A 144,179-nucleotide genomic window follows, 5' to 3' on the forward strand; every position below is an offset into this window, starting at 1 on the left:
ATGTGGCACCCTCCCCAAGAGGGCTTTGTAAAAATGGGAAGTGCTGAGATGCACACGCACGCACGCACTCACACACGCACACGGAGGTGTGAACACACGTGCACACACAGATGCCGGCACACGCACACGCCAACAGAAAAAAAAAAAAATTATATATATATATATATATATATAACGTTAAGTCAGTTTTGTTTCTGCTTCTGGTAAAGTGCTGAAGACAGAAAGGTTGGTTTGGGCGTGGTGCTATCAAACAGGAAACACATTGTCCATCGATTCAACCCGCAACCGAAACAACAACAAAAAAAAAAAAAAAAAAAAAAGGAAAAAAGAAAAAAAACCAACAAACCCCACTCCCCTCCCCAGGACTCTACAGGGGGCCGTGCCGCGCCTCGTACTTGGCCAGGACGTTCTTGCACTTGCCCAGCTCTTTCCGCAGGTCGGCCACCTCCTGCCGGAGCGCCGAGTTCTCCTTCTCCAGGAAGGAGGCGCGGATGGCGATCTGGTTCTCCTTCAGCCGGCGCGCGTCCCGCGAGCGCTTGGCAGCCATGTTGTTCTTTCTGCGCCTCGCCCAGTACTTGTCGTCCTGCTCAGGGAGCACACAGACACACAAACGAGGTTACACGGCCGCAGGGATGTGCTCTGCATGCAGCCCCCGGGATGAGGGTGCCCCAGCCCCAGGGATTTTGCTGTGACTTTGCTTACTTTCAGTGTCCCACTGGGCCCTGACAAGGCGCAGCACAGCCAGCCAGCACTGAGGCCTGCTGGCATTCCCGCCAAAATGTTTCCACAGACATGAATGAATTCCTCCATGGAGAACCAAAGCGATACTCCGGCAGCACGACCCAGCTCCCAGCTGTGCTGACCTGGTTAGCACATCCACACCTACGTGTGTGATGACTCCCAACTGGTTGCTCAAGCACTGCTGATTAAATACGGCCCTGCTCCTCTTTGCCAGCCAACACCTGGGTCACTCTGCTTCTCAGAACCATCCACGTCCTCTGCTGTTGGGCTCTGTGCTCTGATCAGAGCTTCCACTACAGCACCCCAAAGGGTTTGTGTTTGCACACCAAAACAGAGAGTCACTGGAAGAAGACTCCTTGGCACAGCCTCAAAGCCAATTTGGGAATGGCAGAACAACTGAATCCATGGCTGCTTTGGTACCTCCCGCAAAGAGGTTCCTGCAGTGGGCTCTGACAGTGAGGTAAAAAGGATTTGCCACAAATAGGTCTGCTCACCTCTAAAGTTTCACAAGTCAACGCATTCCCAAAGCGCCGTCCCCAAAATACCTGCCTCGAGGATATCACTTCAGTTATATTTGTGTATCAAAGGCTCTAACTTTTGGCTCAATTTCACCTGACCTCAACTCTTTTTGATGAGTTGCTATGAAAGTGAATTAAGCTCTAGAAAACTAGAACAATTCAGTAAACAAAAAAGTGTAATTCAGTCCCCTGAAGAAAGAGTGACACAGCCATTCAGCCTCGGACTGCCTGGCTGAGCTGAACAGCTCCAGCTTCCCTTCTCAGCACCATCCTTCCATTTTTATACGCCTGCATTTGCTTATGATCTGAGTGCAGCTCTCCTGTTTTACCAAGCACTGTAGCACAGCCTCATCTCCCGGGTGAGAGCTGAGAGCCATCTGTCCCTGCTGAGCAGGGGAACACCACCCACTCCTGTGCCTTGCTGCAGGAAACATGCCAAAGCTAATACAGCTGCTCTGCATCTTCTGCTGCTGCTTGCACAAGGCAAAGCAAGAGCAAAAGGACAGCAAGAAGCACTCTCCAACTGCTTTACACTGTTTTAGCTGAGTGAGGTGTCCAGCAGTGATGATCTGGAGCCAGTGTATCTCTAAATTGCTTTTCACCTGCATTTAGATAGGAGCCCCCCCCCCCTAAAATCCTCTTAAAAACAAGCATGCAGCAAAAAGCTATGACCCAAATCTTGTTTATAATTTCCCATCTCATTCCACTCCAAAAAAATCAGCTTTAAGCAATTTATTAGTGTGCCACCTAGGCTTCATCCATCTTTATTTTAACAAATTGCTGCAGCAAATCCCTTAATCCAGGCCCAAAAGAGGTAAGGCTGGCATTTCAAAATCACATGCAACCCAGAGACGATTGACTGGTCTAATCTGCTTACCCTCCCCGAGAACTCAACAGCCATTCCACATGCCAGGGCAGAAGCAGCACTTGGGTCAAGCATTCTGGAATGAGTCAAGGGCATCTGATGTGATTATCTCAGGGAAACATGACCCCGAAATTCTAGTTCAGTTTAAGACTGAAAACTTGTGTGCTCCACTGCTGTATGCAACACACTGACACTTCCTGCCTCTGTTACGAGGTATTTTTTTGGCAAAAGCTAACTCTGGCTAGCTAGGATACCTGGGAGATGCCACAGAAGGACGTATGACAGAGAGACAAGTTGCCCTCTCTTTACATCCACGCAGCCATTTCTGTACTGAACTTCTCCATTTAGGCAGACCTCACAGTACACTGCAACGCCAACAGAGCATCAAAAACAGTAAAATCTGCCTGAAAATATAACGGCCTGGTACAGAGAAACCTTCCTGAATGGAAACAGAGGACATTACAAAGTGAAAGCAACATTATCACCTGAACACCACCGGGACTGTGCTTTCTGCGCTTTGAGCTTGCACCACATTATCCTTAGGGATAAAAATAGCAAGCAGCATCAGCTTCTTTCCCTAACACTGGGACTGCGGTGAGCACACGTGGCCTCTCTGCACACACAGCCAAAGATTCCCTCTTCCAACAGGCTTTCATTCTGTACCTTGGGGAGCAACAGCAGGATGAAACCCTGCACCGACTACTTCTGATAAAAAGGTCCTCCTGGCCACCACATGCTGGGAAATAAATGGAGATTTTGAACATAATGACAATTTTCAGTTATTTGATAAACTGAATCAGCTGATCAATTTGTTCAGCTCTCTTCTGGGGAGCTTTTGGTCTTCTCAGAAATGGTGAGAGACATAAGCGAGCGTGCTGCTTCTTTTTAAAGATCGTATTGTGTTTTATATATGCTATTAAAATATTCTTATTGGCAGAATAATTTTCTTCTACGTTCCTTAAACAGCTTTAGATTCTTTCACTAAAATTAACAGTACTTAGTGCAGTGCTCCCATTTGTTGTTAAAACACAGAGCTAGAGGAGCTTCCAAACAAGACAAAACATACTTCATTCTGTCTCCACAGACTAGCTCTGTGAGAGAGGGATTCTTCCTTGAAGACTTTGCAGACTATGCCAATGAGCCAGACAGGGTGGAGGAAAAGGAAACATGATCAGACTGTTTTGTAAGTGGGAAATATGGGACAAATTAAGCTTGTCCAAGGTCACGCAGGAAGTTTCTGGCATACAAAGGAAATTAATATCGATATGAATTTCAACGGTTGATTAACACATAAGGGACATCCTCCCCTCAATCTTCCTGAGACCCACTGACAGTTTCATTCTACAGAAGTCATTTGTCATTTGGCAGATTTATATTACATGAGCAAACAGATTCTCTCTCCTATCGTGTATCTGAGAGCACAACTGTCTTAGGGTTTGTGTGCGAACAATCTCGTCACCAGTTCCAATTTACCTTCAGGTCATCTGGAATGAAGACTTTGCGAGCTTTCTTAATCATTGGCTGTGGTTTCAGCTCTTCTTCAGAGAACTTGCGCTTACGAGGGTCGAACATCTCCTGGCCAGGAATACTGGAAAGAGCAAGATCTGCAGGGTCAGGTTCATAGCCAACGGGAACTTGGATGGTCTCAGGATCAATAGGACTCGGTGTGTTTCGGTTTGTCGGCAAGATCTGACCTACAGAAATAAAGGAAGAATTCAGCTACGTTAGAAGAACTGTGTAACTAATACCAGTGAATGTGGATTTTAAAGACTCTGTAAATACTTCACAATGAATAATTCTTTAAGCTTTCACAGTGAGTTTGGTAGCAACTCCGGTCAAGTACCACACTGCCCATTTGCAGGGTGCATGCTCACGTCCAGACATGCTCACGCCATTATTTTCAAAACTGGTTCCTAATTCTGGTTGCTAATCTCACATGCCTATTTAGGCTCAATGAACCCAACAGAGCTGCACTCAAGTGCAGGCAGAGGACTTACTGCTCCAACCTGTGCCTTACGACCACGGCCTCGGGAACAAATCATAAGTACTGTAATTCAGGTCTGATTTATCCGTTACGCTGTAATCTTCCCTCTTATTCTCACACAAAGATTTCTAGAATCTCAGAGTGTTATTAGGTGCAATAGGAAAAAAAATCTCATGGGAGTGTACTGTCAAGCTGTACTAAAGCTCTCCGATAAGGAGGTGCTAACTATTTTCTCAGAAATCTTACTGGCAATGTTTTAAAGACGATGAAGGAAACCAGCAACATAGCAGGCCACGAAGATGCCCCACAAACATGGAAGAACTCTTACTTACACTGTTTATTGCCCTTTTAATGGTATATAAGAACTATTTAAAAGGAGCCTACCTCAAGAAAAGAACTATTATCACCCCTACTTTTCTTTTTTTAACCTTCAGCACAGCCTTCAAGACTCCAGTGTGACAGCCCCAACACAGGCACCATTCCCACTACAACTCCAGTTTAAAATCTCAACCAAAGGTTCCAAAAATAGGATCCTAAGGTCAGCTGCCTATCCCCACGGGCAGAATTTTCAGCAGTTTTCACATGCCTCAGAAGTACCAGCCTCACACACTTCAGAAGAGCTTGCGATTGAAGTAGATATTCTTTTATAACTTCGGCTATTAGCTAATTCACTTTGACTTTAGAGGATGATGGCTTTCATAATATCTACACAGACATCCTGTGACTGCATAATATTTCCTTATTCGTGCCTGCATCTGTAATATTTACGGTGCAAAATGGTAAACATTAAATGTCATTTCTAATTCCAAATCAAGGTCACTGTTAACAATGTAGGTTTTATTTTAATCTAAAAGATTGCAGCAACAATATTGGAACTGAGCAGAAAATGCACCGGGGAATTGCATTGTGCAAACCAGGGCTTACTAACAGGGAGCCTGTCTTTTGTAACTCCCAATTTTAAAATAGCACTGATAAAATCAGCTTCCAGGAAAGGTTAGTAAGGGCCTGGGAGAAGAAAAAGGAGGATCAAAGTTATTCGATTAATATATATATCTGTATGAGAGAGCAAGAGGAAAGAATTCATCTGCTTCCTCCTGTGCTGCATGACATGGCACGCTGCTGCCAAGGCCTGGTGCTGAGAGCAGGGCTTCCCACAGCCTTCCTCAAGGAGCCCAGCAGCAGTGTGTGCCACGTGGCCACGGCCCAGGGTCTGGGCAGCTATGGGATGGTGATGTCTCAGCCCATCTTGGCCAGCTGAGGCCCAGCAGGTGCAGACCACCTCAAGGGACACAGGCAATGGGACTCCACTTGTGGGCAGCTTTTGCAGGAAGGTTTTTTGGCTAGACCTGGGGATAACACTGATTAATTGGTGTTGAAGCTATTAAGACTTGAAAGGGGGTGGTGGGGAAATCCAAACTATTAACTGTTTTAAAGCCAGCCCAGAAGGCTCAGTAAACCGAGACATTTTTGTACCTTGCTTTAAATGGATGGCTAATCTCATTCCAGATACATGGGCTGGCAGAAACAGGCTTATTTAAAGGATTAAATGCAGGAAAGCTTCCTTTGATGTTAGCATGCTTGTATCAGAGCAGCCTGATATTCTTTAATGCAGACCAATATACAGAAATATGCACGTACAAATCTAGCAACTTCTGTAACACAGATAAAAATGAAGCAAGACTCCATCTCTGGATGCTTTACAATATTTTCAGTGAGCATGCAGGGCGTTTCTAAAAGTCGTGCAGACTGTGAAATTTGCCCCAGCTTTCTAATTGCCCTCAGCAGAAGCACTGGTATTGCAGAGCTGCTGAAGTTCTAGGTACAGGCTATCAGCTCACGTATTATCCTTGATCTACAAAGCACCATATGACACAATTATATGAGGTTTGTAAATGAAATTTTACAAGATCTCTCTAAAGAAGGAAAGGAGATAAAAGCTCCTTTTAAACACGGGATATTGAAGTGTTGCAGTTTGTCTGGTGGAAAAATACCCAACAAAAACAACAAATCAATAAAACAAAGAGCACTGCATTTCCAAGTAATGTGGGAGAAGAACGTGCAGTAACCACAACCCTGCCTTGTTACCCACCTGCATGAACTTTGCTTTGCCCAGTCCAAGCTCCCAGTACTAAAGGTCCTTCAGGACCTTCAAGGCAAGGCTCAGTAAATCTGACTGCTGTTCACTAATGCAGAGCCTGAAAAAATTATGCACACAGCTAAGCATTATCACCTAGGAGCCTGAAGACTGTTAGGCAGGAAGAGATTCACGGGCTCCCACCACCTGCACGTCTCTGTCAGCCTGTGTTTGCTGTCTGCTCTGGTGTGCTCTGCTCTGCAGATGATCGGGAACTCCGCTGAGCACAACAGAGTTAATGAGGGTGGATGAAACGCCAGGCAGAAAAACCAGTATTTCCTTGTCCAGTGTTTTACATTAGGCAACTCCTGGCACTTTGTGTCTCTGTATTTATTCTATCAAGTTTTGCCAATAATGCAAGCCAGGAACCTGTCTTCGTTAGTTTACTGGCTAATGGCCACTGCATCTATGTGGTGCTGGAACTCATCGTAACCTAAGACTACAGCGTGGGCTGCGCTGGACTTGGCACTGCTGCTCCTGCACAAGTACAGTACGTGGCCTCATGTTACACTGCTTCTCAACCCCCTCTCCCTCTGTGTGCATGGCACTTTAGCTGTGCATCCTTCTGCCAAATTTGTTCAGGGTGTTATTTTTATGCACTGAATTCCTCGCAATCAGAGGTAGGTCAAATAAGAACAGCAATCTGAACGTCATGTGCCTAGCAGCCGACTAATCCTCGCATCAGCAAGCTTCACAGCTGTCACAACATCCCGAGAGAGGGCCGGTCAGGGGCCACGATGTGCGAGGAATCAGCCAAGGAGGATGCCTCCAGTGCTAGGCATGAGGCCAGGTGAAGGTAAAGCCCCTGCTGCTCAGCATCAGCAGCCACATGCCTTTGCTGCCAGTCTCACTATTATTTAAACACTCCAAGTTTTAGCAAGAGCAAAGTGGCTGGGCTGTTTAATGTGCTTAGCTTTGTTCTCAATGGGGGCCGACGATTGCTAAGTGTTTTGGAAAGATCTTAGCCCCTCCATTTAAGTTGCTGAAATGGGAGCTCTTGAGCATTGAGCTCTTTTGGAAATCCAGCTGCAGAACGCCACAGCGGTGGTGGAAGCAAGCTGGGAACAATGGTTAATGGAAACTTCCCCTCATACCACCCCGGTGATGTGTCTCAACCGTGGCCTGGAGAGACCACAACTATGTCAACACTGGCCTTTTGTCTGGAAACCTTCCCGCTCGCAGAGCTCCACTCCAGCAGCACAGTCTGCCAGGACAGACGCAGCTCCAGGTGGCTCCCAGCAGAGAAGTCAGCAGGTTCTGGCAGCCCCAGCAGCTGTGGCTGCCCCAGCAGCTTGCCTCTGCTAATGCTCTTGGTGCTGCTCTGGCTCACATTAGCGATAGCAGAAAATTTTCCAGAAGGAAGGACTTGAAAGAAAGTTGGCTGTTCTAACCCTTTCAGTCCTTCTCCTCCCAGTAGAGACTGCCAGCGAGGAAGCTGAACGTAATGGTAATATTTTCGGTGTGGTTCCCTGTTCAAAGAGAAATGGACCGAAGCCATTCACTCGTGTCATCTAGGTCACTGAGTGGCTGGTAAAAAAAAAAAGAGCAGCTTTTAATTGCTTGCAATAATTACAATGCACAATTCAAAAGTACAGTAGCTTTTTTATCTACCTTCATATACAACAGTACTTTTGTGTACCTATAAAACCAAAGCACGGCGGTGTTGTGGGGAGTTTGATCACGGAACCCTGACTCGTAATTTCCCTCTTTAAAACATCCTGCCTCCAGCTGTGCCTAGCAGAGTTAAGATGGAAATAACCTCTTCAACTGTACCACTACTTGACAGACTTATTACTTGTATTGCAGGAGATCCCTGATGAATTATGTAGAACGCAATTCTGAATCATTCAACTCCCATAGAAATGTGCCTGATCTTCAGAAAATCTCCTCTCTCACAGCCCTTCCACACTTCTCATCTGTTCAGCAGCTGGCTGGAAAACAGCAGCTGAGAAGAGAAAAGAAAGGGAAGTGAAGATGTTCTAATACAAATATTTTCCCCTATATTTTACACATACAATGAAGGAGAGAAAAGAGGAGTTTCTCATTCGATTTAACACCCCAAAGAGAAAATACATGTTTGCTGATCATCTGTCTTTACATAAAGGTCCCTTGGGTACGTCAGTATTGTGATGCAGTGTGGAAGTGCACTGACACATAATCCTCACCCAGAGCTGCTCTGGAGAACCCCACAGCTCTGCTGATACCATTTCCAAACCTTTTATCCTGCTGGAGGCTGGCCAGCTCTTTGGGATACTTCTCTCACTCCAAATCACAGACTGTCCCAGACTAATCTGCTGTCTATTTCTGCATTAACTCCATCTGCCTCTAGGCGAAAGTCTGCTTTGTTCTGTGCATTGAGAGAGCTCAGGAGGCAGGACAGGCCTAAGAACCAAGCAGACAGTGAAGTAAAGTAAGAATAGCGTTCTGGAGGCTAGCATTTAACCACAGACAATACCTTGTCAGGTCACAGTTCCTCAGTTACAACATCATCAGCTACATTTTAGTTTCCTATCTGATTTCAGTGACTTCCTGGCCCTGAAACATCTGCATGGCTGTTAAGACCAACATCTGCTCTAACGGGTGCCTCAGCTCCCAGCCACACTGCCTGGGGTGAAGGTGAGAGCTCACCCTTGGGTGCATTTATGGAAGCAATTCCTACAGGAGCTTTATTTTCTTCCAAAGCAACAGACAAGTGCATTTCGACCACTACTCCAACCCAGAGCAGATACTCTTCTACTTCTTGTCTTCCCCAACTTCGAGCCTGGGGAATGTGGGATGACTGCCAACCTTTCCTGCAGAAAGGAGCATCGTAATCCAGCGCAACCATAACACATGCACTGCTCCTAACCCACACTAAGTGTTAAGAAGTGCTTTCAAAACGTGTACTTCTAAGAGATACCAGCACTGTTTACAAATGTCGTGCATTCAATTACGAAGGAATTGTCATTTCCCCTCTCAGCACTGCGTGCCTCCCGCTCTGGGCCTCTGCAGTATTATTACAGGCAGGACTGGTAGTCTTATTAAGACTGCCTGACACTTCCCATTAGAGGATGCTGTCTTCAGTTTCTTAGAGCTTTGCCAGATTTCAGCCATTCTGTTTGGATTTGAATGTGCCAATTCATGTTTCTGCCAGAATGATTCCACAGCTTCCTGAAAAAAAAAAAAAGTTTCAGCAAAAATACTTTGTTTTGAACCTGTTACAAAGTTCTGGCCAACTTTTCCCTGCACAGTGCTAGTGCTCTGTCCTGGAAGAGAGGAAAGGAGCAGGAGAGCTCAGTGCTCCCAGCCCACAGCCCCAGCAGCTCTGCCCCGTGCTCAGTTCAAGTGCAGGGGTGCTGCCAGACTTCTCCTTCTTAGTTCCCCATGTCCTCTCACATCTGCAGCAAATGAGGTCAAGATCCAGGATCCTACAGACAACAGCTTCCTTCCTGGTGCAGCCCTGATTCAACCCAGAGCTGCTCTGACCTCTGCGTTCAAAGGATAAAAAGAGGAGGACATAAGGCAATTAAAGCCTTTGTCTCAGAGCAGGGAAAGGAGGGGGCTGCACTATCTGGAGCTGCACATGTGGGCTTTGTGTCACTGTCTGCAGGCTTTGGAGGGCCTGAATTTGCAACTCCTGCACATGGTTAGCATTATGTGCACGCAATACACTCCTGTGCCCTTCCAAAAGGGATCACCAGGTGAAATTCTCAACGATGCCTTTCGGACTTACCACTCTGCTGTTCTCTGAGATTTATACTCTTATATACTCTTTAACCTGTGTGAAGACAGCACTTTGTTCCGTGAGGTCCTGTTCCTGGCAGCTCCCAGGAAATCAGACTTTTATTCCTTCCCAAACTGGCCCCTACAGCCTGACTGCAGGATGCTGAAAGAAGTCGTTTCCATTCTGAACAACTCCCTTGCACAACTGCTAGACACAGAGAATAAGGGGTTTCCTTTGATCCTGGGACAATGCACAGGGATTCCCCTTTTCAAATCCTTGAAGAGCCTCTAAAATGGCTTTCTGATTTTTTGTGGGGTGCTGCTTTCCCTACACAGATAGGCCAAGAGGACATGTACTGGGGACAGAGCTGGAAGGGAAGCTGTAGGAAAGCATGCTCATGCAGATACTTAATTTTGGTGTCAAGACACTGGTGTCTACTGGTGCATTGGAGCTTCATGACAAGTTCTTGCACGTCATTCACATACAGTAAGGATCCTGAGATAGTACAATTTGTTTCTGAAAGGGAAACTTCCAGAAAAGCACCATAACTGTTAACCTGTTCTGAAGGAGACAGAGGTCCGTTTTTCCTTCCTTAGACCCAGCTTTAATAAATCAGTCCACTAACAGTACACTTTAACTGAGCCCCTGCTTTAGATACAAGCTTCATATGGCATCCATAAATACCCTTTAAGTGTAATATCACTCTGAGAACTTGTACTCAGGCTGCATTCATGTCACTGCCAATGTCCTCTGCAAGACTCCAGACCAAGCTCCTCTCACTCTGCTCTATCTATTTGGCTAATGAACATCCAGGACAGCACGCTCCCAGTCAGTAAACAGGTCTTGCAAAGCCACCATGTAATCCTGCCAGCATATGCCACTCATGAGTCATGTATCTGTTACCCAGTTCTAGTACCCAAGCCGATCCTGCTTGGGTGTGTTATCAAAACACAGCTGAGTGAGATTTGCAATGGCATGGCAAAGCCACGTGAACCAGGTACATTTCCTCTAACTCCCCATCAGTAGGCAATGGCAGACCTGAGAGATGGACAACAGATGCTATCAGCTGCTGGCTGAACGTCTCCTGTATGGAAAAGGGGTCACTGGGCACAGTTACAGCAGCCTGCAAATCCCGCCTTCTCTTCTGACCTGTTCTGCACACAACACAAACTGGCACTAGCTGCTCACTAGCTGTTGGTTTTACTTACATTTCTTGTTCACTACAACAAAGTACACCCTTCAGGTGGCAAAACTTTACAAAGCGTGATTTTTATAACCACATTTTAAGAAGCAGGGTTGTCAGAATGAGGACATGCTGTTTCCCTAACCTTCTAAGTAAGACAATACATTTTTTTCCCTCTCCACTTGCAACAAAAGCAGGAAAAAAAGAACAGCAACGTTTCAAAACCCGTACTTGGTTTGCTACAGCACAAGTCCGGTTTGCTTTTACATGCTAATGTCATCCTCACTTAGCACAAAGGAAGCAAAGGGTGCATGGACGTCCCCTTCTTGGACACCAGAACTGGGTGAGAGATACATGACTTCCATTGTAAGGTATACGAATGCATCAGTCATCCTGGAGTCTGAAAATGGGTCAGAGGAGGAAGGGAGCACATAACAGAGGCTTAGGGAAAATTCCAGAACAGTCTGTTGCACGCAGACATTACTGGTGAGGCCACGTTTCTTTGTAGCTGCTGTACAGATTTCTGTAGCACATCAACTACCCAATTCAGTCGTGATCCAATTCACAGGTAATAAAGATTTTCCTTTTTGCAGTCACACGCAGCTTGGCCCTCCAGTGCCAAGCACTCATAAAAATATTATACTGTTTGAATGTAAACTTGAAGGCAACACAAATTGGCAAATCCCTCAGCAATTCACATTCATGGGAGCGTTACAAACGGGTCTGCGTTTTTAGAATAAATGCAAGCAAACTGGGCTCTGTTTTCTGAAAATTATCGGTAAGAAAACCGTAAGCGAGTGGTAACCTCAACTGCATGAAGCCTGTTTTTAATACAGTATTCTCCTTGCAGTAGCCACAGCTGCAGGTTACAGAATTAGTTGTTAATCCAGATACACCAAACAATTTTCAAGCAGTGTCTCAGCACTGAAGATTTTCTTTAACAGAGACACTTGTATTCTCCACCTGCAGTACAGCATAGGTCTTACAGCACTCTGTTGTCCGAGCCTTCCCAGAGGGTTTTTGGAGAGGCCTCAATCCCACACGTTTCCTCCTCTATTCATGGTGGTCATGCATGCACAAAGCCACTGCAGGCTCCACCACGTGGCCTGCCCAATGTGGGATGGGGCAGCAGGAGCCAGCCATGCAGAAGGTACATCCGTGCCCAAGTGAAAAGAGAAACACTGGAGAGTTGGAAGGCACTGCAAACTGAGGGCAGCAGCGATTCACAGGCCTGGAAAATTATGTGGGCTTTACCTTTTACATTCCTGTTAACTCTGATTTTCATGAGGTAGGTGGTGTTGCTACAGCAACTGTCATATCACATCAGTTCTACTGTCTCTGTCAGGGAGATCATCTTATTTTATCTTAAATTCAGATACGCAGTTCTTCTATTCGAAAGCCTGCATTTTGGATATAAAAAACTGCAGAAAACAGAGCTGCACCACATAAATACTTTTAAAATGCAATGAAGCCTGTAATGTTTTTATTTTTCTCCCTTTATGTACCCAGAAGGGAAAAAGAAAACAGCACCAATGAGATCCACGGTGCTCCAGAGGGTCAGAAATAAGTTAAGAGCAGGTCTCACGACGAAGGTGCTTTGTGCCCCCTCTAACATGTTCCTCCTGCAGGAGCTAACTGTGCATCCTCGTGCACTGCACCAGAAGTAACTAATCCACTCCCAGGTGGGAACACCTTTCCTCCCCGTGCCCAGGCTCATTTACGTACGTACATTCCACACCACTTACACCCAGCACTTCCCATCCACTGCACACAGTATGTGGTTCAGCTTGCTCGCATCACCCTCTTAACCCGTGGCCTGGCAGAAGCACCTATTGAAGCAGAGCTCCTTTTTTCACCCAGTTCAAAACTCGTGCTGGGCATCGGGAGGCACCCTGCCCTGCAGCTCCCTGGCTCAGCAACACCACAACTTTGCCCAGCCTTGTCCTCCATCTCACTGCCTGGATGAGGGCTTTGGGTACTCAGTGGGCAGAAGCAGTACCCTGTGGCCCTGGGTAAGGCTACATTTGCTGTTAAGATATCAAATGGTCTTTACATGTGCCAGTCAGTCCACAAGCTTCACTTCAGTGCCCCAGTACTCGACAACTGCCCTTGAGCTCAGTTTCTTACAGAGATGAGTTCTGTGTGACTGGGCTCTGCATGCCTGCGGAGCCTCCTCCCAGCTTTTTCAGCTGCTGGGCAATTTCAAACCAATTTGGCAGAGATGTATTATTCTCAAACACGTATTACTAACGAGCATTGTGAAAACAATGCGAATCAAAGAAAGCTGATTTCCTGGAAGAAGGCCTCAATCCGCGTCACAGAACCCCCAGAGATGCTGCTGCTTGTGAAGCCAGCTCCTTGGACAGGCAAGAGGAAGGAAGAAGGAAGAATCTTCATCAAGTTATCACTTGTTATGGCAGTCATGAAAGTCACTTAATCGTCCCATCCTCTGTTGGAATTAAGACTAGTTTTTCACCAGGTTCCCCCCACCCATTTACTATTTCCAGCCATCACAAGCAAAATTCTTTGTTTGACAACTGCAGTGTTACTTGACAATCCCTCTGAATTCATCACAGACACATGTAGCACTGACAGCCATTAAAACACTGTCTTGTCCAGCAGCTTCAGAGATGGTCAGATAAGGACAAGCAAGCCCTCCAGTATCACCTGAACACATATTTAAAACCCCTCTAACAAGAGCTTCTTTGTACGTTGCATCGTCTGCAGCATTTATTAGGTGAGCAAGCAATTTAAGTCTTCCAATCAAGGCACAGCAGGAGAGTTTGGGAACCAACAGATTTGTCCTAGCAGTGATGAACCTCGTTACTGGGTTTGGGATTCGGAGTACTGCGGCTTTTTTTTTGGTAAAGATTTCATTAAAACACAAGACAAAGAGCCAGCTGATGAGCACTAGGTAGGACTCAGCTCATGGCAGCTCTCCTGATTTGTACTGGAAACTGCATGTCTCTGCCTGCTTGAGGGATATACACTGACACAGCTCAGTCCTTGCAGGACTGGAGACCCCTTTCCTAACCCTCTTCTGGCTCTCCTTGCTATTATTTCAGTGTTACAAACGTCCACAACATCTGAATCCTGGGGAAGAACAGGTTAAACTCCACAAAGAGGAAAAAAAAAAACCAAGCAGGAGAAACACCTTTCCTCTTTCTGCTTAACTGGCTAATTGGTTAACAGGAACTTGCTTGATGAGTTTCAGCAGCTCCTAGAGATCAGGCAAGGCTGCTCCTGAGCAGGCTAAAGCTGCTGCTGCATAAACAGCTCTAAGCTGACCAGCAAGGGACCCCTCACTAAGGCTGGTTTTTCACAACTAAGATTTTCAGAAGGCAGTGAAGCAGCTGGCACACTGAGGACCCAACCAAGCCCACTAACAGCACAAAGCTGAACTATTACAGGCAGGGTATTTTAGGGACATAAAACTATCTTATGGTCAGAATTACCAGATTATTTCAAAAACGTTGAGGCAAATGAATAAAGACTAAATGAAATGGAGTGAGAAACCAAGATTCTGACAGGTAACAGTTCACGGGGCTAAGAAAATTCCAGTCCTAGAGGTTCATATAAACTATAGAGCTTCACTGGCTCTGTACAATCCCCTGGGCTTAATACTCAGCACCATGTATGTATAATGCAAAGATTCTACTCAAGTAATTAGTGTTTCTGAGTCCAGCTGTCTAAAGAGAAAGTACACGAGTTGATTTTCACACAGGGATTTAAAATGCCCTATATAAGATGTCTGGCTACGTACATAGCATTAAAAAAGAAAGAGAGAAACCCTAGTACAATCTTGCTATAAGTTCAAAACTCCATTAAGTCTTGCATATGTTATCACCAAAGCAGCATCTCTTAACAATCAGTGCAAAATGCTGGAAAAGATTCATTGAGCACCCTCCATATTGTCATCTTAGCTCCTGTTTATTCATCCTGATGTTTCAATTAACTGAACACTGACTCTGATAAAGGGGAATTTACGTGAGCTGGGTTCTGTCCCCACCAAGCAAGCTGCCCTGCATGAAGCACTGGTGACTGACAGCAGCTGAGCCTGGTGCCTGGAGTTCCTCCTGCCTGCTCTCTTCTCTCTCAGGATGCAGGAGACACTAAGAGAAGACATCTGTAAATAGATGTGTTACAGTACAACACATTTATCTGGGGAAACGTATGTAAGTTTTTGCTAGTGTTTGTTAGCTCAAAACAACTAAATTCAGACTTGCAGGCCAAGTTCTGCCTACGTGAAACAAACCAACAGAAAACCCACACCCTTCAAGAGATGTCCCTTCGTAAAGCTGGAACTGCTCCTCCAACACTGCTGCTGGCAATGCTGCTTTGCACCCCTTTCCTAAGCCTTGTGCTTTTGTACCATTTTTTCATTCAAGGGTGCCATCAGAGACAGTGGGGTTTCAAACCCAGAGCCAACTTTCCAAAACATGCTGTATTTCAAAAAGGCCATTTTTGTTTCAGAGAAATAAATGAGCCTGCATCACAAAGCCTTTATCCCCCCAAAACCCAGAGCCTTCCGTACTGTTAAAAATCAAATCCAGCTTTATTCTCCTTCAACGGCTAGGCTGCATGCAAACAGCATCAGAGGAAGGCAAGCTTGGGGTGGAGAACAGCACTAATTTTGACATTCAGAGCAGAACGCCTGTTCCTCTAAGAGCACACTCTGATTTCCAAGACATTTGCAAATACTTTTACTTTAAAACCCCTCTCTTCCCCCAAAATGCAGTTTTAAAGATTACAAAGACACACAAGGACAGACTCTGTTATTTTAACAATTAGCTATTTTCAGAGCTCCAGCAAAGCTGCTTCCTTCCATAACTGGACTTCAATCAAACCCTGGTGAAGCTTTTGATCTTGGAAAGAGTAACAACATAGCTCTGTTATCGGCACACAGGGGGCAAAGAGTAGGACATCCAGAATTTTTCAATAAAAGAAAGTTAATTGCTTTGACTTATATTTACCAAAGGTCACGACTACAAGTTCGAGTGCACGTACATAACGGTGCACACGGAGAAGCAGAGTAAGATTGGCCAAAGTGAGTGCTGGGATTATACTACTTGAGCATTAAAAAAAAGCAAAAAAAAAAAAAGCAGCAAAACAATGCTAGATTACTATCCAAATATACCCCAGTGGATGTCCTGCCAAACAGCAAATATGTGGCTGTAAGCTCCAAAGTGAAATAAAAGCTTGGCCAGGAGCCCAGAGCTTCACTGTATTTTGCTCAGCTAGCCATAGTCTGGCAGAACAGAGTGAACACATTCTCAGCCACGTGATGAAGAAGCCAGTCAGGCCAAGCTGATTTCCTTGTGTTGGGTAAATGTGATCTTCAGACTGTACACACCAGCAGCTTTGGGAAAAACGTGAGAAAGTGGGAAACAACAAGCCACGGACTATAATCTGAAGGGCAGCAGAAAAAAATCATCACTTAAGGATTTTGCTTCAACACGTGTTGGCAGAGCTGTCCTCCATGCAGGCGTTAGCTGGGCTCCCAGGGCACAGCACATCCTGCAGAGATGCTGAGCACTGTGCATGCACGTAGACTGCATGGGAGTTAAATATCACCAGCTTCTTGGGCACGTATCCCCTGAAAGGAGCTGACTGTAAAGGAAATGGTAAATTCTCCACGGTAAAGGATTAGGAGAACTTCCTGGGAGAGCTCAGAAGGGTGAAACACTGAACAACTTCAAACCCCACACTCAGGAGTGTCAGAGGTACTTAGGCCTCTCAGGATTTGGCCCAGTAAAGTGTGCACGTGATGGTAGGACATAACCCCAGTGCTCAGATTTTGCAGACAATACTTACACAGCCACTGGGTACTAGCACTGAACAGAGAGGAGCATTCATGAAATAGAGATACAATTTGGCCAAGGGAATCAAACCCCAAAACATACAGGGAATAACAGGCTAAGAGCTGTCCCACTGATAAGCTAGTGTATTCTGATAGTAGTGATAATAATTTTTCCAAATAACTGACTCTGGAAGAGATAAACAGCATCCCTGGCCAGCATCAGGGATGCACGTGACTCCTGAGAGCATGTAGCATGTAGAAGCAGAAAGAAAAGCCTCCGAACACAAGACCTCAGAAGTACATCCCTGCTGCAGATAAGAGCAACTTAGATGAAGCACTCATGAGGGTACATAAGAAAAGTGAGATTTGTTTACTTTCTAACAGAAATAAATGATAACCCAGACACGTGCAGCAGCTGCTGAAATCAGAGACACACATGAGTTGACAATTATACCTCCAGCTCCTTCCCTCTATTTGGCTAAAGGTTTCATTTCACGTGTTTAAAACAGCTTAGCTTCTGGAGACTACCAGGACGTTCAACAATGACTTCAACTGTGTCACACTGAGAAAAGTGAGCAGCTAAAGACAGTTTGGAAAAGCACTGCCTAAACCTGGCACTAAGTCCACTCCCACGGAGATCAGCCACGTGATTTGGGACGGATGGATGTTGGGTCTCACGGTCTGGACACTGGCCTCTGATTTTCTCACCACTGAAGCACCAGCTCAGCTAAGGTATATATCATAGACACCCAAACAGCAGCTGTCCAACACCTGTAACTAACTGCAGGCTCGTGGTTCAACCTTCTTAAAGGTGGCTATGTGGGTTAACTTGAAACACGTTGCACTCTTTGCTAATTCTCCCAATTAAGGATACAGCTAAGTCATGCAGGTGTTGAGGTCAATCTTCTGCTCCCATTTACTCTATTTGTACTACTATTAACAAATGACTCAACCACCGTAAGGAACAGCCTAATCCCCCTTCAGAAAAACCTACATCTTATCAGCACATCCCCTTTTCTTCCCCATGTGAATTAGAGTAAGGCATTATAGGTATTATACCTGATGCAGGTAAGTGACACGACAAGAACTTTGGGATCCGACTTCAATTCATGTTTTATACTAACGCTCTTCTCTCCCAAGAAAACAGACTCAACTACATGGGGGAATTAATCCCTCGTTTTCCACTGCACTCCCACTGATACAGAGGGCAGTGTGTGCCAACCACCATCCCCTGTGACAACCTGGCTCAGGCAGCTGCAGCCCCGGGGAAGGCTGGAAATGGGAAGCAGGAATGAAACTACAGCTTCACCCCCTGAAGTCTGCCCACTCCTTCCAAGTCCTCAAAGTGATGCTCATCAGTTGACCAGGCTTTAATTCTGATCACCCATCCTGAGCTACCTGCTCACTGCCTCAGCTGGATGCCATTCATTACCCCAGCCCTCAAACAAAGGGAACTGGGCTCCTCCATGGGGCTATCCCAGCACAGAAAATGGGATACAGCAAATTAATTATCTCACGAAGTGAGGAAGACAAGAAAATAATTGAGCAAATACATACAGCTGTGAAAATTTTACTTAAGACATCCAAAACGATGAACTTCAAGCATCAGGGAACTCAGTTATTTCAGATCTGTATCTAAACTACTCAGTTGAGCTCAAGGCAATGTCTTTGACTTATATTATTGAGATACATTACCATTGCTTTTTATTTTAAACTTTATTTAACTTAATTCAGAGAAAGCAGGATGAAACTCTTTAGTGTCTTTTTCACGCAGCTTTATAAAAATATTTCTGAAGTCACTTCATACAGCATATACCACTCTGTGATGCCAGTCCAAAAATGGAGCTTCAGGATAAAGCATTACCATGCCAAAAAGGGGATGGGATCATCCCAATGCTGGGCTGGAAGCAGAGAGCAGAACTGTTCTAACAGATGTCTGAATGCCCCAACAAGTGTGTGTGCTCAGGGTAGAGGGAACGGGGTGCTAAGGGAGCAGGAGAGTCCACCCAGCAGTGCTGTATTATACTGCAAGCATGTTGTGTCATTACAGCTTTATCCCGACACACCCATATTTACAGCACACAATGTACTGTACAATTCACAATGCCAAGAAACTCAACATATCTAATCTGGCAGAAAAACAAAGTCATATCAGGTTAATCCAATTCTTACATTGCACAACTTTGAAAAGCCAATAGGAAAACAAGTCTTCCCCTCGCTCCCGCTCCCCCTTTCCTCCTTGAGCACACAGACCCTGCCACGACCTACTTTTCTCTTTGATCCCTGAACATCTTTAGCCCACTCTCACTTGTCCAGTGTTTCCCACTCAGTTCTAACCTACCTCTGCCCCAGACCCTGGTGGAAAGTTGTGCTGATTAGCCCAAGCCATAGAAGGGAGCTTTGTGCAGAGCAGCCGGGCTGAAACGCGCTGCGAAGAATGAATGGCAAGACACATCCATAAGGTCACCTGGACATCTGCCCACGTGTGATACTGCAATAACTGTGATAAGATAACAGGCCTCACATTTAAACCTGGCTGACTGCAAGCGAGTTTCAAGCTGGGGTGCACAGGATACAGCAAGGTGGCACAGAGGTTCGGGTTTTAGGTGAAATAACTTGGCCCAACTTCAGAGAGGATCCAGATCATTCCCTTCCCTGGATTTAGCCCCATTCAGGATCCTGCCTGCAAACCCTATAGCTGCTTTTCTAATTTCTATTTTTAAATGAAACCTCAGAGTCATGTAACGGCAAGACTCCCGGAAATGAGGATTTCAAAGGAAAGTAATGATGGAAAGACATCTGGGACACTACCCCCTCCCCAGTAAAACCTAGCTTCTCACAGGTTGGTTTCTCAAAGTGAATCACAACATCTCATGGTACCCATAGGGCCTCAGCTCTCACAGACATTTCACACACATGAAGCATTTTAAAGGTCTTATGTAAATTCTCTGACACAGAAAAATGCACATTTACATCCCCACAGCTCTCCTGCTCACTAGCACATTCCTATCTTATCCAGCCATCTACTTTCACCGTATTTTAGCCATGTAATTATCTCTTCCAAATTCCAACTGTCTTTACTTTTTGGTAAAAAAACCACTCAAACTATGATCAGGAACGTGCTAGAGGCCACACACACCTAGGATGAATGGGTAAGGTTCATTTTCACAGCTAGTCAGGCAAAAATAAGAAATCCCACCGCCCATCTACGACTGCAAGTAACGGAGCTGCAAGATTTACATACATAAATTGGCCAAATGTCCCACACTGCAACGAGAGGCCACAGCTGCAGGGATTGCAGACGTCAGCAACATCTGCACTTCCACTATGTAGCACAAAAGGGAACAGTGGTACGTCTGATTGCTGCAGGGCCCTTCAAATTAAGTCAGTTTAACCCTCTCTGTTTTGATGAGGAACAGGATTTACTTCCAAGTGCCTGGCTCCCACTTACAAGGCTTTAGAAGCTGAGCACACAGCTGTTTTTGAAACAGCCTTCTTGCTGAAGTCTCATTTCTGTATCTTGCATGGGTGAGTTTGTGAAGGCGTCTGAACTATCTGAAATCACCTCCTTAATTTCAATGCAGTCCCTCTCACGCTTTATATTCTGCAGCCCTGTGTAAAGAAGGCTTCTACAAGAAGTTTTAGCACTACTGTTTCATTAATCTCTCTGTTAAAACACTGGATGCCCCATAAAACAGAGCTCTGAAGAAATACTCTGTGTTTAGAAGTTCCACATTATTGTTCTTTCAGTTTTCCAAAATGCAATCTACAAATTCAGTCCTTGTCTCCTTAGGATCTCAAGTTACCAGCAGTTACAGTTAAACCACCTTTAATTTGTTCCTCTATCACAATTGCTGTGCTCACCAGGTCACCTCAAACACAGCTCTTGCACGTGGACACAGCTATAATGGAGCAGGGAACCTTGCAAACGTTTCAGAAACAAAACTAAGGTCCAATCATTGCCACCCAAGGTAATGGCTCTCGCTCTGGATGGAAAGCTCTGCTCATTCGTTTATTATGTTCAGGAGTACCAACCAGCTCTGTAATGAATTACTTAATCTTTGACCTATTGTCCACAGCCACGTTCCAGCACAAAGAATTTATAGCAAGCTGAGCTCCCTGAGGCTAATTGGAAAAGAACTTTTCTCTAAACCATTCTCCATCCTCAACCAATCTTCGCCAAGAAGTGCACTTTTGCCTCTCTGCTTATACACCCCAATAGCTAACACCTCACTGCAGATGAGCTGCAGGTCTCTCTAGCAGCTGCTTGTAGCACCTGTGATCTACAGGCACCTTCCAGCAATAATCCAGATTTGTGCTTCAGTTAACAAATACCTGAGATTTCCAGGACCCCAATGCAATCTGGATTTTCTTCTTCTATCCTGCATGGGACAATGCACCAAAACACAAGCATATGAGCAAAGACTGTCAAAATTCTCATTGCCTGTTTTCATTAAACAGCAAATAACACGAACGAGCAGTAAGATGAAGAGCTACAGCTGTTCCTCTCAAAGTCAAACACAGAACCCTTAAACCAAAGGGCTACACATCAGAGAAGCTCAGCAAGTGAAAGTCTGAGCCAGCTTTAGCCCTGGCAAGATTTAATTCAGCCAGAGCACAGAACATAGGAGCGTAGCCATACAATCCCTATACAATCTGTACAATCAGAAAATGTGAGAGGCTGAACAATAACTAACCCATTTCAAACGTGATGGATGGCATCTCAGCTGCATAAAGCTGCAGGGCTCTGAAGAGCCCAAACAGAAGGAAACCACAACAAAACACTACAGCACGTGCTGCCTCACCTACCTGCATTAGCTTTCCCCACATTATGTCTGAAGCTCTCATGTCCAAGCTCAACTTCTCAACAGGAAGCTGCTTTAATGCTATTTTCATGCTTCTTCAGTGCTGTCAGCTTCATGGAAAAAATGCACATAAAAGCCACAGAATCTGTTTATCATGCTTTCATTTTGACACTGATGTGCACTTCAACATTTGTTTTCTATACTTAATCCTCATGTACAACTTGCTCCACTAATTACCAGAGGATTTGAGGTTTAAGTGTTTGCTTTTTTTCCCCCACCATCTATTCCACATGGAATCGATTGAACTGCAGCTCTTTCTTTAATATAACTTAATTGAAATGCACTTCCCCGATTCTTAACATCTTTTGTAAAATTCAGACAAAATATTGCAATATATTTTATGAAAGTGAAGCAAGCTAACAATTTCAATATCATGCAAAGCAAAATGCCAACCAAGCTTCTGATTTCATAACACTTTAAAGTACTCTTTTCTAACGAAAAGTATGTCCTTCCAGCCTGAGAAAACTCCACAGGTAGCTGAAACCAGCTAACCCCCCCACCCCCAAGAAAAAAAATGACAAGAGAAAAGATAAATGACAAGAGAATGGATGGTGATATTCCACTGCTCCACCTAGGAGCTGATGAGAAAGGCCAGTCAACAAGCTGCACTGAAATCACTAACTGCATGAGGAGTAAAGCACTCACCACTGAGATGAAGTGGCAGAATCTGGCCACTGCTAGCTCCCACCATTGCCTGTTTGTCATATAAGCATGAAGAGATTGCAACAATTTAATATGCTTCCTAGTAGCTTCATCTGATCACATTATATTAATGTCTTCTTCACAAACACCTCCTGATGATGCCTTGTCTCTTATCTACAAGATATTGTTTTATGAAGGACTGCAGGGTGTTCTCTCCCCTGTAAAACCAATTCACTGCACGAGGCAATCTTCCTGGGGTGGGAAGCAGGGCTACAAGGAAGACACAGTACTGCAACAACTTCAACTCCCAGGCATTCTTCATATACCTTCCTCAAGGGAAAAATCACCCACTTACTCCCTCCGTGTGTCCTCTCCCTAACGTGAGTTAGCCCTGACTTGCATACGTGGCTCTGTCAGCACGGAAAGTGCTGATCCACACAAGAACTTCGACAGAGTCAGGCCAGGTACGTCCTAAAAGAGCAGTACAAAACCCAAGGTCTTTCTTGCTGTTTACTGTTTGAACTCCCAAGAAACTTCAAGTCCTTTCATGTAGCCGAGCAATTATTTAACCAATAATCAAATTTTGGCAGCAAATATTAAAATCAGATCTTTTGAAAGAGACTCGGTGTTCTTGCTTCTAGCATTAACAGGGCTTGTTCGTTCAGCACTTCTTTTTTTCCCCCTGTTATCATGTGGCAGGCTATTTTTAATATTTGCCAGAATATATTTTGCATCTTCCTCTGATCCAGAGAGCAGTTTGCGAGCCTTGCCTGCATCCTGCTCCCTCCTTGCTGTTGCAGTCCACAGAGCTGAGCTTTTCCACCTCACTGCGATTTGGGTGGAGGCTGGAAGCAGCAGGAGCACGCAGCCAAGCACGCATGCCTGCTGCTGTGCTGAGCAGGCTGCACAGGGGACTGCCACGTGCCTGAGCACATGGTCACGCAGGCAGCAGCCATTCAGAGCCTCACGTGAGAGGCAATGTGAAGAGCAGCTCTGGTACCAGCCTGCTGCAGGCATGGCCAGTCATTCCCATGATATCACGTGGGACGGCAAGGGTCAGGAAATTCCCAGCCCTTCTCAGTGTTGGAGGTGGAATCCTTTGCTCCTGGGAAAGGGGGGGGCTCAGGTTATGGCTCATGCAACACCTATCAGCTGCTTGTAAACAACGATTACAGCTTCAGAGAGGATTCCTCCTCCAAGCTGCCTGCTGGGAGCACTGCCCTTCACGCTGCAGAGGCCGGCTACACGAGGAGGTCACGTTTAGAAACACATGGGAAGGACTATAACGCAGGGAGTGTTGCACACACACCCTTCTGTGGGCTGCCCCTGCACCAGGGCATTCCCAGCACGCAGCTGGGATGCTGGATGCAGCAGGGCCAGCCCTCCCCAGCCACAGGGTACGCCCAGCTCCAAGGGGAGTGAGGACTCCAGAACCCACCCAGCCCAGCCCACTGACAATCATTACAACTCCCTATCTGTGCAACAAGTAAGAAGTAATGGATAACATGCTCTAGATGACACCTCCCCACTGAGTACATACAGGGCAGTGAATACAAATCTTCACGTTCTTGCAGGACAGAAGTTGGGAGAGCATACTTCAAATAGAAATGCTTTTCAGCTTTCTGATCAATACATTCCTGACTTATTTCGTTACTGAAAGCAACAACTCACAGATTACAACCAATTACAAAGCTTGTTTTTATGTTTCTTCTCCCCTTAACCTTCGGGGGATCCTGCTCAAGTCGAATGGGGCAGCCAGCAGTCCAAGCACCACAGAGCAAAAACCACTGTCACAAATGCAAAGACAAGGAGGGCTTTTTAAGCTTTCCAAGGCCCTATCTGCCACAGGGAGCCAGGCTGTAATAATACACGGGACATTATTATGGGACAGTACAGAGAGAAAATATTACATTTTAATGGACAATTGCAATACTAAAAAAAAAAAATCAAAATACTCTTCTTTAATAAAAGCAGTACTACCATGAACAAGAAATGCATTTGATTCCAGTCTTACAAAAAACACTACCCTGAATCCTCCTATTCAAAAGCAAACCAGTTTTCCCTACACATTGATTACCAAAACAGGAATTTATAGCAAAGTAGATGCTTCTTAAACCTTGCTGTAGTGCAGAATAAAAACCACAATGAACTGGTGAGACTGAACATTTCTCCAGCAATCAGACAATCCAAGCTGGAAATAAAAAAAAAATCGGTTCTATTTATAAGGAATTTGTTCCATTTCAGTTTGTTCACTTGTTCTCCTCTCTCCCTGAGGACTTTGTAATGTCACGTTTGCAGCCACAGTCAGTCCAGCTTTGGTGGCCTGAGCACACTTCTCAGTGAAGGCCAAGGCAAATTCTCAGATCTCTTGCACAGATACTATTAAATGCCTATCAGTAGAAAGCAGTGATGCCACTCAGATATGCGAGCCATGCATTTCAACACACGCACAAAATTAAATCTCCAGCCAGTTTACTGCAGAGCCCTCTATGAAATGCACCATACAGGCACATGAATCACATCTGGTGCTCCAGACTCACACACACAGCCTTTCACATACACACTGTACGCACAGTAACTGCATGTGATATGCTGATGCTAACTGCCGTGGAGTCGTGTAAAGCAGGGACGTGAGAAGCACAGCATCTGATCCTCCCTTCAGCCCCAGTCCAAACACACATTTCCAATATTAATTAAAGCAAAATCTCGAGAACAAGATTTTTTCTTAAGTGCTGTCACCTAAAAACGTTCCCTACCAATAAGGAATTAATGTTATCGAAACTGTATTTTACACTGTTCTCTCCTCCATTCCAGTAATACAAATGAAAACAGCTATGTGTAGAGAAACAGTAGTTCACATCAATTAAAAAAACCTCAATTCATGTGAGTTTATATAAAATAGCTTTTAAGTCTCACAAGATTTTTTAAACCAAGAAGCTCCAGTGTAATATTTTAACATTTACCTTCAACTAACTTTCATATTTCAAAACAGCATATTTGCCCCAGCACGTTTATGACAGCCTTAAATGTTCATTCCTATTCTACTGATTTTTATTTTTATTTTTAAATAAATACAGTCTTATTTTAAAACAGAACCTTGATATGACTTTTTCCATGACAACACAAAAATATTCCAACAACTGGACAACAAACAAGACTTCTGTTAAGTCACAGTGCCCATCTGTAATGGGAAAAAAATGTTATTGTTAAAAAAATGAGCTTACCCTCAGAAAAAAAAAAAGGGTAATCAAAAACCGTATTATTCTTAAGACAATATGGCATGGGGAAAAAAATACCTTCAAGTTAAGAAGCTTTATCCTACACAGGAGACCTGACTCCTATTACAGCAACGAACGTTCAGTTTCTAGTGAGGGAAGTTAGTAACCCCAAGCTGCAAACAGCTCAGGGAAAAAAAACAAAAATCAATGAGATGAAAATAAGCTGCGCAGGCAGCTGATCACAAATAAATTCTGACAGGTGATCATTAAAAGCCTGGCCCATACCCAGGCTCCCCTGAGAAGAACGAGGCCAGATTATCTGCTTTTAATGCACAAGTGACAGAAGACGGGGTATCATACCCACACTGTTTTAAAAACATGGTTGGGAAGAGCAAGATTTTGTTTTATATTCCGCCTTTGCCAACTCCAGATATATTTTAACACTGGAAGCTCTCACAAGTTACTGGTTAACTAAGAAATACCTTGAAACTGAAAATACAAAAATGAAGTAAAATCCACATACAGTGAGTAAACAAAATCCACGACCGAACACACGTCTGTGACTTGGGGCCAAAGGCTCTGCTGACAGGTTTGGGGCGCAGTGGGGGAGCTTTACTTCTTTTTAATGAGAAAGGCGTGTTGTAGGCTCTTAAGACTTTTCTGCTTCATCCTGCTTTACAACTTTTGTCCTTCTATTTATTTATTTTGCCTCCTTATCTGATGACTCTGACAATGACTTCGCACACTGAGCGTGGCAAGCGATCAAGCAGAATGGAGAGGAGCGGTTTCCTGCTCCCACGAGCACACTTTGCTCTAGCAAACCTTGTGAGAGCAGAAGAGCACAATTAAGTCACCCTTGGACCTCTTTTTCAGGGGAAAAAAAGAAAAAAAAACAACCACACAACACAAAGCTCCATGTTTTCTGAACTTTAATGTTGACACTACTCTCCAGACCGTGATCTCAGCCATGCTGGTGTCAAGCCAGAGCAGTTACTCTAGATGTGCACTGATGTCTCTAAAGGGACAGTTTGAAGTGTTAATAAACAAATAGAAGAGTTCCACTGACACCAAGCAGACTTGAAAGGCGTGTTATGATCAGAAATTGGCCCCATGTCAATTTTCGTTGCCTCTGAAAGTAACTGTACGTGTAGCGTGTTAACTCTGGATGGAGTTGTACTCAGTCCTTATATTACAGTGTAGTTACAAGATTTAGTTCGCTCCACATACAGTGGCAAATTTCACTATGCTCAATAAGGAATAAGACTACGGCCAAAACTTCAAACAGGAAGCATGGTCTAAGGTTTGTCTTACAAATAATTACCTAGGCTACAACTCAAATAAGGGTAAAAAATAATATTAACATTCACTTTAATGGTCCTCTCTATTCATTCCTCACTATGGCATTTACACTTTACTATTTTGTTTGTGTGCTTTTCATCTGCTACTAGCCAGGCTACCAAAGAAGAAAACACAACAGGGAAGTTTCCTTGGCATTCTTGCAGCTTCCTGACGCAACTTAAGCAAAAATCTCTACGGAGCAACTTAAAAATACCTAGAGCTACTTTCCTTTTCTGACTACAAACGCCATGAACCACGTTAGCCCTCTCTAAACTGCCTGTCAACTATACAGACAGTTGGGAAGCGGTGACGTACAGTGGGGGGAGGAAGGCTCATGCCAACATCCAGAGGAAGCTCGGAGGGCTGATTTACCTGGTCTGACCGGGCTCTGCATGCAGTTCTGCGACACCATGCCTGGGTGGACTGAAGTAGAAGCCCTGCTGCTGAGGTCCATGACAGAAGGGGATGCTGAGGTAGCTTGCTGCAGACCTGGCTGGTGCGGGCTATGCTCGTGCTGGTTTGGGCTGGGTGGAATGCCATTTTCTGAGAGGAACTCTTCCAGGTCCATGTATTCCAACTGGAAAGTGTCTCCATCGTATGGCAGCGTCTTGTCCCATAATGTTGGGCCCAAGAAAGCAGACTGAGGGACTGTGGTACTGCTGCTGTCATCCTCTAACTTTTTCTCTTTGTCTTTTTCTTTCCCGAATGCTTAAACAAAACAGATTAAAAAAAAAAAAGACGTAAGAGCTGAGCAATTAAACTATTACTATTCTTTCTTTCTCCTGCACTCTCGGCTGGAAGAAATGAGCATCTGCTTTATAAAATCAACTCCCCTGATCCACTCAGTTTAGGGCAGAAGGGTCACGATAACTGAGCACCTCTGCTGGATGCAACCGGGCTCGGTTTTTTTCTGCTCCTTTTAGGGATCCCACGGCACGCTTGGATTTGAACGACAGCTTCAGAAAGCACTGGGAGACCTCCAAACCAGCATGTGCGTTATCAGCAAGCTGGGAGATACCGCTGTGTCCTGCTGGAAAGGAACGGTCCTCACCTAAACCTGGACAGTCTCTTACACTGTCGGTCTTAAGGTCTCACTCTTATAGTTCTCGAATTTAATAAGCGTTTTGCTTGCTTTAAGGTGGCCAGGCTGCCTGAAACTCGGCAACAGATTACAAAACGCATCATTTGAAGGAATAACGCTCTTAACGCTTTGAAGCGTCTCAGAGCGGCAGAGCCGGACTGACCGCGCATCGATGCTCAGGGGGAGCATCAAAGCGAAAAAACAACACCCTCAAGACATTTCCCACCCGTCCCTACAACAGCAGCGACCCCAACGAACCGCCGTACGGGAAACGGATTTCCCACGGACGTTTGGGAGACCCCGAAAGGACGGAGCGGTACCGAACCGCGCGGAGCCGCCATTGCGGGGCAAGGGGGGGGGGGGGAAGCGCGGGGCCGCGGCCGCCTGAGAGGTCTCACCGTCCTCGTGAGCGAGCGGCAGCTTGAGCGGGTTTTCCAGCAGGGACTTCAGCACCCCGTAGGTGGGAGGTAGGAAGGTGGGGTTCAGCGGGAGCGGCCGTGACATGGTGGGCTATTCTCCGGGGCAGAGCTGCGCGGCAGCGGCTCCTTCACCTCTTCCTCCGGCGGCGACCGCGGCGAAACGAGGGCTGCGGGGCGGAGCCGACGGACGGCAGCGGAGCGCCGGGCACACGGAGCGGGAAAAGCGCCTCCGCCGCGCAGCTCCTCCGGCACCGCCGCTCCCGCTGTGCGCTGTGCGCCCCGGCCGCGCGCCCATGTGCAGGCGCCGCTGACGTCACGAGCGGCGCGGCCCCGCCATTGGCGCGGGATGGGGGGGGAGGAGGGAGGCGGGCGGCCCCGGTCCTCAGCGCCGCCCCGGGGCGGGGTCGGCACGGCCGCGCCCCCGCAGCGCCACGCGCCGGGGCGGGGCGGGGCGGGGGGAGCCGGGCTCCTCTCTCCAACCCGGGACCCGGCGCCGTTTCCACGGTAACCGGGAGGCAGCGCGCTGCGCGTGACCGCGTGACCACGCGCGGCCTCCGCTGGAGCCGTCGGGCAGCGGGCCGTCCCTCTCTGCCTCCAGCGGCACGGCGGGGCCCGGCGCCGGCTGCTCCAGCGATCCCCCGGCAGCCCTCGGAGCGGCCGAACCGAGCGCGGGTGCAGCCGAGCTCCGGCAGCGGGCGGAACCGCGCACAGCGTTAACCCCACGCAGCCCCGCGCTGGGGCGGGAGCGCGCGGAGCGATGTTACTGCAAAGCTTTAATTGCAGACGTACAGAGGCGCAGTGCGCGTGGGGTTTATGGTACGGAGTGTTTCTCCCGCACAGTTATAAAGAGAAAATAAATGTAGGGGAATTGGTGGAGTGGCAAAGGGAAGGCGTGCAGCGCTGGGGCACGGCAGCGAGAGCAGGGTTAGCTGCGCCCGCAAGGAAAGAGCAGGATTGCTTTTAGGGCTGTCGACATAATTGGCGTTTCAGACAAAATATATTCAAAGCAACCCCAAAACGTTGTTGTCAGCGAAGCAGAGCGGCACTGAAGCTGTGCTGCTTCATTCCGTGGCACCCGGATAGGATAAGCTGTGTTTAGATTCGTGCTGGAACAAAATAAAGCAACGAGATGTGCGGGGCACTACACACAGGCACAGATCGTGCATTCCCAGCACACTGTAGATGGGAATCTCTGCACTGAAAGGGATCAGTGCTTCCCGATATGCAGAGCAGCAGAGGAACGGAGAGGAAAGAGTACATGAGCGGGTGTGGGGCTGTGGCTGTGGCACAGTGAGCTGATCTGCCATCTCTGTGCCATTGGGCCTCGATTCACAGTCACTGTCATCAGATCGGTGGTGCAGAGAGATGATTTTTGAGCTAAAAAGCGGTGCCTCCTGTGGTCTGATGTTGGTCCACCGTGTCAGGGGCGGCTGCTGGCGGTGTGGCAGCAGAGGTTGACCCTTCCCACCAATGTCCCATTCTGTGGTGAGTGACAGACGGCGGCAGAGGGGCGGTCTGAATTCCTCCGTGCAGAGAAAGATCGCACCCACTGATGTCCATCGACGCCTGCTGGAGGACGACGCAGAGCAGGCAGTGGATGTGAGCGCTGCGAGGGCGGGCGGAGCGTTTCAGCAGTGGGACAGAGGGGCATCTCCACCACTGCAGGTTGCTACGAGCACAGCGTGCAGCTCTTGTTCATCGCTGGCGAAAACGGACAACGAATGTGCGTTGAAACACAGCGTCTCGTAGCTGAGAACGTGCTCTGTCAAAAACGCTGCTGCATCCATCCTTCGCGGTTTCCACGGAAATAAATGGGAGGCATGACTTTCGGAGCGACCGACACGCGTGGAAGCTCGGAAGACATTTCCAGTCATTTGATTTTTATTTTGTGCAGTTCTTCCCTAGGAAAAACGATTGGAAACGCAACTCGGGATGCGGGAACCGTCGTGTTTAGGGCATCCCGGGCCCGGCGGGAGCACAGCTCAGCGCTGCAACCCCGGCGGCAGCGGGGGGGGGGGGGGAAAGCGCGGGTCGTCACGTGACCGCGCGGGCTGACCTACTTTGGGCCAATCGCAGCACGCGGAGCCCTTCTCGCCCCGCCCCGCCCCGCCCCGCCCCCTGCGTCGCGCCTCACCTCGCCTCACCTCACGTGACCTCGGGCGCTGCGGGCGCTCTTTGAGCCGTTTCGCTCTTCTGAATACGTTTCCTCTGGAGGAGAGAATGGCGGCAGCGGCGGGGAGCGCGCCTCAGGGGGGAGAGCGCGGAGGAGCGGTTCCCCGTGGCTGAAGTAGCTCTGTTTTGTGCAGACGTCCTGCAGACTGCGCGAGGGGGAGTGGGAGAGACAGCAGCGTTTGTTGTAGGCCTGAAGCAGCAAAACAGCCCCGGCCCGGCCTCGGGCGCCCGTCCTCCTCCGTGTGCCCGGCAGGGCGGTGCGCAGCAAGCCGAGTGTGTGCGTTTATACACCCACATCCCGGCCAGGGCTAGGAGCTGAAACCAGCAGCTTCTGAGGGGGGCACGAGGCCCTGGCAGTGCATCCTGCCCCGTGCCCCATGGCACTGCAGTGCTCGGGCTCCACAAACACCTGAGCACTGCATGAACCAGGGTCTGCCCCCCCAGAAAAACAGCCAGGCACTGCTTATGTGCTGCGAGTTGAAAGATGAATGATTTTGGCTGCCAACGTTTATAGTCAGTCCTGACCATGACAGTACATCAAATACACGTACTCGCCTGGAGAGCTGACCTGGTTTGAACTCAGTGAGCATTATCCTCATCAGTGACTACATTTTTGGAATTAATACTTTGCTATATTTTTTTAAAGCAGCCATAACCTCATCGAGCATTAACCAGCCTCTCAGGACTGTTTCAAGCACTTGATGCCCTGGGGAACTGTTTAGACCCAGCAGGTGTGACTAGCTAGTTAAATGAGATGACACAGCTGGACTGAGACAAGCCACAAAGAAGTCGCTGGCCTGTTCTGCAGCTGGACGTTGCTCTGAACAAGGGTAACTCCCAGCTGGTGCCAGTGGGAGAAACACTCCATCCTTCCTCTGTGCTTGGTTCCTATGCCTTTCTCACTTTTGGCTTGCATGCAGCAGGAAGGCAGTTAGAAATAGCTGTTCTTACATGCTTAGGCTGTTTGATTTTGGAAGTTGGCACTGGTTTTGCTGGAGGTAGAAGAGCACCCACAAGAAGAGAATGAAATGTCTCATCCCTGGGCAGAGCTGTAACAGGAGGAAGGAGTGAAAGGTGAGCATCTCTTCCTTATTCAGAGTTTCTAGTGAAGTCAGTGACCCAGATTTCTCCGAGTTCAAATGGCTGTTTCCAGCGAGCTTGCCAGAGGCATGGTGCTGGGGAAGGTCAGGCAGAATTTAGCTTGAAGTGTTCTGCATATTCAGGCTTATCGGATCTGGATTTGTAAAACTTCATACTGAACACACACTAAAATCTGATCAGTGCTCTGGGCTCCAGTCTTGCAAGGCAGCTACCCAAAGCTTGGGATTCCTTTCTGTCAGTGCTTCTGGGCTCAGTTCTGTAACAGTCACCTCATTCCCAGATTTTACTCTTAAAAAAATTAGAGAAAACCAGTTTTTAATCTTGTGGTATTTATTAAGAACCTAGAAATAAAATAAACTTCTTTACATTCTCAAGGAAGCCTGACCTGGTGGAAAACTGGGACGAGTCCTGCAGACAACAGTCAGCCTTCCAAACAAAGACATGAGAAGTCATGCTATGTCTTTTTATGAAAGAATCATCAGAACAGCACATGCTTTGAAAGAGCAGCAAGCAGTGCAGAAGTGCTCCTTACTAACCTGTATGCAGTTTATCCTGAAGGACTGGATCCATTAAGGCTTGCAGGTGAGATTTTTCCCCCCTTATTCGTCCCCAAAATATTCTCCTGCTCTCAATTATATGTGGCAGTGGGAAAGGTTCTTGGTACCAAGATCAGGCTGCAGCACCCTTCCTTAAAATCTATCCTCATGTCTCTCTTATGGCCTATTTTTTTTAAATCTCTCATAAGTTAAAAAAAAAAACCAAACAGTTGGAAACTAGTTGCTATCCCAATATCAGAACATATATGCTGATATGTGTAATGCCAGTCTGCCAGGCTTTACAAACCTACTTTTGTGAATACCATAAAGCCACACAGAAATGAACACCCACCAATTTTAAGGGGCAAATGTACCGTGCATTCTGTACACACAATTCCCTCCTTTATTTTATACAGCAAGATTGATCAGATCTCTATTGATAATGGTTTAAAAGGGCTTGGGTGGGGGAAGTATTAGTGACTCGGAATTTTTAAATGCATTTCTAAATATTGAATAAGCTTTACTAACACTGAGCATCCAAAACCTGGACTTCAGTTGAGTGCTGCAGCGTTTACCAAAAGGAAGCTGAGGTATTTTCCCATAACCATTTGTTGGCTCTGCCTCAGCAGCATCCGGGGCTGCTGCCTGCTGTGACACAGGATGGAGCAGCTGCACAAGTCCTGCCTCTCCTCTCAGCTGTGGTCAGCAGCCCCCTGCAGGGTCCTGCTGCCTGTTTTGTCTTCTGAAAGAGTAGATGAATAGATTATTAGTCTACTAAGAGTAGATTCCTGATTCCTCTTATAAGGACAGACGTGTATGGAAAAAAGTGTACATAACAACCAACATTCTATGGCCATCCACCAGCATTTGTGCAAGGAAATAAAGATGTCCTCCTGTATTTTCCCTTAAGTGGCTCTGACCTGGAGAATAAGTTATTTTGATTGGCAGAAGAAAGAAGGCTGTGATCTTATTTTTACTGTTTGCTATCGCTGTTTCAAACTTATCAAAGGAAGAAATAGAGGCTTTTTAGATGGCTGCTTGCCAGCATCACTAATCAGAATTTTAATGAGACTTTTCTTTGAAGGCCTACATTAGGACTAATTAACAATATATAAAGCAAATATATAATGCCATAAAAGGGATGCAGCCTGCAGCCTCTTGTACAGAATACGCGTTTCCATCTCCTTACAAATAGAATTGGTAAGCAAAATACACATCTTTATGCTGCTTAAATTTATGCAGAATTGCTTTACTGTTAAGCATTAATTAACAAAATGCCTTTAGAAGATGTGGTCCTGCACTCTTACAGTAAGTTTGAGATCTCTGTCAGATTAAGATGAGCGCTTACGGCTGAAGCCCTCAGATGAGATCTGCTCACTGTGACACAGGCTCTGAAAACTGCAGCCCAACACAGCCACAGTCACAATGGCAGGGCAGGCTGTTCCCTTTTACTGCCCTCAAGTACTCCATTTGCCACCATGGCCTCTCTGGGTGGACCACGTGTTCCTATTGTTTGTGGGCTGGGTAACTAGCCTGCAGCTCTCATTTCCCAATCATCATAAAAGGCGCTGTTAAATTTAGTCTACAGTTTTCCTCCAGACATTTAGGACAGAAAATCATTAGCAACTACAAAACATTACTCAAAACGCAGCCCCCTTTTCATCCACTCCCTCCAAAGGGTATAGGATGAAAAGAAAGAGGAGTAAACCAAAGGCATTTTTCTTTCCTACTGGTAAGATTTTGGTGCTATTACTGTTCCCTCCTGGGCTGACATATCTCTAACGAACAAAATTTGTTAGAAAGGGAAGCATCTTTAATTAGAGTTGCTTAGATACAGCTTAATGCAATTAAACACCTGAAAGTGTGGAATTACAACATCTGCTCAAACAGGCCATTAACCAGGAAGCCTCTTCCAAATTTAATGCTTAGTAAACAAACCTCATTTCTTTTATCCCTGTTAAATCAATATCACTTCTGATTCATTTAGCTCGTGAAACTAAAGATGAATGGCAGCGTGACAGTGGGGGAAAACCAAACAGACATAGCAAAGCACAGCAGAACAGAAAGAATCAGAGCCCCAGGTACTCCCCTTGCACAAACTCCAAGTCTCCAGCTCAAGTGGTGTTGGGTTGAAGCACTTGGAATGCTTGAGCAGGATAACGCTTTGGGGATTGCTCTGGACCAGGTCTGTGTGGAAAGCTGTGAGCAGAGTTTCTGTTAAGTGGCAGCATCTGTAATTAATAAGAATATTCTCTCAAGTGCCCATTAGCTTTGAACTAACATCAGACATCTTCTAAGTAAGCTTAAATAGCCATTTCAAGAGTGTATTTCTTGAAGTGTGTAAATAAATATATTCACAGCAATTTTAAGAGAAGAGCCAAACCACAGGATGAAGTGAGCCAGAATCATTCTGCATCTGTTACAACACTCGGGATGATGTTTGGGTTGATTTATAGTGGAAATATTTGTTTTTCAGCTGGAATTTTGGTAACTCAGAACAGATGCTCACAGCAATGTTGGAATAATGTCTGCCCGTGTTTCTCTGTACAGTGCTGTTACACATTTAAGCTAACCTGGGCTGGCTTAACCTGAATCTAATACACTATGAAGTTAGTAAGCTTAAGGAAGATGCCTAGCAATGGAGTGCTCATGGAATCCAATATGATTTATTTTTCCATTTTATCAGAATCACAAGGCATCCAATGGTGCACATGAAGAACTACCAAAGCTGTCAGATTTTCTGCTTGTGAATCTAGATGGAGAAGTGCTGCTTTATCAATTTAATAATTTTTCAAAGCTGTGTAGTATTGAACCAACTCATTTTTCTGACTTTTAATTTTTAATCTTCAGCAAGCTGAGAGATGTTTCTTAACAAAGACAGAGAAGCAGGTTCTCATGATGATGAAGTTATGTACCTTTCCTAAAGATCTGGCTAGTTGTCTTTAAAATCATTAAGAATCCAGTATGTTATTAAAAACAACCCCAACACACAGAACAGTAATCAGCTACCTGTATCACCCAGACTTTTTACTACAGAACAGAGATGAATACAGTCCTCTTTTCTCCACCAGAATTATTCACATCTCCCAACATTTTGCCAGATGAGAGGGAGTCTGCATTTATGTTTATGATATTAGCTGGATAGACAACACATTCTGAAACCGAGTGACATCTCTGCATTTGCTCCAGTGGCACAGAGCTCTGTTTTTTTTCATTTCCTTTTGCTCTGTGGAGGCCAGACACATAGCAGCCAAAGCTATTTGCTGATGCAAATCTCACATCATCAGTGGAGCTGTGCCTGATCTGATGTCTTTACCTTATGGTGCTGGTTGCTTCTTCTAGGAACTTTCAGCTTCTTTGCTGTACTGTTCTTGCTTCCCAGGAAAGATCCCCATAAGCTGGCACACAGCTATTTAATGGTTATCCCATTTGCAGCTGTATTTCTTTCCAGGTGGCAATACTGTATTCCTAACAGCTGAAAGCATTAGCAGTGTCAGAGAGGTTTCAGTTACTCATTTCTGTGTGAAGGGGATACTTTGGCTGCTGCTGTGTTAAGCTCTTGAGGACATACACAGAGCAACTTCCTCACTGATTTGCTGGGCTCCCAGCAATGCCAGGTGAAGCCCAACCTCGGGCTGTGTGCTGCCAGAGGCACAGTGTCCTGCTCAGTGCTGCTCAGCTGGAGGCTGCATGCTGCTCAGTCCCAAGTGCTTCTAGGTGGGAGAGAAAGGGAGAGGCAGAGCACCAGGAGCACAGGTCTTCCTTGGGCTGCAGCTGTTTTACACCTTCTCCTCTGAGCTATCACTATGTACCATCAGCATTTGGAACAACTGGAATCCCAGCACAAGTTTATTGTACAAATGCAGATCTTATTAGGATATATTCTTTGCAAGCAGGTTAGTATTGTAGCAGTGACATGAATCACCTCCTTAGATACCATGGGTACAAGCCAGCTGATCTCTGCTCCTTAGAGAATCCTGAACTGCTGAGAGCTCTTCTAGGTCCAAAGGGTTTGATCCTTCTGGGGCTGAGCTGTCCTCATTCCCTCAGTGCTGGAGGCATCCCCCCCCTCCCATGCTGTAGGATCAGTGAACAGGAATTCCGTGCATAGTCCTACAGGAAAGCACAGCTCTCTCTGGGTTACCCATGGGGAAGCCTGGTTTGCTTAGGAGTTGCACCGAGGTCCTCTGGAGGGCAGTCAGAGGTGTGATCACTGTAGGTTTGGTGGCTGAAGCACAGTGTCTGCTGAAACAGTTCACTCTCACTGGGCTGTTGAAATGTCTCTGGTATTGCACCTCACTGCCACACAGACTGGTTTTTATAATCAAAGAAATCTGTGGAAATTTCTGTCACAATAAGGTCACACTGGCTTTGCTATACGTGTTAGGTTTGCTGTCCTCAAAGATGCTGGGAAACTTTAACAAAAACTAAAATGTGTGCAGGTTCCTGGGATGGGGTTCTGGAGCTCTATCACACGTTGCAGCTGTAGCCACAGAACGCTGCTTTTGGCTCATTTAGAGAACACACATTTCAGCACTCAGAGGCCTCCTTATGATCAGGCATCAGCACAGGCAGCACTAACGAGAACTTCCAAATTAGCTCTGGAAAAAAAGTAATACTGAGCTTTCCAGTTCTATGCTAGGTAACAGGAGATGTGATTTTCTTTGACACTTGGAGGAGTTCCTCTCAAAATGACAAAACTTGGCTGATTTAGCTCTTCTCCAGCAGGCAGATGCTGCAGGGAGGAGCTGCTGGGCTCTGCTGGAGGGCCGTGGCACTGAGGCTGCACAGCCTGGCCTGCCCTGAGCCTGTGAGGATGGGCAGTGCGAGCTGCTCCGAGCCTGACTGTGACCTGGATTCATGAGGCTGCTGGATCCTGCTGTAATCTGTGATTTTAATCCTTTCTCCTCCCCTGGAACTGCATGAACTGAGGTTCATATCCAGAATCTGCACAAAGATTAAAAAAAAATGGTGATGGAAAACCTCTCAAGAATATGTCTTGTCAAGCAGTAGTCACTCCTGGTAATTACCATGCTTTCATCTGTAGCTGTCAGTGCACTGTAAAAAGTGGCTGTTACAGTGGCTGTTACTCCCATTTTAGAGAAGAAACAGATGTTGTAGGGACTTCTGAACAGATTAATACAGAAATTGCATGCCTAAAAGGTCTTCTAGAAAACCCCATCATTATCACGACTGATTTTGTTCAGCGCACCCAGGAAATCAGCAGATCTGCTGCCGGTGCTTTGCTTCTCTTCCTCGCTTTAAAGCAGTGGTTTTGGTTTGGAATTTTCATTTCACTTCTGTTCTGGGGCAGAGCTCAAGTGACACCAGCTATCAGCACTTTCTTCTCAGGGCAAACTTTCAGGTAGGGATTCGTTTGAAACTTCTCGAGGCTTAATTTGGTTTTCTGATCCAGAGACACAGAAGTGGCATTTGTGCAATCCAATTAGGCTCTGTCCTTGGCAGGGACGTGGTGTGGTGCACGTACATCCAGCTGACTCACTGTCCTTCCCTGCTCTCAGAGCCTTCAGCCTCAGTTGCAGAGCTGTGCTTCTTATCACAGGTATTTGGGATTACTGTGGGCTCAGTTTACCTGTTTGGGAGGCGTCAGAGCTGCAGTCTTCCCCTCAGAACCGTGGTGACAGGGAGGAGGGCAGGGCAGCAGCAGCTGGATGCTGTGCAGGCATCAGCAACTTGAACTGCTGAGGTCTCTGCATGCCACTGCCACCGCTCGTGCCCCCAGCAGCACCACGGCCCTCAGCTTCCCCTTCCAGTTTCTCTGCAGCAGAAACTATTGGTCTTCAAGTGGAGGAGAACAATTTCTCTCAGCCACATCAGAAATCAGACTGCTCATTACCCTGCTGTGCTCTTCCCTCCCTAGGAAGTGATCCCTCACCACAGAGTGCTCTTGTAGAACTCTTGTGCCATGGCAAAACTTCATTTCCACAGGCTCAGAAATTTTCTTCTGAGAGGGAATCTCTATTTTCTGAACATGCTGAAGTTACTGAGGCCTTTTCCTTCACTTCCCTGAAACCGCATCCATTTGTAAGTGGGTTAATGTGAGCACATAACTGAAGATGAGCAATCGTACCAAACTCTGACGAAAACGCACTCCAGAGATTTGAACCAAACATCTCTAAGCATGGCAGTTCCCTTCAGACAGCCACAGACTTTCTTCCTGGTGTGCACTTACCACTGATTTTTGTATAAATTATGATTTGCTGCAGGAACCTCACGCTTTTTGGAGCACTGCAGCCCATGGTGCCGTGCTGCCTCGTGTAAACTGAAACCAGCTAAGCACATGGGCATTTTTGAGAACTGAAGTTCAGGTGACTGTACTACATGGCCAAAGGTGAGCAGACAGGGGAATGAACAGGAGAAGATTAATTGCATTTCAGCAATTTTAATGATTAAAGGCTTCCTTTTAGTTGCATCTCCCAAATAGCCAAACAACAAGACAATCAGTCTTCAACTCTGTGGGTGTCTATTTCCTGTTCCTCCACATCTTCAGCACTTACACCACTTTCTGTATTTCATGTAAAGGAACAGGATGTTCTGAGAGTGACAGGCAGCTTTCTTAATGGGCTCATCAGCTCCTCTTCATGCCATGACATCAATTATGTGCAGCTGTCTTTGACTTGGAATTTCTAACCCCCATGGTGACTAATTACAGTGCCCGGTGTCGGAGTCCCTGGTGGCACGGGCTGGAGATTAATGAACACAGCTCAGTGTGCTGCCTGGGGACTGAGAGCTTCACGATCCCTGGAGAGCTCAGGGCTCTTGGATTTTTGAGGCCACTGTATTTGGAAAGGAATGGGGATGTGTTACCATCCTCCCTGGGGTAGAAAGGAAAACATGAGAAGGAATTCCTGTGCTAAGATTGTTTCTTTCCCATATCGATGCTATTACTTTTTTATTTTAGGCCACAAACATCATTTTATATCTTTTTCTATGTTTTTTCTTCATGTTTGAAAGAATTCTCTTCACATTCAAGGGCAAGGAATGTTCTTAATGATGATAATAATTGGGCCACAGGGAAATGATGACTGCTTAATAGGTAGAGAGCACGGTACTTGAAAAGAGAGTAAGGCATTTCTGAGGAGTTGGTGGCTCCTGGGGTCAGGGTGAAACCAGCACCTACCCAAACTGTGGCAGAACTGCTTTTCCATGGTTTCTTTTACCCAGGAGATCTTCCCATAATGGCATCACAATTTCATCTCTTGTTGAGGCAATTCAAAAGGGATGCTTCTCTCTGAAAGCAGGAGTCCAAAATCCGAGATGGCATTATGGCTGCAGGGGATGACATCCAGATAACATCCCAGGCAGGCGTAACTGGGAGGGCGTGCATTGCTCTGGGTTTTTTTCCCATATGTTCCCTTGGAATGAGCAGCTTTCACTGGTTTGGATTTGACTCAGGTACTGTACTACGGTGACAAAGCTGGTATTGGTCATTAGATTGCAGCTTCCCGTCCTAATTCCTGGAAATACGAGGCTCCATTTTTGACAGATCTTGGCTCATTCCATTTTTTTCCCCAACCACGTGAAGATGCTGATCGAGATAAAATTAATTGCATCTTGTGGGAAGAAAATGCAATACTTCATCTCACAAGAACGTTACGAAAGCATCAACCTTCTGGACCATGGCAACGTCAGCCACCGTGTGGGGAAAAAAGCTCTGGAATGAGCAATGAATAATAAAGCCAGCAGAAATGCAAGAAGAACCGGGCTGGTACCACCTGTGAGGAAAATGCTATCTTTAGTATTAGGTGGAATCAATCCCCAGGGAAAGGCAAAGCTAGTTACAGAGGACAGAGGGCAGGCTTTATTCATTAGCAGCTGATTTTTGGTACACTATCGTTGTAGGCTGTGAGGAGAAGGACTTACTAAGATATTTAGGTACCTAAACATGCCTAGCAGCATTTATAGCAGCACCTAAGTAGGTTAGGTGCCTAATTCCCATTAACTCCATCAACTTCTTTAAGCTGCTAAACATCACTGTGAAGCTGGCACAGGAGTGTGAGCCAACAGGGGCCTCTATTTCAGCTGATGTGGCTGTGCTCATCTGCAGCAGCTGATGTCCTTTGCTCAGCTCGATTTGTTGCACTGGGAGCTACTGGGAAACCTCAATGCTTATTGCAGTCTAGCACCAGAACCCAGTGCCCTTTCTGCAAGCACTGGTCCCAGTGACTTTTGCACTGGTCTACCTTAAATTAAAGTCAGAAGTGAAATTTCAGGTCAGCTCAGGAGTGTTTATTGTGCTTTCATTATTTTAAATCAAGACACCTTCTTTTCTTCACATTTTTTTTTAATTCTGCAATAGAGAAGCCATTGTTTACAGCATTGTGTACTCTGACAACTGCTCTTCACAGATTCATCTCAAGTTATCCTAGAACCATTTTCTCAATATACACAGTGCAGCTTAATCAAAATAATTTCACCAAATATTTCACGGAAGGAAGAGACGAGGGGAGATAGAGAGAAATATCCTAGGAAACAAGTATGCCAGCATACAAAAATAGATGAGAACATTTGGAAGTTGTAGGTATGAAAATGTAGCTTCAACTGCAGAGCAGCTGAACTGGTGGATTATGTGGAGGTGATGCTTACCAGAGAAGGGAGATAGATGCGGAGGTCTATTTCTAATGACTTTAATTTCTAGGCAAATTTATAAGAGAGGGAAAGAAACAGCCTCCGTGTTTCTGGAGTGTTCTCATCTGGAGCAGCACTGGAAAACTGGAGTCTGTCTGCGGTGTGGTGACCGTGGAAGGATGGGCTGAAAGCATCCGAGCTACTCCTAAGGCTGCAGTAAATACTGGAGGCATTCAGCACCTCACGTACAGTTCATGGGTCACGAGTCTATACCACTGCAGAAAAGGTAGTTAAACAATGATGCATCTAGAGTGCCCAGCTGAACCCAAAGCACACGCTTTGTCTTTTCACACGGTGCTCTCAGGGAACACAAGGGAGCCCACGAAGCACACAGGAGCCACTGCAGCAGAACACCAGTGAAGCAGAGTTACTGTGTGAGCTTTCTCAGAAACGTGTGGTACTGAGGGTCTGCTGAGAACGCTCTTCTTCCTAATCCACACCAGCTGTGGAGATTCGTGGGTAGCATGGTTCTGACCTAGTTAAAAGCACAAACAATTTTTCCTACTTGCTTATTCGATATATTCTGACATCTCCTTCCAGCAAAGACTGCAAAAAAAAAACCAACCCTTTTGTGAGCTGCACTTTGTTCCTGCAGGAAGAAGTTCTGGTGCTGTGCTGCACAGCTCGCCTGCTGCGTGCTCGAGGAAGGGACCTGACCTGGGCTTTAGATCCAAAGGCCCTGAGTGCCTGAGTGGCACAGCTCTGTAATGCTAAGGACACAGAGTATGGCACAGGCACCAGAACCAGGAGGAAGCCTGGGCTGCATACTCGTAGCTCGCTCTGAATGTAATGCCTCCTATTTATTTCCAGGGAAACCACAACGAAGAGCACAAGAACAAACACACAGGAACACAAAGACACTTCTGCAAAGTGTCAGATCCTTCCTTCATTCATTAGTCAACACCTATCATACACACACATATGTAATACATGCACACAGGAGTCTCTAGAGAAATCCAGCACAGAACCGTATTTGTGAAGTCAGCATCCTGTGTTGTATGGCGCGTAACGAGATCTGAAACCTCCTGTGCTGTTGAGGTGCAGTGAAACCTGTTCAATTAGACTGCAGCAGCACCCCAGTCACCTTCCTTATCCTCTTCAAATCACCACCAATGTTTACAAGATGATTCTGTTCTCCTTAAAGCCCAGTTCTGAGGAGGTGACTGATTTCTGCTGATCCCGGAGGTGGTTTCACAGGTTTCATTGTACTCGAAACTTCACAGCTCCTCCTGAAGTATTTGATGCCTCTGTGTATCGGTTTAGCAGAGTACAGAAGCAGAATAATTTTCTTTCTCACCACATGCTGCTGACAGAGCACGGTGTCCTCCACCAGAACTGCTTCTTTCTGTCGGACAACTTAGCAAAGACTCATTTCCCTAAAGCCCAACGTTGGAAGTAATCAGGGCTCCAATACTTAGGGCATCTGTCTGCATGACACTCACCAGCACTGCTCTCAAAAAGAGCAGACCTTGTGCATCTCAGCAAATGCTCAGGTGGAATTTACCACGCCGCGTGCATCCAGCGGCTGTCACGCTGTCAGAGTGGAACGTTTCCCTGAGTCAGTGGAGTTTTGCTGCTACAGAGGTGATGAATTGGGTCCTGAGGTACTCAGGGGATCCCTACACAGTTAAGGACTGAGAGACTTCTGCAGTGCCTGCATCTTTTGAGGCACCCAGGAACAAAACCACCTCAATAAACAGCTCAACTCCCTCTGACTTCATGGGAGCAGTGTCACTGCGTACTACTGAGTTCGACTAGCAAACATGAGAATAAAATGTGTGCATCTTCTCTCTGTAACGTTCAGCAATCAAACTCCTTTCTGTCAGCAGATGCCCTCAGTGGCTCTTGGATCCTGGAGGATCTCTTATTCCATCGTCGTCATCCTCAGTGCAGAGCAAGCTCAGTGCACTTGTTACAGGATGGATCCATGATGTTGTCTGTGTCACATGGCTGAAAAAGAAAAGAAGTGCTGTTAGCAACCTAAAGGAGGGTCACTGATCTCTGGGACAAGAACTGCCAGGTGATCTCCACCATTTTCAGGCCTCGTGTTGGATGTGACAATACTTGCAAACACTGCAAACTCTCTGTCTTGCTAACTAGGAGATTTCCAAACGCAGTGAGGATCTTCTGGGTGCCAGAACCTGGCAAGTTTCACTTCCAGATGAATTAGAGATCCCTGATTCAGACTAGCAGCATTTCCTGTTAATGAATAAAACCGACCCATTCATAATGAGCAGCCCAGACTATCAAAGTGTTAAAACCCCCCAGGAAACTGGCAAGGGATCAGCACTGCCATCACAGCAGTTAGAGGAACCCGAGTATCACCATTAATGCTTCTCACCCACACAAGGCTGTGCTTCCCGTGTCACGGAGAACAAATCCTGTGATGCTCCCACAGCCTTTACACACTCATTATCTTTTTAAACCCCGTCCTCGAAAAGCAGTCTGAGCTGCGTGAGATTTCTGTGAAGCTTCCATATGAATGGAAGGAAGCTGCTGCAGCTCAGCGAGGACACATCCATGGGATGGGCTGTGAGTGTCTGCGGGTGAGGACACGGCACAGCCTCCTCTCCCTTCTGGAATAATGTGTTCTTGGTACAGGAAAGCTTCTTTCGACTTAAAAAAATCTTACTAAAGAACTCGCCGCTTTTACAGTGGAGCCAGTGCAAAGATGAAGTTTGTAACAGAAGTTCATTACAAAGAGTAGCTGAAAAATATGGTCTATCTGATACACACTGTGGAAGACAAGCAGTCCCCAGCGAGTCCCACTTCTGATGTGCAGTGTTCCTAAGGCTCACGCCTGTCCTCACATTTCTGGTGCATAAGCACGGGGAAAACTTGGGGAATTGTACAGGAGTAAAAGTATGAAAAAGCATTCATAGCTCTTCCGTGTAACTAGTTAACAATTCTTTCTCATGTGATTATTCTTCAGCAGATTTGCCTCCTTTTAGAAGGAAGCAAATGGTTGCACACCTGGCTTTGTGCTGCCTTCTGTCAGAACCCATTTTGCTCTAGATGTAAAAACTCTTCCCTTTAATAGCATAGAACTGTGGCACTGAGATCAGTGCGGAATTGTCTGTATTCAGTGGCAGACCTTCATTTATCACCCGTAAGTTAGAACTCACTGCCATCCATTTTCAGAACCTGAGGCCAAATTTTGCTGTAATATAAATTCCCTGTAAGGGCTCCTGATGAGAACTCAGCTCCTTCAAACCTGCACTGGACTTTATCCCATCCTTCCAGTACTGTGGTTTGTTTGAAACCCTTCCTTCAAGTAAGTGCACACAGTGTGTAAAAAGCAGTTGTAAAGAGATGTGCATTGTAAGAAAACGTACACAATATGCACAGATGATTCAGGTAAAGAATAAATGTATAAACCCTCTGCTGTTTATTTTTAGCTCCCTATAAGCTTTGACATAATCAGTCCCAAGAGATAATCCCAGATTTACTGGCTTGCAGAACATTCCTGTATTAGAAATACATCCTCTGTGCTGTGTGCTAGGGCCATCAATGCACGTACTGGCAGCCCAGAAGTGCCCCAGCAGAGGAAAACTGGGAGCTGAACTTTGCAGTGCCCGTTCTATCTACAGAAGATACAGCCAGGTGAAAATGAGACCTCTGATCCCAGCGGCCCCGCAGACGTCGCAGGATCCGGCGCTCTGACTTCAGAGCAGCTCTGAAGGCTTGAGCAAAGCACTGAGTCCAGCTGTGAGTGCTTCCTTACTGAGACGTGAACTGCCTCATGTGGCACTGCAGCACCTGCACAGAGCAGTCTGTGGAAGCTGAAAGTGCTTCTCCAGTTTGGTTCTGGAAATTAAAAAACAAACAGCCTCTCAAGGAAGAAAAATACCCACCCAAAAGCAGCTTAAGGTCTTAACATTCTTGTATTACAAGCTCACGTTATCATAAAATCCAAAGCCAAGATTCCTATTGTGCATCTGAGGCTGTTTTTCTTACAGTCATGCAACATGACTTCGGTGAGAGCCTACAACCCCATCACCTGCCAACAGTACACTTCAGACCTCACACATCACTGTGACTTTTCTCCCCAAGATCTCTATGTCTCAGGACCTTTCTGTTAGCAAAATGCCTTACACTGATTCTTTTCTTTTACTAAGTCTGTTTTCATTCAACAGCAACTGTGAACAAAGAACAACCAGGGGGGTTTTGAAGAGGAACGAAGCTCACGTCTGTTTACCCCCAGTGACCAATGTGAGACAGCAAAGAGCGAGGCAGCAGGCACTAAGATGTGGTGAAGATAAAAGTTTCCTGAGATGCCTCAAGTTGGTTATCCAAAAATCAGAAGGGGGTGCATCAGGGTTACCCGACTTCTTACATTACATCTGAAGGTGTCTGAACTGACGTGCACAGGGTTATAGAGCGTCACGCACTGAGAAGCAGCAGCAGTAGTTTGCACTTGGCTCGTGCTGAACCGGTTTTATTCACATATCTGCAACTTCTTGTGTCTGGGTAACTGCTCTTTCCTCTACTTTGAGATAGGAGGGTTTGAGGGTGACAGGTAGAAAGAAACACTTTGGAAAGCAACCTCTGCTTCTGAGTTTTAGGAAGGGTCCAGTTTTCACAGACGTAAAGCAGCTGTATCTGATTTCCTCTTAGATCACCTGTGGTTACCTAGCACACTGCAATATGGCAGCATGTGCTGGAACAGAACAGCAGAGGAAAAGGCGAGCACGTCAGCATGCTACGACCTGGGCCCTGGGAATGCAGCAGAGATATGCACAGTGCACCCACCAAAGGAACAGCTTTGTTTTTTCAACTGAGCACACTAAGGAAAATCAGCTGTGATTTATTTTCCGTTTAGAGGATACCTGCAGCTCTCCTTCACTGTTTACACTACAGAAGTTCATTTATCACACATGCTTTGCTATTCTTAGTTGAGTCATACAATCATCAGCAGTTTCTGTGAATGCCCAGCTTTCAGTGGAATTAATCTTGGCTCCTTCCCACACAAAACCAAAAGAAATAGAATATGACAAAGTGAGTTTGTTATTCTCCAAAGTGGCAGGCTGATGTTTTAGGTATGATTTCAAAAGCTACCAGAACACACTGTGTGTTTTTATTCATCTATACTGTAAGTATTGCTTGTCTTCTACTCTCAGTTACTGGTTTGCTGTCAGAGCACCTCCTGTGCCTGGTTTGTCACTCTGAAGCACTGCATGCTTCTCATTTTTAGGTAAATTAAAAGATAATCCTAAATCAAACATTACCACTTCCGTTTTGATATAAGAAAGTCCACAGGTCCGAATTCATCGAACAGAAACACCCCAGAAGATCAAAATCTCTGGGAATTCTACATGTCTTTCAGGCAACTTTAATTTAAGACAAATGTTCCTGAGAAAAGTAACAGTTAATGTGGAATAGCTGGAACCTAGTCCTGTTAAAAAGCTAGAAGTGTTTACAGGGGCAAAATTCACAGCTGGTCCTTACAAACCGTATACATATGTAAGCAGTGGGTGGGAGTGGGAGGGAGAATAGCAAGGCCCTGCCTAATTATAGGTGCCAGTCTCATGGTACAGAGCTGCCATATGTTAAAGGTGAACGTAGTGGGAGGATGAAGAGATTAAATTTGATGGGTTTTCTGGGGGAAAAAATCAGTGTCCCAGCTATACTGTACGAAGAATAGTTGAGTTGGAAGGGACCTTCAGAGGTCATGGGGTGCACGTTGGCACACAGTGCTGGGACAGGTGCTGCAAACTTCCTCTCTAGAAATGTTCCAGACTTGGTTTGGCAGGACACTCACTCTGACCTCCAGAGATTGCTTCTCATCCACACTTAGGATTTTCTTCTCTCATTTTGGAGTTGCAGTGGACTGCTGAACGACCTGCTGGGCTACATTCACTTGTCCCAATGCTTTAAGTGTACCAGATCATTTCAAAACGTATCCGGGGCCAAATTCAACTTTCCCTCTTCAGCAGAGCTACAGCAGCAGCGAAGCTGGTCGCTGCCTTTCACTCTGCTGGTGCAGTTTCTGTCCTTGTGCCGCCTGTTTCCCGTGGCAGTGCAGGACACTGCAGCTTGCTGCTCGTGCAGTGCGTTCTGAACCGTCCCTCAGAGCAGCTCACATCGCCGGGATGGCTCGTGGTGAATCCACACACACGGGTGTGCTGCCTGGCACGCAGGGACGTGAGTTCAGGGCACTGCAGCTCATTTCCTCACACTTCCCTGCTCTGTGACTGATCCGTAGCAACCTGGTCCACTGATAAGAATTTGCTGTGAAACATTTCCTGGGTAGAAGGGGCGGCTGCAGGAACTGTCTGCGGTGCACGAGGTGATGCTTTCCACAGAAGATGGGAGAGCAGCTCAGTGCCTCAGGAGCAGAGCCATGCAAATGTTTTATTCATGTCATTTATTCACATAAGTGGGTTTGCACTTCAGTGTGTAACACAAGCCAGCTGGTTTGCTTCTTTTAAACTCTGATTTCTCATGCACTTCATATTGCTACACCCCCTTCAGAGATATTTATGGAAATCTCACAGCAAGCTGTCTCAAGCTTATGTGCTATTAAGATTCCATTCTGGGGTGTTTACTGCACTGATTTATGGCACAGAGATTTATGGGCTCAGCAAAGCACAGTGGAACCCAAAGCAACGACTGAATAAAGCTTACAGCCCTCGTGGCTTTGGATCTTCTGAACACCAAAGAATAAAAGGATTGAAACTCACAGCCAAAGAGAACAGGGTTACAGTACCAGGATAACTGGTCATCAACTGTTCAGCTAATTCCCATTTAAACTAATTCATTAATGTCTGAATCGTCTAATTATCAGAAAAAGAGGAGCTGACAAAGATGAATCTCAAGCAAGTTCCTCCCAGAAAAGCATTTTTTCAATGATATTTTCAACATCAGGTAGAACTTGATCTTGAATCTCTATCAAACTATGTCAGAAACAAGAGACTTGCAACCATTGTTCCTTCCTCCAAATAACCAGCTGTGTGAGCTGAGCACTGAAGAGGTGTGAATGTGAACAGCCCAGCTCACTCTGTGTGGATATTTGGCACCAACGATATAAGCAACGTTAGAAAACAGATAAAAAGGAATATGAATTTATATCATGCTTCATTCTAGCATTAATTCCCTTCTAATGAGGTGAATGAAGACCTCTTAACAAACGTGGCTGTTCCAATCAGAACATGACAGCTGCTTTCATTCCCTTCTCTGCAATTAAAATGGACAGATTCTCCTTGCTGGCATCAGTGCCACATCCAAGTGCAGATCTTAAGAGTTCCTGAGCATGTGCAGCAAACCTTGCATTCTGCTGAGTCACCCAGCAAGCTCTTGTATGAAACCCACTAATAACAAAACCAGGAAAAAACCATTACACCTCTTTCACTCTGTTGCTCGTGTGCTGTTTGCATAATGCTTTCTTCAGGCTCAGTTCCCAGGTCTGCTGGTGTAAGCAGTGCCAAGTGTTCCACCACAGCCACCTGAACCATCCCACTGTGCCATGTCTGCCCCCACCAGCAGATGGGCACCAACTGAACAGTGCTCTGCTCAATACTTACCTTGTATTTATTTCCACTGCTATGAAATTGGCTGCTGATTTGCTGCTGATTTGTTTTCATTTCCTAAATAATCTGCCTGCATTTAGTAACTTCTACCTGTCTGAAAATAAAAGGCACCCTCTGAGTGGAGCTGGAGTGCACTACCATACGTGGTGCGTTTGAAAACCTCTGCAAACAAACCCAGCAAATCACATCTGCTTCAATACACACAGCCTGAGGCACCGTGGGATGAGTCAAGGACAGCAGAGCAGTGCTTGGGAAAAAAAAAAAGCCCCCAAACCCAACTTCCTGCTTTTCTTTGCTAGCTCATATGTCATGTTCATTGTTATTTGTGTGACTTGTGCAAGAGTTCGGGATAAAAGCATCTCAGCACAAAGATCTGCTGCCTTTCCTCACTCTTAAGAGACCTCAGGGAAATCCACTGCAAAGCAGTGCTTTCAGGACACCTCTAAGGATTAAACAGTATGTCAATTCCAGCAGCTGGAATAATCTGCTATTAATTAAACAATCATGGAACGGAGATGAATTCTGTGTTCTCAGCAATTGTTTCTACCTTTTAGAGATAGAACTATCAGGTGAATTCGTTTTCACTCTGTTCTGGAATAAAAGCCCAACACTTTGCAGCAGTGGAACAACTGATTCCCACAGAAAGCAGATGACCTCAAAAAAAATGCCATCAGTAGCAGAAGATATCTGAGATGGCTCAGACAGGGCTGGGTTTGCTGCTGTAGGGGTTCTCCCCCAGTGAGGAGCTGACGTAACGCTGTGCTTGCAGTGTGCTCTGTGTGCTGCACCATCAGGACAGCAGGCAGAGCTGCAGTCCTCGGGCACCTGCTATGTCTGGCAGCACTGCTGGGCTCGGGTCCTTAATGCCACAACAGCACTAAAATCCATGGATGAAACAAGACTGGTACCTCCTGGAAATCCAGCTCTTAGATCTGCTGCACCTCCCCAGAATATAAGAACATTGGCAGATGGATCTATTTACTTTAAAACTTTCAGGGGATTTTTTCCTCTATCTCATAGGTCCGTTAGGGTCAGACACGTTCCTGGGAAGTTCTCAATGTGTGAACACGGGTTTTCAAAGACATCTGAAAGACTGAGCCACACAGTTCTCACTGAATTTCAGCTGAATTTGTGACTGAGGCCTCTAGGACGTTCTGAACAGTGCAGTACTGAACCAGAGGAAGGAACAAGTGATGCTGGTAATGAAGATGTGTATTAAAAATACCAGAGCTTTTGTTAATTTGCTCTTTCTAAGTTCAAAACTGCAGTTAGATGGGATGTTATTTTAGCTGTGATCCATTTTCTCTCAGAAATACTCACTTGATAAAGTATTTGATGCCATCTGCTGTATAAGCTTCTTCCCATCCATAAGGCAGACCTGCAATGAATTAAGAAAATAATGTGTCTCAAAATTTCGGTGACACAGACAGTGTAAGTTGAAGACATTTCATAAAAACAACAAATTCTTACTCTTTTTGTTGCAACGATAACATAAGCAATGCAATTTAATAAATATTTGCTGCACTAAGAAGCTATGGAGCACTCAGTGATACTTTTATCACTAGCATTTCTCTTCCAGAAGCTGACAACCTGGTCAATTTGGAGTGCAGCAGTGAAGGCTTCTGAACTTGTAACTGCAATTCACACCCATAATGTCAGCAAAACGAACCCTGTGGTCCTGCTGAGGTGTGTTTTAACTTGGTTTTACAGGCACTCATTCACAGGGCTGTGTGAAGTTGGAGCCTGGACAGAGTCAGGTCCTCCGCGTCTGGTTTATCACCACGTGCTGTGTTCACCCGTAAGCATTTGGAATGCCAACCAAACAGTGTCAGAGCAAAACGTGAGCAGGGATACACATCTTGGGAAAGGTGAACTTACTGAGGGCACTGCTTAATGTGATGGACACAAACATCTCCAGGTGTTAAAAGGATTTAACGAGATGCAGCGTAAATTAAAAAGACATTGTGAAAGTTGACATTTTCACACGCACTGCTCCCTCTTCCCCTTCCACTATCACCAGCCATGCTGATCTGAATGCAGTCTAAGATTCTGCTGTCGTTAGTTTCAAAGTCCCTTCCATGACAAAGATGAGTAATCCTCTTAGCAGGGCACTACACTACGTCACAGAAAATTCAGTTCTCATACAAAGCCTTTCTGTTTTCATTATTACACGTTCAAAACCAACTACAGAGCTTGCAAAGTGCTGGAGGAAGCAGCATCAGTGTGCAGAAAAGCTCCCAATGCATGCTTCTGTGGTACTGCACTGACCTGAAAAGAAAGGAAGTCCTAAAACTCCTTTTTTTTGTTTGTTTTTGTAGAGTAGAAATATATATGCAAGTAAAAGAGGCATGAAAATTGTTCTGCAAGTGCTTCAGCTTGAAAGTCATCTGGAAATGACTGGTAATCACAGCAGCACTCTACCAAAGCTCAGAATTCAGGTGGGTGACTTGGGAGCTGGTACTCCTAGAACAGTGCCATCACAGTTTTGGACAGTTTGGAAAGAGCACAGTGATGACATTTTTCCTCTCACTTCGGCCCCGTATTTCCCACATATCTCAAGCATCCTCACATTTTCAATGAGCTTAAGTCTATATAACCTGGTCCTCCAAACTTTGCACCTGCTGCCTTTGAGAGGGAATAATCCACAGCCACTTCCCTTTAACACAAAGGAGTTGCTGTTCAACAGTTTTCAGGCTGTGATTCCTACAGAGGAATGTAGGAAAGGGTGTTGAAGTTTGAACTACACTACACATCATCACTTTCCCTCCCATAGATCGACTGTGGGAACTTCATTCAACGTGGGTATTTTCTAATGGTAAGGATGGGAATAGGATTGAGCCTTCCACTGTGACCACCTTCCCTCATTCTTGCATGAAACACACACACCCAAACAAATGACAGCACACTTCTCTATCAAGAATAAAACCTCAGCATCTACTCTGTGCTCGCTCTGATCCCACACATCACCTGTTTCATTCAGCAGTGATGATTACACTTTTTATGCTGGTAATTTGTCCAAAATGGTTTTGTTTTGTCCCTTCTAGATAAAGGCTGGCATGTACGTAGCAATGCTAACTGACACTCCGTATTCTTTTCTCAACCTTGAAAGACTGTGCTTTTCATAAATAGTGAATGCATCTGCCAGCTGTAAATGAAGCTCTGAAGAGAAATGCACAGCTTTATTTGCCTCCCTGACTGAATATGCATTAGTTTGTATATCCTGCTCAATCTCCATGTCCTTCACAGCTCCACCTTCATGTTTTGTAATGCCTTAATTTTCCACATCTTTACTCTGTCACTATTAGGCTTTGCCTGCTGTTGTCTTTATGCCTTTCTGTCACCATCAGATTTGTAGTTATTTCTCTGTGCTCTCAGTACTTCCCGTGGTAGCCATGAAGCTCTCATGTTTTGCCTGGCTTTCCCCAGACATCATCTTCACTTTCTGTGAGCTCCCTTTCTCCATGAATCATTCATAAGTTGATCTGCTTGCTAGTGCCCCGTTTTTTCACGCCCTCTGGGGTCAGATTTGTTGCCTTTCCTAGGACGTGCTCTGGAAGACTGCTAAGCTCCCACCTGCAGTAAATGGGAGTCAAGGAGCTCGAGCAGTCAGGAATGTGGGACTTGACCCATACAACCCACGGCAGCCTTAGGTTTCCTACACATTCATGTTTCCTCTATGAATTGCTACGTTCTTCGATGAAACCCCAGAAATAATATAACTTAGATGAAGCTGTCAACATGGATCATCTTTTTAAAAAGTCAGATTTGCTGTATTTAAAAATAACTCCCTTACAGCAGAAAATACACAGCTTTCAGCTACTCACATCTTTAGGATGTTTGTCTTTTGCAAGGTAAGGAGAAGGTAATCATGCAAAATGATGTATGCAGGACTAAAGGAATACACCCAAAGCACCCTTTGCCCAGGCAGAATGAACAGCCTCCCTAGAGAGCACATTAACCAGCATGTATTATAACCCACCATTCCTTAGTTCAGAATACACACATTAATTAGGCTTAATGCAAAGGAGATGTCTGTAATGTTATGCAAGGTAGACAAACAAGAAACTGCTGCTGCTGTGTGTGCCAGCACTGCTGCAGGGCTGTATCCCTGGTGACTGTTTGCCTCCCCAGCTGCAATAACCACGCTGTGAATGTGAAGTTCCCACTGCTTAAGGCAGAGAGGGAATGAAACTCTGGGGCTAACCCAAACTTTCCTGATAGCGTATGAGGTGCAGAGCTCAGTGATCTCGTTCACTTCTTTGGTTCAAGAGGACAAAGAAAACGCATCGATACGCAGCTGAAGGCACTGAGCAGAACGATCAACATGAGGCAAATTATAAACCTGCAGAGTGAAAGAGGTGGAAGACTTCACCCATGTACCCTCCTGCCTCAGCACTGCTCTCTGGGAACAAAAGATGCACACAGCATCAGCAGCCAAGGCACGTCACTGAACGCACATCCCAGGTTGGCAAGTGTGGGCAGGGGGGGTCAGGCCCCAAATGGCTCTTTGTTTTTTGAGGCTGCCAATAATACACACTGTGTTTTAGTGCTTATTTGCAAGTTAACTGCAAATCCAGGAAAAGAGCTCCCAGAGGAGAGAGTGCACCTCTGGCATTTGTTTGTGTGCCACTTTATTCTTTAGAGATTTCAAATGCTTTTCCCACAAACAAATGGGATTCATTTTATGAATAATACTCTGCGAAGGGGACATTCCATTCTTGCCTTTCACATATCAAATTCCATTCTAAAGAAATTATTTTTTCTGTTGGTGGTGGTGATTTAATAAAGCAAAGATGGAGTTGGTAATTTTCAAGTGGACACATCTGGGAAATACTAGCAATTGAAATTCATGCTGATTTAGAGTATGGCTGGCAGGGTGTCTCCAGTCAGCAGTGTTCCTAGAAACCAAGCTTGAGGAAAAAAAACCTGTTCTTACTTTGGCTACACAGGGCATGGTGAAAGATGACCTCGTACCTTCCATGTCCTATCATCACAGGGCACTGACCCATCTGGCAGCAGACACATCCATCTCTTAGGAGACAAATACACCACGCTGAGGGACAATTACATCTGAGAGTTACAAAACGATCTCGCTTGGTGCAGGCTTGGAAAGGTCTTGTTTTTGCTGGACCAGTGGCTTACATGGTCGACTTTAAGATTTTTCTGGTAATTTTTATCACCTATTTAAAGTGTTTTGATTGTAATAATTGTCTGTGAAGAACTCAGTACAGTTATTGGAAGCTGCATGGACACAGTGGAAATGTTCAGACACCAACGATGAGATAAATGCCTGTTTCAGGAAACAGGACTCAGCCGACCTCTGATCAGTACCTGGGCTCACACATTACTGTGGATGTACTTTTTTTTCCTTAGCTTGGGAATTAGGAAATCCAAATTTGAACAGATTCTTCTTAAAATGCACTCAAGGTCTTCTGAAGTGAGTGAGAGCAGTGCTCAGCCAGGCACTGAGGCTGCTGACATTCGTGGTCAGGATGGATACAGAATTACATTCCTGAAGCACCATTTAAAGAATGCATCCCTTCAGAAGCTGAATGCTATTACAATAAAACATACATGACTTTCTACTAGCTACTTAAAGTTTTGTGTTCTCTAGGATCCGAGTATTAATGCTGTGATTAAAATGAGAAGTGAGCAGTCAAGCGAGGCCTGCTTTTATGCAGGAGGTTAGTAGTGGAAGTACAAGACAAGCACATCACACTTAATAAGGGCAATAAAATGCTTTTTTGTGAGAACAAGGTAAGGCACAGAAGCCATTAGCAACTGGCAGAGAAACACTGACCTTTGGATAAATCCTTTCAGCCCAGAGGGAGAACTGGTGATCCACCCATGCTGTGAGCTGGGCTCTGGCCTGAACCTGTGCATCCACACCAACTACTGATAAGAAACTCAGTATGAGCTCTTGAGTATGCAGAGTGCCCGAGAGAGACTGAGAGACTGCAATCCCTGAAATTCTGACGCGAAAGGAATTTAAAATAGTCATTATTTTGGTAACGTAACACCTTCTGGAAAGCATTATTTGATAACTCACACTGAAAACCATTAGCTTTTTATTTCTTGTATTCACTATTAATATGACTGTGTCTAGGACAGGTTAAGAACACTGTACTGCTTTCACAGCACACATACTGTGAGATTAGAGAAATGGTCCATAGCTGGGGAAGCCATCTGCACCAAGGCCTTATACACATCACATTTTAATACTGGCTCCTAAGTTCATTCCCAGGCTACAAAATTGAAATTCATACAAGTGAAGTGCTCTCTTGAGAACATTCTTGTACTGAATCAGCACTGTCCTCTTCCAGCTAATTACACTAATATGGAGTAAAACATTCTGACTTCAGAATGCCACACCTCTGCACATGAGGCATGCAGGACTAAGTGGGAACAGCCTGCAACACTCACTGCACGGACCTGCTCCGAGTCCTTTCTTTTTTCCACAGCCTCCCCTTCTCTCACTCCCCTGGTTACCACTCCCTCTGTTCTGGAAATCATCTGTCTCCTCCTCTCCTCCCTGGATCAAATCCTCTTGTCACCACCTATTGTGCTGCCCACCCGCTTCCATCACTGTCATCTTACACCGCTCCCTGACGCACGTGACTGTTAAATATAAGTTTAATTAGAAAGTGTTCACTGGTAACAAATGAAAAAGGCTGCCTGAAATTAGAACGGGGCAGAAATCGTCTGAGATTTAAAAAGTAATACTCTTACACCATATGCCTTCATTGCTAAGCAGGGCCTTACTTGTGTGCAGTGATGATGAAATTAAACCGTGCGGGGCTGGCGCGTACCACCTACAATCTGGGAGACACACAGCTACTTTCTGCTGAGCTTCACAGTAAGAACAGACCAATGTAAGCAATGAACAAACACTTCTTTGTTTTGAACCAAGAACTGTGAAAATGCATTAAAGGAAGACACCCTTTCAGCCTGTTCCAAAAGCCACTGCAACTACACCTGAGTAAAAGAAGGGCTTTCTTTCTGGACAGACACGACTTCAGAACCAGACAATGATAACAATTATGTCAAATGTTCCTAGAAATGAGGACAGGTGCCTTCCGTTCTTAATAAACCTCAGGAAAAATGAATCCACTGTGTGCCAAAATCAGCATATTTATTTTATCCTAACTGTGAAAGATTCCAACGTAATATTTGTACCATCCACTAACACGAGCCCAGGTACCAGCCACAACTTCCCCACAACGCTGGATGTGCTTCATGGGGGGAGACAGGGACTCAGTATGAGACTTAAGCACATTCTGTACCTCACTTGGGTCTCCTTTATGAGCACCAAGCAATCATGTTTTGCTCTTGCAAATTCTCAAAACATACTTTTGAAATCTTCCTATTCCACTCCTGGCAATCAACCTGCTCTGAGCTGCTTTCCATTTACATTACCACATCTGTGCACTGTGTATACCATGCATGTCTGAGGAACTCTGCTGGCCCTCAGCTTCTCACTCCTACCTACTGGAAAGGTGAAAACGTGTGCCAGCTGAAGGCAGTGAGAGCAGCACGGCCCCTCCTGTGCAGGGTGACTGCCGATGGCTTCAGAGGGCTGACCCCCAGCACCAGCTTCAGTCCTTCCCCCTCAGGATGCTCCTAACTGTATAGCCATGGAAAACTAACTCAGCATTAACTGCACAAACAGCTCTGGCTGAGCTTCCTGCTGTCAAGGTTACCTCGTTTTTTGGTACCTGAAACGATGAGACAGTTCTCCCTGCCTGGTGTGCAGACACATGCACCCCAACAGACATCGGGGCAGCGTCCTCTCCCGACAGCAGCGTGCTGTGTCTGAGCCATGTGGCAGGTCACACACAGCCTGGGCTTTGAGATGCTGATCTGGAACTGAGAGCATACAGTTCAATCCCTGTCTCACCTATTTCCTCTGACCAGGAGTGATTTGCATCGCTACGCTACAAAACTGAGAAGTATTTCACTTTTTCCCCCTCACATCAAGGACTTCATGCTATAATTAAATATTAACATGTGTAACAGAATTCTAAGCATCATGTCCATAGAAATTGAGATGAGGGAACCTAGGAAGTACCAAGCATCCAGCACATCGTTGATTCCAGAGAGTTTTGACTGTAGTTTCCATAGTTACTGAGAGCAAGTATGGGAAGAGCCACAAAGTCATTTCATTTTTTCATAGCTGGGTCACAGCACGAACTGAACACGTGCAAAGACTTTTAAAGATCTGCTCCTTAATGAAGTCTTCCTATCAGAGATGCTGGAAATTTACTTAACAAGTCTGTCCTAATCTTGTTAGAGCATCTGCATTTTAAGGTATAATAATATCACTTACTTGTTTTTCATTATTAAAATGTTTTGCTTAGAAAGTCAGTACAGACAGTGCCTATTCAAAAGCTGATTCATCTTTTCTCATTAGAGGTAAATGAATGGAGAAGGAATAAATTGCTTTTCGAGCAGCAACAACAGAGTTCTTAAATCTAGGTCATGCTGAAGAACTCTTAAATACAGGCTTTACACATCAAATTGTCTTTTTCATTGCTGTGAAACATTGGGAATAAAACACACGTTCAATCAGCAGTAAATTAGCCAGCAACCTGTTCACAATTGATACTTTAAATACTTGTTTTCCCTCGTGTCATCAGACATTAATCTGTCCTTCTAATTGTCACCTCTTATCTTGCTTCTCTGCTTGTACATAACTGCAGTTTGGGATGTTCTCCTTCACGGACATCAAATGAAACCCGTGGGTCTAACTTCCATCCACAAGAAATACAGTTAGGTGAAAGCATTATTCCTCACTTACAACAAAGCATGGTTTTAGGGCACGTCAGGGGAGTTCAGGTATAACCCACGATTTGAAAACCATCTGTGAACAGACACTTCTTTGGAATGGCACTGAAAACCAGGATTACAATTCTGTAAGAGCTCAACTAACTGGAGCAGAAGTCTGAAGTAACTGGGGTGTAATTCAGTAAGGACAACAGCAGAGTACTGCCCTCGGTACAAGGTCTGGCTTGCCCTTGGTTCTGAGAGGAGGCTCTGAAGGGCAGGAAAGCCCCAACTTCATGTGAGTCAGTAACATGAAACTGTCCAGGAAGAGGAACACACATCCCTGTCCAAGAGCTCGTATGCTGTATCTTAAAGCAAACAAACCCATCAGCCCATTTGGTTTCCCATAGGAAGGTCTCACCTACACAGAGCAATGCAGTGTTGATGAACTGGAGAGAATCCAGAGAAATACAAGAGCGATATACATCCAGAAGACAAGCTCTGTGAGCAAAAAGGGAGCAAACTGGTATTACTACATGATATTACCTTCAAACATATTGAAAGCTACCACAAAGAGGAAAGTAGTAGGAAGTTTTCAGTAACCACTGGGATGAAGAAAAGGAGTGATGGGCTTAAACTACAATGAGGAGGATTCAGGCCAAAGGAAAAGCTTCCTAATGGCCACGATAATTAAGCACAGAATTGTTTGTCTAGAAAAGCTAGAAAGAATACGTTTGGCAACAAACACCTGTCTGGATTCAAGCAGATGTGCTTCAGATTGCTGAAGGCAGGCAGGTGCACCACCAGCCTCACTGCTGGAGATCCTTCCTAGCCACGTGTTTTCGGATGCCTCGGTACTACTCCAGGCACAATGTGAGTGCTGCTTTGGGAGCCTGTGTGATGTACGTTACGTACAGGCATTTCTTCTGCTTCCCATTCGCACGGCATTACATCCTGCACTCACAGAGGTAATACATGTACATGACATTGTGCACCAAACAAATCTTCACTTGTCTCCTTTCAAGTATTTACTGTAAAATCAAACCCATCCTGGCCAAAGAAACAGGTGTTATGGTTATTTTTTAGGCTTGCAAGATAGCACCTCAACACACACCCTATCAATCACACTAAAAGGAAAACAGAAGACCCAAGGGTAAAACTGTGAGAGCTTTTGTTGTCTTCTGCCTTTCTAATCCACCATCAAACCCTGATTTGGCCTCAGTAGATCTACTTTTTAATCTAACATGACAGACACTGTTAAGGTCAGGTGTTTATTAAATGAACATTGTTTTCTATTGGGAAGAGCTGGAAACCAGAAACAAGGGCTGCAGAGAGACAAAACCAAGTGATGTGTTCAGCACAGCCTCTGCCTGCTCCGTGTCACCCCACACAATGCCACTGAGCAAACAAGAAAGTAACAAAACCAAAGGTTCCACGTTTTGGCTGTTTGTGCCTGAGATGTAGGACTGTCTGTGCTCCACAAAGGAGCAGCAACTTCACTGCCAAGAGAACAAGTGCCCATGGGTGCTGACCACCAGCTCTTCCCACTGTCCTCTTTTTTATGTGCCCTCAGCACACAAGGAAAATGAATGCAAAATGTGGGCAACTGAACTTCTGCCTGTAGGACCTTGGTAAGCAAACACACAGCGCCTGCAGTGGTACCTCCAAAGCTGGCTATCAGTCAGGGCTGCAGGACTTCTGGAAGATAATTTTAGTGAACTTCAGAATGATTGCCAGATCCCAGGCTGAAAAGAGATCAAAGGAAAATGATGTCAAAAAATAGTGGAAGATATTCTGCTTCAGTGCCTGCCATGAGAGCAGCACGGGGCGCTGACGACTGGGATGATACCGACAAGGGCAGGACTGTATTTGTTAATAGAAAAGTCAGAGGCAGAGAGAGGAAATGAGCAGTCAGAATACTTGAAAGCTGCATTACTCCACTGCACATTTCAAACTGCTCACTGCCTGCTACTGTGTAAGAGATAAGTATGTTCCAGAGTTAATCAGATTGTTGCCATTATCCGTAGCAAGTATATTTCTTTTTACATTTTGTAATAGAAAAGAAGCAGCTTCTTTCTCTCTCTTTTTTTTAGAATGATCTTCACCACACGGAACACTAAGTGCAGCCAGCACTACTCTCAGTGCCACGGTTCCTTTGCTGAGGCATTATGATCCTTTCTAAGATGAAAGTAATTTTCTTTATGTCTTAAGGAGATGCTGGTATTCGGAAAGCAGAAAGGCCTCCCAAGACTTCCTGCCTAAAAATAGCCAGCAGCCTTTCAGGAAGATGAGGAATGAATCTTTCAAGAGATGTGCCTGATTATTCTGTTCATTGCTTCGATTTGCATTTCTGGATCTGGAGGATCCTGCAGTAGTAAGCACTGTAAAACAAAGGGGTCTGGTTTGGTTTGTTTATAAAGAATCCTGGCCTAAATCACCAAACTGACATCACACAGCTGTCATTCAACCCAGCAAGCTGCAGACTGCTGTGCAGCATGGTTACAGGCGAGGCAATATGCACCTGGAGATCTTCAAGAACACACAGAATTTCTTTTGCACCTCTCCCCCCGGCGAAGCGCGACGCAGACGACGCTGAGGTCGCTCTGCGTGGCTCTCACGCACAGACCATTCTGTCCCAGATGTCAAGGATCAATTTTAAGAAGGAAACCAAGTTTTCATTTAAGAAGAATGCTCTACGCCTACACGTGTTTCACATCTATTGTAAATGAAGCAAAAACATCTTTTTTTGTTTGGGATCCTTCACTTCATATGTGACAGAAGGAAACAAACACAGAAAGTAAACGCTGAAGCACATAACAGGGAATGTCCAGAGATACATTTTTATCCACACAGCAGCCTCAGAAACATTCACTTCAGTTCTGTCAGAACTCAGTAACAAACTGTAATCTGGAGACGCCTGTCTGCAGACAAAGGAAGCCTTCAAAGTCGTGTCTACAATCCTTTCCTTTAGTGTATGATATTTATGAAATGCTACATATGTGAGAGCCCCTTTCTAGGACAGCACATCTGCAACAAATCAGGGGATCACAGAGGTGTTGTGGGAATGTGGCACAGAGGACTGCAGACAATGCCAGCAGGCAGTTGCTATGCTGTAACTATTTGTCTTTGTTTTTCTTTTTTTTGAGAGAGGAAAGCTTTAAAGCTTTAATCCCATACGCTCGTCACATCCCAGGTCTACTGGTAATGCTCTCCAAATGAGAATGAACTCAGAAGGATGACGTTCAATCTTTAAATCCTTCTCTGCAGAGCTATTTTTAACTTACAGGTTCATCGAAGGGATCCTTGCTATAGCTCTGAGCTTTGTGACGTGCCCTGCCTATTATGTTTGACAAAACCACACGTTACAATTCAACTGTACTGAGGGCTGAAAGTTTTCCTTCAATGATTTCCTGTGTAGTGTGAAATCTGGGTGAGACAGACCACAAAAAAGCCTCCAATTCACCATGAGAGAACAGTGCGTTTGTGGGAGATAGTGTTATGGTAAGGGTTAGGGCAGGAAATCAAAGGATAGGAGCAGCAGCCCCGGTCCTGCTTTTGTAGGTGAGACACTGCATTCTGGTAACCGTACCCACACCACAGCACAAACACAACGGGAACAGAACTCACACTCAGGAGCCTTTTTCCACACTTGGGAAAAAAGGTGAAACTGCTGAAACTCTTCGTGCTGAGTTAGTGAGCAAGATGCTGAAGTCCCAGCATTTAATGAAAGAAATGAAGGATTTGTGTGGAAGGCACACGCTCTTACTCACAGTTTACTTCCAAAATGGCACGGACAGACTTGGCAAGATCTCTGGCTTCTGCTGCAAGAGCTGTGGTGACAGCAGGTCCAATCCTCCCCAGCCGGGCAAGAAGTGCTTTAGAAGACAGTGGTGTCCTTCTGCCACTAAAAAAAGAGGGAAAAAAGGCATTTATTTCTAAGATGAGCAAAGGTTCCTTTCAATAAAGTAAAACTGTGTTTCTAGATTGGCTTGATTGTTATTGTATGAACAAAAAAGATTTGTATCATCAAGTCTGTCTCAGAATTAGTTCTGTCTGTATACAAAAGACTTAGGAAAGTTCAAATAAAACAACACAATTTCCTGCCCCTGCACTGAGTATAATGGCATTCAGAAACATACAACAGAAGACTACGACAAAATACACAGAAGACAATTTGTAGGGACAAAAGCAGACGTTTTCAGTATTACTATGAGTAACAGCTCAGATCTGCTTACCTTAGAACAGCTGAGGAAGGAGAGTTATCTGAAAGCATTTCGTGCACAACCTGTTGGCCACAGACAAGAAGTTAATACTTGATCAATCAGTGCAGTCAGGAAGGTCATATCTTAGGCACATGGGCTTTGATCTGTTTTAAAGGCTCTGCCCTCTTCCAGTGAGATTCCCATTCAGTAATTCCCATTCAGTTTTGCTCCACCTCTAAAATCTATCAGAAGTTACAGAATGACATGGAATGGGTTACTACAGAAAATATAAAGTTACTATCCTGGCTATTTGCAGTTTCCCAGTGTCATACCTAGTACATTACAGCTGCATTTTATTGTTGCAAATTTAATCTCATCGGTATTTCCAGAAAAGTCTACAATGGGACACATTAATGTACATAATACACAAATGGCAGTCAATGTGCCACACCTTGACAAGTTATTCAATAAACATTTTCATCTTGAAAATGATAAACAGACTGATCACAGTGAACAATAATTATTTGCGATATTAAAATAATGAATGAAATTGATTACTGTTAACTGTCTTCTCTTACATGATGGTAACGTGTCAGTGCACGTTGGACTGCCCATGGAGGCTGTGAAGATGCTCAGAACCTGAGTGCACAATGCACTGTGAGCAGAGGGCGAACCACACGGCCTCCAAAGGTCCCTTTCAATCTCAGCTATTCTGGATGTTGATTTAAATATTTAAATAAAAAATATTATAGCTCCTCTGCAGGAAATAAATACCATCATGTTGTTTGTTTCCATTATAGCATTTCAAAATATTATTAAGTACCATTTTTATGCCTTCTTCTTCTGGGGAATTTCCCAGAAATCAGCACGCCTGTGGAAAACACATGTAGGAATTCTGCCTGGTTTCCCTGACTCCACGTACAGGATGAAAAGACAAAGTGTGTTCCTACAAGAACACTTCTACAGCACCTTCATTTCCAGCACGGTTCATCGAGCTGGGAACGGGTTCTGCACACCACAGAATATATTCAGCTCTGCTCCTCAGCAACATCACCATACAGCTGTTCCAAACAGAGCAGTGCTGTGGCAGTTACCTCTACGAACTGCAGCAGTTTTTCAGTAGCCACCTCGAAGGTCTTCCGAGCCGACTCCGATTTCCGCAGCTGACAGTCAAGAACAGTAACCCTCTTTCTCAAATCTTGGACGTTGTCCTGGAAAAGATGTTTGGTGCATGCAAGTTGAAGGCTTTTATTGTCATCATTTCCTTCCATGGCTCACAAAGGTAGAAAGCGTGAATTAAAATGGACGTCTGAAATGTTTAACACCTTACGTTTTCTACCCCTACCTGCTCAGGTAGGTACTCCTGAGCTGCTAGTGAATAAGCTCCCAAGTATCAGAGCAAGGTGAATCCAGACTGGCAGCGAACAGCACTGATGGGCTCAGACTTAGGATGGTTTGCACTGATTCATGAACAGAGGAAGAGTACCGAGGTGATGCTGCCAGGACCGGTCGGCGGGGTGCCAGAAACAGCCAGCATGTGAGAAGACATGGTCCTCCTGTTTGTGTCTGTGCGGAGTAATTATGGCATATTGTGGAGAAAATTACCCCCCAGGCTTTCTCTACGTGCACTTGTATAAGCTATCGATCTGAGTTATGCATCCTTCCTCTCCTTCAGCTACAGAGAGCACGAGCCCTGCACTACTGAGTCTCATTAGCTCAAGTGCTGGAGGCTCAGAGGGTTCTCCTGAGTCCCTGGAAGTGTTCACGTGATGAGACCACGAGAAAAGTTTTCAAATGTATGCAGGCTGCCCAAAAATGAATGCCTTCTATTTACACACATGGAAGCTATTAGCCACTTTTAGCCACAAAGCCAAAACAAAGAGCACGATGACATTATCTGATGGAGCAAATTCTCAGCTGTTTTTCAACACAGGCAGCACCTTTAGCTATGCATGTGGGCATTACACCCAGATGCTGGGAAGGGGTGCATCTCACCACACACACTCGCCATCAGAGGAGGGGAATTTCCCCCTGGGGAAATAATCACATTTAAATGATTATCTTGATTAAATCCACACGTACTTAAGGACAGAGCTGGACTTTATAACATTATTAATCTAACAGAAGAATAAAATACATTCAGGTCACTTTTACATGCGTACAGAGGCACACAAATATATCACAGCTGCAATCTGCAGAGCAGAAACTATTCCCTGCTCTAATGCTCGAGATGTGCCATGCTGACCTACGACCCACACGTACTTCCAGCTCCTGTTTTTCCAGCCCTGAGATATCTGGATAAAGGAAGGCTCATGCACTTCACATTATCCCCTTCACTACGCATCATTCCAGTTATTGAATAATACAAGACAAACAGTGACCTACTTTAGAAAAGCAGATGAAAAGAAAATGAAAACAAGATACACGACAACAGCAAGGAAACCATGGTAACTGTGACAGGAGACTGCTTTGCTTACTTTATTTTGGCCACAGTGATCAGGGAGCTGAGCCTTCAGCTCCACTATCTCAGCTTCTAACAGGCGAATCACTTCTTCGTAGTCCATCTCCATCCCACGAGCCTGCCTCTGTGCTGCTTCTGCGAGATGGATCCGACTTCGCAGGGCTCTCGTCTCCTCCACGGCTGCCTTGGCTTCCTGTAGGTTACACACTTTAATGGAAAAGCTGTAGCTCCTGCTGATAACTAGGGTTAGACAAACAACAAAAGGGCAGGTTTAGCTTGAAAGCACTGCGCGTGGCCTTACGGGTACTGTCAGGGCTCCCAGTTTGCCAATCCAGATCCTGATTTTTACATCAGGTTTTTACAAAGAGGCAATAGTCCTGATAACTACGTCATTAATTCTACGGTACTTTAAATCCAATGGAATGAAAGGCTTTATAGGAACATATGCAAAGCTGTTAATCATCTCCTACAGAAGCAATGGGAAAGAAGTTCTTTTAATGATGTTCCTACACACCACACCGTTATCACCTCAGTTTGCATACCATGCATCTAATTCTTATGCAAGTGTTCAGTCCCAACTGTTCTTAACATAAATGGTGTTTTTAATCTTTCTGCCCAGCTCCTGCTCCCTATCCTGCACTATCACAGAAGAGGATTATAGAAAAGTTATTTAGAAATAATGTATAGAAAAATAGAAAAGAGAAACAGATACATTCGAATTCAGCAAAAAGTAAACGCTGTGAAACTCTGATTTAGAAAAGGATCAGTTCATCTTACTGCTGAATATCAACTCCAATTAAGCTCCCTTTGTAAATTCCAAGAAGTCAAAACTAAAGGTGTGGACCACAGCTTCAGTTTCACTACACAGGAATGCCCCAACCTCCTCAAAATGAGTGCAGACATTCAGGCTCAGTGGCACCAAAGGCACAAAGCCTCCTTCCCCCTTCACTTACATGAAGTTCCTGTGTCATTAAACATGATTTTAAATCTTTAAATAGGAAAAAAAACAACTCACAAAACTAGAAATCCTTAGTACAAATGGCTCAGTAATGTCCCAGTGTGAGTCTACCCATTCTATCTTACTACAACTACATCCAGGTTGGGAATGGCAAACAGGGATAGTGAAGAAACAGACACAGAACCACAGGGAGAAGTACTGCACCTGAGGCTGCTTTTCCTGCATTAAACGGCCAAGGCTTCAACTTTTCATGGCAAAAATGTCACACAATAACTAACAGGTGTCATAGGACAGATGTCCAGAAAGGTCCACTAAACCCACGAAGGCAGATTTAATTCCACTGTTTCCTAACTTGGAAGCATGTCTATTTTGCAAGCAGTATTCCTCAAGCCAGGTTTTCCCCCACTGTGTCTGTGTGTTTCCTGTCCAATGATTGCCACCTCTACCATCACCAGCTTCAGATGTTTTTAACCTGTAATCTGTCAGCCCCAAAACAGAATTCTGTTGTCAGGCTGGAAGTAAACTAATCTGAATGACATATATAGGGCACCATCTACCTCGTATTTACAATGGTTTCGCAACATAATACCAATTTGGGTAATTGCCAGGGACACTCTGCTCCTTTAGAAAATAAAGCATTAAAAGAAGTAAGCATACGTGTAGCAAACAGCAACATCACTAGCGAGTACAGATGACAGTGGCTTTATATAAAGATCCTCTGCTATAACTGATAAAAGATAATTTAAATAACCTCTAATTTGATAGCAAGTACGTATGTTTTCCTTTCAGAAGCACAAGCAGCATGAGGTGCAGGCAGTGTATCCCACACAACTGTCACCTGCACCTGGGAACACGGATGACCCAAGAGTGCCTCTGTTTGGCAGCCTGTCCTCCTGCTGCTCCCGTGTGCACGCTGCCCCTCACACTGCCTGCAGCTCACGGGCACTGCACACACACGTGGCTCACAGCTGCTCCTGTTCCTTGAAATAAGTCAGGGACTTTGCAGAAGTTCGAATCCATATCTGCAGAGATCAAACCTACTGCTTCTGCTGAAGGACTTTCCTGCCACTGTAAGGAGCACTGTGACTCATCAGCAAGCAGAGGTGGCCCTGCAGATTACAAATGATGTTTTCTTGGTCTTGAGTAGCAAAGCAATAAGCCCATGGGGGGGGGAAGGCTCTGGGAGAGAAAAGCGAAAAGGTGCTTTTGTATTAAGTTTGCTGAATATAAACAGAGGCCCTGACAAAGGGAATTATTTAAATAAACTGATATCAAATAAGACATGGGAAAACTGCGTTAATGAAAAGGGAGGTCTTGGTTTTGAAATAAGACTTCTATGAGAGAGAGGTTTAATCTCTTATAACCCAGAACTGCCTTCACTCCTGCATTGTTTTTTCTGAAACCCAATTGTTGAATATTAATTCCTCTGCAATAGCAGACTAAGTGTGACCAGATTTCAACCATGAAAGACCTAAAGGAATAATTAACCAACAATGGACTCTTCTATTACACGGAAACGATTATCCACACCAGAACTGCACGAGCAGAATTTTCTGACACACCAGTGCTGTCTGCAGGGAGGCACACAGGGACGGCTGCCATCAGCTCTCCCAGCTCCGCAGTTCCTGGAGCTGGCACTGCTGGGATGTGCTCGGAGTGCAGGCTGCAGAACCAACGTGGGATCCTCACAGAGCGAAGAGGTTTCCTACCAAGCCAGGTATTTCTCCCCTGAAGTAATTCAAGTGTTTGAAGGTTTCATTTTCTCTTCAATTTAAAGATGCTTTCTACTCTGAACTGCCACTGAACTCTGCCTCCTGAACTAAGGCCACACTGGGGAAGGAGGGAAAAGAAACCCTGCAATGTCTGTATGGCTGAGGGAGCTGCAGAATCCTTTGGGAAAAGCCCTTCAACAGCAATGCCTGGAAAAATGTAATGCTGACTCCATTGGTTCCACCATCCCCTTAACTCTTAATAATCCATATACAAAAAGAGGCGGCATTCAGGTTACGGCTTCTTCCAGACTGGCAGGAGGAAGGGTGACAAATGAACCTCACTACAGCAAGAAGAAAGTTACTCACACTTTCGCTTTCTCTCACAAAACCTATTTTTCACAATGTTTCTCCTGAAATAAATCTCCTTACAGACTCTGAAGGCTGCATGCAGCATTTCTGCAGTGACACTTCTATGTGGATACGTATCTAAAGCCATATCTAAAATGCATCCCCATGTCTGCCCTAGGAACCAGATCTACCTCCTCAGAAACTCTGAGCACCTTCAGTGTGAAATCATTTTGCTGCAGCCGTGACTTACAGCCAAAGACAATCCCCATGTCAGCAGAGCAGCTGCCTGCTGAGTGAAACATGGCATGCGCCCGCTCGCCTCTGCTTTCCTAAGTCCTACCATAGCTCTGTGTCAGCAACAGTTCTGAAGCACAGGCATGTATACACATACTGCATCAACACAGATAAAAACACCTATCAACGTATATGTATATAAAATTATGATATTTATATAATATTTATATATGTAGAATACATGAAGTACAAACAGAACTAAATTTCCTTCAAAAGCCCTCTCTGTACCTCCAAAAATAGGTCTCAAACAAAAGCACTGCTGGAATTACACATCATTTATTACTTCTCATTTCACTACCTGGGCCCTTTTCAACAGCAGTTACTCTGAACACCCAACAGGAAACGCTGCTCCCTGAAAGCTTCAGCACTCGTGCCACGGCTGGACAGAAAAGTAAAAGCACGAGGACCCCCCGAGGTAGAAAAGCGGTACTGCTACCACCGAAACAGCGGTGCCCTGCGAGGCCGCCTCAGCCACGGCAGCAGCGAGAGCCCGTGCTCCACGAGGAGGACCTGCTGCCCGAAGCCTTGGAGTTTTAGGGCTCTCCTCTCTCCCGACTTTAGTGTGGACTGATGGACAGCAGCCACAGTCCGGATGAGGGACTGAGGGCACACTACTGAACACAAATGTATGGTGCACCACTGTAATGCTCTTCTGGTTGCAAAAAAGAATGTGTTTTGTTTCATCAGGGTCTCACTGCGGAGAGGGTAACGTGACATTACTAATGGAGAAAGCTTTCAAGCATTTCTCTTGCATTTGTGGAATGAAACCAACAATGGTGCTTTACAGAAACACATACATGAGCAAAAATGTAGAACTAACCTTTGCATAACTGTAGCTGGAACGATCTTTTAAATTATACTTTGCATTTTTGCAAATGATGCAACTGAAGGCCCTGAGAAACCTCCAAGGAGCACTGTGAGAGAATGGGGAGCAGCTCTGGAGGAGGGCTGACAGGAGCACTGCCAGAAGCAGGAAACAAGGGAGTTCAGGGTATTAACAGATTTCAGGAGAGAATGATTTTATTTTAAAGAAACTTGAGCATACTTGCTTGACCACTTGCAGCTCCTCTGTTAACTGCTTCTGTAAGGTCCGAGATTCAGATAATTCTTCCTGTCAAAAAAACAAAATAAAAATTCAGTCTGCCACAGCCTGTATTCCAGAGCAGATTCCAGTGCTGCGTCCCTGCTCATAACGTGCTCTACAAACCATGAGCAATAAACACACGAACACATATTTTAAAATGACTGGAGGAAAAAAAAATGAAATCACAAAGTTTTCATAAAATCAGGGACAGAATCAAATCCGAATCAGTGCGGGTCAGTTTTTCAGAGGGCTCATTAATGTCGCACTCATTGCATTTCTCAAGCACCTGGGGATTATACACTGGACATTTCTGCAGTGCAAACAAAACACACTGAAAGCCTCTTGCAGCATAGACACATAGAGTGAACAGAGTAAAGGCATGCTCGTGGCTGGAATAGCTTGCTCACAAGCTAGCGTTCACATCAAGCCACTTTCAGCACTGTTTTGGCCGCTCCTTTAGCTGCCCACCGACACCAGCAGCCTGCAGTCAGGCTCCACTGCTACTGCACCACTTCCAGAAGCTTAAAAGCTCTGAAGAAGTTAACAGAAGCACCAGAGGAGCACAGAGATGCTCACACTGAGGCATACTGTGGGTAACTCTCACTCAGTACCCTGTATTTCTTACAGATGTTCACAGGAGAAGCGTAAGAAATGAGGCTCTGAAAGCTGATGTTACCAGTTCTCAGCATCAGCTGTTCAGGGACTGCTGGTCAGTGTGCAGTACTGCAAAGGTCACTAGAGATCAGGATCTTTCCCTTCAGAGCCAAGTTCTCTGTGCAGAGAACTAAGAACAGTTCTCTATACACCTCCACACTTCTCACTCGTGTCCAAGAACGAGAGTTAGGTGCACTGAATACAGAACAACAATTTTTTTTTATCTTTTGGATTGTTAAAGAAATTCAGGAGCATGGGACAACAGCTGTGACCCAAGGTAGTAAGTACAAATAAATATATTAAGTGCTTTCGGTCTTATGCATCTTGTAATGGCTGGGAAAATATGCCTTAATTTTGCAAATAGCTTCATTTATCTGCCAGTTAACGTCTCTCAGAATTATCAGCAGATGCTCAGGCACGGTGGTTACGAGGATCACACGCTCCCAAATCAAACTGCTATGCAAATCTGCTCCAAAGACACTTCAGTGAAACGTCTGCTTCATCTCAGCTCCCTGTGCATGAGATTTAAGTGTGTTAGTCCGTGTAACAAAGTTCACGCTCTCCAGGCTGTGAGCACACCATCTTTACGCATCACACAGTTTGCTCTGCCCTTTTATTTCTTCATCACAACTTCAACATAAGCTTCAAAAGAAAAGCAGTGAAGTACACAAAAATTCCACTCTTGATTAAACTAATAAAAGATGAAATTAATAATTACCTTTAATTTGCTAATTTCTTTTAAAGCTTCATTTCTTTCTGTCTTAAGCTTTTCCACGTCATCCTCCAAAGAATCCCAGGTTACGAACTGCAGAATGAATCAGGCCCTGTTAAAAACCAGCACTGCATGCATCTCCCACAGTCCTTAACACCCAACCTCACAAGGGCTCGTTAATAAAATGAGAAGATAACTTGAAAACAATTTAAAGCTCTGGGAAACGTTACTGAAAACACAAAGAACTTTTAAGAAAATTCCAACCAGCTTATCAAGGAATGAGTATTTTTCCTGTTCAAAGGACTAACAAAACCACTACAAAATGCCATGAACAAAACACAAGCAGTCTCTGTTTTCCTCAGTGTTTTAAGTAACACATTATTGTATTGAAATATTCCTGTGCTACGAATATACCCCTTCACTTCTAAATTACCTCCAGAATACACTGACACTCCATTTAGCAGCAGTGCAAATCACTGGGCCCCAGAACTGTTGATTATTCACACAGGTAGCAGCAAATCACTGTTGTCTGTACTTACAACATCATCATTATGTGAATTGCTTTCTGCAAAGTAGGTTGCTTTAAAAAGCTCCACAGAAACTAGGTTATCTTAAAGCACAGCATGATACGGAGCTGTGCTAAAAACCTGCCCAACATTTGGAATAATCTCACCTGTTAAGCTCTCCAATAATCTCCTCCCAACAGTCAAACACTCATACACAAATACTTCACCTGTGAATCCAACAAATTGGCAACTTCATCAGACCCAAAGGTCACAGGTCTTGGGCCACCATCCCTCGTATTCAGCTGCCCAGAGAACAGGTTCCTTGAAACTTCAATAAAATCTGAAAAACAATACAGTTTTTCATGAATTTCAGGAAACTGCCATCAGTTTTAGCATTGGAAATACGTCTCAGTTTAAGAAAAATACTCTGAAGCTGTTAATGTCACCTACCAACACTGCCAGAACCAACAGGAAGAAAGCCTGCAGAAGGAAGCTCATGTCTCCCTGCGCGTAATAGCTGCTCCTGGTTATCACCAACTGACCAAGCAAAACCCTGTCAGGTTAGTTTCTTCTCTCTACATTTCATTTCAGAATTTCAGGCATATTCTTATTAAATAAAAGAAGGTTTTTGGCCTGAAGTACTGTTTTATTTGTGGCAGCGATCCAACACTGACAGAATACATTAACAGTTATTATCTATCATTTCTATATTCATACATTTCATTATTTTCCAGGGTAATTAAGAAATGATTACCTCCAAAAGACACTGTTCCTTTAGAGTCTTTCTGAAGTTGCTGCCTTAGGGCTTGCTGCTGCTCAACTGAGGGCTGAATCCCAAGATAATTCAGTGCCTGGAAGGAAAAAACTTATTTTGGAGAAAAACCACCAAAAGGAGCAGGGATAATGACTGCGGGGACAGAGCTGCACTTCAAAGAGCTTTTGTGTCACAGTACACTCTCACTGACTACACTTTTATTCCAGACACTCTTTGTGACTTTTTGTTCTAATTGAGAGATGTTCAGATATTATTTAACCTTGAATACAGATGAGCAGAATAAGCAAAACCCTTTGTCCTTAATAACTTTCTTAAAAATCCTGAGGGACGTTCAGATTCTCAGAAGAGTTCATCAGTAATTAGATTAACAAAAACAGTAACTTGTCCAAAATATAAAATGAAATATTGCCCCACAACCCAAAAGAGCTACTCAAACAGTGAGTGCAATGCCTGAAATTCATACCTTCTGTTTTGTCAACTTAGGAATATCCTCCAAATGTTTTACATGGATTACAAGGAGGGAGGAAGGAAAATTCAGAAGATTCTATTTACCCTCTCCAGGTTTTCTGCTTTGAGACGAACAGTATTGTTTAGGAAAGCCCTCCTTGCTGGCAGCTTGTAGCCATCATTCTGGCTGGGGGCAATGACTGAGGAGGAAAAAAAGAAAAGCAATAATGATTCGGTTGCAGTTTTTGCTTTGAAACACTCAAGTATCAATACCTAAAATTAATTTAAAATTTTCTTTAAAAAATTACAACTAGTCAATTAGCAGAGAGAAACCAAAGTAATCCAAGTGATTCATCAAGCATACGGCCTATTGTGGTATTTTCCTTTCTCAGATCTACACAGTGTAACTCTGGAAACAGAGGGGAAACACACTTGTGAATTCTGAGAAAGACCTTCAAGACAAACCCTCAGCACAATCAGCAGCTCCTAAGAGCACATCTAGTGATCTGGAGAACACTGTGGGAGGAGAGGCAATGCCCTGCTGCCAAGAAAGGGCTGTGTGGAGGGAGCACCCTCAGCAGGTTTTTCTGGTGAGGGACTCTTCCAAGGACTGCCACCCATTAAGTGCTGTACTCCAAGTGTTCATCACCTCCCTTCCAGTTTGTTCAGTCAGAAATGCAACAGTTTTGCATGATCTTAACAAGTGGCATTAACTAACTCATTACAGTGCATTTTCTTAGTTCTAAAGGAAGCTGAGAAATGCAGCTACAGCCTTGTCACATTTCAGACACAGCCGTGAACACAACAGCACAGGAAGAGGCAACTGCTGGAACCATGTGGACACAGAGCAGGAGAAAGGAACAACCATCCATCAATTATTTGGGGTTTATTTTTGGATGTATGATATCATACAAACTCAACAAATAGTTTTTTGCAGAGAAAAAGTATAATACTTGTTTTCATTCATTAATTATAAATATAATATAGATCTGAATTATTACTCTATATATTAACTAATTAATAGTGTTAATATATTAACTTTATAATATAGGGAGAAGTACTCAAAGCATAACTAACCATTTGAAAACTAAAAGACTCAGCAGACTGAGATTCTCCCTAGAGGGACAGAAGGAACCACACACAGTTTTTGTATACTGTGAAATTTTAAAAAGTAAATCTGTTTCCAAGCTAAAAGTAATTTACATCCTTTTTATATGCCAAGAAAAAGCATAAACCAAAACATCTTGAAAATCTCTGACACTAACACCTCTCACACTCTATATTAAATTCTGAAGACAGCGGGCTAGAACCTCAGCTGAATTGCACACTCTCAACTCAGAATGATAAAACTTTCGTGCATGAGTTTCTGCAAGAATTGCTCAAAATTATGCTGATTTTTCCTATGGCGATTCAAAAAAAATCCAAAACTACTTCAATTTTTCAAGGTTATTCTTGAAAAAGGGCAGCACGAGAGAAGTAGCAGGTCTGGTTAAGGACCAGCCACAGCTGAAGTGAAAAGCAACAATAACCTCCAAGCTGGAGCTGCAAGGTTTCCTGCTTTCTACTCTGTTAGCTATGCTGTTCAGGGAGGCTGACAAACTGCAGCCTTCTTCTCTTTAGGCAACAGTGAAGCTCTCATGTACTGCATTACATTAAACAAGTCTCCAGTTCTGAACATATCCAGCGACAGCTGTTTGTCTCATGCTTTTGATTTAATCACGGTGTTTTTAATCACCACTAACTATGACAGAACTGTGATCATTAAACTCCAGGTGTTCTCAACACTACAGCCTTTCCAGTATCAAAAGTTCACACACTGTCAGCTCACCCTTCACAGGGAAGGAAACAAACCCATCAGATTTGCACTACGGGGACTGTTCCATCTAGAATTAGGGTATCTAACGTGGACCACAAAAAAACAGGTACAGTTTAAATAATGTCAGTGCAGCAACGTTTGTCCATCTTATCACTCTTCCCCCTCAAACAAAAAGAAGCACAAATCATGCTTCTTTTTGTTAGAGGGGGAAGAGTGATAAGATGCATGCTTCTTTTTGTTTGAGGGGGAAGAGTGATAAGATGGACAAACGTTGCTGCACTGACATTATATTAGTAAGGACTGCTGCCCAGAATACAGTTGAGGTTTTCACACAGAGATAGTTTTATTATCATTTTACATGAGGACCTCATGATCAACTCTGTGTTTTCACTGTTTATACACTGCATATTAGTGCCTCAAAGGAATTACAATTGTTCAGTTTAGACTTGGTTCTGACCAAATTCTGGAACCTCTCTAGTTTTCCTTATTGTTGCCTTCACAACATGTATTTAAAAACATTTTTCTGTGTGACTGCAGTCTTAGCTTGAACGGCTCTCAAATATAAATATACTCATGTGCATTCTATTTGTTATTAATTTAAATAGTGCTTAAGAGGTTTGCAAATTATTTCTATTTTTCCAAAGCCTCGATTAAAAAAATGTGCTAGCAGTATACATCCACAGAATTTCATTAAATCCAGACAGCACAGTTTCTATGGCAACATAATCTTGATCTATATGTGCATCCTCATTATCTGGTTTCTACTGACTCTGTTATCATTACTGCTATATAGCAAATGTTGTGATCACTCATTTTTGTTTGGTTTCAGCTGTTTGCTGTTATATCTGACAGAAGTTATGGCACAATCCATTGATCTTTGATTCATACTATAAAAATGGTGCAATATTCCTGTTTTTAGAAGCTTAAGGAATCTCACTATGTACAATTTTCTGTTAAGACAAATACTGAAGAAAAAAAGGGTGACAGGGAATTAAATCAGCATTTACCATGAACAGGTACATCAGCAGGACTGCTCTCTGCAGCAGTAATTGGAGACTGCTCTTCCATTTTGACTCTAGTTTCCATCTGTGAAAGGAAATCAAAATTCACGAAACACCATTTTCTAAGTAGGTCACAAGGCAGACCAGAAGGACACATGAAACCAAGAGAGGGAAAAATAGGGCTGAGCAGACTAAAACAACTCCAGCAGAAAATGCAAAGCATGGTGAGAAGGTACAACAACCAGAACTTAGACCAGGGCCTTATCAAAACCTTCCATGGGTTCGGAGTATTCTCAAAGAGAAAAACAGTACAGCTTTCATGCTTTAATGCTTACATTTATGACAGGAAAAAAAAGTGGGTAAAAATTGAGTGCAAACATGAAAACAATTGAGAATCACATTCTGACTTTGTTTGACAGGGAATGTTTTACTCTTTCTTGTTCAAAGGAAACACTTCATTTTCTTTCAAAAGGGCTTTTTTTTAAAATAGAATACAGACAATAACAGAAAAAAATGCTATTTCTTCTGCTGAGCATGGTTTACTCATGTTAAGGGTGAGCTGTATGGATTTAAACGCTTGTGACTTCACCAAACTAAAGAAAGCTTCACCTTTTTTTGGGATGCTGACTTTTAAGCAAAGATTTCTTCAACATGGAAGAACTGTAACTTGTGAGACTGCTCTGTACTCACCAGAAACCATCATGTACTTCAACTCCAGGATAGAAAACTGAATAACTTGCAAATCTCAAGTTCTGAGGCTTTACCCCCACAGAAAAGGAAAGAGTTTTGTAACCATGATGGAGTTAGCATTAACTTTAATAGATCTTATTATAAGTCAAACAATGCTCTTTTGCTCTCATCAGTGTTACTCTGCTGTTACACAACGTGTCTTGAAAGAATTCTACACTGAAACTGGAATGACATCTGGAACAAGACCATTGCAGGAGCAGTAAGCATACTCACAGCACTCGGCAGGAGCGCCGAGCCGAGCTTGGCGTTAGGGGATGCTGCAGGACTGGGGCCTGTGGCCTGCTGCCCTCCAAAGGCTGCAGAAGATGTCACGAGACTGGAAGGACGCTGCAGACTCTCTGAATAGCTGGGAATACTTTTTTGTCTTATAAAAGCTATCTCACAAAAACTTTCAGACCTAAAATTAAAGTTAAAAAGTTTTCAGCATGCCAGATACCATTCTATCCATAAGAGAACATATTACTAGTGCAAAAAACTGTTATTTTTCCCAGTACTGCCAATTTTAAACAGCTAAAGGGTTTGTTCAAGTCTCCTTCTGTGACAGTATTTCAGCTGAATATTTCAAAGCCATGAACATCCCTCGAGTTTCCTCCTAAGCACACGCAGCATTTCACAGCACCCCAATATTTCACGTTGCCCAGCAGCCCATTTTGGAGCTAGCTGCCTGGCAGTGGCAGATACCTCGTCCTGGCTCTGTCGATGATGCTTTTTGCCTCCTCATAGGACACACCAATCATTGACTCCTTGTTGATGGAAACGAGCTGATCTCCAGGCTGCAGCCGTCCATCCTAATCCACAACAAACAAAAACCAAAACCACACATTTTGTATTAACTACTAACATTGTAGGAAGAGCTGCACAATCACAGCATCCATCTCTGGCTCAGCTACAACACGAAATAGCAACAACAGCTACACATTTCCCAGCATTTACTGTTGGTTTCCTTAGTAACAGCATAGGAAATTTAAGGACTAAAAGCAGCTCACACAATATAGCCAGTATTTGTAGCAGATCTCTATCCCTTGATTAACAGAGGAGGATAGACACTTCATTCAATAGAACTAATTAGTTGTTTACACTTCCACTGCATACGTTCTAAAACTAAACTGTCTTAAGCAAATCTGTCAACGCAATTCAGCCTTCTCAGGATAGCAAACTTCCCAATGACACAGAGTTCCTCTGAAATCATCCTGTACTCAAACACAGTCGGTTCTCCACCTGAATTACAAAAAGGGATAAGGCATCACAACAGATACTGACACAGACACAGTACGAGGTGAGCACGGACCTAAGCTCTCACAGTCCAAGGATGTAAGTTCATAAACCTATCAGAGGTTCCTCTGTTTTGTTGGAGTTTTTAAAGTGAGAAACAAAATCCGATGCTGTGCTCTCTAAATTTATGGTAATTATTTAATCACGCTGATGACAATCATGATAAAAGCCTCATGAAACAGAATGGATTTTGGTGAAGTTGTGTAAAGAAATTTGGAGCGTGGGACACACTTCTGTTAAAAAAGAATAAGCCATGAATAACATTTCCTTTACCAAGAGGTAACAACCCATATGACTAGAGAAAACTTCTTACTAATTAACTCAGCTGAGAGTTGGACTGATCAGTATTTCAAGAATCAGATGTTCTTGGCTATTAATAGGACTTTTCAGGGACCTCCCAGCTACATTCACCTTAATAGGGAAAGCAGATCTGTCTGTTAGGACATGCCCATTCAGAGCAACCACAGAAATAATACTGCCAACTCTGTGCTTCTGTTGAATTATTCATTGCAAGTTTTCTACCAGCACAGGAACATATCACATTTCTGTTTCAGGGACTGCACGGCAGAACTTTCACTATGTGTGGGTAGATTTCTCACCAATATAAGACTTTCTTTACTCACTTTTTAAACAAGTTGTAACAATTTAACTGGAAATGCATGGCATTCACCTTCATATTGCACATCAGCCATGCCTACAGTTACAGATTCAGTCAAGACAGTTGTGCAAAGTAATACACATAAAATAATATGAGTGTGTTCTTACTTTTTTAAAAAATGAATCACAGAAGGAGTCTGACTGTGTAAACCAAACTACAGAAGATTCATAGGAATTGAAACGTCTTCTCTAGACTAGTATAATTTGGTGTGCTCTCATACATTAAACTTCAGTCATTTCAGTGTATGACAGCACTTTGTTACATTTGCTGTCATTTTTCTGTTAAAAGATAATATCAATGCTGCCCTCCGGTGGCAGAGATTTAAAGTGCACTCACCGAAGTTTCTCAAACGGTCAAGGGGGAACTACCTCTAGCACTGCCAACATCAGAAGCTACTGCATGCTCATAGCTCAGTCTCCCTCCATCAATTATAAGCACAAGAGACTGTAAGTAGTTTAAATTATACACAATGAGAAAAATGTTTCAAAAGCAAAAAAGAAAACAGCAGGAAAGAAGAGAAGAAGGATTACCATTTATCTATTGAAAGAAATCTTGGAGAGATGACATTTTTTCCCTTCAATCTCTGCCCTTTAGGATTAACCTTAATCTAAAGATATTCAATCAGAAATAGTTTAAGACTATTTCGGAGCAAAATTCACTGCTTGTGAAATTAACCCGTGCCCTCCTGCTTGACAGATGGCAAACACTGCTTTATCTACACATCAAAATAACCATAATAACACAGGATGACAAGGAGACACTTAGATTAACAGCTGTGTGTACTTGAACCAGACAGTTCTGTTGCTTATTTCTCTCAACCTACAAGCTCTCCTGATTTACATACTGCACTTGTACTAAATGCAAACAGCAAGGAGTACCGACTCATACACTGCACTATGGTTTGCCAACACAATGCTTTCCAGTGACAAGGATTCAGGCAAACCAAGTCCAAGGGGAGAAAAACAAATGCGTTTGTAGGTCCGTCCCCTCCTTGCTGATTTACCTTGTATCATATAACCTCTCACAAAATATTGCTTTCTTAGTTTCTCCTATGTGGAATGGGGAGTAAGATCTGTACCTCACAGAAACTCAAATTATATGTTTATTATGAGGTAACCATGCTTGTGGTGCAATGAGATAACTCTATCCAGGGAGAAACAAAAATTAATTTCATACAAAATGAAGGCAAAATTACAGGGGACTCAACAGTGTGAGAAGGAAAGGTCTTCATGTACCTTATGACAGTCACCACCAGGGAGGATTTCTTGAATGTATACCAAAGGCCCTTCATTTCTGTCAATTCCTCCTACAATATCCAAACCCAGGCTTGCTCCTCTGCAAACAGAGATGATCTGAAATGCACTGTCCCTGGAAAGAGAAAGAAAATGTACAATTATCTCACAGGTGTAGACACTCACAGATGATAGTGATGAGCTTGCTGATTTCACAGATGTGCATCACAGTAACAGCCATAACCAGTGGATGGAATCTCAATGCTGAAGCACTACACAGCTTGCTTACTACAAAGTCTGTAACTCTGGGTGTTACTGCAGGGAGTGACAAAGGAAACACTATATGATTGTGCAAGACTAAACTTTGCTAATATATATAGATATCCAAAGACCACCCAGGTACACACGAACCAGAAGCATTCACTCATTATAAGACACTAAGAAGAACAGCTGACCTGATGAATCTAATTTTACCACATGAACAATAAAGGAGTAAAATAATTTCTAGAATATGATAGTTCATGTTATCAATGGTATTATGGGATTTAAAATACAGTAATTTTAAGCACTTCAGAGCTCAACTCCTGCTCGCACAAGGGAGATACAATCAGCTTTGGGAATTACTTTGCAATTTTTGGTGATGCTGCTGGCACAGAATTTTTTCTGCTGACAGTGGTGGCAACGTCCTCTGGAGGCAACTGAGGACTCTGTGACCTTGAGGATGATCCTGAAGAAAGGCTGTCCACAGGTTTTCCTTGAAGGATAACAAAAAAAGAGAAGTAAAACACACCTTTGGGAAAAAGCACAAAGCTTCAACTCACTTAAGTGGTTCGGTGGGACTAATTCCATGTTAGGAAGCAGGAAACAATAAACAGTTGGGCAACCAGAAGAAAGTTAAAAGTCTACACAGCTAAGAATTGCAGCCAGCATTCCAGGAATAAGTCTTTGCACCAGAGCAAAGGATGATTTTTTTTCTAATTCAGTGCAAAAAAGCCCTCACAACTGACTTTCCAAAAGAGTAATGGTGCAGTAATTGCTGTGTACAGACATCCTACGTGGTATTATAGCTCAAACTTTTATTAGGACTTCGTAATGTTGTCATACTTTTCATCCACAAATGTCAAACACTGTTTACACAATTAATTAATTGCTGACAGTAGACAGTAGAACATACATAGCAGAGCTGGGGAATCTGACAGTTAATTTACATGTTCAGACTACAAAGTAAATGTTGAAGTCCTGTGTAAATGTGTTTTGTCTGACTTTCTCTTGCACTAGTGCACCTTTCCCACAAACTCTCTCAGTGCTGGCTTCTAGTGCACAAAAGTACAGATTCTGCCCTACAAGATTCTGTCAGGGCAGGAAGCAATCTCTCACCAGCTAACAGCTGTGTTGGAGAACTTCTTGCAGAATACGCGTCACTATGAGAGCCATATTTATCCATCAGGTCAAGGAATTCCTTCCTGTGGAAACAAAAAAGATCCTCTTTGTCAGGACTTGGGACTCGTTCCAGATGCACCCTTTGAAATTTGCTAGCACCTCTGCTGAATAGCCAGTCACTCTTCTACAGAAAGGAAAACACAGTCAGGTACACTACTGAAAAACAATGATCATCAAAAATAAAAATGGTGCTCTTTGCAAACCTATTAAAACAAACTGGCAGAAAAAGCAGCAGAGATGTATCATGAAGTACATGCATTAAAGAAAATGAAACAACTCCTTACTAATCTAATACTGAATGCAGTCTAATAGAAAAGCATATTTTATTAATAATCTGAGCACCTAATAATAAAAAATCTAAACATAAAAATATAAAAAGTGAGAAAGATGTAAGCCAGGAACATCATCAATTAATATTACACTGTTAGAGAGAGGGGACAAACATAACTGATAGCAGAAAATAGTAGCTCCCCTGTCATTACAGTGGCTGCAGAGTTACTGAAATCTGTTGGATGTATTGCTTAATAAATAAATAAATAAAAACCATGTATTGAATAACGCTGAACCCAGGGAAAACACACAAACCCAGTTAAATGTAAATCAAAAGCCTTCATCACAGGGATGTAAAGTCACAATTCATTTACTCAGAAGTGTCTGAGTGAGGGACTGCACGGAGTGGCACAGTATCCTGTGCATATCACCAGAAAGGTAAAAGGACTGATGGATTTTAATTATTCAGGGGGTTTAGGGGAACTAGGTCAGTATGCTTTAGATGAAAGCAGATTAAGAGTACACCTCACATATCTAGGCAGGCTGAAAAAGGGAGATTGGACTGGAGGCTGCAGCAATCATTTACATTTCTGCCAGACAGAAAAATAAAGGAGAAGAAGGAAGAAGGGTGAGTTGGACAAAACACTAAAGGAATTTAGAGCACATTCCTTTAGAGAGATAAGTGGAGCATTTTACAAACAGTAAATAACAGCAGCTACCCTTGCAATGACTGTCAAATACAGCTGTGTAACAGCCATTTCCTCCAGAGATTTAAGTTGGAAGGGGATACAGATGTGGATGCTAACATTCCCTAGGATTCCATGCCAGTATTGGTTTACATGGCTAACTTTAGACAACAAGATTAAAGCAATGTTTAACATAAATGTACTTATAGTGGAGGTTTTGGACAACCTGCAGCAGTGAACAGTTCAAACTACTTAGCCAAACTAACTGAGAGCTCATTAGGGACTGAAAAGAAAACTCTGAGGAGAATCAATACCCAAATTTGCCTTTTTTCAGAAGAAGTGCAGTGCCCAGGACTCTAAGAAAACATACTGCTGTCAAATATCACAGCGAACATCATGACACGTGCTGCTACTCTGTGATTAATTCTAATCTGAAAGAAAAACATGTGCAACCCTGGTCCCTTCAACTTCAAGTGCTGCACTGGATTTTGTCAGTTTGGAGGTGAAATGAGGATTTCTTTTTTCTCTTACTTTGCTTCTTCATCCCTGGCAACCAGCAGAGACATGTGATTAGAAGCTGAAGCTGTTCGCAAGATGTCTACAGCCCTAGGAGGGAAAAAATAATTAAGTAAATACATCAAGGTATGATCAAGGGATCATGGGTAACATCAAGGGACAATGAACACACTCCTAATGTAGTTAATAATTTTAATAGCTAGATACAAAGAAAAAAGCTTGTCAGCAGCACAACTCAAAACTGAGTGAGTCTGAGTGACTGGTGAGGCGCTGACAGGAATAACCCGGGACTGCCTTCTCTTTCCCACCCTTCTGTCCCCATCTCTCCTTGGTCCATCCCACTGTCTTCCTGGACCTTCAGAACTGACAGCCTATGTCAGAGGAAGAACATTGCTCAGATGTGTTTCATTGCTCAGGATTTCCCTCAGCAACATACACTGTAATTTTATGTTGAATTTTAAATCTACATCTTACTCCAAAACTAGACTCCACATTGATCTCTGGTGCTCCAACTACAGAAACACTTCTATGTTTTTTTTCTAAGCAACATCTCTTAATTGTCCCATTACAGTGATGCTCATTAGCTGCATCATTTACTCTCACCAGTATTCAATCAACATGTACTTATAAAAATATTGGCTTAATATCTTCTAATGCTATTTACACACACATCCAATAAACAACATCACAAAACAGACTTATTCTGTCATTACAAAAGCATTTAAACTCCTGTTGCTTTTCCATTATGGTTTTGTATAATTAGATTTATAGGACAAATTCATTGCTAGTTCAATTCCAGTGACCTCAGTGGAGCTTTCATCAGTTGTCAGTACTGTCCAAAAAAATCCCAAGGAGGATTCCAAGCTCTCATAAGCCTCTCATCAACAGCACACACGTACCTTTCATTGGTTACTCCACTTAGGTTTTCTCCATTGACATCCAAAATGAGATCTCCTGCAAGCAAACGACCTTGCAACGACAGCAACAACAATTCATCAACCAACAGGAAAGTGGTGCACACATTATATCATGGTAATAAAAAAGGTATTTTCTTTCAGGTATTTAAGGTAAGTTGCAGTCTCAGGAATCCGGACTGCATCACACCATTTTAGATACCCTAGCTGGCATGGTAAAATAAAGCAGATTCATTTTGACAGTTTTTTCTTTACAGCAGATTTGCAACAAAAGAATAATAAATAAATTACTTACTGTCCACAGCAGCAACTCCTCCAGGCAGAATTCTCTTTATGAAAATCCCATAATCTTCTGCTGTTTGTGCTCGGTAACCTCCAATTATTTTAACTCCTGTGCAACAAAAGAAACAGGCAATAAAATGGTTATTCCAGCTACTGTGCTGAACTGATTTAGAGTCATGTTCATAAAGGACAGATGAATTAAACTTGTACTGATTTCAGCGTGAACTAGGAAAGCACACAAGGTGCTTTTAGCTCTGGTTTCCTCTGAGTCAACAGAATGTGCAATCTAGTTACCTAATCCATTCTGACAATCAGAGAAAGAAATGCGGTGAACGGCTCGGTTGATTCCATGAGGGCCCATAATTGTCCTAGGAAATAAAATGAGAGTCATTAAATCTCTCATAAATCAATGTGTGTAAAGCTAAGTTAATACAGAAGAAATGATGGTGACCATGTTTGTAACTCCAACACAAATCCAAAGCATCCCTCTTGCCAATTCTGCATTACTACTTGATCCTTCCAATGGCAATCCAATCTGCTCATCAGAAATCTGAGATTAATGGTAAAATAAAGTATATTTTACTTCTTTTTCTCCAAAAGCATTTCAGGCTGAATTCTGAAACCCACTTTGCTTATAACAAAAGGAGACCTATATTCACAATCCCATCAGAAATACATGGCTCTGGGAATGTAACGTGGTAAGAAAAATCCAGAGGAGTTCTACCCTCTGAAATGGGTGATTTTTCTTTTAGGTGAACTATGGCAGGAAATCCAGTGCATCACAGATGCTCTGTCCTTCCCTGTACCACTCTGGGAAAAGCCTCACTGAATGCCTTCTGAAGAAAGCACAAGCACTGTTCAGGTTTCCCTGCTCTGACCTACATTTTGTTCTGTATTAGATAATGAGCAGTGTTTTCTAGAGCATGATGTTGAAGTGAAATGGAACAAGTAGAATTCATTAACGGGGGGGAAAAGAAGATCAAAGTGGAGGACACAGTGACCCAAATCCTCCCACGCCACCAAATCCAGCACAAGGCTTCAGCTCCAAGCCTGAAACCCCACATTTCTGCGAAAGCTGCAGAACGTGTCACTAAAATGTGCCATGCCAGAGAAGACAAAAATCCAGAAGGTCCAAACATGCCCAAATTCCAGCACCAGGTGAGAAATTCACGTCCTACAGAACATGCCAACTTCATTCACTGTGGTGCAAGAGAACCAGTCAGGCTTTCATCGAGGGGTAAGCACTTAAAAACACAATGGTCTGTCCCAGAACTTCAGATACCCAAGTATTTGCAATATCAAAAGGAAAGGCTCACCTAAGAGCAACCCAATCATCACTCTTCCATCCTTTTCCTGCCTTGCCCTCTATTACCACTGTTCTGTCTCTCACGCAGTGCACAGACCCACACACTGGCATTCATTATTCAACACGTATCCTTTTCAGTAACAGAGATCTCGGTTACGCTGCATTTCCTTCATTTCATCACACAATATTGCTGTGTTGGTCCACCTAAAATACTGCACTTTATCTTCTGAAGCACTAGTGAAGTGAGAATAGTAGCAAAGCTCTCCCAACACGTGCATAGAATATCATTACTTAACCAGGACTTCCAAAAAAGAGAAGCTAAAAACAAGCACAGATGTTGGGCTTCAACTTTACACCGTTCATTTTTGTGATCTCAGATTTTAAGTCCTCAGTATCTTGGAAGGCTGTGGAGCTCACAGAGTATCTGCTATAGGATCACGGTATCTCATCAAGTGTAGACACAGAATACATCACACAGAATGCATCCATGCATCCCAGAGCTACGTTTCCAGGAGCAATGCTTGCAACAGAGATCCAACTTAAATGAAATTCACTATGAGAGGAAATAAAGACTACGAACCAACTGGCAGCAGTAACAGAAAGCAATTTCAGCATTCTCTGTAGGAAAAGTTGCAAATTAAACAATCAATTAAATGTTGCTGCACTCTGCTATGGAAGTCACACAGAAACACGAGCAGGCAGAGGGAAACAGACACGAGGCAAGAGAAGAAATAAACACACGTGTCCAGACAAAACCTGCACTCACAAATTCAAGTCCCAGACCCCCAGCAGACCGAGCTCTGTGCAGACGTTCCAGTAAGGCAATTAAAACAAAATCTCAGCTGCTCTTTTCTATTACTTCGTTACCACCACACACAGAGGCAGACAGTTCTGTTTCAGACCTCTGGACACTGAGCAGAACATGTGGCTCTGAACCTTTCCCTGCTCTGGATTCCTCAGAAACTACATGCTGCTTACATCTACAAAGTACTTAGCCAGACATACCGAAGGACAGCAGCACCCTGCCACAATGAGCCATGACTTCACACTAACACAGAAGCTAAATGATAACCTCTAAGCTTTTTCTGAGCAGAAAGCAGCAGCTGAAAACAGCTAAATCTTGGGAAGGAGCTGAAGGGTACTTCCCTTGACAGCAGGCAAGAAACAGCAGCAGAACCGAACGGATGAGCATACCAGTACAGCAGAGAGAGACCATCAAAACGCTCTGGTTCATCTTCGTCTCCAGGTGAGAGCAAAGACATCCTGCACACGGAGCAGCAAGGCACCCAGCACCCAGCAGAGCTCCCCAGGCCAAGAGGATGAAGGTTATGTGCAGGACGATTTCTGCCACTAGCCAAAAAAAATCAGACAGAGCCGCAGACAGTGTCTGTGCCTGCTTAATCTGCTCTGAAACCCTCTGCGTCACATGCACTAATTCAGCTGCAGAGGTACTGTTTACTTTTTCTCCTTCAAAACAAGCATTGTAGCAACTTTAAAGAGACTGATAAATGCAAGGGAGGGAAAAAGTCACTTGCATTTACTAAAGCTGTGATTACATGAGCTATATTTAGCAGCAGCACCCAAGGGAAATAATTAAACTTATTCACTCGTGTTCTTCCAGTTCTCTGTTTATGTGCTCCCTACAAACAAGGTCAGGAGCAGTAACTCCTGACCTCTGTAACACAGCAAACTGGGTCAGCTCCAGCCGGCACAAAAGGGAAAGCCCACAGAGCAGACGGCCGGAAGCATTAAACAAAGGCCTTTATGCTATTACTTTGCACTGCCAACCACGGCACTGACCCTTGTCAGGCTTTAACCCCATCTTTAGCCCTTCGACATGCAGCAGACACAAGTTAACCAGAACTTGGTTACTTGTTTCCAGTAGGAATGGACGCTAATGCGTTTTACTAGTAAACGCAAGCAGACTGGTGGAAGAGTTGATCTCATTTTGTTAGTAAAATCCCGATGGCTTTTATAGCGTCAGGAGGTGAAAAGCAGGCAAGATACTCTAAGTCACATCTTCCAACAAAAACGATCTGAGAACAACCTGTGACCCTTCTACTCCTGAGGCTTTAAAACAACAAAACAGCACGGACTTTTAACTTGTCATTGGTCGCTCAGAGTCTTAACCCTTCTTAACCCAAATGAGTCTCAAGAACTGCCCCCCATCCCGTGCCCACTTCCAGGAGCACTTCATCTCAGAGCTGCCAGGACAGCCAGGCAGGTTTGCAGCACCCGCTGCTTTTGACAAACCCAAGGGAGCATCACAAAAACACAGAACCATTTTCTGTTGCTGCACTGGGAATATCCACACTCAAAAAAGAGAAAACGCAGCACAACTTGCAGAGTTCAGGCTCACTCCTGCTGTGGGACTCAGTTCCTCTGCCGATGTGCGAAGTTCTGAGCTGCCCAAATCAATTACCGACTATTTTCCACCACATTCGCATCACAATGCACTCCTATAATCCCCCACTTCCTCAAGTATCTCGAGAGCACTGCAGCATAAAACGAAGATCAAATACTGTGCGTTGGCTGAAGGCTTTAGGATGAGTCCCCCCTGCAGCAGGGCGTCACCTTGCCATGAGACAGCATCTGTCAGTGTCTGGGGCCGCAGTGAGATGGCTTGGCTATGCAAGGAATGCATATCCTCAGCTCCAGCACTTTTTTTGCGTTAAAGTTACAGTAACTGTGGTTTTATCAGCACGTGGGCATTCCAGGAAGACAGTCTTTTTGCTTACAAGCCATACACTATACCGTGATCAAGAATTCTGAGGTCAGCCCTCGGACTGCACACCCAGCACACAAGGCAGAAAGCTGAAGGCAGAAAGCCCAAGTGAGCTACAACAAACTGACAAAGCAGAAAGGGGAAAGCAGCCCTCCTTTGTTCAGAAACTTGCTCCTCCATTCCTTCAAGAGAAAACCCTTCCGTGCAGCTTCCTGAGCTGCTCTCCAAGGCTTCTGCCCCTCTTTACCTTAAAATCCTGCTGCACTGATCCTACAGTTCCTAAAGAGCCATACAGAAAACTGGGGTCGCTTCTGGTGCCAGCTTGCTGCCTTTCAAGAGTGCACTCTGTGGAATACAAATTCCCTTTCACTTCCAGGAAGAGCTGGGAACGCTGTGACACCTGGAAACCTCCTCCTGCCATGGGCAGGAGATTCAGCAGATGATAAAAAGATCTGCAGCACTTTTGGTAGCAAGATTCACAAGAGCTTCACAAATTCAGAAGGGCTTTTATGAAAACCCCATTTAAGCAAATGATGCAAACAGAAACTTTTTAGGTTCCTAACCTTACAAGGTAAAAATTCACTGTGCCACAAAGGACCCAGCTGTGGGATGCAGAATTACACAGTGCCAACAAACTCTTTCTTCTGATGTATTGTAAATCACTACTTATTCAAAAATGTATCTTGTTGATTAGATCATACAGATTAAAAGAAACATATAATTATGTGCTGAACAGCAAACGTGGGGGAAAGAAGCTTGAGGAACAGGGTCATCAGGGAGAAGCACAAATGGTTTGAGGGTAACCCTGCATACAACAGGAACATGTTATTTCAGTTTAGGCAAATCTCCATCAGCATTTAATCAGCTGTGTCCTTGGAGCACTCTACACTGACACTGTCTCCCCAAGTTTGAAACGAGCACAGAACACTCCAGCCTTGCACCCTCCAGTGCAGCTATGTGCACAAACTGCACGTTCATTCCTTATCTGACATAAAATGTTTCTGGAATACAGTGGTTCATTGCCCATTTACAGGAAGCACTTCACATGCACCATACAAAACAAAACTATTGGATGGTGTATTTTTGCACTACACGCCCTTTCACCCCTTCTTCCCATTTGCCTCTCTACAGTCCAGTAAAAAGGAAGCTAACTTCCTTTAATGCTTTACATTAGGTTCTTCTGTCCATGAGATTTGACCACGTTATTCACAAAATGATATCATCATGCTATGCCAAATCACTTCGTGATGCTTCTAAGCACCACAGGTTGGATTCTATTGCATGAACACAGTAAACATGACACAGTCCACCCAGAGCTGCCTGTGTTTAATTACGGATCTGATGATGCTGTTGGCATGGCTCCCGAGCAGCTCACGACATTAAAATCATTCTTATTCTTCTGAAAACATCACAACACACCGACTCCATTCAGTTACACTCCTGCAGTCACCACGTAGGCATAGGGAACTATACATCTCACAAGCATGATCTCAGAGCTTTAGGAGCCTTAAGGGACTTCTCCACGGGGCTTTTACCTGCAGGAAAACAACTCAAACGGAGGGCTAAGACATCCATGAGAAGCACGGGAGCTCCCATCCCTTTCTGTGCAAACTCACTGCTGTCACCTTTGGGAAGGAGATCGTTTCATAGCGAAGGCATCACCAAGACACGTTTTATTCACGTTACAATCCCATAATCGGTGTATTCCCACACACAGGCCCAGCTGCCTTACTAAAACTCATTTTGAGCCACGGTAACCCCGGGCCGGGCTGCGGCCGCAGGCCTCAGCCCGGCCCGGGGGTACCGTGGCTCAAACAGCTCTCATGCATCGCCCCAAACCCACTCGCTGGACAAAGACCCCACATCCCCCTTTACCTCAGTACGCGGGAAACCCACACGCCTCAGTGGGACCGCCCCACGCGGCCGCGCTGAGGCGGCCCCGGGGAGGGGCGAACCTCGCCGCTCTTCTCGCGAGAGTTGAGCGCGGGCAAGGAAGAATCGCGCCACTTCTCGCGAGAGTTGACTGAGGGCGACATGGCGGCTCGGCTGTGCGCCGGAGCTCTGCGGGCTCTGGGTCCGGGCAGGGCCGCGAGGCCTCAGAGCCGCGGGCTGCAGAGCTCCAACCCGTTCACCCGGCGGCAGGAGGAGGAGTGGCGGCGGCGGAATCGGACGGTGCTGAGCTACATCGCGGCCGCCGCCGTGGGCATGGTGGGCGCGTCGTACGCGGCCGTGCCGCTGTACCGCCTGTACTGTCAGGTAGCCGCGGCCTGCTCCCTCCCGGCCCCCGTTCTCCCGCCGCCGTTGGGCGCTGAGCGCGGCCTTTCCGTCCACAGACGACGGGGTTGGGTGGAAGCACGGGGCGCGGCTCGGAGCGGTTGGAGGAGATGCGGCCCGTGCGGGAGCGCGTGCTGAAGGTGACGTTCAACGCGGACGTGCACGCGGGGCTGCAGTGGAAATTCCGACCGCAGCAGAGCGAGATCTACGTGAGTGAGTGCCGGCGGGATCCGGCGCGTTGCTGGCGCAGAGGGCTCTTGCTTCGTACAGAGAGAGCCTTCCAGGGGAGAGCTGCGGCCGCAGCGGGCACTGTGTGCTTCTGTCGTGCAGGTGGTGCCCGGAGAGACCGCGCTGGCTTTCTATAAAGCGATAAACCCTACGGACAAACCGATCATTGGGATCTCTACCTACAACGTGGTGCCCTTCGAAGCTGGACAGTACTTCAATAAGATACAGGTAAAGCGAGCAAAGCGGAAATCACGTTTTCATTCACAATCATGTGAATTGGTAGTCTAAAATTTCTTCTAATTTCAATCCTGGATACTATTATGAATGCTATTTTTCTGTCCTCTTGCTTGTACAGTAGATCTTTCCCCAGGTTACAGAGATGTGCAGGGAATGAAAGTTTAAAAGATGAAGCGTTCCCTTACTTCTGCAGAGGAAGTTCACACCACAGCTTTTGTCTCTTCTTTTTTCCCCTCCCCCTGCAGTGTTTTTGTTTTGAAGAACAGCGGCTGAATCCTCATGAGGAAGTGGACATGCCTGTCTTCTTCTACATTGACCCAGAATTCGCAGAGGACCCCAGAATGGCTAAAGTCGATTTGATCACCCTCTCTTACACCTTTTTTGAAGCAAAGGAGGGACAGCATTTACCGCTCCCTGGGTATCAGTAACGAGCAATCTCTGCTCAGTTTGACTTCAGCTCCCTGACCATCAGTTGTGAAGCTGTTTCTACAGAAAGAAAAGCTGCAGGAGCACTGAGAGATGCAATATGGTTGTCAAACTGCTGTGGGCACATGCTGCTATTATGGAAACGTGCTTCCTTTTTAAGCTTGTGCACTTGGGACGTTACCTCTTAGGAACAGTACTTCATCAGGAAAAAAAAAAGGTATCTTTCTTTGTGGAGTAGACGGTTGTCTCAGAGTCATCCTTTATCAGATGATACATGATCAATGAATTCCATGAGGCAGATTTTTTAAAGCTAAGTATAAATTGAAATATTTAAATACAGAGGAACAAATCAGTTAATTAAATATCTAACATTGCATTGCTGGCTCTGAAAAATAACTTACCTTTATTCAGTGAAAAGTTTTTACTTCTCAGTTGAGCAATTTCCTTAATCAGTTCACGGACTCACAACTTGACTGTGTTGCTTCAGAGCCTTCCCACTGCACAGGAAGATGGGATGATTTGAACGTGATGCTCCTTGAATTATTACTGAATCAGTAGTTCATTTGGTAAGAGCAGACTGCTCTAGAACTGTTGTTTGAGGGGAAACAATAATTTAAGCATAAGCATTTCAAATCTGTGGACTGCTTGTAGAAACATCCGACTTAGAATTAATCTTATTTTGTTTATAGATTTCCTGCATAGCTGCCATGTAGGAAACTCGTTTAAAATATCAGCAGTGCTACAGATTTCTCTTTCACTCCTGCAAGGGCCGTGCACCGGGCACCTCTACATCAAGAGAAGCTAGACTTGGGTAAGGAAAGTTCTGAAGGGAGAAACATTACAAAAGCAGCTGCTCTGAGTCACAGGCTAAATGACCAGCAGAGGCAGCTCCTCAGAAACATAAAGGATGTCATCCACATTCAGAGGTTAAGTCCAAAGAAGTCTGCCCAGAAGTGCACCAGTTGATCAGTACTCTCTCTTTACCACCAGAACACATAAGCCTGTATTTATCTAACTTAACTTTTTGTCATTATCTTGGGGGGAAGGGATAATAACACTTTATCATAACCCTGCAAATAAGGTCTGAGTTGCTGAGTTTAAATGATGTAGTCGTTTTCAGACAGGAGTTAATCTCAGTATCTCACCTACTAGGCCAGTTCTTCCTTTCAGTGGATGGAACCTACAGGGTAAGACTGATGTTGGTTTCTTAAGACTAAAAATGCATTAAGTGTATGGTAACTCGCCTTAGTCTCAATTATGTTTGCATATGGTAATAATAAGAATGGTGCCCTTTGAAAACACATGGGTGCTACCTTTAATGTGCATTTTTGTACCAAATACCTCGTGTGTTTAAAAAGATTCTGGATGAAAGTATGTCATGCTTTCACAGTGTATTTATTAAAGTTTTAAAGCTACCCTCAGTGCTGTCGTGTCTGTAATACATTTTATCCAGCAGAATGTGGATCCTACACAAGCAGAATGTATCCAAGGGAACAGAACAGCAAGCCTTGTAATAAATCCTTAATCAAACCAGGTCATCAAGACAAATCTTAGAATCCAGGCTAGGGGAAGAAACCATGAACTTACCTCAGTTGTTTTTATTCCATTGTCTTGTTGGAAAGTGAGCTGATTCTGGAAGTTCTCTGTCTCTCTTTGTTCTGTCTTAGAAGTCTGCCTTCGCCTGAGTTGGAAAGCCCAAAGTCTGCACTGATACTGAGCACATCCCAACAGTGAAACAAGCTATATAACCTCAGTGATCAGCCAGTTCCCTTCACAGTCTTCATCTATCTGCACTCGTTTTCCTTCTTTAAAAACTGACCAGCTCAGTTAGGGCAACCCAAAATGAAATGATTGCTATTGAAATAGGCTGTTTAAACCTGTAATGCCTCCATCCGCTGGGCTTTAAAAGAACTAAACTGTAGGAAAAGTCACCCATCTCAAATCCTATTTTCAGCAGTCTTTTCAAGCTGCTTTCCAGATCACTGCAAACAATGCAAGGAAAATAACAGCGCAGAGGCTTACCTTTTCACCTTTGCTTACAAGCCCCTCCACCTTCCTCGGGAGGGTTTACTGGTTCTGTAGCCAGCTGCAAACCCGATAGCCAGACCCTTGAAACACCACGGATTCACTCAGATTCCTCAGTACTGTGCATTCAGAGCGTGCATGTCAGCTGGTCAGAAGCAATGGGGTTAAGTACTCAGTAAGCATCTGCTTTTATTTGGGATTCCAGGCTACAAAAATTCCTTAAGTGTTTGTGTCACTTGAACAGAGAACAAGGAACACTTAAAGATGACCTTAGCTTATCCACTATGAACACAAACCAAGTTCTCAAAGTTTTCATCAATTACAAATTCAGAGAACTATATCTATCTGTAAAGTGCAGATTTTACATTCAGCATTAAAATAGACAAGGCACTTAAATTATTAACAGTTAAAAGCTTGTTAGCAGGTTTAATTTGATTAAAATAAATGGATAACTAATGCTCATTTGCATTGTAGAGGGATATTTTTCCTTCACCGAAACGACAAGCTCTGCAGGGCAGAAACACTGGAAAGAAAAACAGTGGTCCCCTTCCAGTATTTACTAATAACCACGACATGGCAACACACAGCTTTCTTCTGCTCTGTTAATCACAGATGACAGCACCGATGTCCCTGCTCAAGTTCTTACCAAGACAAAAATCCTATTACTTAGTGGGTCTTACAAAGAAAACAAAATCGTATTCAGAATGTAAATGTAAGAAAGTGATAACTGTGTATCGTGTATATCTGTCAAGAGGGTCAGATTTAGAGAAGTCCTACAATTCAGAAAAAAATACACACTTCTAGTGAGAGGATTTCACAGACACCAACGTGGCCAAAACAGACATAGGATTATGTAGTAGGAAAGAACAGATTAAGATGGAAGAAAAGCTTTCTTCTACGGTGGTGAGAGTGCTTTTAATTTGCTTGTTTCAGATGTCAAGTGTTGCTTCATATGCAGGTGACTTTGGAAATATTTTGAAGGCCACAATACTTAAAAAAAAATAGCAATCATGTATGTCACCTTGAATAATACACAGTTGAACATTTAAGATGAACTCTCAAGGTGTGGATCCAAGCACTTATCCACTACTTATTGTTCTGTTGTTCACGTGTGTGTTACAGGAAGCAGTGCCCAGGAGCAGCACCAGAGAGTAACTCGTGTGTTCAGACCTCCACCTTCAGCATTCTGAATGCTTTTCAACTTCTGGCTTCAGCATGGCAGCATCAATCTCTTCATAAATCACTCTGAAAGAGGAGGAACAGGGCAACTCTTATGTCACAGTTTTGTTTCAATTAGACAAAATGCACCACTTAAATCCTGCCTGGGAGTTTATGATGTTTAAATAGAGTATTAGCTGCAGGATGCTCAGCTTTCCACAGAAGCAAGGAGCCCATCCTGTGATGCCTGTGATTACATTTTGACTGAGATACCTCTGTAAGTGGTCATTTTTGATGAAATAAACCTGACTGCAAAACACAAATGGCCTTTATGCCATGAGACATGTAACTATTACATTAGTTTAATAAATAAATGAAAGCTTTGTGGGATTTTTCTACCTCGCTATTTGATGGTTCCTTGGAAGTAAATTAAGGAGGGAAAGTGGGAAGGAAGGAAAAGAAAAAGACTGTTATGAACAGAAATTACTTCAAGGAATCATGATATGGTTTGGTTTAGAAGGGACCTTCAGTGATAATCTGGTCCAACACTTTGCTGTGGGTAGTGACATCTTTCACAAGATCAGCAGCTCAAAGCCCAGCCCAGCCTGACTTCAAACCCTTCCCATGGTTGGTCAGCTTGTTCCAGTGTCTCACTTTAAAAAATGTCTTCCTATGTCCAGCCCAAATCTACTGTCTGTTTTCTCACTCAGAAGAAGAAAGTAATCTCAGAATCCTTTTCACCTTTGTCACCTCTGAGAACTATAAATTACTTCAAAAACTACTTACTCTGTAGGAGCCAAAGGATCAAATTCCATTATCTCATAGTAATGAGGTGACTGCAACTTGTTCTTTGATGCAGCTGAAAGGTAAATGCAGACAGATAAACCCAGATTTAACCATAGCTAAAAGCACATTTTATGAATGTTACTTTTTTATTTCTTTCTGAAACAGATTTATCTAGTATCTAGTTGCTTTAAATACTAAAATGGGCAGAGAAACCATGAACTATATGAGCTTTTGTCAGTGTTTGATGCTCATCTAGTCTTTAACAGGCATTATATAAAGCATTTAAGTGCTAACAAGAAAATAAATCTCCATAAAAGCTAAGTGGTCTGCAGTAAGTAATATTACCTGCTGGTGATGGTCCATTTGTTGATGCAGTAGGTCCAGCCTGCAGATTTACTGGATTCAGAGGCACTGGGCTTAGAAGAGTTGCCAGCTGAGGAAATCAAGGGAAAAATGGCATAAATCTATGAGAAACTGCTGACTTCTCTTCAGACTCACAGACTACAACAGGTGAATTCTAAAGGTAGGCCAACATTTATAATCCTAATTAATCTCCCTTTCCCACACAAGTAAGTTGGCATGGCCACAAAATACAGAGCATTCCCTGATGTCTGTGACAGAACAGACCTCTGTATCCCTCGTGGACAGCAGTCAGTGTAAATCCTTTTGACAATTGCCAGCAAAGAATAATTATTCTGAAGATGAGTGCTACTCACGTTGCTGTATGTATGTCCAGCTGGGGTGCTTACACTACTGTTCTGTGCTTCAGCTGCAAATCTAGGAGAGAATCATAGGTTAAAAGTAACTGAGAAACTATTACAAACAAATATTCTGATCATTGCATTATTTTATCTGCTGTGCTGTCTTCTTCACCTGAACTCACAACTGAGAGCAGCACGAGCAAGAGTTCTGTTTATGTAACAGGTGGAAAACTGTAAGGATTCCTTTTCCTATTTTAAAACGTTCTTCTTGGTCTGTGCAATTCATCTGTTTCTCCCTTCAGCTACAGCACTGGCAAGACTCAAGCAGAAAGTCAATATACATGTTAATATACAGTATGTTAAGTTTATGGTTATGACTATTTAAAAGGTGCTTCAGGGTTAGTACTTATTTTAAGCATGTTAAGCAACATCTAGCACACTGAGTTTCCACTTTTCTTCTGGACTAATTGTAGAAGTATTAAACAACTTTTTCAGAGCTTTCCATAAAAATTCTTTGTCAGTTACAGCAGATTAATAGTTCTGATTATCTGTTACCTGCTATCATTTCTCAACTGGAGATTACTCACGGGAATTGCTGAGGTTTTGCAGCAGCTGCTAAATCTAGCTGGGGATAAATGGATGCATGGTGCCTCTTTGTATCTTCAGAGTGTGCAGATATGGAATCTGAAATTCAAAGTCGTATTTAATGATCATTTAAACACTGTTAAGCACACGTTCCTTACTTGTACTGTGATCAATGAACTTTTGTTTGGAAAGCATAAAAAAGAATACAGAACTAATTGTGTTTATTGCGACGAAGACAAAACTATGACCCAAGTTAGGAGATTTGGTCACTCCTTGCACTACGACAGAAATCTGAAGTCAGGGGAGGTAAAGTACCCTTCTCAAAGTGAACTGCTGTTAACATCAACTGCCTCCTTGAAAAAAACGTAGGAAATCAAGAGTCAAAGAAAAGAACACATCCATTTCTTTCTTCCAAGCCTACAGAACAAGCAACCATCACACTGTTTTATAAAGAATGTTCTCCTGTTCACAATTAAATGCAAGACTGAGATAGATCAGTGCTCCCACTCTAAAAAAAAATTAGAAGGAACCTTAGACCATCTTGTATTTTTCCTTAACATGCACACCCAAATTCTCATATTTCTTTGGCTTATGGAATATCTTTCTTTCAAGGAACTTTTTGATGCCTCCACTAAGCTCACGTTGGTTTGTTTTAGGAAATCAGACCACCAGGGAAACATGCATTCACCACTTACTAGGGCCTGGAAACTGAGATGCTGCTGGGTCAGTCCCCAGCACTGCAGCCACAGGAGATGGAGAATCTGTAGAGAGGTCAAGGAGATCACTTGAGGGGGCAGATGGCTGTTTCCTGTACAGCTTAACATTCAAAAAGAAAGGAAGTTATTAAGAACAGATTAGGAAAAAAGGAACCTGTGGTTTTAAATAATCTAACTGCCATGTTTACAGAATGTAAATGTTTGAAATCAGATTTGTCACTTAGAATTATTAGGTCACTAACTAAATGCTACTACTAAGTGTCAGTGAAATCAGATGTATTTCTTTATTGAGTGGGTGGGGGGGTGTGGAGGAGCAAAATCATCCTATACAACCTGACTGCAGCAACAGCAGATTTTCCAAGGAAAACAATACTGTCTTCTACCTTCCTTTAATAACTATCAGCTGTATTTCAGCTTTCACAAAGCAGTCATTATCCTATCGAGTCCTGGATGATGCAATTATGGCTTAGGAAGCTGAAATCTGCAAAACTCCTTTGAGCAATATAATTAACAACCATAATTATCAATCAGTAAAGGACAGTCAGATTTGCTACGATCCATTATTTAGAACTCAGAAAAGGCTTTGACTGACGAGGGAAAAAAGAACAATGAGTTCTGACAGTGTAACAGCATTTTAGTCTATAAATGTTTACAGAGAATAAAAGAAACATTACAGTTTCTCATTTCATGTCTGGCAGATAATTGTGCTTAGCTATAAAGGTAACAGAATCCAAATAAATCTCTCACTGTCTCATTTTTCTCGATCAAGCTTCCACCTGAAATTTGAGATTATTTTTTGCTTTAGTTAAATCTGCATGGAATTCTGCAACTTCTGAAAATCGTTAAGAGCAGCAGCATCTGCTGGAGATGGCAGGCTGCACCTCTCAGTTTGAGCAAAAACAATAAGAAGACACATTTTTCACAACGAAAAGGGAATGTTTCCAGTCCTGCAGCTCACAAGTTCACCCATCATTACTCACCTCTTCACGTTCACGCTGGATTCTCTGATTCTCCAAAAATCGAACTCTGTTTCGAGAGAACCTGTTGAAATGGCAAAGCTAAATGTTTGTTCTGACATTTCTGTCACGTGCTGCATAACACACCGGCAGCTATAACCAAAGTCTCATCACCCAAGGACAGCACAGAGGCACAGAATGAGCACTACAGGCACTCTGCTCTGCAGTGCTCGTCTCCACGCTGCGATGCAACTCAGCTCAGCACAGGGCAGCGGTCCCCCAGCGACCTGCACAGCCACCAGACAGCCTGCTCTTGGGCTCACTTCTGGGGACCACCCTCTGTTTCTTCCAAAACAAAAGCATGGCACAGCTGACTGTAAAATCTGCCTTTGTTCATGCCAGACATGTACTGTGTCAAACACGGCTCCCTTCCCTCAACCGCATCCAGGAATCCTGCTGTCCTCAGAGGACCCCACTCTCCTTCATGCCCATGCCCAGGACACATCACGTGCCTCCTCTGGGACACAGCCTTCATTATTTTTTTTTCCCTCGATTAAAATGCCTGAAATAAACAAAAAAGAAAACAAAAATCCCTCCAAAATACATTTATGTACTGAAAGTAATAATGGTGCTACATGCTCTGGGTCCAGAGGAGTAAGATGAACGTCAGCACCTTAAGGCCCATCTATTACAGAAGTAAAGGTCTGAACTGGCATGGATATGAGACTGGCACACACTGTGCTTGGTGTTCACACCTGCTGAGGCCCACAGGGATGACATAAATGCAAGGATGAGCAGGAGGAAAAAACCTTCCCAACAGCAAAACAAGTATTTGTTTGAAATGCAGTAAGAACAGAAAAGTTGCTAGGGCCACTAGAGGGAGTCACCATCACATACACGAGGTGAGCTTGTTCCACAGTGGTGACTGCTCCCGATTTAATTTAGACTCTACATGAATAATCAGAAACAGAGAATGCAGCATGACTTGTCTTCAAACAACGCATGCAGTATGGAACAGATGCAGCTGGTTAAAAGAAGTTTGTCTTCTCCACATCTCATTGTTCAGCGGGAGTTCCAAAGAGCAAACCCTCTGCAACAAGCATTAATCAAATACATCTTCATACTTAATCAACTCTCGTGTGCAAAGGCATCTGCACTCAGGAAGACTTGTTATAGTAAGCCACAACATCACGGTGCTCAGAGGCACAGCCTTCTGCCCAGTTTCACAACGGCCTATTAATTGCTCCTTCCATCACCTGGTGAGTCTTCCAGAAGGAATTTTTTGAACGATGCCCACAAGCTGTTCAGAGTTTGTGAGGTTCCTGGCATTGCCAACACTCATCACTCTTAACAAAAATATCCCGGGGTAACTCACACTGAGAACAAGAACCAAGCTGTGCATTTCACTGTCTGCTCGGATGGGAAAAGGTGTCCAGGACTTCACCCAAATCCTGTAACTGAGCTCCTCAGGTCTCCTTGGAAGATCCTGTCTTCCACATGCACAAAGCAAAGGCAAAGTCTTCAATTTGCTCCTGAACCACTGCAGTTTGATGCGTGATGACTTCTAAAACACCTCCCCGCCAAGGAGGACATAAACTACTGAACACAGAAGGCTCGTTCCCATTAAACAAGAATATTCTCCACAAGTATATTCACTATGGTATTTTGGAGGGAAAATACTGGAATTCTGAGTTTAAGTTTTGTTTCATTTTTGCCAGCATTTCAGCTGACACAACAGGCAAATACACAACATGTCAACACGAGCACTGCAGCGCTTCCATGTGTGAAGAAACATTCCCTGGTGTAAGGCAGGTAGAACAGCTTGTTTCGATTCAGCTGCGAAAAGAAGTGACTCTCTTCAGCATGCAGTAAAGCAGAACACTATTCCATGGCCAATTTCTGCAGTAAAGCTGTCAAAGCCGTTCAGAAAGGACAGTGAATATTCCTTACTGGAAGCGTATACATTAAAATGTCAGGACTGTCACCAGGACCAAAAGATTTGTAGCAGACTGATGGCAAATTCACTGTGCTTGATGAGAAAGGAACACCAAATTCCAAAATGATTTTTGTGTGCCTCCATCTCATTTCCTGCCTATGCTCTTAACTTGTTTTACCACATTCTGATGGCTCTGTAACTGCCATTATTAACTGCTTCTGAAGTGCTCAGGGGAAGGCAAACAGATTACCTGCTCCTGTTGTTATCATGTTCCTTTTCTGGATGTATGGAAAAATCTGCCTCCTTGGGAAGACTCAGCACTGATCTCACGGGCTGTCTGTACCCACAGGTGTGCTTTTGCAGTTAGAACACCAAACATGAGGACAGAGGTCCTGCTCTTACCTTTCGTGTCCCAGGAGAACATTATTCAGATCTTCATTTACTTGTATTAACTCAACTATCACATCTTCATTCTCCACCGTCACCAACAACTCCATGATCCGCTCCTGCATCATCCGACATGTCTTATACAGCTTCTGCCCAAAGAAGGGGAAGAAAGAAAGAAAATCAGAAGTCACAACTGTGTCCTCCTAATTTCTCAGTTTTGGGGAAGAATGATAAGACAACGGAGTACAGGAGACTCAGAGGTCACAGCCCTCAATTTATAGAACCCCCCACACACCAAGCATTGCAAATTGTGTGATTTTCATGTCTTTGATCTCTGCAGGGCCAGGCTGACAACTCCTATCATCAAACCAGCACTCCAACCCCTGCCAGCCCCTACCCATGACCTACCTTCATTTCTGAGGATGTATCTGTCTCTAAAGTCTAAATTACAAACTGCAAAATAATGAAGCCCCCTCTGGGTGATGCAGAGTAAATTTGATTTGAGCCTGATTGAAGCTGATTAAACTCAGTAGGATACTTCACATGAATGTAATGAATGTGATCCAGGTTCAACATCTGCTTGAAGAAGAGACAATGGTAGTCTAAAGGATAAAATGCTCTGTGACACCACTGTCTAGCTTTAGCTCTTCCTCTCCGTGGGGAGGTCTGGATGCACTTCGTCCAGGTGCTCTCTCATGAAGTGGCACAAACACAGCACAATCAGCTGGTGTGATATTTATGAGATTTTTCTGAGGAGAACACTGCATTACTGCCAGTGGAAATGGCGGTTAGTTTATTTACATTTCTCTCCCCTGCAGATTTTCCCTGTTCAAAGAAACAAATTCTTTAGTGTCAGAAGCTTCATCTCAGCCAAGATTCTTTTTCCCACAGTGTATTTTTGCAAATGCTGGCTGGCCCTGCTTAAGGAAAAAAAAAAAAGGAGGGGGAAATATTCTGTTTGCACATTGCTATTCAGAAAGTGCTCTGCTATTACTCTCAAACTGTTCTCAATTTTCTCAAGGAACATAAGCTCCTTGTAATTTTTTAATTAATTATGTAAAAAGAAATGTTCCACCCCTTTGCCAAATCTGAGCATGGATTGCACATTACTTTATCTCTCGCTATTGTACCTTCACAGCCCAGGACAGAACACACACAGATGTATGCAGTTCAGTGCATACAATCACATTTTAAACCTCTTCAGCTCCACATCTTATAACCTTATCCCCATCTCAAATGTGTATTTCTTACAAATCTGTTTTACAGGCAGACAAGTTTCTTTGCAAAAATGAACATGCGATGAAGTAGTAAATGGAGATGCTCATTTTCAGGATGAATTTGTAGGTTTTGCTTTGACTCAGCATGAAGCATGTACTCTGGTGCTTTGAAAACCAGAATTTACAGCAATGGCCTACCAGCTAACTCAGAGCCATCAGTGACACCAATGAGCCTGGGCCCATACACTCAGCACCTGACCATCTAGGCCTCAATTCCTGCACATCCATCAGATACATCTATTCACTACCCAGTAAAACATTTGTGGCCCTTCCAGCTGATACTGGGCTTTTGCTATTCTTCAAATGCTGTTACTGTAAAGCAGAATATTTCAGTGAGATTTGCTATCCTTGTCTAGAACGGAGGGAAAGGGCGGAAGCAGTCACTCACCAAACTGCAGAACCAAAAACACATTGCCCTGAAGAAGTTTACACCATTAAAGAGACCCTGGATAATCAGGAAGGGCTGATACCCATCTCTTCCACTCACTCAAAGCCTGAACAAAGAGCTCTTTTAACGAAGGACTTTGTTCTCCAATGACAAAAGCCTAATACAAGAAATCCAGGTAAAGCCACAAGCAAACATGCATGTTAAACATGGCTAAAGAAACAGGCTGGCCATGCTTGATGGTCTGTGCCACTGAGTGCATGGAGCAAAAGAACAGAAAGAACAACAACGAAATTAACATAGAAGGAATGAGTTTTTAGTCACTCCCCCACAAATGGGAACTCCACACCCTGTCCTCAAACTTTTGCCAACAGTTTTATTACTGGGAGTGTCAGTAAGAATCCACTGGTTTACTGTGGACAACCTAGTATGTGTGCCCGCATGCTGCTCTGTAGGAGGCAGGAACTGAAAGGCACCTTTCCTGTTTCACAGCTGAAATATGCCTGCTTCACCAGCCCTTCCTCCTTGGGCTGCAGCTCAGAGGCAGTGGCAGAGAATTTCCTGGGCAGCAGAAACCCAGAGATTGATTCTGTCTCCTATGTGGTTCCCACCCACCAGCAGTGCTGTCATTAAAGATGAGACACAGCAGCCAACTAGTGCTATCTCCCCAGATCTCAGCCTTCAGCTGAGAACCAATGCATAAAAGGATGCAAGTGAACAGCATAACCCTGAAGACAAACCAACAGCACCCAGAAAAAGCTCCCTGCAAAGGAAGAATTCTCCACACCAAAGTCTTGCAAAAATCAGATCAGTTCTTCAGTGCATTTATGCTGACAACTTACCAAGAATGCTTCCCTGCTACCAAATTTTGGAGGTTAAGTTTAGAAAAAGAATTATACAATAAACTTTTTTATTCTTTTTTATTTCTTTCAGAAAACATGAAACACCAAGATGCCCATATAACATAAGCCACTCTTGAAATGCTCAAGTAATGCTGTTTTAAATTTCTAAAATAGAAAAAGTATGAGCAAGTAGATTGTATGCATCTTCACTGTCAAATCTGAACCTGACTATCACAGTACACCACTTCAGGCTACACCTGAGGAGCACATGGCTTCATCTATTGCACAGCAAGCTCCCAGGCTTTGAGCTCACGTACACAAACCCAATGCTTCATATTCTTCACCACCCTTCAGTTTGCCTTTAAGGTATCAGTAATAATAAAGAGAGCTCTGAAAACTCCAGGACGGATATGAGAGGGATTGTGTCATCACCTATTTTCCCAGTAGGCAACTGTGCTCACCTGGAATGTTTCTCAGGGCTGTCTGACAGAACATGCTTAACAGAGAATGCTCCATTATGAAATTCCTTTGCCCTCGGAAGTCTCTAGAGCTCAAATTTACATTGCAAGCTGCACTGTCCTTTCATGACTATCTACATGTTGAGGAAGGAGACAAGAGAAACTGAGCAAAACGAGAGGCAGAAACTAGGTGATGTTGGTTTGGTTTTGCAGTTTAAATTCAGATGTTACAAGAAAGGACACGACGCATCCTAAAATCAACCTTGTTCAAATTAATAGCCCCATCAATGAGTGACCTCTCACCTGTAAAAGATTCATATCATCTGGATTTTCAGAGCCAGGAACGTTTTCCTTTAATATCGATGACATGACTCTCACATTCATTTTCGCCATATCCAGTTCACTGTACAGTTTCCCGATCTGTTCAGTTCAACAGGACAGAATATTGTGCAGGTGAACAGAGGGAACAAAGTAATTCTTACCTCTAATAAGTACTTTCTTCCCCATTAGGCATAACATGGGTCTAATTATCAGTGACATTCTATGGAAATTAGCTCAGTTTTTATACATCCAATCATACTAAGACCTAAGCCCAACAATGCTATCGGTCTCCCATATATTTAGTGCCTCTCTTAATACTGAGAAGACTCTTTTTATTTAACTACAGGTCAAGTGGGATCAGAAGCAAACTGCCCCTTCCCTTCTGCTTTTAAGTACAACCTCTTTGCACGAGTCTTATCCCAAAATGAGTTTGGCTTCCTCACTGATCTCTGAAGAATCTTCTATCAAACTTGCATAACATCATCGCAAGAGATCAGCAGAAATTCAAGCATGAGAATTCCACTTTCTGGCTGGGTACAGCCTGGCATTTACCCAAGTGATTTCTGCATGCACTGCTTTGGCAAATCACTGTATAAAACATCTTTAGGAGAACAGATCTAAGACCACGAATACAGAACCAAGCTACTTGAAATGACAGTTCCTTCTAGTGGCCTGTGACCAACGACACTGAAACTGCATGTTCCCAGTGCATTTCAAATGGAACATCCCTCCACTCCAAACCTATGGTACTGTACCTGTTCAGGTGTCAACAGTAACATTGGGCCCGTGGGAAGAGGCAACAAGGAACGTTTTTGGGGATTAGTGGAAGATGGGGATGACTTTGCAGGAGATGAGGACTGCTAAAAGATAAAAGAGCAGAGCTTGTGTTTAACAGAATTGAAACTGACATCCAGATGAGAGTGTTACCATCATCTGTCAGACCAGACAACCTGGCATTAGCCTTCACATAATCAGTGTTGAGAAATTTCTATTTGTAAGAATGGAAGTAATAGTTGGTTTGTAATGAAATCAGGTGGGAATTTGGAAATGTTCTTCAATGGGTTTGCTCAGTAAATTCCATCACAGATAAAATAGGAATGGCTAAAAACAAGCTGTCTCTCCTTGGCCTCTGAAGCCATCAGACAGTGAGTCCTTCCTTAAGTGCTACCTCAGTTTTAAAACTATGGGTGGTTTAGAATGCACTCACATTTGGAAAGAGTGACAGGTCTGGGGGTTTCCACATATAGTTCAACTGAAGTAGAAGACAACCCTGCACGAGACTGTACACATCACATCCTTAATCTCATAGAGACTGAGCTAAAAACTGTATTCAAGTCTGCTGCAGCTCAGATCAACAGGTTTGCAACAGAATTCAATGGACGGAAATATGTGGCAGACAGAATGGACTCATTGCAACTGTAAGGCAAAAAAATGTTGTCCAGTGAAAGCACTTTCTTTCAGTTGTTCAAAACTGTTCAAATAAAGCTTTAAACACAGCCTTAAAAACACAGGTTTTTGCACACTTGGCTATTCAGTCCTTAAATCAAACTGAGGATAACTCTCTATACTGGCTGCAGTCATCTAGCTCTGTAATTGCAATGTTGCACCCAAAGGTGAACGACTTTCATGTGTCCCAGGTCTTGTGAAATCTTTTCCAACAGAAAACAAACTCTGGAAATAATATCTGTAAAGCGTGCATTGTATTTTCAGCCAATGTCCCATGCTCAAGCCATATTTACATCTAACATACCCTAGATGCTACACAATGATATTTATCAAATATATGCTGAAATAAAAAAGTAGAAATTAGTTTCCAGGGGCAAACATTACTGATTATAAGTTATGCAAATAGCTAGAAGGAGATTCAGTCAACAGACCTCTTTTGCAGGTACATTTAGATTAAGTATTAGGAAAAAAATATTTCCTGGGAGTGCAGTGAGGCAATGGACCAGCCTGCCTAGAAAGGTTATGGATGTCCCCTCCCTGGAAGTGTTCAAAGTCAGAATGGAGGAGTCCTTGAGCAATCTGATCTGGTGGGTGGTGTCCCTGCCCATGGCAAGGGGATGGAATTAGATGTTTAAGGTCCCTTTCCAACCCAGACCATTCTATAATTCTCCGAATGCTCAAGTTCTGAATGTACGTGATTTCACACAGATCTTACTCATTTTAGTTAAGCCTTTCAAAAGCCAACAAGTTTCAAGCATTCCACTCTCATTCACTTTGAGGTAAACAGGATGCTCACATTTTTTAAATGCTTTGGAAATCTCAAGAGACAGATACTTCCTTTTTGAGAAGATATCCACTATTCTGTGGCTTGAAATATAAGACACTATTATATAGGACAGGTTTCTTTGTTGTTATCTGAGCTGCTATAATTGAAACTGATTTCTGCTCACATGCTTAAGTAGATCGGTCATACTCTGCCCTGGAGCATTTAGAAAACAAAACAAAAACATACACACCTTCTGTGTCTACAGAGCTCATACAATTAACACATCCTGCTTCTGATTTACAACGGATTAATGAGGCATCCCTTTGTATCCCCACCTTAGGCCCTCCTTTGCTGGTGTCAGAAGATGGAAATTCCACTCCTTTCTTCAGCAATTCTAGATAAACTTCTTTTACTTCGGTCACATCCACCATTCCTTGGAACCCTCGGGCCCATATCTGTTTTGAAATAACAGCAACAGTCACAGAAACGGACAGTCAGTGGGGGCAGAGACACTCTTCTAAAACATAACAATCCTAAAGGCAGTTTCTCCATGTGAACAGCACATTTTCTGCCTCTACCTGCTTTAGCTAGCTCCAATTTAAAACATGAGGAATGCCACAGAACTCCCAAGTTCCCTCTCACCCTGCAGAGGGGAGGCACATACTCAGACTGGGAGGGGAATATAAAAGGTAGAGGCTGACAGTTTTCCAGGACTCTCTAGTTCTCTCTTTTTGTCTTCCACTGTGCTACTCCTGCACAAAGCAGAAGGGTAACACCCACGTAAAAGGTTTCCATGAGTACACTGCAGGAGAGAAAGGAGACACACATAAAGCAGGAGACAAACAGCCACTGTTTACTCTAGACTTACCATGATAAAGGTCAGGATTTTCTCTTGCAAGTCAATGGGCAGGTTGTATCTGGGATTCAGCAGTTTCACCAGCTTGTCCTTGCAGAAGTCTTTCTTCACAACCAAAGACTGGAACCTTGGGCCACAGTTCTGCATACACATGTCAAGCAGCTGCAACCAGAAGAAGCTTCTGTTACGTAGACATAAGGAAAAGAAAACCTTCACTTTTTTAATTTATTCCAAGGTGTTGTGGGGAAAGAATACTAATGGATATGAACAGACAACTGCCAGTTGTCTCACAGTGATGTCTGAGGAGGTTCCTGCAGGGAAACAAAAGCACACTGCATGCACTTCGATTCCTACACATGTACAAAATGAAATGGGTTACCCAGAATCAAACTATTTTTGACAGCAAAGCACAGCCGTGCTTGTTTCCATGGCACAGCAGTTACTGAATATGCTGTACCTTAACAGTGTGAAGTCTGACCATAGCCTGAAACAAATGACTTGTACAGATTCAGTGCAACAATTAAATCAATGCCTAGCAAACAGGTACCCTGGCCTGAGAGATTCTGAAGAGCGCTGCAGGAGAAGAAAACAAGCTTACTAAATGCCTCTGTTCTAATCTGTCCTCTAAAGCAAGAGACTAATGAAAAAATAGAAAAGAACAAATTCAACAACTCACAGTACAATTTCTCCATGTGTTTTAAAGGTCACATTGATTTGAAACAGAGCAGGTGAATCGTTCCAGTTGTCAGATTCATCTCCACAAAAGCAGTCTACTTTCAGAACTGCCTGGAACGCTCAGAATGGGATCTCTGCAGGCAGCACATCTGCCTATCAAATACAGCCTATGTCATCACGGCATTACACCTCTTCCTCGTGTACCTGGAGGTGGCTGGCTGCAATTCCCTTTTTACAGAAGAGATATCAAAGCATGTCAGTATATCCCAATCACCTGGAATTGGGCCAGTAGAGGTTTTATTAGGGAGCTGGGACCGATCAGAATCACAACTCATCTTGCCTGGCATAAAACTGGGAATCAGCTAAGATACTGTGATGCTCCATACGAAGAAAAAAATAGTCATTTGCGCTTTTTACTCTTCAACCTTGTCTTTACTTTATCTCTTGATTTAAGAGTGAGGATGGAAAGGTGAAAGCAAAGGGTTGAATTCATGAAAGTCTGCAGAATTTTGTGGTTTTAGGGTCATAAAACTTGCCCAGAATCATGCAGCAGGAAGAAGGCATTCACAAAAGGATACGACGATATGAAGGCTGCCACTGGAGCCACGATCAAAGTAGTAAGTACCTCTCCTACCCAGAACAGACTGCATTTGGCTGTGTTGAAGTCATTTTAGTAACTAGGTTTTCAGCCTCAGGACTTGGGGATTTCTCTCCCGGTGTTATCAGGAACTTGTGGGAGAAGAGGCTTAAGACCAGAAGAAAATAAACTGCTGAAATAAAAAGAGAATAGAACAAAGAGACACTGGAAGACTGCTGCACAAAAAAAAAAACCAGAGATAATTACCAAAAAATCTTGGCTCAAATCATTATTTTTCATGAGTACTTGAAACATATGCTAATCAGCCAACTCATCTGCCTGTGCAGTGCTTCAAAGATGGCTGGCATAAAACATTTCCAACCCAGCGCGTGGGGTATCTGGTATGCTATTCTCTATTATTAATTTTCTGTATGCAGGACTGAGTATTTACCCTCTGAACAAAAGTACTGAAGCTAATGGACTAGGCCCTCCATTCAATTAGGCCAGCTCAGCCCACTTGCTTCTTGTGAAACCAAGCTGGTGCAAAAAAACCAAAGAATTTGACTTTATTTTTAATCAGGCCATTGATGAACAAGGCACTTTCGTACCAACAGCACCTTCAATTAGAATTTCAATATGGTTATTTATCACTGTAAAAAGGACTTCAATTCCCTGAGATCCATAGGAGCAAATGGACCCAAGGTGCCCAAGCCAAGTGCTGTGCTACACAGCACAACGAATCTCAGCATACACACTTCCTAATAGCAGAGCTGGTAAATTAACTTGATTCAACCCATTCACCTTCCTCTAAATGAGGAGCAGGATCTGAGGACTGCTGGAACAGACAACGCTGCTGTGTTCCAGGCTAGCTGACACTGGACAACCAGTTGAGAACTGCACTGAGTGGAGAGAACTGCACAATTAAAGCCCAGGGGTTCACAGAACAACACAAAACTGAGGTGACAAAAGTCACCTGAGCAGACACGAGAAGCTACTGGGAATAACAAAAGAAAAGCCAACTATATTCCTCATCAGTAGAGACCCTGCTCAGAATGCTGCAGGACTAACTGCTCATCTCAGGCAGCCACGTATGAGGTCCATAAAGCAATAGTGAGTGTACTAAGTTTGAAACAGGTACCCTCAAATTTAATGTGAATGCAAGAAAACACAGAGAGTTTGCATTCTACTATTTCTAACTGAGAAAGAACAAGTCATCAATCCCCATCCAGGATTATACTCTACCAAACTCAGAACCATATCCTGCCACGAGAAGTGTTTGAAGGCCAAGACACTAAAACAAATTGGTACGTGCTGCTTCTCAGCTGCCAATCACTGCTCACAATGTAGCAGCCACACTGACCTTACCAAGATCTTCCATTCCTAAATATTGATTTTTCAGACTGTCTTGAATTTTCCAAATGTGAAATAGCACTGAAATATATATTTCTTTTGATCCCACTCAATATCTTTTAATTTTCCCCTTTGTCCATGTGTACCATAAAGTGCACTGTGATCTTAACACTTCTACTCTAAGTACCTGTGTGTGTGTGCTAACACAGGTGCACAGAGGACACATTTCAGAAACCACTTCCCCATGTGCTGTTCAGCTCTTAAGAGCTCACAAGATTCAGAACTAGGGCACTGTAGAAAATGCTTTAACAACAAGGGACATCTATAGAGACACTGAACAGGTGTCTCAGCATCTCACTACGTAAACAGATTTTACACAACCAAAGCATATTAATAACGAGTCAGATAACACAGACAGGGTTGGATTCCTGCCTGAAAGTTCTAATCCTCTTCATTCCATGATTGTGCAAGCAGCACTGCCAAGCCTGATCACTTGGCTTTATCAAGGAGAGCACGAAGCAGCATCAAGGCCTGGCATGCACACACCTCGATCCATGTGACTTCACAAGCACCAGGTAACTTCCCTAGATCAGAGTACAAGCAGTTAGGCCACAGCCAACACATTACACAGCTGGCACTCACCCTTCCTCCTGCAAGCAAATAAACACATGTCTAAGATAGAGCAGGAAGACAACACTGCTGAGATTTAGCATGTCTCGATGACAGAACCAGGGCTAACCATGCAGCAGCATTACTTCACACACACACTTTTCACATTTCAGTCTGCGTGCATTCTCTGGGAAGGATCTGTTTAAGGAGCAGTTTTATTAAGAAGACAATTCCAGAATTTCAAGGTTGAGTAAACAAATGTGGATCAAAGTACGCTTCAAATGGAAAAGTGACTCTGTTGCCTCCTTGGATAGATCTAGGAGAAACGTAGGCTGGAGAGAGAATTAAGTGTAGAGTCCCAAAAGCAGGAAGACAGCATTTACTGCAGGAAAGGCAGGCAATAAGGCACAGCTCATCAAAAGGGAGAGCTCTTGGTTCTGTAGAAATCTGGAAAAAATCAAGGAATTTTTATAAGGTAATGAGGATGGGGCCTTTGCTGGTTTGTTTATTAGGAAGTGAAAATTACTTGTTTTCCATTTGCAGGGACTTACTGTTCCATTCCAGTATTTCAAAACAAGAAACAGGAACAATGCCATTATTGCCATCAAGAACGTAAAGTGGAAAAATAGCTCACAGAAGGACAGGCTTGGGAACAAAGGAGTTAAAAGTCATCCATGGTTAGCAACAAGGTCATCAAAGGGAAGGTTTCACACACTCAACTGATAACGGTAAGGGCAGAAAAGGAGAAAAAGCAAGGAAGCCTGGAGCAGAGGAAGAGGCAAGGGCAGAAAGTCTTACATAGAACAAAAGTAGGAAGAGAGAGTTAAATGTGAGTGGGTGAAAACACACGTGGAGAAGGAGACTGAAACTGTACAGAGGCTGTGAGACAGCGGAGAACCACAAGTACCACCAAAGCCTGGTACATGTTCCACCCACAAGCAAACAGAATGAGCTTCCAAGTAAACATGATAGAGCTCTTCCTTGGACACAACTGAAATGGGAGCTTTTGGGGTATGGCTGCAGGGTAAATATCCTGATAAGGACTCCTGAATGTAAGTACTGGGCCCTCCAAGCTCCAGCTGAACACATCAGAGCACCAGAGGACTGAGGTGCACAAGGACTGTACAAGAAAGCAAGCAGATCTGATGTAGGGATTGCAGTTATGGTGGAAACCAAGTGTTTCTGTTATGCAAAAACGTGGAACACACAGAAAGGTGACTCATGAGACAGTGGAGGAGGAAACTGGAAAAGAGGACCGGAAGTGGAATGAGTTGAAGGTATACAGTGGTGCATTCAGCACATTTATCTGCCTCTCCAACTTGTCAAGTGACACTTAGGCAACTGCTAACTGACCTACAATTCAACACTATCAACCACCTATCTTCCTTAATCACCTCTCATATATTGATATAGATAATGATTTTGCACAACAAATACCAAACCTGTGATTAGCAGTGCTCAGAGTGTAATGCAGACAAACCTCTACACCCTTAAAAAAGCAAATTGTTTAATGCATCTCTGCAGCAGTTTATGACACGAACTGCTTCCTCTCACAGCTCTGCTACTGTCAGACAAGACACTTCAGTGGGGGCTTCTGCACTTAGGACAGTGTCAGGAACTTCTTGCTACTGCTCACCTTATCAGTGCAGTGGGGATCAGAGTGCACCAGCATGCTCCAGTAAATCTTAAACCAACTGAAACCATAACTCTTCCCCAAACTCAGGGGAACAGTGTCACATTCTGAAGGCTGGGTCATCTCGAGTGAGGATATTCCTGTCACCTCAACCTTTAGCCACAACATCTGAATCCTGCAAGGCGTATCCTCTGCCTTTCTGCCTCACTTAATTCATCACTGTTACCCCTTCATTCAAATCTTGTTTATTTACAAAGCAGGTAACTCATATTTTACAAGGCAACCTGAGGTACTCAGTTTAACCAAGGTCACCACGAGGTGAGTAACAGAAGGGTCAAACATAGCTTTTATGTCCTCAGCTCTGTGTCCTCACAAACAGGTGAGGTGCTCACAAAGCAACAGCACAGCAGTAAAGAAGAACCAAACCACTTTTACCAGCTGCAGGCTTAAAAAAAATAAAAAATAAAAAGCAGCAATAAATTTAGGAGAAATGAACACCAGTGGACCCACTCGGATCCACACTGGTAGAGCTATTCACACAAGCAACAAAGACAGAAAACGCCCTAGAGAGTCGTATCAGTGCCAATTTGCATGCCACCTTATCATTTAAAATGTTTTCTGTCTTAGTGTCCAATTACCATAAACACAGCTGTACTTACAGACAGGGTGAGCCTGATCTCCTTATGGTTACAGTTTTTTGAAAGCTTTTTCTTCAACGCTTTGACTGCATCCTTAGGCCTGTGACGAGTCATCGAACAGAAAAGGTTACCAGAGAAATTAAACTGTTTTCCCAGTTCAGAACTACATCCAAAACCCAAAAATACTGGCCTAAGATTGGGGCCATCCCTGTATTTACACCCACTCAAAAACAGAGTAATTTCCCCACTGATATTGGCAGAATTACTTCAGCAATGAGCTGGAGTAACAAAGCAGTGGATCAGGAGCGTGACTGCAGACTGTGTGTTACTCTGTGCAGAGAAATAAAGACATTCCTTGCAGGGCCTCCTTCAAAACTGCATGATTTCACTGTCGTACAGGAGATTTACTCATCTAGTACGGACAACATCCGTTGCTAGGAAAGGGAACAGGAGCTGCCAAATGTGTCAAGACTTGACTTGTACCTATTTTTCAAATATGATGTGATCAAAAAATATTCTCCTGGGAGTGCTGCAAGAAGTAGGGGTGTCTTGGCTAACCCCCAATCTTTTAATTGCTGGATGCTTTTAACTAATCTGAGTAATTACCATGTACAAGAAGACAACCCATTCCACTCAAGAGAGCAGCACTTCCATTACAGTCTTTCTCATTTCTATATATACACCCCGTATCTGTTAACTATCTATGTAGGAGGAAAAGGGCGGAAGACGGTATCAAGCTTATCACATGTGGGAAACAATTCTGACTGATTCAGATGGGCTATGTATAGTGTACCCAGAAATTACAGCTATTAGGGCCAGCTCAGTGCTCATCATCAACAAAAACAAGGTGTCCTCAAGTCCCTTTAGGATCTCTGTGGAATCTGAGATGGAACCGTATGCAAAAACTCAACGTGTCAATTAGGAGAACCGAGTTGATGAACTTAAAAGGGTATTTACCATTACTGCACTTTTTGTTTGTTTGTTTGTTTGAAAGTACCTTATGGGAAAAAAAACAAACACAACAGTGACTTGTCTCTTTTTGCTTCAGACCTACGGCCATTCCCAGTTACACCAGCACACCGCTGGGCCACAGTGATGAAGGGAGGGGAAAGCCTCCCCAGGCGGAAAGCGATGCTGCTATCCCACTCCTGCTCCTCTCTCTGAAGCATCTGGAAACGTCCTGCTCAGGAGTTGGGTATTACATTAAAATAACAATTCGCCTGATTAGATACAGCAATTCTGCTGTTCCTAATATCCTGTTACAGACTGGGACCAGCAGTAGTTGCCGAGAAGGAAGCTTTAAGGAGCTGCTCTGTGAGCACAAGTTGCGCTCAAGAGGAAGTAGCTCATTAAAAAAGCTCTGTTGCATAGAAACTCCACATAGGAACTGCCACGGAGGGTCAGAACGTGCTGCAGCTCACGGCAGCGACTGGGAAGGGGTTACCACTGCCCCCAACCCCCCCACCCCGAGCTCTGAGAATCACAGGTGAGAGAGATGCCATCGGGGGAAACGAAAGGAGGGAAAACTCGCTAGAAAGGGACGAGAAGAAGAAGAGCTGCCACCTCTCCGCAGGACAGGACCCCTCCCGAAGCGCCCGGGACGTGGGGCGGGTGGCAGCCCCGGGACCCCGCAGCCCCGGCCCCGCTCACCCCTCCTCCGTGGCGTTGATCACGTCGCAGATGTGCATGAATTGCCCCCACTCCTCCGTCTGCAGCGATCCGAACGTCGCCCGGTCTGTAAGGCCACGGGGCACCGCGGTCACCGGCGGCACTCGGGCGACCCTCGCTCCCCGCGGCCCCCGCCCCGCTACTCACCCACCAGGCTCCCCACGGCGGTGCCGAACGGCTCCTTGGGCGCCTTCCCGAAGGCCATGGCCGCTGACCTCCGCGGGGCGGCCCCGTCCCGCCGGCCGCTGCCTTCCCTTCCCGGGCCGGGGCGGAGCCGCCCTCAGGTACAGCGGCGGAGCGGCCGCGATCACGTGCGGGAGCGGAGCGGGGCCGGGCCGGGCAGCACCGCCCTCGCACGGGGCGATTCCCGCCCGCCTCCGCCGCTCGGAGCGCTGAGGGGACCGGTGGGAGCGCGCGGAAACGCACAGAGACGGAACAGACGTTTGCAAAGCGGAGCGGCTCCCGGTGACGCGATGCGTTTGTGCTCAAAGAGCGCTGCGAACAGCGGGGCCGACGAGCAGCGGGGCTGGAGCGCTCCTGCGGTGATGTGGTTTGCACAGACACGGGCATCCTCTGTTCACGGGTGGGTCCCAGAGCACAGGGAAGAGAGCAGTGCGTGTGAGTGCCGTTGCCGCTGTCACACACGTGCTCTGCAGGAAGCGCCCGTGCATTCCCACGCGTGGGGCTTTCGTGCTGCGATTACCATCAGTGTCTTCCACTGTGACTTTATCTCAGAGCCAGACAATGCTCGGGAACAAACGCGGCATGAATGAAAATTAAAAACTCAACTGCAGTTTTTGTCGACCGCGAGTTGCAATTATTTCAGTATCAAACAAACACGGAATCACATTAACCTTCACTTGAGTACAGCTTAATCACTCACAGTCAAAACACGGCATAACCAAATAAGCCATTTGCCTGGCACTGCAACCTCATGAATGAACAAAGCCGTCTCTGCACTGATGAGAGGAACGCGCTCATTTGTGAGCATCCACGGCCCCACCTGCAGGGCAGGGACAGCTGAAGGAGGGGAGCTCCGTGTGCACCTCTGCAGGTGCAGCATGCTGCCCAACTCGCCTCCAAGTTCTTGCATTTACAGCGCATTCACGAACCCAATCACTTTCTCACGCTTCTGATTATCAATGAACTTAATCACACTGCGCAGTTTCAGCTTGAGACTTTTCCTCAGCAGCTCGATTCTCTACGCCCGGTGTTCCACCAGCATCTGAAGTAGGAGTCTGCTTGCCCTCGGCTGCAGAGCACAGACCTCTAAACTCAGCATTTCATCCACTCTTTACTGCCTAAACTCAAATGAGGGCCTATTTAAATGAGCCCTTGTTAAACCTGCAACGTGAGTCAGCTCTCGTTTCAGAAAGCATATTTTATTGAGCTGCTCGAGGGGAAAAATAATTCATGAAGCCTTTTTTCACTGGAATTTACTGCTTGAAGTTACTCACTGAGATCAACCAGTGGCACCAGGGCTCCGGGAATGGCCCCCAGGAGGCATGCACAGCCTCGGCCTCCTCTGCTCTCAGTGTGTGCCAATCTACAACCACAGAGCCCTGGGAGAGCCCCACTGCACTCCAGGCACTCTTACTGCTGTTGCGGCCATAGTATTACACTTAATGACTATGATTAAAGGACACAGCATGTAGAAGAGTGTTATAAAAAGAAAGGAGAAGCAGCCTAAAACAAAGCCAGGAGGGAATCCCAAGCATGCACAAGCAGGTTCAGTGTCACTGAGAATGGGCTGAAAAATAACTTGCAGCCTCTTCACGGTCCCCACAAAGTTCAGGTTCTGCATCAAACAGCTCAAATGTGGAATTAAGAACTAAAGTGGGATTTCACTTCTAAGTTCAATACCATTTTTAAGAATTCCCAGCAAATACCAAAGGGGCACTTCAGGTTTCAGAGGCCTTATTCTGTTCAGGCTTTGGGCAATAACGTAATTTCTCTTTATAAAACATTTTGGAAAGGAAGGTGTTCAGTGGCATCATGTACACCCACCTCTCAATGCAGCACGTATTATCCCAGTATAAGCAGACTGGTCAGTGCAATTTTATTTGTACTACAGATACTGTTGATGCTGTGACAAAAAACAAATCCCTCATTGCCAGAGCTATCCAGAGATTTTCTTCCCCTCCAGTTTTGCTGACTGATACATCATTCGGTTGTAAAGTCAGACGTTTACCTTATTTAATCTCCAGTCTTATTTTTGAGGATTTGTATACACACGTTACAGAATAAGTATTTCACTCGAACAGCTCTCCTACTCATAAACTGGTCTATGATATTGACTTGCACCTGCTGTGATGTGTTGTATCTGTATACATCACGGTGATGACTTTTGGTACAGTTTAAGAACCGAGAGATTTTTAAGAGGTCATGACTTCTGCAGAGATTTGCTGAGGATCTGCACAGTATTCGTCTGCCTCCCCAGAGCTGCGTTTCCTCCCCAGCCATCCCCAGAAGCCTGTTTGAGGCTGATTCCTCCTTGTTATCCTGTACAACAGAGCTGCAATCAGCCGGGTTCTCACTGCAGCTCATTAGAGCAGATGCTGGTTCTAGCCTGCGCTGGGAGCTGAACTTGAACAAACAGCTAGAGGGCTACATCAAATCCCTTCTGCATAATCTCCATTAGCTCATTGCCTTCAGATAACAGCAAACCTAATCAAGAGCCATTTGGGCAAATAAAATTAAAGCTTGCCTTATTTGGGACTCAGCCTCACTAAGAACTCAGAGCTGTCCCCAAATATCCGTTCAAGTAATTACTATTTTAGTGTAAAAAAAACCCAACCTTTGTTGTGCTAGCAGCACGTTTAATTTGCCCGCGCAGGAGCAGAGAAAGAATGTTGCAGCAAACGAGGGAGGTGGATGCAGCCTGCAGAGGGCACGCGTGGCCCATCTCCCCGTGCACACAGCTCACTGAAAGGCCCTTGTGCATCCACCATGGGGAGCATCCCTCGCACACACCGTGAGCTTCACACGCAGTATGACGCTGTCTTGTCATTAGGAAAAAGTCTGTCTCAGTACATGCGATGTAAAGTTCTCTGAAGGTAAAGGAGGCTCAGGAATGCAGTATTTTTTGGGACTGAGGAGCGCACCAGGCAGGTTTTCCCCCTCAGCTCTGTGTTATTTCCTGGACCACACTGCCATGGCAAAGCTTGGCAAACCTGGATGCCCCCATTCCTGCCCCAAAACACTGAGAGTTCCCACGTGGAAACCATCCTGCTTCAGTAACACGCCCTAAGAATCACAAAGTGTTTTAGAATAAAACTGTACCTTAATGCAAGGCTGGATGTAAATTCTTTCAGAAATACGGCACTCCTTTTTTTAGGTATCACACATTAACTCCCTCAGGGACTCCACTGTAATGATGGGGGACTGATACAAAAACTTCCCTCTCCTCTCAGGAAGAATTTTCCCTTTATCCCTGGGTCAGGGCTGGAGATAAATACCCTGTGGTGCATGTCGTGAGCTCACCAGGGCCTCTGCTCCTTCTCAGACGAACCCAGTTCCCCTAGCTTCCCTCCGCAAGTATATTTCCTTGCAATGGATTTGAGATATAGAAGGTGAAATCACTATTACATAGCAGAGTTTTGCAAGTTTTGCCTCAACTTCCCTGCATGAGATTAATTATTAAATATGCCATACCCACTGGAAGGTAGAATCCCCTGCTCCAATTCTCACAGGAAAGCTTACAAAGAAATAAAAAACTGAATGTGGTAAGACATTACAGCCCCTGTGACATCTTGCCCATGAACGGGATGTGTGTGCTATATATATACACACACACACACTGCAAGCTCAAAATAATCAATAAAGTATGAGCTTGGAAATTCAGATTCACAGCAAAGAAGAATGTGAGGAGTTGGGAACTCCTCTGGCATCATGTCTGCAAAGGAGAGCAGCAAATAGCTGCTTCATTTTGAAGCTGTCGATAAAGAAAGCCTGATCTGGAGAAACATATTTGTATTCGAGGCTATTTAAAGGGGCTTATGTCATAGGGGATCTTTTGTGAATCTGCTCAGCGATACAGCACGATTGCCTAATTAAAACAGGAACACCTTCTGATTTATCTCAGTAATTTGTTTCCCTGTGCTACAGAGCAGGGCACCGTGTGCATTGCTGCATGCTACAAGTTTAGTTTGATTTCATTCTCAAAGCTACATAAATTCATAATAAAAGTTGTTTGTATCTTGCTAAGAATACAGATTGCTTCGCCTCCAACGAACGCCACCACAGAGTCCTGCTGTCAGCTGTTGCAGATTTTAAAATCAAACAATAGAATCAAAGAATGATTTAGGTTGCAAGGGACCTCAAGCACCATCAGGTTCCAGCCCTCTGCTGCAGGCAGAGCTGCCCGCGCAGTACTTGACAAGGGATGAGGCCTTCAGACAGAAGGAACTCTGTGCAAGGGTGTCTGAAACACCACGTACCAAATACCTGCCTGCTCTTTTAAATCAAAAAGCAACAGAGCAATTCCCAAATCTTTATGCATCAACAACGTGGTGTAAGAACCCTCTCAGAAGCTGCAGGAACCAACCTGCATCAGTGCAGTATTTTCAGCACCCAAACAGCCTCAGTAATTCAGATACTGTTGTATTATCAGAGGAGAACCCATATGATTGCCCACAGCAGCAGGACTGCTACCAAAACACCTCCTGGTAGCAATGCATACCCCAGCCCTGGTTCAAGTCCACACCATCCCCAGCTAGCGTGATGCCACGCTGCTCACGGGGCTATCTCCCATCCTAATTAACCATGAGTCTCAGCTGAACTCTCTGCTGGATTTTAATTACAGAGTTATTAATTCACAGGGAAAAATCTGACAGATGTTTCAGGTTGGTCGTAGCAAATTAAAAGGCAGGTGCCTGGCACAGAGAGTCAGAGATGATTAAACAAAGGACTTGTGGCTGTTCAGTTTCACAGTGAGCAGTGCACACTGCATCACTCAGCGTTCTGTGGGGCACAGTGACTTCCCACAATAAAAATAACAGCAACTGATTCCGCTCTGTCCCACTTTTAAATGTAAAGGGGCTTTTAAATGTGCGTTCTTCATTTGGTTTACAGTTTCTCTTGGTTCATTTTACTCTCCTGTCTTTTAAAAAAGGAAATCCCACTATTTTCCCAGATTCTTAGTTTAGCAAGAAGTCTGTGCAATGCCAAGGTGAGAGAAGGAACTCTCTGGTTCCTCTACAGTTATTACCAGGCAATGAGCCACACATTACTCTGTATAAAACATGCATATGCGACACAAAGTAAAGGACTGCTTTCCATCTCTTACTGGGGACAACAACAGTTGTTGTAATTCTGCTGCTAACTCGAAGGGCTTGACAGAGCGCACGGAAGCGATAGTGCAAATCAAACACATCACAGGAAACGCAGCCCAAAAGGCGACCAAGGTCGGGATTCTTAAAGGAAAGCAAGGAGCAGCAAGTGCCACAGGCTGCAGCTCTCCATCACTTGTGCTGCTTCACAGAGCCGTGCCGTCAGGTCTCAGCAGGTCCCATTTGTCATGATGGCATACGCAGCCTGAGCCGAACCAGGGGAAACTGCCTTTGAGGAGATGGCTGGTTATTAAAAAGGATCGGTTGTTACAAGCTCTCCGCATCTCTCCGGGTGCATTTCTGCTGGGGAAGGTGAAGGAGGTGTTACAGGCTGGCTTTGGTGGTGGTGTTGTTTGACTTTGATTTTGTATTTTTTGCACGTGTCAGAATCATAAAACTGACAACTGTTCTGCCAGTACTACAATTTCTATACAGGTTTTCTTCCCTAGTATTGAAGTACAGCTCAAACTACATTTCTGGTTCAAGTCGATCCAAAAATTACTCAAAAAAAAAAAATCATCAGGTTCAATTTGGAGAATTGAGAATCAGACATTTTGACAATTTCAGAACTAGAATTGAATGATAATAGATTCCCAGGAACAGTTTTGATTTCTCAAAATCAGCACTCTCTGATCAGATGGTAGAAAGACTCCCCACAGCTGTAGGCTACGTGATGTAGTAGTTGTCTTGGAGCTCTACGTTTAACAGCCACCATCACCACCACTGCCTTCTTCCCATAGCTTACCAAAGCTCACCCTGCTTGCTTTACTACCACAAGACACATCCAAACAGATTACTTGGGAAGCTCTATCTGAAACCATCTCTCTGTAGCCCACAGGCACAGCAGCCATGGAATGACCACAAGCTGAGTTCCTGTGGTCAGGAGCACAGTGACCATCCTCCCAGGACGACCTGTCCCCATTCCACCTCCCCTCTTGCCTGGAAGACCCCTCAGCTCCTGCACAGCATGTGACTGATGCAGCCACGTGGGAGCTGGGACCCACTTGGGGCTGGAGAATTTCCTGCTGCCAGAGAAGGCACTGCCAACTGCCTGGATACGGAGCCACAAGACTCACCTGTACTGCTGTCAGCTAACAGAAGCAACAAATAAATACAAACGTGACTCAAAACTACCTTCCCTTGGTGCTATGAGAGGCAGCATTTCAGCCATTTTCAGCACGTGAACGTAGCAATGCTGTCTGCTGAGCCCTCTCCTAAGGAGGAGCATATTCACACTTAATTCCCTTCCTCCTCCCTTCTGCCTTGTTAGCAGCTGCAGCCCGGTGCCTGTGGGCTTCTGCACGGCTGCTGCTAGCAGAGTAACACATTAATGGAGATTTATGGCATTGCCACGCGTGTCACACTAAGCCTGGGGTACTCAGGAGCAGAGGGATCACACCGTACCCTGCACTGCAGCTCACTGCTTTCTGTAGAGTGTGGAACTGAGCCGTGGCACAGCGAGCTGCCATGGGCCCTGAGCTCAGCACAGAGGGAGAGCACACAGCGTGCATCCCTGCACTGTGCGGGGGCAGAGGGAATTACTGAGTAACAATGCACCAACACGGAATTTTTTTCCTCCAATATTTCACGTGCTATCAGGATATTAAAAGTATTTGAACTGTTGTTGTGAAGACAGCCATGAGGAGCTGCCTCCACAAACTGCTGTTTCTACCATGAAAAAGCACTCTGATGCTCAAACTATTATAACAGCATCTGTTAAATCCAGTAACTTCCACAGTTCTCATGGCTACAGAAGCCGAGTGCTTTACACTCCTTGACACGTTTCCTTTCTGCTTCCGTATGGAGGTCACAAAGAAGCAATAAGAAGATTAAAAGTTAGAAAAAGTTAGAGTCATTCACATCTCCCAAGTCCCCCTTGTGATGCCCAGTTCCAGCAACCTGATGCTTACTATGCACTCAGCCAGGCTGGAGTAGAGACTTTGGCTTTCTGCACACAGCTCGGCCCCTAACTCAGAGGTGCAGTAAGAAAATAGGTGCTGTTCTGTTGCTGTGTGTGGCACCAGAGGATCTCCTCTGGAAATATGCAGGATTGTGCCTGCCTGTGATCCCAGTGGCTGCCTAAAGAAATGGAGAAGTAACGTGAGGATGCTGAGCGTCAAACCACTGCATTTTTTGTGCTCCATTTCATGGATCCTGTTCTAACACACTGTGCAGGAAACCTGTGCACTGTCAGGACTCAAACTTCGTTGCATGTAAAACCTTTTATTGGATCTAGAAATAAGGAATTTGCTTAAGGTTATGCAAGAGATCAGTAGTAAATCAGGAAATCGAGCCTAAGCCTCTTAGAGCAGCAGCCTAATGGCTGTTTTCAGAAGAGTTTCACTACATTACACCAGCTAAGTGTCTGGCTAACTCACTCCTCTGTGGATTAACGGGGCACACTGACTGTAGTCTATTGAATTCTTAAAAACATAAAATAAATACCTGCTACGAGCTTTTTTCCCTAGCAAGGTTTTGGGACATTTCCAAGAGTCTTAATTACATACCTACATATGCACAGAAACTACAAGTACATATACCTACACATTAATGAAGCCAAATCACGTATCATGATTAAAGTATCACCCCTGATATCCCAGATCAACTATTTTTCATTGCCGTACACAAACACATTGAACTACAATTAGCATTTCATCAGTCAGGCAAGAATAACCTCTGCCTCGTTCAACTCGGAACTCTCTAACAGCCCACAGACAATGGGATATTGTGCACTTACCATCCATTATTACTTTATTTTTTCCCCCCCTCTCTCCTTCTTTTCTTCAAGGGAATGAGGACTGAAAACAAGACAAACAGAACCCCTCGCACACAAAAGCTTCTGACATAACTTCTTTACTGCATCCCTACCCACCCCTAATTTAACTCAGCTGAGCCAAATCTACATCCAGCTGCACCTGATAGCACAGCCCTCAGCTCAAGGTCACCAGCTCTAAATAGATGCTTGCTTTTAACTAGACTCACTTGCATGGCAATGAGCTTGAAGTAGTGCCTTGTCTTAGCTTTGATTCAGTTGACAGTGCACCATCACCATGTGAGCAGGGTATTAGAGCTGCAGTTAGAATCTTGCTGCTCCTGTTGCTCCAGTCTAATGCAGAAAATATGCAATATTGTGCAATATCATCCGCAAACTTCTGAATATAGATGTGTATTTGCTTACGCACCAGGGAAGCTAATGCTAACTTCTCGGTTTTTCATCTCAGTTGTAGTGTTTTTAGTAAATCCCATGCTAATGTGATACAGATGTAATGAAATAAATTAATTTTACTCTCCCAACCCAAAAGAGCAGTGTAATTGTAATAGGTGCAACAGCCCAGAATGCTCACAGCACTCTAGCAGGCTGCGATTCTGTGTCTGTTCCTATGGAAGCCCAGAAATATCCTTCCTTTGCTCTTCTTTCAATCCTTTTATTTCCGAGGCCTTAAAGACAAGCCAGGGAAAGGAGGGCTAATTAAACCTCAGATCTTGGACCGTGGCGTGGCAGCTGTGTACAGCACCACACAGCAGAGCTGCTACAAGTAATGCCCTGATAACCTGTTAGTATTTGTTAACAACACTTAGAGGGAATTGGTTTCAAAGCCTCTCTGCTTCATGCAGACCGAGCCCATTACGCCTGCATGTTAAAGCTGGTTTTGGAAGAACAGCTCGCTCGCACCGTGAAACAGCGAAACCCTTTGAGGAAACAGCAGCGACCTTTGCTGGCATGCACTTTGCTTTGCATGAGGATGTTTTAACTTCCTGACTCTGTCATTTTGGACATTTCAGCTTGGCAAGCCCTTTGTAATTGCCCTGATTCTTAGGAATGCTGTTAATATTTAATATCTGGCTATCATTTGAGTCAAATCTTTACTCCCCTGTGGTGTTTTGTTTTTCAGTTCTTTCTTTATTTCTAATGGCTGATTGTAATTTTTAGCCTGAAAATATTTGTGCTTTGCCCTTTGCTTTGTAGAAGGAAGCTTACTAGGGGTTTCTTTTTCAGTAGGAATTCAGTGCCATTAGTCAAACCTCTACAAATAAAAAGCCATTCTCGCTCCATACTCAGACTAAATTCTTAATATGTGTTTTATCTAGCCCTAAATTTATCATTTTTAGTCAACGCACATTTCTGTGACCGTGGGAGGTTCAGATACTTCCATGTCTGTACCGTGTGGATGGAAGTGACTTTGGACTGCTATGGCATTCCCCCAGGCTGAGTCATCCCATGAAACTATGGCATTTCCAGGAGCTTGGTAGGAGCATCTACTGCAAGAGAATATGGACATGGTCTAGCACCAAATATAGACACATCTGACTCAGAATCAGAAATTATATTTAAGGTATGGAAGTTACTGACCAGGGCCACGTTAAATCAGAGATGGTACAGTGTGGGTTATACAACCAGGACAGAGGAGCCAGGATTCTCAGGATCTCCCTCCTGGTTTTAAGCTGCTAACTGTGCTCCTGGGGAACACAAGAAGTCACTTACTACACTATGTTGTAGTTTGTTCATCTGGAAAAATGAGATAACTTCACTGACCTACCTCAGAGGCAGTATGTGAGCCTTCAGCAATATCTGTGAAACAACACACTGATCTCCTGGCAAGAAATACTCTAATGGAGCACAAATGTCAAAGATTGTTTTCCAATCAGGCAGGTATGGGAGCCAGTGAAAAGCAAGTACTGGACTGACATGGGTAATGCTGTACTTATTTCCACTATGATGCTTCTCTTATTGCTTCATCTCTTTTACGGTCTATTTCATGGCCTATTTTGATGAGTTAGCATTGTCTAATACTTTATTTTCTCTGAAATTTCAGGTGTCCTCCTCTTGTTTCTTCCTCACAAGGCATTCACAAATTGCCCTGTAGTAGCAGACAGCTACTAGCCAGAAATTTGCATGCATCCTTCATTATCTCTTTTTCTAATGGTGATAAATCCTCCTTAAATTAGCTTTAAAATGCCAGTGGCTTAAATATTTCCTGTTCCTTTTTTGTCTCTTGGGATGATATGTCTTTCCAGTGCCAGGAATTTCTATTTAATAACTTGGCTATTTAACCAAGGTTAAAGTGAAGGCTTGTAGAAATTATCTGTACGTTCATACTGTTATAAACAGATCTCTCTTCTGAAACATTGTGAATAGAACCAGCAGCAGAATCATGGAAAGTAATCTTTTATGTATGGAAGATGTAGGGAAGATGTCTTGGCTTGAATATGCTTTGTAATTTAAAAAAAGGATTATACATCCAAGTACGAGCAGTACCAAGCAATTAATGAAATTACTCTTTTGGGAGGGCTCAGTGTACACTCTTAAATATGTTGAAATTAGCCACAACCCCTTAAGGGAGTTTACTTGGAACAAAAGCCAAATTTAAATCGTGAAGTTAATATAATAATGTGAAATAAATCTTGAGACTGGTGGAGCAAAAATTCCCTCGACTCTTTTTTTTTTTTTTAATATTTAAAGTTTGCATTCTTCCCAGTGCATGTTTCTTTATCTCTTTATTACATTTAGTTTAATATTTTATTCCTCCTAACGTTGTTCAAATGTGATACATTTAAATATCATCATCTCCCCAGGTGATGGAAGATAAAAGCAGGCAGCATGCAATGCAAAATCCAGCTCAGAGCAGCCTGGCACAGCACTGTGCTGCTGCCAGCAGAGCCAGGGGCAGCAGCTGGCACCTCAGCAGAGAAGGGCAGGAGGGTTTGGGTATCCTTGGGAAGAGCTGCAGTTGCACCATTTTGATGGAGGAACTGCCTCTGGTTGCATCTGCAGTGGGAGAACGGGGAAAAATCCAGACAGATCTTTTGAACCAAATTCAGGATGTGTCATTTGGAATTTGTGGTGCTCACTGACCTTTAGAAACTGTTCCCTGAGTGGGTACAGGAGGACTTAACAAGCTGGCCTGGATGGGGCTGTGCTATGCCCAACCCAAACCCTTCTGCCTTCCAGGAATTAGGGACTTCTGCTCACAGAGCCATGGAGACCCTGTGACAACCACACAGAACTGTCCCAAATACCCTTAGAGAGGAGCACCTTTCAGAAAAGGGATGACATTCTTTCTGTATTTACTTTTCCTGTTTAGCTTATGGTGTCCTAACCTCACTCAGGAGGAACTGCCCAGTGAAGGAGCTCAAGATGTTTTCAAGTCATAATATTTCCTTGTGGTGCTGAAACTGGCTATCCTGAATCTTACTGGATAATGCTGGGTGTACAGACACAATGTCGTGAAGTCACACAAAAGCAACGCACAAAGCCATGTTCAGGTAGAAAAAAAAAAGAAAGGAAGAAAAGAAAAAAAAGGAAATTCCAAAACTGTTACCGTTATCGATCTTGCCATCAGTAATTCAGGTTTGTGACGGGCCTGGGTAGCCTTGCTTTGTTCCCATCACCATCTCAAATCCCAGGAAGGCTAGCGAGCTGAGCAACCAGTGTGGGTGGTGGGTTTTGTACTAGAGACTGCTTTGCTATATAAACCAGGGTGAAATTATCTTGCAGTATTTCAGACTATGACCTTTCGAGTAGACAGACCCAATGATTTTCAGTCAATGCTCCCTCTGCTTGATTTAGAAGCCCATTCAGAAGGCAAAAAGGCCAGTTCATTGAGGCAACTCATTATTCCACTGTGCTGCTACATCCTGATAGATAACAATCTGACCTTTGCTACAGAAATAGGTTGTTGTGGGCAGTAAAAGTTCACTTTGAGTGACACGACGAATGCTAACTCTCCTGTAGACAAAGACAGCATGGGTGCAGAATGTGCAATCAATGGTCCACTTTGAGCAGCTCGCTGAAATCCTCTGATAAAATGCATGGTTTTCCCATTTCAACAGATAGGATCGAACCTGTTAGCCTCAGACCTCAGTCCACTGTCTTGGGAGCACCAAGAAGCCCAGAAAACAACCACAAGTAACCTCACTTTTGTTGAACGAAGTGGGGATCAGTTGAAAATGTAACTACAGCGAGCTCCTTTGTAGGCCTAGAAATGCAGCAGCCCCATTCTTGGCACCAGTGTGAATGAAAGCTATGCTCCTGACATTCTGGCTGATGATGGTGAACTACCAGAAACTACTAACTACCTGGGGAATTCAGCCCTGAAAAAGATGTATCAGTAGGTTTCTGAGGCATGTGCTAACTATGGCAATGTTCAGTGGTTCCCTATTCAGCAAATGAATTTCAAACATAAAAATTGATTCTTGGTTTTATTCATCACATCAATTTTATTTTAATGTCAGCTGACTTGGCATAATGAGATATTACTTGCTCTCAGGAATTATTTTCTTTCCCAAAGTCAGGCAATTGGACAAAAGCCTGGATGATCCATTTTGCGAAGTTTCATAGATGAAAGAATAATATTATCCAATACCAATCACAATCCAGAACCTATAAGCTCACAAAAACACATTTCTCTGTTTCTCATGCAGCTCTGTCTGCTAAATCAATGTATTTCTATTCCCTGCCTTCCAAGGGAAAACAAATACAAAACTCTGATGCAGCTATTTCTGGTGAAGTGTGGCCATACATCCAGTTGCAACCTGCAAGAACCAACACGGCAGGGGCACGGCTGCCTGGCTGAAGCACAAACCATGGCACAAAGAGTGCAGGAATGAATCTGATGAGCTCTGCAGGCCTACTACTCCTTCACCAACAGCTTCATCATCGGTGAATGCTGACATCACCTCAGAAGTTGCCTAAAATCCTAATATAAGGTCAGAAGTAAATTAAAGATCCTCCTTAGGAGAAAGGCGTTTGGCATTCTGGAAATATTGTTTTTTGTTGTTTAAGACTTATGCATTTGTTTGAAACCTTTTTGGCTGAAGCTTCAGATGATTTTTTTCAACAGCATGGATCCACAGCCTCTATCTTTTCATGCCAGGTTGAACCATGCTCTTGGTCCACCATTTAGGCCATTTTTTAACTGAAAATTCCTTAATTTTCTAAAACACTGAGGTTTCATTCCTAGGAATTCACACCCCTCTCCTGGCAGCTGAGTGCTAATGAAGGCAGTGCTTTGTGGCAGGGCTGGCCTGGCAGGAAGCAAATGGCACCAAGAAGCCAGAAGTCTCAACCCCCTTTTTTTTTTTTTTTTTAATATAATCACAGCTTTAACAACCACAAGATCCAGAGTAGTCATCCTCCCTAATACAGTGCTGGGATGCTCATTAAGCACAGGTAATTAGAGTACTCCTACTGCTTTCTTATACAGAACTGATAAAAGCTGTTGAGTTGGCTTCCTCTCAGATCAGCTCATTTCAGGGAATTTCCTCCCACTAAATTCTGTTGACAACAGTCCCTTTTAATCTGCTGACCTGGACACTGCTTTAAGGCCAGAATCTTTGAAAGATATAAAGAAATGAAGAAAAACCGATGAGAAAGCAGCTGCCTTCTGGAAATGTCAGCACTCAGAATTCCCTCGCTCACAGCTATGACTGGACCTGCAGACCACAAGGCAGTGTGTAAGAGTGAAGTGGGAACTCTAATGCCACCCGTGCTCCATGGGTCCCTGCCCCTAACAGCCCCCTGGAAGCTGAGCCCGGTGCCTGCTGAGCGAGCCAGCCCACACAGCTAAACCAACATCCATCAGCTCTCTGGGTTAATGCCTTAGTGCCCCTGAGAGCCAACTAGAAATGACTTTCAAAAAGTAATGCCATCAGCAAGAGTCCAGCGAGAAGCTGGCATATTTGCAAGATTACTGCTCGTGTAATAAATTCCCTGCGATGAGCTGTGTTAGTGACCTCGGTGTTTGTCTGCAGCTGCACCGTGGCTCAGATGGGAAGGCTGACCCCAGCATTCACACGTGGCCCCTCTGGCAGTGGCACTGCTGTACAGTGACAGCAGCCTCGAGCTTGCAGACAGATTACATGAGGAATGGGCTTCCCAAAAGACCCTTTTGAAAAGGTGATCTTGGGTATTTCATAAGTTAACACCAATGAAAAACAGATTTATTCCTAGTGACAGGGAGCTTAGCCCTGCTAAGAAGTTGCATAATCAATTGCTGCTCTCACTTAGTCGACATCAGAGAAACAGGTATGATGGAATGAATGATCTGAGGGATGGAATATCAGACCCGAAATACCTCGTCTCTCCAACTAGACCTGCACACCAAATCTCGCCTGGGCTCTATCTCACCATAAAAAACTATGCATGCTTAAAACCCCTGCTGTTTACTTCGCAGAGCTTGTCAAATCTTAGAACTTCTGCTTTGCAAAATATTTCTAAACACGTACTGACCTATGTTGAAACAAAAACATGGCTAAAACCCTGAAATGGACTGGAAACAAAAGGCTGGTTATGAAAAACTCATATTTGGTTTATCATTTTATAGTTTCATCATCTTGCATGTTTTCATATTGTTTTATGCCAAGCCAGTAGCTGTGATTCATTACATGAAATTGGAACATTATAGATTCAATACAGAAGCATTCATCTTAATGACAGGAAAGGATCCTTTAGGTCACAGAGCCACTTGGGAGGAAATCCCATAAAAGACACTGAAGCTGGAGATACACAGAAACTTCATTCAGCTGTGTACCCTTGGAGATACATAGCCCTGAGCATCCCATAACAAAATGAAAGGCTTCAAAAGCTCATCTTATGCTGGAAATCTACGTTATAAAATACCAAAAAGCATTAACAGTGCTTGATCCTGGCACTGGCACACTCTACATGAGGTTTTATGGAACAAATATTCTGATCACAAATGCCTGATGGGCTCAAAGCTTGAACTTACGGACAAGACATTCATGTCCATGTGTAGTCATCTTCTCTGCAGGGTCATTAAAGAAAATAAGCAGCCTGTTTCATCCAAGCTCCAGTGCCCTCGGTGCCCTCCTTGCTGCTCTATAGAGCAATCTATAGAGCACTCTGAACTTGAAAATGTTGCTTTGTGTCTCCAGGAGTGACACTCAGGGCTGTGTGCGTGTCAGCTGAAGCACATGGGAGTGAAAGGAGCTCCCTAAAAGAAACAGATGGAGACATTAATTCCTATCCTCACAGCAGGACAAGTTATTAGAAGAAGTTATTGAGTTGCAAAGGATTATAATATAAATGCCATTATTGTGCCATTATTTTTATTCCTTTGATATTCTGGAAATGAATCGGCCATAGATATTTTACTGTGTTTGATTAGTGCCTTATTAATCCACATGAAAGAACCATAGTGTTTTTCAGAGTGGATGCTGGAGGGTGGCTGTGGAATATCTGAAGAGCTAGACAGTGCAACGTGTAACTGCACAGGGGCTATGCAAAGAGCTACAGAAAAGATGCTGCTGAAGGGGCATAGCTGAATTGGAAAAATGCCCCAGGGTATCCTAAGAAATAAGATGCCATAAAACCAATAGGGATCCTTGAAGAATCTGGTACACAACATCTTTCAGGAGGTACCAACAGTTCAGTGACACTGCAAAATGTATCTCTTGATGCAGAATAAATGATATGGAGATGGAAAAAAGAAACAGGAAAGGAGAACAAATTGCAAAGCACTAAGTAGGAGGACTGATATCACATTTCTATGTTCTTTGGTTGGGAAATCTCTTAAATGTTTCCACCCAAACACTCTGAAAGAAAAATACCTTCCAGAATTCAGCCACAGATCCGATTTCTACTTGGTAGTGATCAGTAAACATCACAGAGCTTTAAATTAAAAACTACCTCAACCTCAAGAATTGCTCCATGTCCTTCAGGGGCAGCAGCCTGCCTGGCAGAGATGCAGTGCCTGCCTGGAAATGCCCTCCCAAGCTCTGAGCATCAGCTGCACCTGTACAGCAGACACCCTGTGCTGAAGCTCACACCCAGCTGTGCCAGTACAAGGCTTTGTTCTTAGCAGTGCTCTGCTAATGCTTTGACAAGTGAAGAAAGAGCAACAGAATTTGTGAAATGAGCATTTGGAGGGAAGCATTGACCTTGGTCTGTCGTCCCGCTGACAATTTGACTGAATTATGTATCTGGCTCCAAAGACCATTTCTGTGCGGATGTCCAAGAAGATGTAAGGGAACAATTATTCCATACAGTCAGCTTTCAGGGAAGTGTATGTAAGGGCTGGTGCAATTCAAATAAAGGGTAGATGCGTTCGAGAATGATTCAGAGAGAAAATTCTTCATGGGCTGTGATTTTGGAGGATGCTGGTTACCGCCGGCTCTGGTGTGCAGCTGGAATTACAAGCTGGCCAGGAAAAAGAGCCACAGTGCTACCTGGTCTGTGTGCAGAACTGATTGTTCAGGGCAGGGGGAGCAGAAGAGAATCAAGGAATCTTGCTGCCCAGGCAGATGCTGCAAACCACCAGACATTGCTTCTTCCTGACCCGAGGCTGCCAGCCAAATGCGTGCTTAGAAGTACTTACAAATATCCCTGTGCTGCAGTCCCTGGGGGTCCTAAGTTGTATCACTGCCTACAAAACTCTGAGAGGAAAAATGCATTTGAAAGCGTTACATGATTATGAACTGTGCATGTCTGATTAGAAGCGTAATTACTTTGCATTTCGATATGTCAGCAGCAAATGGCATTCTCATGGGCCACATCATAACATATGCACTCTCACCCTTAAACCTCAGGCATTTCTCAACTGCCATTTGAAGGCAATAATGGAAATCCATGTTTTAATTTCTAATATTTCAGTGCCTGTTCTTAAAGCCATTATATATGGCTGAATCCATCACACTGTCTACAGCTGAATCTCCAGGGGCTCTTTACCTAAACCTTGCTGCTTTTTTCAGGCTCCTACATGGAGTCGCTACGTTTTCATTTTCTATTACCCAGATGTGTATTAACTGTAAGGACATTAACTCACAGAAAACTTTAACTCACTGGTGGAAAGATAGACAGTGAGAATCCATTTAACTCCTCCATGTATTTTCACACTGCATTTAGTAAACTATCATCATTTTATGAGTGCAGAAGGCTGAGGAGCACATGGCCCTGTGATGCTGCAGTGTGGGAAAGCTAACGGTGTGAGGATGCTCTGAGTGAGAGCCTTGCTTGTGGTTAAAGATGCTGACATCCAGGAGAAAAGCATTTATCAGAAAAGCTGTTAAGGACCCACAGTTAGGAAGGACCTGGAGTGCAGAGTACCCTGGTGCTCAGGGTTGGCAGAGGGGAAGCTATTGAGCTGCACCAGCTCAGGGTGTGCATACAAAATGCTGCAGGGTCCAGAACAGCACTACTTTATGCATCTCTGCACGTTCCCAGAAGGGATCTGGCTGACACAGGAGCCAGAGCTTTTGCAGCCATCAGTTTAAAAACGCCTCAAGAGATGTAAAAGTGAAACCAAAGAGCTACTAACTGGAAGATTTTGTTTAATGAGGGAACGAAACGGTGGAATCGGATGGAAGTTTTGATGTTTCCTCTCAAACTCCATGTTAGCATTAGCACTAAACAGATGTCCCACATTCCAAAGGAATGGCAGGTTTGGCACCTCTTCACGGTTAGCAAATTTAATTATGGCTTCAGATGCAATAATGGAGCAACCTTGCTTGGCTATAATTGGATCTGCAATTGGCATAAGCTTTCCTTCCCTCACTGTGCCATATGGGCAACTGCAGAACAAGGTGCTGCATATGTTCCTGCTGAATTACACTGGGTCAAATCAGGGTCAGATTAAAATATAATGGAAGGGAAGGGAGGGACAATAAAAAATGAAGAGTGGGTGTTTTCCTTCAATACCAGTTTCTCTGACCAAATTACTTGGGATCAAATTGGATGAGGGCTCCAATAGAACAGCTACTTTAATTAGGAGAGCTCCCAGTCTGCCTGAAGTAACAGTGTGTTCTGGGCAGAAGATCAGGAGAGGCAGAAGAGCTGGCGTTGGCTGGATACAAGACAGACACGAAGAAAGGAAAATAACCCTTTAAACATACCACAGATTCTGGGGGAAAAGCGTTCTCTTTTCATCCCTTCAGAGAGTTAATGGCATTTCAGAAGATTTGGAACAGGGTGAGGAAAAACCATCGTGCCAATTCGCATTACAGATCTGTAACAGCACGCTGATTAATGGGAGCAAAAAGAAAAGCAGTGGCCATCTTTTATTTGGTTATGTAAAATCCCTCCTTCAAGCAGTGAGGGGGCAGTATCTATGAGTGACTGTCTGACACTTTCCATTAGCAGACCTTGTTTTCTGTTGTTAATAGCATTGCCAGACTTAAAGCACTGGGGCTGAAATTGCCCTTCCCAACCTACATCTTAGGCTGAGTTTATCTGCCACGTGTCCATGCAGGCACACTGACACCTGACTGGGATGATGGATTCTGATTCAGAGGAAGAAGAAGCAACCAACAGAATAATTGCTCCAACAACTCCATAGTGCCAACAAGGAAAAGCAGCATTAAAATATTCATTGTGGCATCCCTCCTCCCAGAAGAAGACTGCCTGTGTGAAGGGCAGCTGGGAGAAAATGATCTGATGCGAAGGCAGAACCCCTTCCCTGCAGCCAGTGTCAGCAATACACACAAGGAACGTTCTAACACCATTTAATGTTCATTTGGTAATATTGTGACAGCATTTTCTTTCTCCTGTTGAAACAAATGGGACTTTTGCAGTAATCCACCAGGGCCTCCCTGCCTCTTGCTCGTATGTCTCCTTGGATTTGTGTCCCTCTGTGACATCTCTTAAGGCACCAGGAATTACAATCTGCTTACACTGTTTACTATCTGAAAGCGTACTTTAAAACTCCAACATCGATGCAAAGTTAATTATTCTTGTTTTCATTTTCCTGTACTTTCTATGTGATAATTTGAAATTATGATTGTCCCGTATTTAGAATAGAAGGTGAAATTAAGCCCTGACCAGACCAGAATCAGCACGGCCACAGGTGCAGCCAAAGATCAGCAGCAGGACATCTCCCCCTGCTCCCTGAGCACCTCAGACAGCAGCTGTCTGGAAGATGACCAAAGGGAGGAATGGCTTTTTATGCCATATAGGACTTTTTTGGGTATGTGCCCCTTTTTGAATATCTTGAAGGAAAAAAAAATGGGAGAAATTCAAATATGAAACATTCGCAGTTCACTTTGGGAAAAGCAAAACAAAACCTCAAACTAACAATGAGCCCCCAAGACTTCAGTCTTGAGCTGAAGCTCCTTACAACTGTGCACATCTGCAAACATTTGAAGTCAGCTCTGTACTGAAATTAGCTGCATATTAATCTTGTCCTTGAAGCAGCATGAACAGAATGCGTAAAAGTCAGTAAGAATGAACAAGGGCAAAAGTCTGGAAGATCTGTTTCTTCATTACCTTATCTGGGTACATTATGCTAGAAAATAATACTGTCAGAGAGAGAAGAAAGTCTACAGTGATGTCCTGGATGCCTGGATCCATGTTGCTGCTTTCTGAGTCACTAATAGCTGAGACCCTGACTTTGAAACTCCTTAAAGCTGTGGCTTTCCACCCATGAAACCACGTGTGTGATAACATCTCAGCTGTTTGTACTTCTCCCAAAGGGGGAATTGCATATACTTCATCCTGCTGACAGGATGGGCCTCACTCTTTGTGTCAGATTCAGCTGGAAGATGCTGCATACAAAGTGTGTTACTCTACATTAAGAAGAGGGACAGCACCTGAAAGCATGAGCACCAGACATGCATTATTCTGGCATTCCACTTAACCTATAAGAAATACACAGAGACAGCTTTCTCATATATTGCAGTCTCATTCTACTCATCATCAATAGCAAAAGCATCCGTGAGACATGGTAAGATACAGAACACAGAACTTGGGCCTAAATCCCAAGGAATCCACAGTCCCTCTTACATACAACACTGCTGATAAGTACTGCATTTACATCAACACTTTCATGAAGGGAATGCCATGGTTTGGAGAAGTGGGCTGGGAGCATCCTGCTGGTGGGAGCAACAACCCATGCCTTCCACTGCTCTTCTCACAGACAGTGATTTCACTGAACCCTGAGTTCAGCCACGTGCCATGTACAAATCCAAATGCAATACACAATATAAGGGATTTATTGGGTCATAAGAGGTGCAGTGTTAGCACGATTAGATTTTATATTGGCTGCGGATATGTGGAATATAAAAGTACCTGCTTTAAAGTTGGAGCAATTTCTAGGAAATATTATTTGCTGCAAAATAAAAATTAAGACATTGAAAGACCACAGCTTCACACACAGTTTCTGGATTAAAAAAAAGAAGAAATAAAGAAAAGAGCTATTTCTGCAAAAGCACAGCATACAGTGTGCTTCTGTATTCAGCAACAGGAGGATATGCTCTGGCAGAGGACATAATACAAACAGGACAGACAGAACTCAGATAAGTAAGAAATAGCTCTGCCTCTTGAAGAATATAGAAATAGCTCTGCCTCCACTGCACAAAGCTGTATCTGAATTTCCAGTCATCTAACAGATATTAAGGGAGCTCCTGGTCAGATAATCCCAGCTAAATCTAGGACCTATCCCCACTGGTGCAAAATACTGTTAGATTTTGTTCGTGTTTCATAGTGTGGCAACTACAAGTCACAGCATTCATTATATTGAGTATGTCAACAGACTGCTGTGCTGCCTTGCTACCTCCCACAGCCCAGGCTGTGAAGGAGCAGCTCCAGCCAAAGCCCCAGGCAGTGCAGTCCTGCGCCCAGTTTTACTGCTAAAACCTTCCATTTTTGCTAAAATTGGAGATCTCTCAGTCTTTTACAACCCCCCTTATTCCATTAGCAGCCATTTGAGTCCTGTCTCTACAAAAGGCAATTATTTGTGCTCCACTCGGCCAGCGGAGCTGGTGAGCATGGCTGAGATGTCACCTAGAGGACTGACCTCAACTAGCAGCTTCCAAAGGTAACTGGGGCTCCGTGGTGAATGCACTAACGTGAAACTATTTTTCTTTGTAATGCAGCAGCATCCTGTTTGTATGAGCAGGTCCTACAGCATGAAAAACGATGATTTACTCTCATTTCAAATGGAAGATTTCCTCTCATCAGTCTTCTATAGCACTGAATCAGACCTTCTGGAGGTAAAGCTGTGCTAACGTGGTAAAAGGCCTTAGAAGAAAGAAAAGAGGTTGCTGTGGCTTTTTGATTAAATTCTTACAGACAAAAGAAAAATAATACAGTTCCCTAAAGCCTAGATACTGCAGCGATGGCGGTACCGACCTCACCTCTCCACCACTCCTCCCACATGTGAGAGAGCCAGCCTAGATTATTCAAGGATCTGGGATAAAAAATGGAACGTGCAGAGCTGTAGCTGGCGAGCTAGCTCATAAATTCAGTGTTTCAGCTGGCAGCCCTCGGCAGAAAGCAACCACCCCATTAAATCACACTGGGCAAGAAACTGTCATTTTGGTGAATCATGAGAATTACTAATTCTATTACAATGTGTGCATATATGAGGAAGGTAATTCAGTGGGAGTTTTAGTTTCATTTTTATGGTGTCCTTCAGAAGATTATGATCCTTGCTGCTTTTCCCTGTTGTCCATCTGACTTCCAGAGCAGCTGTTAAAAGTCTTACCAGCGGCAGTAAATAAAGACAAGCCAAGTACAAACCTTTGCAGAACGCATTCCTGTTTTGCTGCTCCCCAGATTCTGGCATTAACATCTGACATACCTGGGGGTCGTTTGGGAAAACCAGAAAAACAAAACCAGCTTGATGTAGAGAACAAGTGCTCTTATTTACCGCGAACTCAAACTCCTGTGGTCCACTGGACAAAACCAATCCAAGCAGCCCAACTTTAAAACAAACCCAGGAGCAGAGCAAACAGTTCCACTGAAACACTACTTCAAGGTGCAATAAAGAAAACACTTGGCTGCAGTCATGTTGTAGTCTGTGTCTGGAAGAGGCACACGTTGCTCTCGATTCATAAAATCTTGTATGTGTTTACAAGAAAAAGAAGAAGCCAGGTTTTGTCACCAGTATCTGCGAGACAAGTTTATCCATTTTTGCATCAGTAGATGTAAATTGCTGGAGGCGACCATTAAATCCAAGTAACCATGTGTTGTCTCTTGAACACCACCACTGCTCTAAGAGATCAGTGGCATGATTACAAATGTGGGCAAAGGCTTTTTGTGAATTATTTCAATTCATTTTCTAAGTACTGCTCACATATGTCCTGTCTTGCTTCCTGTATGGCCCCTGAGCCTTTTGTCTTCAAGAGCCCTGTTTGAACAGTGAGGAAAGGAGCTCTTTCTCTGTATGTCTCGCCCTGTATTGCTATCACCTCCCCATCACCTTCGTTTGTGAGACACTTAACCACACGTTTACTGCCCCCTCATAACAAACCAGAGGATGAGCAGAACAGCCTGGGACTGAGCTACAAAGAGATTAAGGACTTGTCTGCACTGTGCAATGGAGCACACTGAAAACAGCGCTGGGGAATATGCACTTGTGTCTAATAGCTGCCACAAGCACTTCTGCCTGCTGCATAGCACTGTGTCAAGTGCTACTCAAGCCCAAAATGCAGGGCTAATTAGTGCTGTTACCCTCACATGGTGATCTTGCTGCTGCTTCTGGAGCTGGCTTGTAGCATCCCCACAGGCTTGCTCAGGCCAGTGTGCAGAATTACTTGCTCAAGGTCATGCCAGAAATCAATGGCAGCAACAAGAGAAGAGTCCAGATGTATTTAATATCAGCCTTGGCTCACAGTCACTGGGCTCTCTCATTCCCTACGCAACATTCTTCTTCCAGCACTCAAAGTATAGGAGAAGCTGCACAACTCTTAACACATACAGAGGAACTGCAGCAAACACAAAGCCAGAACCCAAGAAGAAGACTTCACCAACAGCCTGCTCTGGTCCAGAACAACATAAAATCTGCCCCTGTGGCTCAATTGCTTTGCTGGACCTTTACAAATAAATAATTCTGCATCAAGCAGATGAGCATTCACAGAGCCCTGAACGATAACAGAAGCTTATACTTGGCTGCAAGCTGCCCCGTGTGCACGCAGGAGGGACCCCCGGCAGCAGCCCCTGCTCCACACAGAGCCTCTGCTGAGCTGCTCTGCACCCACACTGCTGGGCCTGAATCTGATGCTCAGTACATGAACCAGTGACACTTCATGCCTAGGAGCAGAAATTCAGTTATCTACAACAACTAAAATAACACTGTGCAGCTTGTCATACCCAGTCCAATTTGTTCCATAGTATTTCAGAGACACCAGGGAAATACTCTGTTCTCCAGTTAAGCAAGCTTCATCTACAGTATATATTGGTTTCTAAGGAGTTGCTACAGTGGTAAATAAAAAGAAAAGAAAAAAACCATGGAGATATAAAACAAAACTACAGGCTTTCTACCACTACTCCCATTCACTTCTGTTACCGAATTTAAATCTAAAGCCATTTTCCTTCTGAGACAACTGCCAGTCTCTTCAGTTTTCTTCAACTGCTGTCTTTGATATGAGGCCTGTGTCCTCTTTTATTGTTGGCCCATGATGTCGGGTGGATGTCGGTGCCAATATCCCATTCTGTTTTGTTATTCTGTGATGGCAGCAGAAGGGTGGCTCGACAGAATGGCATCTGACACGGGAGTGTGGATGGAGCAAAGGGACGAAGCTGAATTCCTCCATGCAGAAAAGTTGCACCCATTGACATTCATCAGCACTCGCTGAACGATGATGCAGAACAAGCAGTGGATGTGAGCACTGTGAGGGGTGGGTGGTGCACTTCAGCAGTGGGACAGAGGGTGAAGACTGTTAGGAGTGTAGTGTGCAGCTCTTGTTCTTTCCTGGTGAAAATGCACAGCTCATGGTGGTGACCGTGTTGAAAAATTATGTTTTGTAGCTCAGAATTTGCTCTATCAAATAGTGTTATTGTGCTCTTTGTATCTGTTTGTGGTTTCCATGGAAATAAACAGGAGGCACTACTTTCAGAGCGACCCACATTCAGTTCTGCACTGATTTATACGTCTTTCGACTTAACTTGTTTAAGTGCAAAGGATGGGAAAAATGGCTTTGAATTTCCTTGCTTTAAACACCTCTTCAATCCATAGAGAGCTCAGGCAGTCTGGGTTATATTTTGACTTTGTAAGTCGTTGTCATACTTTTTTTCTCTAAAATCACAGTAGTCGAAACCATTACGTTTTTTTCTGTGCACAAACAAAATTCATATCCTTTCAGCTTAGATTATTTTTAAATGGTGAGATGCAGAAGGAAGTACAAAGACAAAGCACAGTGGGTTTCTCTCGATACATCTGGAGCAAAACCAAGACGGAGCTGTTTTCCGCATGCAGCGACTCCCAGAAAATTACCCTCCAGTACATGGCAGATGTAATCAATTTCCACACCTCCAGTCAGAACATCCAAGCTCCAAGTTTTCCCCAAGCCAGCAGAGAAAGAGGAAGGATGGAAAAGAGGATCTTTTGGGGGACGTTTCTTTTCGAATTTATCGTCACTGACAAAGAATTTCTCCTGATTTTGTACGAATTCCTTTTGGGAAGTTTGTTTGGCAGCTGCTGGGACACAGGGATGCGGGGGTAACTGCCCAGCTCCCATCAGAGTTCCAGTGAGCAGCACCAGGACCTTCTCCAAATGCTGATGAGGACAACAGAGAGCTGCCAAGGGGACAGTGACACTGAGAACGAGCTGGGTGAGCAGTCAGACAGAAGCGAGCAAAGCAGCCGTCTTAATTTTTCTTTGGGGTATTTTGTTTCATAAATCTTCAGACAAGCTAACGACTTTTCCATTTCAGAAATCAAATCTCACCGTGCTCCTCCTTGCCAATAACAAAACGGAAGATGTTACCTATCTGCCCACAGAGCCTATTACATGGCCCCTGGCTATGCTGACTCTTACTGATAGCAATACGGAGAGGGAAAAACATCAGAGCAGAGTAGAAATGTTTTTGAGGATGTGGAAGCCCCAGAAGGATCCAGAGCACACTAATTTAAGCTCTTCTGGTGCTGAGAAGAAAGAGCTATTACTGGGGGTACTTATAAACAAGAAGAGAGAGCTCCTTCAGATGGGGAGAATTATCTGCTTCTCTGAAGGGTCTTAACTTTTAAAAACTATGCTAAGGAGAAGCCAGTAAACACACTGACTGGAGCATGGGGTCAGAAGCAATAGCTGTGCTGAGGGCAGCGTGTCTTTACCTTGCATCAGTCCCACTCCACTCACTCTACTAATAACAAGCTGCCTGCACTGCTCCTTACAAAGCTGATCCTGTGGTAGGAAATGCAAAACCACTCGGTTTATTCCCTGTTATTTTAACCACCTGTGAACCCAAGCTTTGCACAGAGCCCTGTGCTGGACCACATCCCACAGGTCCTTGGTAGAGGTGGTGTAGGAGTTCTTTGATTACTTTTAAGCCCAGCAGTTCAGAAACTCTTGTTAAGACACTGAAAGGTTTTGACAAAGTAACATGAAATTTCTGGAGTAGGCTCCAGCAGCACAGTTTCCCCTTTTTATCTTCTATTTCCAGGAAGAGTGGCAGCAAAAATGTAATACTGTTTTATTTAGCGCTGTTTGATTGAAATACTAAAGGCTGAATTGCTAATTTGAAGAGCAATTCCCAATGGAGATACAATATTTGTATCTATTAAGGACATGGTGCCCCTGAAATTGCAATCTGCTGCTCCTCAAAAGTTCTAAATTTTGGGAAATTACAGCTTTCTACCTTCTTTACAAAACAAATAGATGTAGTTTTATGATAAAAATAAGTGCCTGAAGTGGAGTATATGTGTATTTCAAATCAAAGAAGTTGCCCACTGAACTTTCAGACGAGGTATTTCTTCCCCACGATAGCAGCCTCACAATAAAACAACTGTTCTTATTTTACAGCCTCTTCCCTTCTCAACATGACAATCCTGCTACAACACAACTGAATTTCCCATTCTCAGGCCAAGACCAGCTTATCCCAATGCTGCTGTGCAGCTAGTGGAGCACAGAGATAACTGTAAGGCAAACATAGGGCAGTCTTATCTATCCCAGACACCATCTGCACGAGGAGGCATCTTCCTCACCGTCCCACAGTGCCAAAGGACACCATCCCCAAACCCCCTCTTGTCTGCTGGAGTGTCTTTCCTCTTCACCTCTGCCCATGTCAAACATGTCTACAAGGGCTGATGTTCTCTCAGTACTCCAATTCCTGCCCAAACTCTGAAAGCTGGCAGCCTGAGTTGTCACAAAATGTCTTTCACCAGAAGTAGCTCAGCCATGAGCTCAACCAAGAGCCACATTCCCCATCCCAGTGTTGAGGCCACAGCCTGAGCAACCCTGCTTGCAGGAAGCAGAGCAGAGCTGAGCACTGTGGCTGAGCTGCCTAGCAGCACCAGCAAGGCTGCAGTAATGGACGTGTCCCCAGCCCTGCTGTGAGAGGTGCTTGTATCTTAAAGGCTGCAATTACAGCTCAACACAATTGATACTCACCATGACAGACCTGAGCCACAAAGCTGTCAAATTCATCATCCGTCACCCAAACAAAACGCTCGTGGATCCACACACAGACCTCCTCCCAGCAGATTAATACTGATCACTATGAAAGAGTTGTGCCCAGGCTGATGTTTGTGATCACTCCTGGAACTGTCAGAGGTTTCAAATATGTAACAGTCCAGCTAGAGAGAAGAAGAAATGATAGGTAATAACAACAAAAAAAACCAGACATTTTTTAGATAAAGAAAGAGAGTTTCAGTCTCATTCTCAGTAAGATCATTCCTGCCTGGAAAGCAGTGTGGGTATGTGTACTAAATACTGTTAAGCAGCTTGCAACCTATATTGGGCAAAGGTGGTGTTGTCACCCTCATTTTACAGATGCAAAATGCAGGCACAGAAAGAAGAGCTGACTTCTACAGAACAAGCCTGACAACCATCAGAAGTGGATGGGAGCTCGGATACTGTATGGGAATGTTTTCACAGAAAGCCTTCCCTTTCCTGTCACTGAATTTCCCAACTGCATATACTTAAATTCCTGTGACTTCCACTGCATTCACAGATTCGGATTCCTTCTGTTTCTAGCAAGTTCAAGTCTGTCCACTTGCAAAAACTAGCAAAAAGCAAAAACTAGGCTGTTAGAGTCCTTCCTCGCTATTTCCTTTAAAGGAAACCGACTCCAGGTATCAAACTCAAAGGCATTTCTGGAGGGAACTTTCAAATCTGCTTCAGGACCACTGGTCTTGGTGCCCAAGTCCCAGGCTGGGTGACTGCTGGCACCGGAGGACAGGCAGTGTGCAGGTGGGCAGAGCAGAGGCGTCCCTGGGCAGCAGGCAGGCTGCAGGAAGGACAGGATGCTCCTGGCCCCCAGCTGGAAAGACCAACTCTGATCCCTGCTCCATCTCTGGGGGTTGGTTTGGGGTATGGAGGCAGACCTGGCAGGCAGATGCTGTGGCATGGCTGAATAGCACCCATGGCAGCACGTCTTGGGAATCTTAGGCATCTGCAGTCCTGCAGTCACTCTAACTGCTTGTACCCTAGAAGCAGGATGCAAGAGTGACATTGCACTAGGAAAATGGGTTAGATCAATGCTAGATATTTTTCTTACTGAATACAAGGGAGCAGGACCTCCATCCCAGCACAGACTCATCAATACTGGATTACAGCTTTGGAGTCTGGCCTGCTTTTGAGGGACTCCTTCATTATTCATCTGCAGGCGTCACAGGTCTGCTGGAGCACGAAGTTTATAGAGCATGCTCTCAATGCTAAGTAAAATTACAACAATGCCTGTCATCCTGCCTCTAGCATAACCTAAGACAAAACTTCCTAAACTGATGCTTCAGAGGGCAGCAAAAGAACAAATAAACCCCTTAGTAATATATCTAGCCAACCTTACGATGCTTTACACGGAGAAAAACATCTTTCCTGAGCCCAAAAGGAAATCATTTTGTGCCCTGAAGCATGAGATTTGTTTACCCTTAACTTAACATGCATAATGCTAGTTTTTGTTTTTGTTTTTTTTTGCAATGAAATTATCCATTCCCTTTATAAATCCAGCTCTTCAGATTCCCCTGAAGAAGCTTATGGCATAGCTTGGAGAAATAAACCACCAGAACAAAACCATGAGGGAAATTACAGTTATTTCTCCTAAACTGTCTCAACAACTGTACAGGTTGGACAAAAGTGCACACAGATAGACAAGCATTTTCCTGAGTGGCATTTTGCTATTAACACTGGCAAACTAAGGCATTGCCCAAATAATAAGATATATTAGATATAGTTTATGTTTAACTCCCCTTGAAATGCAGCACTGTCAGTATCGGTAATAGAGAAGGTAACAGAAGTCTTCACTTAGCACTGGAGATTCTGGACTTTTTCTTGTGTTAGGACAGCTTTAATTTTGGTGTCTGATGTTGCAAATGGTGCAGACACCTCAGACAGACACTGTTCCCACTGAGTGCACTGGGGTCACAGCACTGGGAACCCTCACGTGGTGGGGGGGGACTCAGACACCCACCAGTGCAATTTTGAAGACCTACAGTTCTTAGAGGAGACACGGCTTCTGCTGGGTGGGAAAGGACTTCAATGGCAAGATCCTGCTAACTCCTACAGGTCTTTTCCAGAACCTTGGATTTACACCGTGATGAACTTGTTCCAGCAGACTCATGGTATTTTGGTAGCCCCTGAATTTCATCCCCCACATTTAATTAATTCTCAGTTGCTCTCTTTTGCCCTTGGGAGGCAAAAAAGCAGAAAGAGCTGCTTGCAACCGTTAAATGTCTTCTTTTTGAAGGCTGTCCAGTGAGAAAACATTCTTCCAGAGAGAATGAATACTGCTAATCCATAGCTGATGCACTTGTAAATGTTGATGACAAAAATATTTGCTGAAGGGCAAAGTAAACATATTTCATAGTCACACCCAAACAACACTGCAGGAGAGAGAACACTATGACCACAGAAACATGACTTTTTTTCCTTGTATCTGTTCACATGCTGTAGTAAGCTGCCTCCATTACATCTCTAGTATTAAGTCTTGCATGCACTGGTTGCATTTCCTGAGGACATCATTTCCATTGCAAATAGTGGCTACAGAGAAGCAAGACACAGCAAAAGAAACCAAACCAAACCAAAAGAACAATAAACCACGAGGACTGCTGCCAGCCTGGTGAGGTTCAACTCTGGTGGCTCCTCCTTGCAGGCAATGAAAAAGCATACATGGGCTTTCCCAGATGGTGAAATCAAACAACTAAATGAAGCTCCTGCTCTGACGAACCTCTGAGGTGCAGAATCCTGTCATCATTAACTACAGAGGGATCCCAGGTAGATCAACTGCAATCAGTGCTGGCCTCACAGCACCTCCTTCAGTTGTTGGCTCAGACAGAACTCTGAGTGCACAGGATGGGATCCAGGTCCTCCTGCACAGATGGTGCCTGCAAGTCACTTCAGATGGTGCAGTTTCATGCCTTCTGCAAGCTAGCCCCATTATTTCTACTTGTTTATATTTTTCATGATAAGAGCTTATGGTAGGATATGAAACCTATGTAAGAAGAGAACATCTCCACTGCAGAGCTTGTGTGCTAGGAAAGGCAGCTAAAGGATGGGGGAACACTTTATCCTCTGTTCAACACAAAGCAAATTAATGGCTTATCAACCCTTCCAAGTGGGCTATTATGAAACAAAACACCCCATCCCCCCCCCCCCAAATAAATAAATAAAACACACAAAGCTACCACACAGTAAAACAAGCAACTAATGACAAATCTTTGCATGAAAGCATTCTTGTTAGAAGTATCTGTATGTTTATCCCAATGCAAAACAGAAAGATGACAGCAATAGCTGAGCCACCGGGGCAGCCAACCTGCTGCTGGCGAGGCACTGTCCTCAAAGGAGGAGGTAAGCAAAAAAAAAGTCAATAAATCAGTCATCAAATTAATTCTAGGTTGTGTTATAATGTAAGTAGATATGATATTAGAAAAGGAGGCAGCCCTAAATGTGTTAACATCCACCCAGACAAATATTGACATTGAATCCTGTATGATGACTCCCCTGAGAGATGTCAAGCATACACCCAAACCTCTGTGGAGTTTGGGCTTAGGTTTGCTGAATAAATAGCTGTCAGAGGATTATTCATTCTGTTACATGTCGCATCATCTGGAGGAATACTGATAAAATCATTTGAATATTGCTGAAACAGTGATTCTATAAGACTCAGTTGGTCTTCTTACGTGGGTGTAGGGTAAGGCACCCAGGTACCCAGGCTGCCATTTGCTGGACTGCAAAGCCTGGGGTCAGTCTGGAGGGGCTGGGAAGAGCAGCAGGAAGGCAGGATGGCACTGCAGAGGGATGCAGCCTGGCAGCAGGGCTGGAAACGAAGCACCGCTAGAGGACAGTGGAAGCTAAAAAATGCCTGGCGAGGGTGTGCTGGAAGCGGGCGGGGATGCTCGGGGAGAGCACTGAGCGCTGCTGGGGAGCGAAATGGTTTGAAGATGAGCAGGAGCTCCCTGCCCACGGATGGAAGAGCCTGGTGGGGCAGCATGCTGAAATATAATTATTACGATGCGGGGGGAAAAAAAAAAAAAGAATTAATCAGCTTGCAAAGAGGGGACAGCTGTTTCTCTGATTCCATTTACATCTCATTTGTAGTGTTTACCTAGTACCTTGGGTGAGTTTCAGAGGCTGCTAAGAATACTTCCGCATCTCCGAGATGGATAAGTGAGAACAGACGTAATTTCACGTGGGTGACTAACTCTAGCATCTCTTGCCAAGCAGCAGAGGCTCAGGCCAAAAGGAATAATTTGAAGACACCTGTTTTGGACTGCTGAATATGCCTCTTTGCTGTATAAACTCCTGCTGGACGTATGTTTGCATGAGGACCTCGCAAAGGTTCTGTAAAAGATGTCATAGATGTAAATGCCATGCATGGCAGCTGACTGTAATCCTGAAGAAAATGAAAACCCTTAAGATTTCTCACCACTCAGCAGCCAGGTGTGGCTGACTTACAGTTTGTCACTACTTCTCACTGATGCTCCTCGGGGCTGGCAGTGTGACACAACCCCTCTCCTCCAGGGCAGTTCCTATTTGAGACTCCTCGTGCCTTTATCTCAAATTTTGTTCCACCTCTTACGTAATTTCTAATTCTGCTCATGTTTCTCCCATTTATTTGGGACTAGCTTACTGCTTGCAAGGCAAAATGGGTGAGAATATATCACTGCTGCCAAAGCATCTTTCACGTGTAAGTGTCCTGGCTCACTTTAGAAACCATGAGAAGAGTTGCAGCATCCCTATGAAGTGGCTGCAGTCAGACTCAGGGCTGTGCTCCCATCCAGGGCACGAAGGATCCTCGTGGCAGTGGGTCCCAGCAGCTGAGCTGGGAAGGAGCAGAGCCCTGCCTTGCATGGTGAGGCTCTGCTCTGCTCCCTGATATGCACGTGAAGAGATCCTAAGTACATTTCTCCGGAGTTATTAATATTTTATTAGCAATTTATGGACTACCCTTCCTTCTCCCTACTTTTCTCAGACGTGGAACAAAATTAAAAAAACAATCAAGCTGTCTTGTGTTCCAATTAAATACAATGGAGCTGATTCCCAGGGGCTAGACTGGCACTTGGTGGGGCTGTCCTTTGAGAGCAAAAGCAGAACAGATCCCAGTTTGCTACTGCAAAAAGCACAGTTTCTACTGTGTATCCTACCCTGATGGGTACAGAGGGCAGACTTATTCTAGAAATGTTTTTTTCCCTGAGGAAATATGGGAAAAAATGGCAGCTTGTCACTCTTTCTCCCATTCTTGACCACCCTCATGTGAAATAGCAGTAAAGCACTGAAGCGATAGCACACAATGCCAATTTCTGTGGTTTTGGCTAAGCTGCTTACTACTGGCTTTTACACTCAC

At 44.2% G+C, this 144,179-nt stretch overlaps 4 protein-coding genes across 4 annotated transcripts; 1 reads left to right on the top strand and 3 right to left on the bottom strand.

Moving 5' to 3' along the window:
• Positions 1-350: 350 nt before the first annotated feature.
• Positions 351-28,643, bottom strand: HLF (HLF transcription factor, PAR bZIP family member). Its single transcript, XM_065735480.1, has 4 exons — positions 28,471-28,643; positions 27,364-27,699; positions 3,598-3,818; positions 351-583 (listed from the first exon to the last, which is right to left on the bottom strand). Exons 1-4 carry the CDS (start codon positions 28,574-28,576, stop codon positions 368-370), a joined length of 879 nt encoding a protein of 292 aa, XP_065591552.1. The 5' UTR covers positions 28,577-28,643; the 3' UTR covers positions 351-367.
• A 14,095-nt stretch (positions 28,644-42,738) lies between these two features.
• STXBP4 (syntaxin binding protein 4) lies at positions 42,739-84,819 on the bottom strand. Its single transcript, XM_065735530.1, has 22 exons — positions 84,732-84,819; positions 82,526-82,599; positions 82,245-82,340; positions 81,935-82,004; positions 81,051-81,125; positions 79,501-79,586; positions 78,748-78,877; positions 78,127-78,259; positions 75,643-75,749; positions 75,175-75,358; positions 74,218-74,296; positions 71,500-71,594; positions 70,927-71,023; positions 70,400-70,512; positions 69,673-69,759; positions 68,262-68,327; positions 63,921-64,097; positions 62,538-62,654; positions 61,477-61,526; positions 61,012-61,145; positions 49,799-49,856; positions 42,739-42,899 (listed from the first exon to the last, which is right to left on the bottom strand). The coding sequence occupies exons 1-22, from the start codon at positions 84,797-84,799 to the stop codon at positions 42,785-42,787; spliced, it is 2,211 nt and encodes a 736-aa protein (XP_065591602.1). The 5' UTR covers positions 84,800-84,819; the 3' UTR covers positions 42,739-42,784.
• A 3,477-nt stretch (positions 84,820-88,296) lies between these two features.
• On the top strand, positions 88,297-89,546 carry LOC136048132 (cytochrome c oxidase assembly protein COX11, mitochondrial). Its single transcript, XM_065735635.1, has 4 exons — positions 88,297-88,518; positions 88,596-88,745; positions 88,867-88,992; positions 89,247-89,546. The coding sequence occupies exons 1-4, from the start codon at positions 88,297-88,299 to the stop codon at positions 89,427-89,429; spliced, it is 681 nt and encodes a 226-aa protein (XP_065591707.1). The 3' UTR covers positions 89,430-89,546.
• A 3,040-nt stretch (positions 89,547-92,586) lies between these two features.
• Positions 92,587-112,482, bottom strand: TOM1L1 (target of myb1 like 1 membrane trafficking protein). The gene is made up of 15 exons (XM_065735544.1): positions 112,326-112,482; positions 112,161-112,245; positions 110,532-110,610; positions 105,041-105,190; positions 104,508-104,627; positions 102,716-102,820; positions 101,943-102,059; positions 98,693-98,826; positions 96,379-96,439; positions 95,378-95,498; positions 94,685-94,781; positions 94,113-94,173; positions 93,742-93,829; positions 93,397-93,469; positions 92,587-92,697 (listed from the first exon to the last, which is right to left on the bottom strand). Exons 1-15 carry the CDS (start codon positions 112,381-112,383, stop codon positions 92,631-92,633), a joined length of 1,416 nt encoding a protein of 471 aa, XP_065591616.1. The 5' UTR covers positions 112,384-112,482; the 3' UTR covers positions 92,587-92,630.
• Between the last annotated feature and the right edge of the window lie 31,697 nt (positions 112,483-144,179).

This window comes from Cyrtonyx montezumae, unplaced genomic scaffold (assembly GCF_038088225.1).
Source record: "Cyrtonyx montezumae isolate F1298 unplaced genomic scaffold, pur_monq_1.0 scaffold_19, whole genome shotgun sequence".
In the NCBI taxonomy this organism is placed as follows: domain Eukaryota; kingdom Metazoa; phylum Chordata; class Aves; order Galliformes; family Odontophoridae; genus Cyrtonyx; species Cyrtonyx montezumae.

Excerpts from the sequence above, each read along its gene's own strand:
- HLF (XM_065735480.1), bottom strand. The coding sequence starts at position 28,576 with ATGTCACGGCCGCTCCCGCTGAACCCCACCTTCCTACCTCCCACCTAC. Across the intron at positions 3,819-27,363 it reads GCAGAGCCCGGTCAGACCAG|GTCAGATCTTGCCGACAAAC; the intron begins GTAAATCAGCCC and ends TTATTTCTGTAG. Across the intron at positions 584-3,597 it reads TCATTCCAGATGACCTGAAG|GACGACAAGTACTGGGCGAG; the intron begins GTAAATTGGAAC and ends CTCCCTGAGCAG.
- LOC136048132 (XM_065735635.1), top strand. The coding sequence starts at position 88,297 with ATGGCGGCTCGGCTGTGCGCCGGAGCTCTGCGGGCTCTGGGTCCGGGC. Across the intron at positions 88,746-88,866 it reads CGCAGCAGAGCGAGATCTAC|GTGGTGCCCGGAGAGACCGC; the intron begins GTGAGTGAGTGC and ends TCTGTCGTGCAG. Across the intron at positions 88,993-89,246 it reads AGTACTTCAATAAGATACAG|TGTTTTTGTTTTGAAGAACA; the intron begins GTAAAGCGAGCA and ends CTCCCCCTGCAG.
- STXBP4 (XM_065735530.1), bottom strand. The coding sequence starts at position 84,799 with ATGTCTTTGCTCTCACCTGGAGACGAAGATGAACCAGAGCGTTTTGAT. Across the intron at positions 82,600-84,731 it reads GGTCTCTCTCTGCTGTACTG|GACAATTATGGGCCCTCATG; the intron begins GTATGCTCATCC and ends TTTATTTCCTAG. Across the intron at positions 61,527-62,537 it reads AACTGCTGCAGTTCGTAGAG|GTTGTGCACGAAATGCTTTC; the intron begins GTAACTGCCACA and ends TGTGGCCAACAG.
- TOM1L1 (XM_065735544.1), bottom strand. The coding sequence starts at position 112,383 with ATGGCCTTCGGGAAGGCGCCCAAGGAGCCGTTCGGCACCGCCGTGGGG. Across the intron at positions 110,611-112,160 it reads ATCAACGCCACGGAGGAGGG|GCCTAAGGATGCAGTCAAAG; the intron begins GTGAGCGGGGCC and ends GACTCGTCACAG. Across the intron at positions 102,060-102,715 it reads TACTGTTGACACCTGAACAG|ATCGGGAAACTGTACAGTGA; the intron begins GTACAGTACCAT and ends TGAACTGAACAG.